Below are 144,179 nucleotides of genomic sequence, written 5' to 3'. Positions count from 1 at the left end.
GAGTAAACCCTGCTTCAGAGTCATAGTTCATACCCCTAAATCATGTGAGACATCCAAAGGATCAACTGGTTGTAGAATCTGAACTCCTTACAAACAGCAGCACGACTATCAAAAAGCCATTTAATGTAAAGTACTAATAAGCCTGGCAAAACCTAGGATCCAAATATTGCTTTGGATAATAGGCCTTTCTGTGTGGGGTGGGTGTCAGTGCTGATGCAGTATATGTTGTCAGCAATAGATCAAGGTTGTAGCTTATAAGAGGGTTTGTGCATGTGTCCAAAAACTTCATCTGTGATTTTTGGCTCAGATGTCAAGAATAAACTGAGTTTGGCAATTCTGATCCTATTTTCTTCTAAAAAAAACTCCTATCAACGTTGACAGCTATGTCATGGGAGGCATGAGAAACATAGGTTAGTGCAATGCACCCAAGTTCATGAACTGTTTCTTAAAATCTTGAGAAGGTCATTCTAAAATAACGCAAGTGTTAGATAATGTTAAATAAAACTGTAACTTGCCTAATTCGCTTTTTCAGCGTTAATTTTGGAATTGCCCGCCTTAAAATACTGTGTCTTATCTTACTATGTCACAAGGTGCTCTGAGGGGTGGGCAAGGGTTACATCTTTGAGTAGTTTGCTGAGGTGGTTCACAGCTAACTCTCTAGCTATAAAGTTATCCTCGGTCTGTATTTCAATGTCAGTGATTTCTATTTACCTACACTAGCTGCTTATACTGAACACCTGAATTTGAGTTACCAGATCTTTTGTGTCGTTTTCTGACCACCCTCTGCCCCCTGATTCTGTAGTGCACAGCCATCTGGTTGTGACCTCGGTTTATACCTTTGATGTTTCTCTGATTGGTGTTCATGACTTATACTCTTGTTTGACTCGGGTTGCCGACAATGGTTTTGTCTCCCTCCGCCCCATCCTTCACATTATTCACAGTAGGGAGTGAATCAAGTGGTGTAATGTCCTTGAGTTGGGCCATTACTAAATGTAACGACTGAAATTCTTGCTCCAGAGCCCCATTGGGACTGATCAATACATTAGCTTCCCAACTCAGGTAATCCAGATATGTGGGGCCTCATTAGCACTCTGGATCCCCTTAACTGTATATTTAATCACCTGGTTAGACTGCATGGCACAACACTACCACCAAGTGGCAGAAATAAAGCATTACATGTGAATTGGTGTTATGGTATGATTTGTAATTCAAGAGTTAAAGGGGTATTCTCGTCTGGGCGTTAACATTCAGTTTGATTAATCTGCCATATATAAACATTTATTCAATTAGATGTTATTACATTTTTTTTTACCTGGGTGAAGATTATTTCTCATAAATGTAGTGATATGGTCCCTTAGAAACAAGTCTGTGTCCTTGGATACGGCCACCTCTGCTGGAGGGATTGCACAAAGAAACAAAAGGTTTTTATAAATGAATGTCCAGGAGTTACTGCATGTCCCACAGCCGTCCTGTGGTAATGATTGTTGAATCCTGGTGGTCAGATAGGACTCAATATTGCATGTCTGGCCACCGCTGCCAGAGTGTGAGGAGGTCGTAACCAAGGAAGCCATCTCGTTTCTAAGGGACCGTATGACTACATTAATGAGAAATTATCTTAAAACAGGAACATTTTTTTTAATAACATCCAATTGAAGAAATGTTTACACGTGGCAAATGAATTAAATTAAATGTGAAAGCCCAGATGGGAACACCCCTTTAAATGTTTTTTTTTTTGCATTATATTCACACTAACTGTAATCTTCATGAGGTTTAGCAGGGGGCTCGTTGTCTGGCACACCATATTGTCTAGACAGATCAAGTCTATAAATATAACCTTTGTCTTGAGCTCTGGACTTGTCCCTTTTGGATCACACCTGAGATTTCTGTCTAAAAATACTCTATGGCCGCGGTCACATGTTCCGCTAGGCGTCCTTTCATAACGCGACGCTAGCGCAAAGGGGGTGGTCCGCCCTCCTGTGCGCTAGCGGCGCTTTATGAACGGACGTCTTGCTCCAGAGCAGAGCTGACCTGGCTTACAGGAGATTCCTGCCAGCCAAGCTGACCACAAGTCCAGGCTGAGGTTCCTGTTAGCCATGAACTTTCCCACTGTCAGCCTATTCACAGCCCTGCTGCGTTACAGTTGCACTAAAAATGAAACTATGAGCTGTTTTCTCTGCTTGCTGTGTGTGAACCTGGCCTGCCACTTCCATCCCGGGTCTCCCTCATTACCATCTGCTGGTGCCCCAGAGGGAACCTTCATTGTTATGCAGTCTCTCCCTCTTCTCTTCTCTTCATTGTGAATATATATGTGTATAAATGTAAGCAAGGTGAAACATATGTGTCACACCTACAACTCTGTGATTGTTGAGACTATCTGAAACTATGAAAAATTCAATAAAAAGAGTTTAGGACTGCTAAGTTAAAAGAAGAGAAGGCCTTTATCTCCTCAATTGCTTTCATGTTTCGGTTTCTTAATTCAATGGGGTTGCGGGGTCCTTTTGTTTGCGCACTCAAGTCCCACTGCCACCATTAAACTCCCCCATCCCTCATTGACCCCAATCTCTATTAGGAACGTAACAAGACAGGGATTCTTTGTTTATCCTCTGCATCAAGCCATTAGAGGCTATAATATACCTAGATCCCAATATACATGTTGTTAAGGTCCGGGAAAAAGAGTTTAAATTTTTGTTTGCAAATGACGTGCTCCTTACCGTAACTCAGCCCCTAATCTCCTAAACCAACTTGCAAACCTGCTTAACAACACAAATAGCCTCCCCCTCACACTTTTTGGTAGGATTAATGCAATAAAGATATGAGTCTAACCCAAACTCCTGTATTTTTTTGAGACCCTTCCAGTGCCAATTCCCCTTAGTGCCCTACACTCTCTGCAAGCTTCAATACTCCACTTCATATGGGCCAACAAGTGCCATAGAGTGTCTAAATCAGTACTGCTGCAACATAAAAGCAAGGGGGGTTTGTCAGTCCCGGACCTGGTCAAGTATTATTGGGCCACACAACTCTGGTGAGTCCCTGCTTGGTCCATTCTTAGGACCTTCACCTTGTTCCGCCGAAGCTGCTTAAACCGCGTGTTTAAACCGCGATACAGCGATTTATGACACTAACAAAAATAAGCTCCGGCACCAGCTCACCCTGAGCTGGTGCTCGGTATTTGCATCTTATACCTACCATTTCATGTGGTAGGTTTCCTTTAACCAGTACTATACCCCTCACAAAATATACAGATTATGCAAGTAAAATACTTGGTTGCAATAAAACCCACACAAATGAATATAAAAAAAAGGTAAATGCACGTATCTATTTGTTGCTGGATCCAAAAAAATACTCCTTCCCTTAATCCTAACTCCCACTTTGGACACTGCACACACTGAGGATCAATGCACACTCGCCACAAAGCTTGCACACTCGTTATTTGCCACAATAATCCGCTGTGTTCACTGCAACAAGATCTGGCTGCAAATCCATGTTTGGTATCGCCATGTCCCAAAATGCCCATTCTATCAAAATATATAAATGGTTATTCCCAGCTGTGAACACCATAACATAAAGTAGCGCCCAAATGTCAGAATCGCCAATTTTTTCCATCCATAAATATTTGAATAAAAATGATCATAGAAGTCCAAAATTGATATAAATGAAAAAAGAAAATAAAATATTTTAAAAGCTACTAAAACCTGTATTAATTTGGCCCAAAAAATAAAGGGGAGGAGTAAATTAGAGTGCACAATGAAAGCCATAAAACAGAGCCCACAAGATATTGCCACAAATGTGTTTTGTCAATTATTTTCCAGCTTTCCAATACATTTTTTTCAAGCTTTCCAGTACATTGCATGGAATATTAAATTGTGCCACTAAAAAGTACACATTGTCCATGGTAGGTATAAAACACTGCACATTGGGGCACATTTACTTACCCGGTCCATGCGCGATCCCCGAGGTGCGTTGTCCGACGATGATGTAGTCTGCCGCGATTCATGAAGATCATGCGCCTGAGATCCTGCATGTGTCCCTTTCCCGCTCAGGTCCGTCGGAGTTCACCTTCCTGGTGTATGTGAGTGCATGTCTCGCGTCACAATTTGAATAGTTAAATCTAGTGCGTAGTCCGTATCCGTCATGAAAGTCCGTCGCATGAAAGACGATGCCCGAAATACGATCGCGTGCACCAAAAAACCCTTCTAAATGTGGCGCACATCGGAAATCGTTGGATATTCCGACGATAGTGTGGTCCGTGGACCCTTAGTAAATGAGCCCCACTGTCTATGCCAGTGTCACAGATGAAATGCTAGATGAATACAGGACTCCCCTCTATTATATCTCTATTATCCGGCTGCGCTTGGTCACAAGGCCATGTAAAAAATTGTCATGTCACCGGCCTTGGAAGTGGAATTTGCACTCAGATTTTTATCATTCATATTTTTGTGTGTAGATGAGAGAAGATGAAAGCTTCAATCTCTACAACGACAATCTTAAAGCATAACTGTAAAGTTTATTACGTTTTTTCTTCCCCCAGGGGGTCAATCAAGTACTATCCTATCCTATCGTATTGTATTATCACACGACTTGCATAATATTATTACCAATATTAAAATCATTACATTATCATCATCATCATCATTATCATTACAAATCATCATTATTGACCTGATGGAGTTTACTGGTCTTGGTCTAGTTACTTTAATAAAAGTTTTTTTTTATATTTAGACATGATATGTCCCTTTAACTTAATTAAACAAGGCATTAACAATGCTCCTTAATTGCACTCCACTCCCAAATTAGTAAGAGATGTTCTTAAAATATGACCCTGTTGTTATGAAGGCGCCCACTTGCATTAGTCCTTTACTATAGCCTTTACTGTTTTTTGAATATGCCAGCATGATGCCATCGCACAGTCTGTTCAGTGATGAAATGGGTCTTGTCATTGCCAATATTACTAATGAGACATAAATTGCTACATGAACATGTTGTTCTGTGAAGTCTTCATTGTTATGTTCTGTATTAAGAATGGAGTGCAGAATAAAACAAGTCCTGTGAGCTCTACATCTTAATATCAGATTAGCAACATCTAACTAATGTAGCATAATGAAATATTGTGACCATATAGTGATCATGAATGTCTCATATGTTCATGGCTGGATTAAGGTTGGGGGGGCCTCTGACACAAAATCAGGTGGAGGCCCCCACTGAATGTAGCATACTACATAATGCATACTTAATCTACTACAGCCCCCAGTAATACATATATTTATACAGCCTCCTCCCCCTCAGTAATACATCTTTGCACAGACTTCTCCTCCCCCAGCAATACATATTTATATACAGTATCCTTCCCCCAGTAATACATCTATATACAGTCTCTTCCCCCCAGTTATATCTGTAGGGTGTGACAAATAAATAGAATGCTTGATCAATTCAACTTCCACTGTGTATGTCAGGAAAAAAATTGATGGCTGATCATGAGGTCTAGGGAACTGACCAAGGTGCTCACAGACAGAATTGTGGCAAGGCACAGATCAGGCCAAGGTTACAAAAGTATTTCTGCGGCACTAAAGGTCCCTAAGAGCACAGTGGCTTCCATAATCCTTAAATAGAAAAAGTATGAGATGACCACAACTCTCCCTCGATCTGGGCATCCAGCAAAACTAAGCAATTAGTGGGAGAAGTGCCTTGGTGAGAGAGGCACTAAAATAAACCTAAGATCACTGTGGCTGAGCTCTGGAGATGCAGTAGGGAGATGGGAGAAAGTTCCACAAAGTCAATTATCACTATTGTGGCCTCTTGTCCTCCATCCTCGCTCAAATTGTGGCCTTTATCGTCTTCATATTGTGGCCTTCCACCTCCATCTACCTCATATTGTTGTCTTCCTCCTCCCTCATATGGTGGTCTTCCTCCTACACCCCTCTCATATTGTGACCTCCATCCTCTTTTATATTTTGACCTTCCTCCTCCATATGCTGGATATTGTGGCCCCCTGTTCTCCATCCTCACTTATATTGTGGCCCCCTGACCTCCGTCTTCACTTATATTGTGGCTTCTGTCTCCAAGGTATTTAAAATAACAACAACAACAACTTACCTTTCAATCCGTTCCCCTGCATTCCTGGTTCTCCCTTAAGCTCATAGATGACTCAGAGGAGGGGGCAGGGACAGTATAGGGGCAGAACTACCTCTGCCCCCTTTAGCGTCATCTCAGAGGAGGAGGAAAACAAGACTGCGTGGGAACGATGGAAAGGTAAGTATGTTTTTTTTTTGAAACAGAGAGGAGGCAGCAGGGGCAGACAGGACAATGCATGACTCCACGGGACACCCCCCCTGCTCAAAAACCAGGACAACCCCTTTAATTATGGATGGTACTGTATATACCAGTGGGTGAATAGCTTAGGGCTTATTCGCCTAGGTTTAGTTGGTTTAGGGTTAGTGGGCACATTTAGGTTATCAGTGGTTACGGTCATTTAGGAACACAATTCATGCTCAATGTGGATAAGTTTCTCCTAATCACATGTGCCCAATGCAAAACATGTTCCCCATCACAAATATTTCACTGTGAACGCAGATGCGATCGAGATAAGCTCCTCCCCACTATGCTGGAATTAATTGCTAAATGTAATTCAAGGGCAGAGTGTGAACACAGCCTGGGGCTGCATTCTGATGATGTGTTTGCAAAATGCATAAATTGCATCTGTGTCTTTTACATTAATACTGATGACTAACAATGTGACACACGCAGAAAATGTATTTACATGTGATGAAATATTTTGCCCAATGCATTTTGAATCACAAGGCAAACACATTGGGGCTTATTTACTAAGGGTTCGCGTGTGCACTTTCATCGGACTTGCCAACGTTGTTACTTTCAAATTATGTTGCAAGACAACGCACTTACATGCACCACAAAGAAGAAGGTGAACTCTGTTGGACCTGAGCAGGGAAGCAACAGATGCTGGATATCGGGTGCATGATCTTATTGAATCGCAGTAAAATGCATTCTCACAGGACAATGCACTTTTGGGGAACTTCGAGGGGGGTGATTTAAAGTTTTACTTTAATCATTTTTTTTTTAACTATTTCACACACTCTAGGGTACTTTAACCCTGCCGTATGATATAGTATCATATGATATATCATATGATACAGATAACTCATGCTATATTCTGCAATACTATCCCATCATCTTGTGCCTCCTCATATCCCCCTTATATAGTAGCCCCTCATCTCTCCTTCATATTGTGGCGTTTCCTTTCCCCTTTCATATTGTGTCCCTTCATCTCTCCCTCACATTGTCCTCCTTCATCTACCTTTTTGCTTTTGGCTCTTTTCAAAATGTGCGCTCCTTGTTCCCCCTTGTTGCTGCTTAGTAAAAAAATATTAAACATGCCCTATCTTTTGCGCCTCTTGGCAGTCGGCTCAGTAGAATCCATAGAAATACATTGCGGTGTGTGATAACCACTGACACGTCCCCATATCATGTCTGTGTGCATGAGCCCTAAGATTACATAGGATTGGCCACAATGGTGGTGGTCCACCCAGCAACTCATCATAGGACTAACCTCAATCATTATGAAGGAAAGAAAAGCTCACACCAAGTCCCCCAAAAATAAACCCTACAATTTCAAGAAAGAACTTCTACGTGGTCTCAGATAAATCTACAGCCTTATATAATATAATAATCTTTATTCACACATATATTTTTTCCTTTAATTATTGTGCACTCCAATAAATATCATTAAAAGATTCATGAGGCTGTCACTTATGAATATGAATATATTAGGGAATTTCATGAATTTACTACAGTACAAGAGACAAGGACAATTTATTTCTCCCTGTAGTCAGACATTAAAGGGTTAATTCTTCAGAATTCTGTGTCATAGATGTGCTGATGTCATAATTCCCAATTCTGACAGACTGACACTTAAACTGACCAATTAGAAGCAAAATCATACAGCCCCACCCACCTGCACTGGCCAATCAGGAGCCACATCATGCTGCCACGCCCACCTGCCTCAAGTATAAATATCCGTGCCGGTCAATAGGGGCAGGCACTGGGTGGTGAAACGTCGAGGCGTGAAGAACCGTGGATTTATTTATGTTCCCCTGGACCAACGGAACCCTGGATATCTGGATCCCTGGACGTGTGGAGCTTGAACCCCTGGATGTGTGGACTCCTGGACGTATGGATCGTGGACCCCTGGATGTGTGGACTCCTGGACGTATGGATCGTGGACCCCTGGATGTATGGACCCCTGGACCTCTGGATACCCGACTACTTGGGTGACAGATATTTATTGGCAGTAACCCTCTAAGCCCAGAGGAAGGGCAATCCTTCAGCCATGGGTTCCCTAGAGGTTTCCTCCACAGGGGGTTTTTCCTCTCCTGAGTGCTGAAGGGTGACTCTTTGTGAGTCGTGGGTCTGCCATGGGATGGGATTATAAATAAATATTTGGTTATTTAATTCCCAATGATTTGTCTTTTGTCTATTTATTGGGTCTTCTTTGCTTTAATTAATTTTTCTTGGGGGGGGGGGGGTGGACAGGGGAATACAAGGTCAGGGCACATCACATCTCACAGGGTCATAAGGAAAACACATGGTGGAACATAGTCCAGTAACTGCCCCTATAGATGCATCTACCCCACTTGTTGCCCTTTTCATACTGCACAGGTGTCACGTGTACACACATCCCTTGAAGAATGGGGTCTAACATAGGTCATAACTGTCCTGGTAACCCATAGCAACCAATCACAGCGCAGCTTTCATTCCTAAAAGTTCTCTCTGAAAATGAAAGCTGCTCTGTGATTGGTTGCCAATTGATATACAGTAAAAGAATTTTCCACAACAAATTATAAATATGAAAAAAAAGACTTCATTAACCTATTGATGTTCAGTGAAGGATACATCCATCGCGGAGCTGAGCCGGTATCAAGAAGGCGGGGTGTCATCTGCAACTAACTGCTGACACCCTAGTGCAGTGGTGGCGAACCTATGGCACGGGTGCCAGAGGTGGCACTCGGAGCCCTTTCTGTGGGCACTCAGACCATCACCAGAGAGGACTCCAGATATCTTCCTGCAGTCCCAGACAGCCCAGGACTTGCTGTGCACAGAGCTATTTAACGTGACAATGCTACCTGGGACTACTGGAGGAGTGGGAAGGTGTGGTCAGATCTGGATTATCATTGTAGCTCCTGCTCCGGCCCTGACAATTCTTCCTGTTTATGGGACCCTAGAGGGAAGCTACAATGATCATCCAAATTTATTCTATTTTCTGCTTTATTGTTGTCCTCAGAGTGCTGGTATCAATGAAAACTGTGTCCAAGCAGGGAGTGTAAATCACTAATTAAATTTCTATGTTGGCACTTTGCGATAAATAAGTGGGTCTTGGTTGTAGTTTGGGCACTCAGTCTCTAAAAGGTTCGCCATCACTGCCCTAGTGTAACTGTGTTGCTTTCTGGGTGTGCTGATCGCTGCTATGGCAACCCTGAGGTCTGATCTTACAGAAAGGATCTTACAGTCTCGGTGTCAGCCTATGCTTAGGATGACAGTGATAATAACCTGCAATACATCAGTACTGCTGGGTATTATAAAGTAAAGGCCGGACCGTAGCTAGTGAAGGGGAGGCCGGCATGACAGGGCCTGTTGGGAGGGAACTGTTGTCAAGGGGGTGGTTAGTTAGAGCGGGAGTTGTCAGGAGGTGGAGTTGTCAGGCAACATGAGAAGTGACCTTTAGTCAGTTGTGAGGAGCAGGAGAAAGAGTAAGACATAACTCACAATGTCGGACCTGTCAGCGCTGATAAAACTTCTTCGGTCGGCGTCAGCTGGCGAGAATGGTGCCATGGTGCGGGAAAGAGTGGCGGCGGTGCTGAGGTCTGGGATATTAGGGAGCGCTGGAGACAGAGAACCGGAGCTGCCCGCTGAAGTGCTGGAGTACTTCGGGAGAGGGGCACGGCGCTCACGTCCACTTGAGTGGCTGAGCCCAGAAGTAATGCCACGGACACGGAGGAGGGTAAGGAGCCCCTCTCGGGACCCTGCGCCACGCAAGCGTGTTACTCCTGCTGCTCAGCGGCGCTCGCGGGGCGGCAGGAATCCTGTTAACCCCTCCGGTTCCGCGTCTCCCCCAAGGCCAGTGCAGCGATCGGCGGCGAGGAGCAGCGGAGCAGCATACTACCTCGGTGATGTGCCGGCCGGGAGTGTGGCTAGTTCGGCAGGACAGCGGGGAGACACGTGTGAGCAGGGGTTGCGGCAGGGAAGAGACCAGAAGGCAGGAGGCAGAGCTTGCGAGAGCTCGGTTGGCTCACTGACACCTAGAGGATCCGAGGGATCAGAATCCCGATGCAGCGGCTGTGGAGGCCAGTCAGTCACAGGAGATGGCGGCAGGCAGTCTGGGGAGCCGGTCCCGGAGGACGACGCGCAGAGAGGCCACTGGTGGGGTCACAGCACCCATGCAGCCAGGTCAGTGTTTGTCTGAAATAATGGGTCGCGGAGCAGGGGAAAGCGGGGGGGGGATGAGTGGCGCGGCAAGTGTGAGCGGGCCGAGTGATGGGAGAGTGGGAGAAGACTTATGGGCACTGGTGGGTAGTAATAGTTTGACACTCCCCTTGATAAATCGCTCATAGCGAAACACGTGTCGGGGCAACTTCCCATGTGTGATCTGATTTGGTATGGTATTTGTTTTCCACTTTCCTTTTGTCATTTTTTCCTGCAGGATTATCTGTGCATCTATTCTAACCCCATTGTCTTATGCATGTTTACTTGGGGCTATGCTATATGACAAACTTATTACCTACCCATATACATAGATATAATTATTTATTGTACCACACATGGCTTTTAACCCATTGTAGTTCATCTATTGTGTGTCTTGATTATTTGTATGTCACTAATACATTTATTCTTTGTAAGTGTTACATCACTTTTTGGTCAAACTATTAGTGTTCTGTATTGGGACCCGAGTGTGGTCGACTTTATTGTCCACATATATCGGGTCTAATAAATTCTGTTGGTGTTCTAAATCACTGGTGGGTAGTGTAAGAGAGTTGCTGGATAAGTGTGGGGGAAATAGTGCGGGAGCCCCAACGGCAGCGTGGATGCCTTGGTGGGGGCAAAGTGGGGGTGTGGGAATGCGCAGAGAGTCGGGTGTAGCAGTGTCGGTACAAACGGAAAAAGATAAGGAGGAGAGAGTGCAGCTGGATGATAGGGCAAAAGGGGAAGTGTACATTTGCTTTGAGGGCCCTCTGGGGTCGCACTTGAAGAAGGAGAAGATTTGGCGGGACGAATACGTTGAAATCTTCTCCCTCTTGCCATTAGCCAAATTCAATTTAGACAAAGTGCGGGATAAGGAAACTAAGAAAGAGGATGAGGAAAAGAAGATGTGGCGCATGATTCCGCAGACTTTTCATAATTGGCTAAAAGCCTTTGCAATCCTTGTGAGTGTGATCGTTGAGAAGGCTCCGGATAATTGTTCGGGCCTTTTTTGTTATTTGGATGCAATTGGGGAGGCTTACAGGGTGTATGAGGGTCGGACATGGCTGCGCTATGATGAGCAGTTTAGGCAACGTAAGGCGGTGCGTCCCAGCATCAGATGAGACCAAAAGGACATAGGATTGTGGTTGAAGGTGATGGCGCCCACTCGTTTTGGCCAGTCGTTTCGGGAGGGGGCCGGGGGCACCGGCCAGTCTAGTCAGCAAAAAGAGGGGTCAGGAGCAACGGCGGGAGGGGCCGGGGGGAGCAGAGCTGGGCTGTGTTGGCAGTTTAATGACGGCCAATGTAAATACGGAGCGGCCTGTAAGTTTAGGCACGTGTGTTCCGTCTGTACCGGAACGTCGCATGGGGTTCCGAAATGTTTTAAGAGATGGAGAGGAAGAGGGGCAGGTCCAGCTACGCAAGGGGGAGACTCCGGTGAAGTTGCAAGAGATGGAGCCCTTTCTAAGTAGGTATCCGGATAAGGAAGGGGCGGACTTGTTGCGCAAAGGTTTTGGGGAAGGTTTTGTGATTCCGGGTCTGGAGCATGTGGTTCCGGCGACACGGAGAAATTTAAAATCGGCAAACAATTTTCCGGGGGTAGTTACCGAAAAGTTAGAAAAAGAGTTGCGGCTAGGGAGGATGGCGGGTCCGTTTGCAAACGTGCCTGTTAAGGATTTGGTGGTGTCCCCACTGGGGGTAGTGCCAAAAAAGGAGCCGCAAAAATATAGGTTGATTCACCACTTGTCGTATCCCAGGGGCTTGTCGGTGAATGATGGGATTCCGGAGGAGATGTCGTCAGTGGTGTATACGTCTTTTGACACGGCAGTGGAATGGGTGAGGAAGTATGGCAAGGGAGCACTATTGGCTAAGACGGATATTGAAGCCGCTTTTCGCCTGTTACCAGTAAATCCGGAGAGTATGCTTTTGATGGGTTGTTTCTGGGAAGGCAGTTACTATGTTGATCGTTGTTTGCCAATGGGGTGTTCACTTTCTTGCGCATATTTTGAAACGTTTAGCTCCTTCCTTGAATGGGTAGTGCGGGACGTAGCGGGGGTCTCGTCGGTCATCCATTATTTAGATGACTTTCTGTGCATTGGCCCGAAAGATTTGTCAGTTTGTCAAACGTTGTTGGCAACAGTGGAATGGGTGTCGGACAAGTTTTGGGTTCCCCTGGCGGCAGGTAGGACGGAAGGTCCCACGTCATGCTTGGTCTTTTTAGGGGTAGAACTGGACACAGAAAAAATGGAATGCAGGTTGCCGGAGGAGAAGCTGGAAGGGTTAAGACGGGAGGTGGGGCGAGTGAAGGGTCTGAAGAAAGTTAAGTTGCAGGAACTTCAGACATTTTTGGGCAAATTAAATTTTGCATGTCGCATTATTCCCATGGGGAAAATTTTTAGTCGGAGGCTCGTCAGTAAAACGGCCGGAGTTCAGGCACCACATCACTATATTCGGTTGTCAAGAGATTTGCGGGATGATTTAGGAGTATGGCAGGTCGGTACAACTGGAGGTCGTTGATTCAGGAGGAGGTAGTGGATAACAGTGATTGGGATCTGTTTACGGACGCAGTGGGTTCAGTGGGGTTTGGGGCCTATTGCGATGGACAATGGTGTGTAGGGCAGTGGCCTGCAGACTGGGTAGCAGTTGGGTTGGTGAAGAATTTGGCTCTTTTGGAACTTTTCCCAATAGTGGTGGAGGTGACAGTGTGGGGTGAGCTTTTCAGGGATAGGAGGGTGAAGTTTCATTGTGACAATCAGGCTGTGGTGTGTGCGATCAATTCACTTGAGGTGGTCGCAGCATGCTGGCCGTGGCTGGGTGTGAGGTCCTTGGAGTTGGTGGAAAGTTCGGGTGATGGGAAACATACTGGTTGGTTTCCTTGAGAAAAGAAGTCGTGTTTGTTGGTCTCCCGCTGGTTGATGTCCCGGGGAGTGGGGAAAGGAGAGGGGGAGTTTGCCATAAGGTGTGTGTGGTCCGGTGCCCTCGAACCAGAGGTGGCGGTTGAGGGTAAGTAACAAGTGGGGCAGTTCGGCATACCCTCTCCTTTTAGTAGCTCCAAGGACCTCCTCCTTTCTAGGTAGAAATTGCATGTTATAAAGTTATTTATAAGAATTTATAAATTGTTAATTTATGTTATATGTGGTTTGTAATAAAATGGCTGCTGTGGCCAATATTATCCAACCTTGCCTGTGTCTGTGTTCATTGGGAATGTGAAAAGGGGGGGGGGTTGGTTGGGCCTACACAGTCAGGTAAAAGAAGAAGGTAACAGTGAATAAAATTGGGCTGAAGAAGGGAAAGATAGGGGACAGATGGAACCGAACTCAACAGTGCCTTTGTCAAGTAAAGGCCGGACCGTAGCCAGTGAAGGGGAGGCCGGCATGACAGGGCCTGTTGAGAGGGAACTGTTGTCAAGGGGGTGGTTAGTTAGAGCGGGAGTTGTCAGGAGGTGGAGTTGTCAGGCAACATGAGAAGTGACCGTTAGTCAGTTGTAAGGAGCAGAAGAAAGAGTTCCGCCCGCCCTCCCTTTTGGACGGTGGGTTGGAGAAGGGCTAAGGAGGAGTGAGGTCCTTGGAGTTGGTGGAAAGTTCGGGTGATGGGAAATATACTGGTCGGTTTCCTTGAGAAGAGGAAGAAAGGTAGAAATTGCATGTTATAAAGTTATTTATAAGAATTTATAAATTGTTAATTTATGTTATATGTGGTTTGTAATAAAAAGGCTGCTGTGGCCAATATTATCCAACCTTGCCTGTTTGTGTGTTCATTGGGAATGTGAAAAGGGGGGGGGGGGGGTTGGTGGGGCCTATACAGTCAGGTAAAAGAAGAAGGTAACAGTGAATAAAATTGGGCTGAAGAAGGGAAAGATAGGGGACAGAAGGAATCTAACTCAACAGTGCCTTTGTCATGAACAAGCAAATTGAAGATTATTTGTTCATGTCGAACTAATAAAAAAGTCTACTGATATGGCGTGCAGAGGACCCCAAATGACCCCCATGTACTGATATGTGGGTGTACAGGACCCTGTATAAACCCTTTGTATTGATATTTGGGTGTACAGGACCCTGTATGACTACCCTGTACTGATATGAGGGTGTACAGAACCCTGTATGGCTACACATGTACAGATATGAGGATGTACAGGAGCCTGTATAAGTTGTTGTATTGATATTTGGGTGTATAGAACCCTGTATGACTACCCTGTACAGATATGCAGGTGTACAGGACCCTGTATGACCCCCCCCCCATGTACTGATATGTGGGTGTAAAGTACACTGTATGACCCCCCTGTACTAATATGTGGGTGTACAGGACCCTATATGACTACCCTGTACTGATATGAGGGTGTACATGATCCTGTATAACCCCCCTGTACTGATATGTGGGTGCAGATGATCCTGTAGGACGGCCCTGCTACTGATATGTGGGTGTACATGACCCTGTATGACTACCCTGCACTAATATGTGGGTGTACAGGACCCTATATGACTACCCTGTACTGATATGAGGGTGTACATGATCCTGTATGACTACCCTATACTGATATGTGGGTGCAGATGATCCTGTATGACGCCCCTGGTACTGATTTGTGGGTGTACAGGACCCTGTATGACTACCCTGTACTAATATGAGGGTGTACAGGTTCGTGTAGATCTTTTATTTTATATAAAAGTAAAAAACATAGCAATATATAACAATATATAACACAAACCAAACATAAGATACAATATATACAAAATATATACAGTAACTTACCTGCAGGTCCAGCCCCATTCACACCTAGCAAAAACAATAACTTAAAATACACCAAAATGAATAAACACTAAATACCATAACCCCCACCCAACCGATTACATCCGATTATCACATCCTAAACCAAACCAATAAACAAAGACAAGCCAAACCCACAAATAAACATAAATGACCATAAATCCTGTCCTGTATGACCCCCCCCCTGTGCTGAAATGTGGGTGCACAGGACACTGCATGACCCCCTGTACTTTTATGTGGGGATACAAAACCCTGCCTGACCCCCCTTTACTTAGTGCAGGGGTCTTATTTAGGTGCAAGGGTCCCTGTATGACGCCCCCCCCCCTGTACTGATATTTTGGGATGCAAGACCCTGCATGATCCCTCTGTACTGATATTTGGGTGCACAGGTCCCTGTACTGATATGGGTAATACAGGACCTTGTAGGACCCATTGTACTGATATACAGGCGGTCCCTAGGTTACATACAAGATAGGGTCCATCGGTTTGTTCTTAAGTTTAAGTCAAAACTGTATATTTTATAATTGAAGTTCCAGACCAAATTTTTTTGTCCCAGTGACAATTGTATTTTCAAAATTTAAGCTGCAATGGGGCCATGGATTATCAATAAAACGTCATTACAGACATCTTACATCTGATCAATGCAGCCGGGGACCAATGTAAATTATCCAGAGAGCTTCACCAGAGGTCACAGTGGGCAGAGAGGTACACCTGTAACTAGGGGTCATCTGTAAGTCTAGTGTCCTTAAGTAGGGGACCACCTGAATAGTTGTACATGACCCTATATTACCCCCTGTACTCATATGTGGGTTGAGGCGACCTTCTAGCCTCCCACATATACACCTTAGCAGTCTGATCCTGCAACCATACAGTAAATCCCTTCAGGCATGTTGTTTATTATTGCCATGACAACAGACTCTCTCACTCGCACTGATTGGATAAGGCCTGAATATTTGTTTACAACTGAGGGCAAACCATAGAGCTCCAGCTGCACAGCATCTTCTCAGAAGAACAGACTCAGCACAGCGCCACCATGTTTATGAAGGCTAAAACTGTCTGCTGCCCCATAGACTGGCCCCAAGCAGGGGCGTCACTAGGTCAAAAGATCCGGGGTCAGTGACCCAGATCTGTTGGCCGTAGCTCCGGATTTCCCCGGGTCAGCAGGACATATGTCCCGCTACCCGGGCATTACCCCCTCTCTCATCACGATCAGTGTCTTCAGGTCATAGATCGTGATGAGAAAGTGCACACTGCTTTCTCCTGCAGGACCTGCAGCCTCTGGGAGGATATTACTACCCGGAGGCTGCAAGACCTGTGATGATGTCATGTTCACATGACCTGCAGGTGGAAGCAGTGCACAGTGCTGCATGAATGAGATGAGAGGGAGAACATAGGGGTATCTGTGGGGGCACATTATTGAGGGACATTACACGGGGGATTGGTGAGGGACATTACTGGGGGACATTACAGGGGGGCTGTGTGGGAGAAATTACAGGGGGGCTGTGTGGGAGACATTACTGAGGGACATTACAGGGGGATCTGTGTAGGCACATTACTAAGGGACATTACAGAAGGGCTGTGTGGGGCATATCACTGGAGGACATTACAGGGGGATCTGTGTTGGGGACATTACTAAGGGACATTATAGGGGGGCTGTGTGGGGCACATTACTAAGGGGCATTACAGGGGAGCTCTGTGGGGAATATTACTAAGAGACATTACAGGGGAATATGTGTGAGGGACATTACTAAGGGACATTACAAGAGGGCTGTGTGGGGCACATTACTAAGGGACATAACAAGGGGGCTGTGTGGGGCACATTACCAAGGGACATAACAAGGGAGCTATGTGGGGCACATTACTAAGGGACGTTACAGTGGGCTGTGTGGGGCACATTACTGGGGGACATTACTAGGGCCATGTGTGGAGCACATTACTAAGGGACATTACTGGGGAGAAGTGTAAGACACCTTACTTGGGGACATTACTGGGGAGATGTGTGTAGCACATCACTGGGGGACATTACTGGGGGATGTGTTGGGCTCATTACTGAGGGACATTACTGGGGGAATGTGTGGGGGACATTACTGGGGAACATTACTGGGGGGATGCGTGGGGCATATTACTTGAAGGATCCCTGGGGCACTTTACTGGGGGGCTGTGTGAGGACATTACTGGGAGGCTGTGTGGGGGACATTCATAGGGGGCTGTTTGGGGGACAGTACTGGTGGGCTGTCTGGTGGACATTACTGAGGGGGCTGTGTTGGGCACATTACTGGGGGGCTGTGCGGTTTCTTGTGGGCTCTGTTTTTATAGCTTTTATTCTGTGCTCCAAATTACACTTCCTCTTTATTCTTTGGGTCAATACAATACAGGGATACCAAACTTATACAGTTTTTTTTTAAGGTTTTAGTACATTTTTAAAAATTTGCAGTACATGCTGAGGTTTTAATTTGGGTGCTCTTTTCCGTTTTTAATAGAACAAGCATTTTGGTGCGTGGGGATACCTAACATGTTTATGATTTTTGCTGTTTTTTTAATTTTTATATGTGTTCTAGGGAAAGGAGGAGGTGATTTAAACTTTTACTATTTTTTATTTTTTTAAATATAGTTTTAACTATTATTTCACACACTCTAGGGTACTTTGACACTGCAGTATGATATTGCATCATATGATATTGCATCATATGATATAGATAACTCATACCATATACTGCAATACTACTGTATTGCAATATATAACAATTTTACTGATCATCTCTAATACCTGAGATCACTATACATTGCAAGCCTACAAGTCTCAATGAGACTGTAGGTTGCCATGGCATCACCCTCCGATGATGTCACGGGGGGGAGATGATCAGCCATCCAAGATGGCGGTGCCCATCAGCAGTGATGGTAAGTGCTGTAGTCAGGCCATAGAACAGGTCAACTTTGGCGCCAGCTCTGTGCCGCTGTGTACGCAGAGAGCTCAGCCAGTGAGCTATCTCCATACAACCCCTGCAACCCTTTAATCTCCCGCATATATTGTGGACCCTCTCATCTCCCATCGTCTTGTGCCTCCTCATCTCCCCCTCATATTGTGGCCCCTCATCTCTCCTTCATATTGTGGTGTCTCATTTCCCCTCTCATATTGTTTCCCTTCATCTCTCCCTCACATTGTCCTCCCTCATCTACCTTTCGATTTTGGCTCCTTTCATAATGTGCGCTCCCTGTTTCCCCTTGTTGCTGCTTAGTAAAAAAAATATTAAACATGCGCTATCTTTTGCGCCTCTCTGCAGTCGGCTCAGTAGAATCCATAGAAATACATTGCGATGTGTGATAACCACTGACACGTGGCCATATCATGTCTGTGTGCATGAGCCCTAAGATCACATAGGATTGGCCACAATGGTGGTGGTCCGCCCAGCAACTCATAGGACTAACTTAAATACTTATGAAGGAAAGAAAAGCTCACACCAAATCCCCCAAAAATAAACCCCACAATTACAAGAAAGAACTTCTACGCGGTGCCAGATAAATCTACAGCCATATATAATGTAATAATCTTTATTCACACATATCATATTTTTTCCTTTAATTATTGTGTGCTCCAATAAATAACATTAAAAGATCCATGAGGCTGTCACTTATAAATATTTATACATTAGGGAATTTCATGAATTTACTACAGTACAAGAGACAATTTATTTCTCCCTGTAGTCAGACATTAAAGGGTTAATTCTTCAGAATTCTGTGTCATAGATGTGCTGATGTCATAATTCCCATTTCTGACAGACTGACACTTAAACTGACCAATCAGAAGCAAGATAATACAGCCCCACCCACCTGAACTGGCCAATCAGGAGCCACATCATGCTGCCACGCCCACCTGCCTCAAGTATAAATATCCGTGCCGGTCAATAGGGACAGACACTGGGTGGTGAGACGTCGAGGTGTGAAGAACCGTGGATTTATTTATGTCCCCTGGACCGACGGAACCCTGGATATCTGGATCCCTGGACGTGTGGAGCTTGAACCCCTGGATGTGTGGACTCCTGGACGTATGGATCGTGGACCCCTGGATGTATGGACCCCTGGACCTCTGGATACCCGACTACTTGGGTGACAGATATTTATTGGCAGTAACCCTCTAAGCCCAGAGGAAGGGCAATCCTTCAGCCATGGGTTCCCTAGAGGTTTCCTCCACAGGGGGTTTTTCCTCTCCTGAGTGCTGAAGGGTGACTCTTCGTGAGTCGTGGGTCTGCCATGGGATGGGATTATAAATAAATATTTGGTTATTTAATTCCCAATTATTTGTCTTTTGTCTATTTATTGGGTCTTCTTTGCTTTAATTAATTTTTCTTGGTGGGGGGTAGGGTTGGGCAGGTGAATACAAGGTAAGGGCACATCACATCTCTCAGGGTCATAAGGAAAACACATGATGAAACATAGTCCAGTAACTGCCCCTATGGATGCATCTACCCCACTGGTTGCCCTTTACACTGGTTGCCCTACTGCACAGGTGTAACTTGTACACACATCCCCTGAAGAACGGGGCTTAACATAGGTCATAACTGTCCTCGTTACCTATAGCAACCAATCACAGCGCAGCTTTCATTCCTAAAAGTTCTCTCTAAAAATGAAAGCTGCTCTGTGATTGGTTGCCAATTGATATACAGTAAAGCAGTAAAGCAACGAATATGAAACAAAACACTTCATTAACCTATTGATGTTCAGTGAAGGATACATCCATCACGGAACTGAGACAGTATCAGGAAGGCGGGGTGTCATCTGCAACTAACTGCTGACACCCTAGTGCAGTGGTGGCGAACCTATGGCACGGGTGCCAGAGGTGGCACCCAGAGCCCTTTCTGTGGGCACTCAGGCCATTGTCACGATTTCACCAAACAGGACCAAACCCACCAAATCTTCCTGCAGTCCCAAGCAACTTAAAAGATACTGCTCTCAGCACTATTTTAAAGCGACATGTCATTGGCTGTTTGAACTGCGGGAAAAGTGAGAAGGTATGGACAGAACTGCATTGTCTTTAGAGGTCATCCTGCTGGACCCACCATTCTTCCTGGAGAGAAGCTACAATGATGGTCTGAATTTATTTGCCCACCTTCTTTCAACTCTATTGGTGGCCTCAGGGGGCCAATACATTGAATGATGTTGAAAAACAGGTAGCAGTAAGTTATTGCTTGAAATACCATGTTGGCACGTCCTAGTAAATAAGCAGATTTTGGTTGTAGTTTGGGCACTCGGTCTCTAAAAGGTTCGCCATCACTGCCCTAGTGTAACTGTGCCGCTTTCTGGGTGTGCTGATCGCTGCTATGGCAACCCTGAGGTCCGATCTTACAGAAAGGATCTTACAGTTTCGGTGTCAGCCTATACTTAGGGTGACAGTGATAATAACCTGCAATACATCAGTACTGCTGGGTATAATAATGAATAAGCAAACTGAAGATTATTTGTTCATGTCGGACTAATAAAAAAGTCTACCGATATGGGGTGCAGAGGACCCCAAATGACCCCCATGTACTGATATGTGGGTATACAGGACCCAGTATAAATCCTTTGTATTGATATGTGGGTTTACAGGACCCTGTAGGACTACCCTGTACTGATATGAGTGTGTACAGGACCCTGTATGACCCCCCCCCTGTACTGATATTCGGGTGTACAGGACCCTGTATGACTACACATGTACAGATATGTGGGTGTACAGGACCCTGTATAAACCCTTTGTATTGATATTTGGGTGTACAGGACCCTGAATGACTACCCCATACTGATATGCAGGTGTACAGGACCCTGTATGACCCCCTCCCCCTGTACTGATATGCGGGTGTACAGGACACTGTATGACTACCCTGTACTAATATGCGGGTGTACAGGACCCTGTATGACTACACATGTACAGATATGCGGGTGTACAGGACCCTGTATGACCCCCCTCCTGTACTGATATGGAGGTGTTTAGGACACTGTATGACCCCCCTGTACTAATATGTGGGTGTACAGGACCCTATATGACTACCCTGTACTGATATGAGGGTGTACATGATCCTGTATGACTACCCTGTACTGATATGTGGGTGCAGATGATCCTGTATGACGCCCCTGGTACTGATATGTGGGTGTACAGGACCCTATATGACTACCCTGTACTAATATGTGTGTGTACAGGACCCTGTATGACTACCCTGTACTAATATGTGGGTGTACAGGACCCTATATGACTACCCTGTATTGATATGAGGGTGTACATGATCCTGTATGACTACCCTGTACTGATATGTGGGTGCAGATGATCCGGTATGACGCCCCTGGTACTGATTTGTGGGTGTACAGGACCCTGTATGACTACCCTGTACTAATATGAGGGTGTACAGGTTCGTGTAGATCTTTTATTTTATATAAAAGTAAAAAACATAACAATATATAACAATATATAACACAAACCAAACATAATATACAATATATACAAAATATATACAGTAACTTACCTGCAGGTCCAGCCCCATTCACACCTAGCAAAAACAATAACTTAAAATACACCAAAATGAATAAACACTAAATACCACAACCCCCACCCAACCGATTACAGCGGATTATCACATCCTAAACCAAGCCAATAAACAAAGACAAGCCAAACCCACAAATAAACATAAATGACCATAAATCCTGTCCTGTACGCCCCCCCCCCCCCCCCTGTGCTGATATGTGGGTGTACAGAACACTGTAAGACCCCCTTTACTGATTTGTGGGTGTAGATTATCCTGTATGAGCCCTCCCCATACTGATATGTGGGTGTACAGGACCCTGTATCCTACCCCCTGTTCTGATATATGACCCCCCTGTACCTATATGTGGGTGAACAGCACCCTGCATGACCCTCTAATCTGATATGTGAGTATCCAGAACCCTGTATGACTACCCTCTACTGATATGTGGGTGTACAGAACAATGTAAGAAACCCTATACAGATATGTGGGTTCAGATGATCCTGTATGATCCTCCCTGTATTGATATGTGGGTGTACAGGACCATCTATGACTCCCCCTGTAATGATATGTGGGTGCACAGCACCCTGCACAACCCCCTATACTGATATCTGGGAGTACAGGACTCTGTGTGACCCCACTGTACTGATATGTGGGTGCAGATGACCCTGTATGACCCCCCTGTACTGATATGTTGGTGCACAGGACCCTGCATGACCCCCTGTACTTATATGTGGGGATACAAAACCCTGCATGACCCCCCTTTACTGATATTTAGGTGCATGGGTCCCTGTATGAAACACCCCCCAATACTGATATGTGAGGATGCAAGACCCTGCATGATCCCCCTTTACTGATATTTAGGTGCATGGGTCCCTGTATGAAACACCCCCCAATACTTATATGTGGGGATGCAAGACCCTGCATGATCCCTCTGTACTGATATTTGGGTGCACAGGTCCCTGTATGACCTCCCTGTACTGATATGGGTAATACAGGACCTTGTAGGACCCCCTGTACTGATATACAGGCGGTCCCTAGGTTACATACAAGATAGGGTCCATCGGTTTGTTCTTAAGTTTAAGTTGAAACTGTATATTTTATAATTGGTTCCAGACCAACTTTTTTTTTTTTGCCCCGTGACAACTGGATTTTAAAAATTTTAGCTGCAATGGGGCCAAGGATTATCAATAAAACATCATTACAGACACCTTACAGCTGATCATTGCAGCTGGGGACCAAAGTAAATTATCCAGAGAGCTTAACCAGAGGTCACAGTGGATAGAGGGGTCCATCTTTAACTAGGGGTCATCTGTAAGTCTGGTGTCCTTAAGTAGGGGACCACCTGTATAGGTGTACATAACCCTATATTACCCCCTGTACTTCTAGCCTCCCACATATACACCTTAGCAGTCTGATCCTGCAACCATACAGTAAATCCCTTCGGGCATGTTGTTTATTATTGCCATGATAACAGACTCTCTCACTCGCACTGATTGGATAAGGCCTGAATATTTGTTTACAACTGAGGACAAACCATAGAGCTCCAGCTGCACAGCATCTTCTCAGGAGAACAGACTCAGCACAGCGCCACCATGTTTATGAAGCCTAAAACTGTCTGCTGCCCCATAGACTGGCTCCAAGCAGGGGCGTCACTAGGTCAAAAGATCCGGAGTAGGTGCCTCAGATATTTTGGCCGTAGTTCCGGATTTCCCCGGATCAGCAGGACATATGTCCCGCTACCCGGGCATTCCCCCCTCTCTCATCACGATCAGTGTCCTCAGGATGATGAGAACGTGCACACTGCTTTCTCCTGCAGGACCTGCAGCCTACGGAGGATATTACTTCTTGGAGGCTGCAAGACCTGTGATGATGTCACATGACCTGCAGGGGGAAGCAGTGCACAGAGCTGCATGAGTGAGCTGAGAGGGAGAACATATGGGGATCTTTGTGGGCACATTACTGAGAGACATTACAGGGGGATGGGTGAGGGACGTAACTGGGGGACATTACAGGCGGGCTGTGTGGGAGACATTACAGGGTCGGCTGTGTGGCCACATTACTAAGGGACATAACAGGGGATCTGTGTGGGGCACATTACTAAGGGACATTACAGGGGGATTTGTGTGGGCACATTACTAGGGGACATTACTGGGGAGATTTATGTGGCATATTACTGGAGGACATTACTGGGGGATGTGTGGAGCACATTAGTGGAGGGGGCTGTCTGGGGCACATTACTGGGGGCTGTGTGGAGGACATTACTGGGGGATGTGTAGAGCACATTACTTAGGGACATTACATGGGGACTGTGTGGGGGACATTACTGGGGAACATTACTGGGGGGTGCGTGGGGTACATTACTGGAGGGGGCTGTCTGGGGCACATTACTGGGGGCTGTGTGGAGGACATTACTGGGGGCTGTATGGGGGGCATTACATGGGGACTGTGTGGGGGACATTACTGGGGGGGTGCGTGGGGCACTTTAGTGGAGGGGGCTGTCTGGGGCACATTACTGGGGGCTGTGTGGAGGACATTACTGGGGGATGTGTAGAGCACATTACTTAGGGACATTACATGGGGACTGTGTGGGGGACATTACTGGGGAACATTACTGGGGGGTGCGTGGGGTACATTACTGGAGGGGGCTGTCTGGGGCACATTACTGGGGGCTGTGTGGAGGACATTACTGGGGGCTGTACGGGGGGCATTACTAGGGGAATGTGTGGGTGACATTACTGGGGGAATGTGTGAGGGACATTACTGGGGGAATATGTGGGGGACATTACTGAGGGAATGTGTGGGGGACATTACCGGGGGACTGTGTGGCGACATTACTGGGGGATGCGTGGGGGACATTACTAGGGGATGAGGGGGACATTACTGGGAGGTGAGGGGGACATTACTGGGAGGTGAGGGGACATTACTGGGGGAAAGTGTGGGTGACAACGGTGGGAAGTGTGGGTGACATAACTGGGGGATGTGTGGGCGACATTACTGGGGGTGTGGGGGACATTACTGGGGGGAAGTGTGGGTGACATAACTGGAGGATGTTTGGGGGACATTACTGGGGTTGAGGGGGACATTACTGGGGGGAAGTTTCGGTGACATTACTGGGGGAATATGTGGGGACATTACTGGGGGGCTGTATGGGGGACATTTGGGAAAGTGTTAGGGACAGCAGGAGGATAATACTGTCAGGGTGGGCCACATGTTGCAGTTACAACTGCATCATAATAAGCTTTGAGGTGGTTTTAAGTGCATTTTTGTGTTAATTTAACATGTGAAAGACATGAACTGAACAGGTGAATTTCGAGTTCAAATGGGAAACCTGTTCCACAAATGTCGTTCATCTGTTAAAATAACAAAACTGCACCTAAAACCACCTCAAAACTGATTGCGATGCATTTGTAACTGCAACATGTGACTGCACCTTCAGAGAACCAAGATTTCAGAGAACCAAGATATTATTTATTAAAAAGAGTTACCACTGATCCGTTCAGGTGTTGGTGAGGCAAGTGCATCCGCCCTCCCCCGGCTTCACAGACCACTCTCAGAGTGTGATCTGGCTGAAGTGCAGGCTCCCAACATGTACGGAGCACAGCGGCTACTGGGGGTAGCACTGTGACTACTGGGGGCAGAACTGTAACTACTGGGGGCAGCATTAGCTACTGGGGTCAGTGTTGACTACTGAGGCTTAGCAGTGTCTACTGGGGGAAACTGTGACAACTGGGGGCAGCACTGTGTGACTAATGGGGGTAGGAATGTGACAGGGGCTGACAGAGCACTTAATTTCCCCTTGACACCTGTTCATCTGTTAACATCCCAGGACATGCATTCTACAAACAACAGACATTGGGTGATCACCCTTGTGCTGCTAGTGTGGCTGCCTGCAACACAAAGTTTGCTGTACACAGCCATGTTGTGCACAGCTTGGGTCCTGCCCTGATAGGAGACAACGCCAATGAGGATAAATTAACCTTTTTAATGCCATGGTCAATTTTGTCCCACCATTTGACCAGTTTATGGAGAAATGTGCACTACGGCAGAATTTATATCAAATCTGATATTAGTTTGTGTTGCCTTACATCATATTAAAATGGGATCTGTGAACGGTCCAGGATCTATGAAGCGCTAAATCTTGCACTGGAGACATATATATTAAAAAGTGACAGATGAATAGGATACATAGTAGGTATACAGATAATAAGATAGAAGAATATTGTAGTTAGATGGAAGAAGTGTAACAGCAGGGTTTTGGAGGGGTAGTCAATTGTGCATATTATAAAATGGGGGAAATTAATGGGGGGTTCTACAGGAAAGGGCACTACATAGAGGAAGTCATCATGAAAAGAGGGCTACATAGAATACAATCTCCAGAAAAGGGGTACTTAAAAGTATGGGGGGGGGGGCTTTATAAGGAGAGACTTTATCAATAGTGGCCTTTAAAAAGGAGTTGCATTACAAATAAGGGGCTACAAGAAATAATAGTTGGGGGTTACTATAAGGGGACCACAGGGGGCATGATACATTGTTGGGTCAACAGGAAGGGAGCATAATACAGTGTGGGGGCAACAACAATTGGGAATTACACAGTGTACTGGGCCACAAAAAGGGGCACGATATAGGGTCTCACAGAAACTGCAATGATTATCTGTGCAATGTGACATCACTGGGGCAGATTTATCAAGCTGTCTGAAAGTCAGAATATTTCTAGTTGCCCATGGCAATCAATCACAGCTCCCCTTTAACATATTCATGAGCACTGGTAAAATGAAAGCTGAGCTGTGATTGCTTGCCATGGACAACTAGAAATATTCTGACTTTCAGACCTCTTGATAAATCTGCCCACTGTGTTTATTATCTGTCATGTGACATTACTCTTCATCATTATTTAAGCTTTTTGAAATGTGATTCTGATATGGTTACTACTTACTAAGGTGTGCCAAAAAACAAGCAGAACTGTGGTTTTCATTAGCAGTAAACCAAAAAACGAAAATAGAAATTTCTAACATGACTTTCTACACCACGATAGCTTTCTTTACCGTTATACCTTATCTCAAAACACAACCCTAGAGTTTTCACTATGGTGGCTGTTACTATTGCAGACAACAAGTGGGGCTTGTAGGATTACTCCAGAATCTGCATAATATACATGTGCTGAGAGATGAAGTATCACTTTAAGAAAGGATATGTTCCACCTGTACTTTCTATTCTGATGCCATCCATGTCTTGATGTGATTGTGTGGCTCTAGAATAAAAAGCCTGTTTTATTTTTTGTTGAGCTGCAGAATATGATGCATACGATTTGGTTGTGGGTGGATTTGTGGGAGTGCACATGTGTGGATTCATGATACATTCTGGGCATTACAAAGTATCCAGACTGCACTGAGTAACAGCGCGGAGGCACAGTTCGCCTTCAATCCCTGTGACTAATGTCCACAATTAACACGCCGAGTTATGAATAATGACAATTATAAAAAAAATTATGGATTCATCCTGTTTTGTTCTGAGCTACAGAATTGATGTGCCGTACATTTTCTTCTATCATTATATAATCACATTTTTCTAACACAATAACATTCAGAAATAGTTACATACCATAATGCTAAAAGCAACGACAGGTACAGTGAAGAACATGGATTATCTTGTGACAATAGCACCTGTGAAACAAGTGAGGCATCAATAAATGAAGCTAAACGGTCAGAAACAAAAAAAACGGGTTACCCTATCTACATTGGAACATTTACGTGCTTTTTTAGCTGAAAACAATGGATCCTAGGTTTGTTGTTTGCAGCTTTTGTGTGAATGATATTTTAGGTGCCTTCACACTCTGATGAGAGTAGAAGGAACTGCCTGAGTAAACACAGGAAGGAATAGGACCTGCTTTTTTGTGGCTTGGGCAGTAGGCTCACTAACAGGAGACCCATACATTTATTTTGTCTTTGTGCTATCCACTGATTTTTAAACATTGGCCGTGTGCATGAGGCCTAAGTGTTTGGAAATTAGTGACTTTGAATAGGGGAGTAACTTGATGGGGAGCAGAGGGTGTGGTCGCAACCGGGCCCAACATGCTAAGGGGGCCCATAAGGTGTCACTTTCCCACATGAGAAGACGAGTACTGTAAACTATACACTTTAGTGGGGGGTCTGGCACAGGCTTTGCACTGGGGCTCGTTAGCTTCTAGTTACGCCACTGACTTTGACCAGAGACAGCTAAACAGAAAATCTTCAAAGTATGAGGCTGTGTTATTGTTGGTATGCACGTGTTAGTACCTACAGTGTTAGACTAGGGTGCCTAGAGCCCTCCAGTAAAATTGAGTAAGTTCAGTAAATTAACAGTATCCAGAGAGCATCACAAGAGATCACAATGGACAAAGAGGTCTATTTGTAGGGCTTGTCTGTAAGTCGAGTGTTCCTATATATACATAAAATTCCTCCAAATGTATTATTGTATATACAGTTGTAACCCCTGCTAAGAGCACAACATGTGAACAGGACAATGTAATTGCTGGGCAGCAGGGGTTAAGACCAGCAGCTAGCAGCACCTACTCCTCAGGAGCAGACTGGACTACATCTCCCAGCAATCACTGCTGCTCTGTGCCACTGACACTGATAGGAGGAGTTGCTGGAGAAAGGGCTGATGGGAAAAACAAGGGATTGTGGGGAGGAGAAGGGAGAGAGACCTCATGTGCAGCAGAGAGGACTGACAGCACATGGCAGAGTGTAGAGAGTCCTGCACTGAGAGTGACACAGCAGAGGACTAGAGACAGCCCAGCAGCTCAGCCCCAGAGGAGAAGAGGACCTGCTGGAGGAGCTCCACCTCTGCACCACAGCCTGATCCCCAGGAGGTCTCCACATCCACCACACAGGAGGTTCCTGCCTGTCCCTCCATTACCATCCATGTGCCTGGTCCCAGCCACAAGCAGAAGCCTGGGTGCAGTTACTCAGAGTTGTGAGTAGACTTTATTGTTAGTAAGGAGTTTGCAGGAGTGCTGAAAGTATTAAGTGCACCAACGTTGCAGAAAGCGCGCCAACGTCCGCGGCAACTGGGCCCCAACGATTGGACTGTGTAATATGCATAGCTGCAGCATAATAGTGTAATCTGTGCAGGTAGAGAGAGTGTGTTGTCATCTGCAGAGTGTGTGATAGTGACAGGTGTCATTTCTGTTGTGTTCTGATTTATCCCCTCTGTTGCTCACAGAGCTCCTTAGTTAAAGGGACCCCTCTGCACCATTATCCCAACCAGGCCTGGGGAGTGCAGTTACCCTTTATTGCCACTAGCAGTACATTTTAGTAGAAAATCTGCCTTTGTAAATATTTTATTCCTGTTTATGTTTTTCCCTGTTTGCATTCATTGCACTTGGCTCATCCCTAATTCCTTCCCTCACAATAAACCTGCCAAGTTGTTTTACCCTTACCTATTGTGAGTGTGTGTTAAGCTTAGGCAGGGGTTTCCCGAGTCAACCCCTGGCAGAAGAGGAAAGCCCTCCTGCTTACCTACAGAGCTTCAAGCAAGATTCGGGTGGAGGCACTGCGCCATATTGAGTTTGAAGTCGCCATACACCCTTCCAGCAGAGGTAGGCCTGAAGGGGTGTTACAGTGGAGGCACTGCTGAGATTGAACAAACAAAACAGTTGCCATGGAGACTTTAACAGAGAGAGAAGTGTCCACATGGTGTGAGGAGATGTGCATTGGTGATGAAAAAAGTTTTGCCTTGTGTGGTAAATTCTTTCATGCATCTGATGATGAGATACTGCAGATAGTGAATGAACTTCCTGGTGTCACCCATGCAAAGGTGGTTGATCGCAGGGGTGATGAAGATACACCATTCCCAGCAGCATTAATAGCAACTGATAAGATTTTGGAAAGAGAATACTTTGCATCAGTTATAGCTGTGCCGCCAGGACATGGTAGGCAATGGAAAATCATATGGCCTATGAGGCCTGCAGTGATTGGGCAACAGGATCCAAACACACAGCATAGGAGGCCTAGTAGATGTTTACCTCCTACCCCACTATCAGCCAGATCTGAAGAAACACCAGCTTCTGCTGACATGCTGGTAGCAGCTATGGAAAGGTTAGTGAGTCAGTTTGCAAAGATTCAGCCAGAGTCCAGCTATCGCCGTTTGAGGACTTTCTCAGGTATCACTCCAATCCCAGCTGGTGAAGAGGGGTATGACACATGGAGAGATGTGTCCCTGCAGTACCTGCAAGAGCGGCAGTGCACGGATGCAGTAAAGAAGCAGAGAATAGTGGAGAGTTTGAAGGGTCCAGCTATGGAGGTAGTGCAGGCTGCTTGGCGAAGTGATCCTAATGCAACTTTTCAAGACTATATGGCTGCTCTTGAGGATGCTTTTGGGACTCCAGAAGATGCAACAGACCTTCTTTATAAGCTCCGCACCACTTACCAGGAACCGGGTGAGAAATTATCTGACTATCTTTACCGACTGGACAAACTAGTGCACAGAATTGTGTCCAAAGGCGGGCTCAGTTCTCAAGATGTGGACCGGTACCGTTTGGATCAAGTACTGCGAGGTGCTCTCACCAATGATCCCACTGCTCAAAGACTAAGGTGCTGCGACAAAGAGAAGGTTCCTCCTTCCTTCCATCTGTTGCTGAAAGAAGTCAGACAGGAAGAAGCTATTATGGCAGCCCGAGAGCAAACATCCAAAAGAGTCACTGCTGCTACTCTAAAGGCTGAGCCAAGCCGAGAGGAGGAGCTTCTCAAAATCATTGAGAAGCAAGCAGAACAAATTTCTCAACTCCTAAAAAGCCATACAAAAGAAGTTGAGAGGTTGAAACAGGTTCCCACTACATCCCATGAGAGACAACCACGATCCACTAGAAGCACCAGTCAGGATCGACAAAGAGATGGAGACCGAGAGACAGAGGGATGTTATGTTTGTGGGGATCCCAGCCATGTTGCTCGGCGATGTCCAAACAGGTGGAGTCCTAAGAAGTCTCTTTCCCATTACGAAAACAAGCTGTCGGGAAACGGGGAAGGGGGTCAGTAGAGTCCCATACTGACCCCCATTCAAGGTCAAATGCTTGCCCCACCACTCCATCCACTGCCGCTCAACCGGGACAATTTCCGAAAGACTTGGTTGGACCAGCCCCACATGTTCCAGCTAGTATTAATGGCCAACCCTGCACTGTGCTGCTGGACAGCGGGTCTCAAGTGTCTATCATCTTTGAAAAATGGTACAAGAAATACCTCTCAGGGGTGCCCCTTCAGCCATTGTCTGGACTTGTTGTTTGGGGTTTGAGTGAACATAGCTACCCTTACAGAGGATATGTGTCTGTTATGCTACGCTTTCCAAAGACAGTTGCTGGAGTGGAGAAAGAAATACCCATCATAGCACTGGTCTGTCCGGAGGCGGAAGGAGACCAGAGATCCATACCGGTCATAGTAGGAACAAATGCCAACATTTTCCGTACATTAGCCCAGTGGTGCCGAGAAATTGGTGGTGATAACTATTCACAGACCCTCACTATTCACCCAGCTTGTCTGGCTGCTTATATTAGAAAGGAGGAAGAAAGGAGGGAGCTACATCAGGAATGTTTTGATCCCTGTTTTGAAGGTAGTGACCTGAAGAAATATGAAAAGGAGTCACTAATAAAAGGCATGATGGAACGTAGAGAAGCATTCTCCCTAGGTGACTGGGATCTGGGCCTGGCGCAGGGAGTGGAGCATCGCATTAGGCTGACGGATGAGAAGCCTTTCCGAGAGAGGTCTCGAAGGCTAGCTCCTGCAGATATTGAAGACGTCAGGCAGCACTTACGAGGCCTACTAGATGCAGGAGTCATCATAGAGTCCAATAGCCCATATGCTTCTCCCATTGTTATTGCCCGCAAGAAAAATGGGGATATTCGGATGTGTGTGGACTACCATACTCTGAATCGGCGCACAGTCCCTGATCAGTATACAGTCCCCAGGATTGATGAAGCTCTAGATTGCTTACAGGGCAGCCAGTGGTTTTCCGTGCTGGATCTCCGAAGTGGCTATTACCAGATACCCATGAATAAGGAGGATCAAGAGAAGACGGCTTTCATTTGTCCCATTGGATTCTTCCAGTTCCAAAGAATGCCTCAAGGAGTTACTGGCGCACCTGCAACGTTCCAAAGGTGCATGGATCAGGTGATGGGAGACATGAATTTTCGGGAGGTATTGGTCTACCTGGATGATCTGATCGTGTTTGGACAAACCCTAGAAGAACACAACCAGAGGCTATTCAAGGTGTTGGACAGATTGAAGAAAGCTGGGCTGAAATTGTCCCTTGAAAAATGTCGGTTCTGCCAAAAGGCCGTGAAGTATGTGGGACACATTGTCAGCCGGGAGGGGATCTCTACTGATCCAGCTAAAGTGGAAGCTGTTGTTAACTGGCCCAAACCCACCAAGTTGGGGGAGCTTAGGTCCTTTCTAGGATTTTGTGGGTACTACAGAAGATTTGTACCACAGTACTCAAAGATTGCCAAGCCTCTAACTGCTCTCACCCAGGGATATCCACCTCCCAGAAAGAACTTGCATACCATGAAGGTGAAAGGGAAGACCTTTTTCAAGGTTAATGAACCATTTGGAGAGAGATGGACACCTGCGTGTGATGATGCTTTTGAGAAGCTGAAGTCCTGCCTAACCCAGGCTCCGGTGTTAGCCTATGCAGACCCTAACAAGAAGTATGTGCTGCATGTGGATGCATCCTTTGAAGGCCTTGGAGCAGTTCTGTACCAGGAGCATGGTGGAATTCTGCGGCCAGTCTACTACATCAGTCGAGGATTAACCCCCAGTGAGCGCAATTACCCGGCTCACAAACTAGAGTTCCTGGCATTGAAATGGGCAGTGGTGGACAAGCTCCATGATTATCTGTATGGGGTACAGTTTGAAGTTCACACCGACAACAATCCCCTGACTTACGTGAAGACCACAGCTAAGCTTGATGCGACTGGGCACAGATGGCTTGCAGCATTAGCTGTATATGAATTCAGCTTAAAGTATAGGCGAGGAACCACAAACATTGATGCTGACGCCCTTTCCCGCCTGCCCAGGCAGTCGCTGAATGAAGAGGAAGAAGCTTGGTTAGAATTACCTGCTCCAGAAGTGAAAGCTCTATGTCACAAGCATCAAGCTGCCACTATTCCTCTCAAGGGATGTGCAAAATTCCTAGGAGTGTCTGAGAAAGCTCTGCCACCTTTGTTTTGCAAGTTGATTAGGGTGAACACAGACTCCTTGCCTCAACTGACCCGAAACCAAATGGAAAAGGCCCAACAAGAAGATCCTTCTGTGGGAGTGGTTCGATGGTGTGTGAAAAGAACAAGGAGGCCTGAAAGAAATGCACTGAAGACCGAGGAGTCCATTTTACTAGCTCGTCAGTTGGAACATCTAGTTGTGAGAGCTGGCCTGCTCTACCGGGAGGTTAAACGTCAAAATGGAGAGGTCCGAAGACAGCTGGTTCTACCCACTCAGTTTCGGAATATGGTCATGAAAGCTTTACATGATGAACATGGACACCTTGGAATTGAGAAGACAACTGGTCTTGTTGCGGACAGATTTTACTGGCCGAGAATGGAAGCGGACATCGAGGGTTATTGCAAGTCATGTGCTCGGTGTGTCCTGAGGAAAACTTTGCCAACTCGATCAGCGCCTTTGGTGAACATCAACAGCGATGGTCCGATGGATTTAGTGTGTATTGATTTCCTCTCCATTGAGCCAGATGAGGGCAACATCTGCAACGTCCTAGTAGTCACTGATCATTTCACCCGCTATGCACAGGCCTACTGCACTAAAGACCAGAGGGCAGTCACTGTCGCAAAAACATTGTGGGAAAAATTCTTTGTACACTACGGATTGCCAGCTCGCATCCATACTGACCAAGGAAGAGATTTTGAGAGTCGACTGATCAAAGAGCTGTGTGAGATATGTGGGATCAAGAAGTCTAGAACCACCCCTTTCCACCCACAAGGGGATCCTCAACCGGAGAGGTTCAACCGCACCCTTCTCAATATGTTGGGTACTTTGGACACCAAGCAAAAGGGACGCTGGAGCCGTCATATAAGTCAGTTGGTCCATGCTTACAATTGTACAAAGAATGAGTCGACGGGGTACTCCCCTTACTTCCTCATGTTTGGGAGAGAAGCTAGGCTACCAGTGGATATCAGCTTTGGAGCGTCACCCGACCATTCATCTTGGAAGACTTATATGAAATATGTGTCCCAGTTAAAGGAAGAATTGAAAAGGGCTTACGGATTGGCTGATCAAGCTTCTGGTTGAGCAGGGACACGAAACAAGATCCGCTATGACCGCAGGGTACGAGAACACATTCTGCAACCTGGAGATAGAGTTCTCATTCAACAGCTGGGTCTTCCGGGAAAACACAAGCTTGCTGATCGTTGGAAACCAGAGCCCTATGTGGTAGTTGAGAAGCTGCCTGGTGTTCCATCTTACAGAGTTAAACCTGAGAATGGAAGTGGAATAATAAAGACCTATCATCGTCAACATCTGTTGCCTGTGGGACAGAACATCAGATTGCAACAGTCACAAGAAGATGGGGCCTCATCAGTCACCCGGCGTCCTAGAAGGAGTCCTCATCATAGAAGAATAGTCGATCCGGTAGTCACCCCTGAAAGCAGTGATAGTGACTCCAGTGATGAGTGGGGGTTAGACTATAGATGTGAAGGAGATCCATATCCTATCATTCATGACAGTCCAGAGCAGTGTCTTCCTGTGGACAACCAAGATGAACCCAGTCCAGAGGCTATCCTCCTTTGTCCACAGTCGGGGGAGAATTCAGAAGGAATAAAGTCACCAGGCGAAGAAGTATCTATCACAGAACCTGAGTCAATATGTCAAGAGCTGGGGGTTGAGGAGGGAACTCCTGCAGTACACACTCGTCCCACAAGGAACACTAGACCACCCATGATGCTGACCTATGATAGAATGGGTCAAGCTACTGAGGTCCCTAGAGTTGTACGACCCCAATTCACTAGTCAGTGGCCATACTTTCCCTCTGTGTCCCTGTGGCCAAATGATTTGTGTGTTTCTGGTAGTGGTGTTAGTCAGGATGCTTTCACACCAATTGTTTTTTTAGGTGGCGAGTCATCTTATCATGCTGGGCCTTCCAATGTGACTCACCAGGGGGAGAGTGTAACCCCTGCTAAGAGCACAACATGTGAACAGGACAATGTAATTGCTGGGCAGCAGGGGTTAAGACCAGCAGCTAGCAGCACCTACTCCTCAGGAGCAGACTGGACTACATCTCCCAGCAACACTGCTGCTCTGTGCCACTGACACTGATAGGAGGAGTTGCTGGAGAAAGGGCTGATGGGAAAAACAAGGGATTGTGGGGAGGAGAAGGGAGAGAGACCTCATGTGCAGCAGAGAGGACTGACAGCACATGGCAGAGTGTAGAGAGTCCTGCACTGAGAGTGACACAGCAGAGGACTAGAGACAGCCCAGCAGCTCAGCCCCAGAGGAGAAGAGGACCTGCTGGAGGAGCTCCACCTCTGCACCACAGCCTGATCCCCAGGAGGTCTCCACATCCACCACACAGGAGGTTCCTGCCTGTCCCTCCATTACCATCCATGTGCCTGGTCCCAGCCACAAGCAGAAGCCTGGGTGCAGTTACTCAGAGTTGTGAGTAGACTTTATTGTTAGTAAGGAGTTTGCAGGAGTGCTGAAAGTATTAAGTGCACCAACGTTGCAGAAAGCGCGCCAACGTCCGCGGCAACTGGGCCCCAACGATTGGACTGTGTAATATGCATAGCTGCAGCATAATAGTGTAATCTGTGCAGGTAGAGAGAGTGTGTTGTCATCTGCAGAGTGTGTGATAGTGACAGGTGTCATTTCTGTTGTGTTCTGATTTATCCCCTCTGTTGCTCACAGAGCTCCTTAGTTAAAGGGACCCCTCTGCACCATTATCCCAACCAGGCCTGGGGAGTGCAGTTACCCTTTATTGCCACTAGCAGTACATTTTAGTAGAAAATCTGCCTTTGTAAATATTTTATTCCTGTTTATGTTTTTCCCTGTTTGCATTCATTGCACTTGGCTCATCCCTAATTCCTTCCCTCACAATAAACCTGCCAAGTTGTTTTACCCTTACCTATTGTGAGTGTGTGTTAAGCTTAGGCAGGGGTTTCCCGAGTCAACCCCTGGCAGAAGAGGAAAGCCCTCCTGCTTACCTACAGAGCTTCAAGCAAGATTCGGGTGGAGGCACTGCGCCATATTGAGTTTGAAGTCGCCATACACCCTTCCAGCAGAGGTAGGCCTGAAGGGGTGTTACACAGTGCCCACAAATTATTCCATAAACTGCATATGGAGCCCCTAAATTATTTTTGTGTATATAATGCTACCCCATTTTTCAATTTATTGTGATTTAAAAGCTGAAAAAAGTGTAAAACATTTTTGGGACATTTTATATATTTCTGTCCGTCTGTATTATAGTGTTACCCTAAGCATACATTTTAGTAGTGGCTCTATATGCCACAAATCTTTTTACTTTTGATGTTTGTTCTGGGGTAACTGGTTACTATCAAATGTTTTTATATATATTTTTTTGTATTTGACGTATTCATGTTTTTAACTTATTTTCTATTTTCTATCACTTAAGGTTAGAAAAAGAACTTTGGGAACTATACATACATACATATAGCGCACCAATGATTCGAGGTGAAAAAATACCTGGGGGAACTTTATTCCAAAGTTTTGGCTCTACACAGCGTAGCCTTTATGAAGCTAAATATGAGTGATCACATGCAGGTATATTTATAGTCATATGTATTTGGCTTTTTGTATGTGGAGGACCTGATGTCCGACCTTGTACAGCACAGACCCTATATATTTTTCCTTGTGTTACTAAGTACACCATATACACCATATACAGTCTGGTAGGCGGTCACCACAATTTATGGCCATTAGCATTGAAGACCTTTCATGCAAGTTAGGGGTATGCATATTTAATGCATATGAATGTAGAAAAACATTACTCTTGACAACATCTGTGGTGACTATTTTCTATTTTATATGGAGTCACAAATTAAATTGAACTACTTTTTCTTCAAATATTAATTACAGTTTGCTCATTCTGCGGTTTTCTTTTGCTAAGATAACTGGTCTCCATTAGAAATAAGTGGGGCAGAAATTTTTAATCTAAAAATCCTCAGGCTAATAGATGCTATAGGTTTGTTTCTTCCAGTGGTAAGTGGAGGCCACAGCTAATGGACTCCCTCCAAGGACACGTCAGAAGATGCCTCTAGAAGAAGATGCAAGTTCAGTACATGCTAAGGTAAACATGTTGTTACGTAATTGATATGTATATAAGCAGCCACAACCAGGAAGTTCACTGACATCCATTCACCCTACATGACAATTATGTAGAACATTTCCTCTTCAATTCTTTCTTCTTTTATCCTTATCAGGTTACAACCCTAATAGACAGTACACGGATAACCTATTCACATCTAATTATTATGTTATCTGTATGTACTTATTTTCTCTTTACAGGTAAGTGTAGGTAGTACAACAATGTATTTTTAAGTAGAGTAAACACTAACACCATACACTCACCGGCCACTTTATTAGGTACACCATGCTAGTAACGGGTTGGAACCCCTTTTGCCTTCAGAACTGCCTCAATTCTTCGTGGCATAGATTCAACAAGGTGCTGGAAGCATTCCTCAGAGATTTTGGTCCATATTGACATGATGGCATCACACAGTTGCCGCAGATTTGTCGGCTGCACATCCATGATGCGAATCTCCCGTTCCACCACATCCCAAAGATGCTCTATTGGATTGAGATCTGGTGACTGTGGAGGCCATTTGAGTACAGTGAACTCATTGTCATGTTCAAGAAACCAGTCTGAGATGATTCCAGCTTTATAACATGGCACATTATCCTGCTGAAAGTAGCCATCAGATTTTGGGTACATTGTGGTCATAAAGGGATGGACATGGTCAGCAACAATACTCAGGTAGGCTGTGGCGTTGTAATGATGCTCAATTGGTACCAAGGGGCCCAAAGAGTGCCAAGAAAATATTCACCACACCATGACACCACCACCACCAGCCTGAACCGTTGATGCAAGGCAGGATGGATCCATGCTTTCATGTTGTTGACGCCAAATTCTGACCCTACCATCCAAATGTCGCAGCAGAAATCAAGACTCATCAGAACAGGCAACGTTTTTCCAATCTTCTACTGTCCAATTTCGATGAGCTTGTGCTAATTGTAGCCTCAGTTTCCTGTTCTTAGCTGAAAGGAGTGGCACCCGGTGTGGTCTTCTGCTGCTGTAGCCCATCTGCCTCAAAGTCCAACGTACCTTGCGTTCAGAGATGCTCTTCTGCCTACCTTGGTTGTAATGGGTGGCGATTTGAGTCACTGTTGCCTTTCTATCAGCTCGGACCAGCCTGCCCATTCTCCTCTGAACTCTGGCATCAACAAGGCATTTCCGCCCACAGAACTGCCGCTCACTGGATGTTTTTTCTTTTTCGGACCGTTCTCTGTAAACCCTAGAGATGGTTGTGCGTGAAAATCCCAGTAGATCAGCAGTTTCTGAAATACTCAGACCAGCCCTTATGGCACCAACAACCATGCCACGTTCAAAGGCACTCAAATCACCTTTCTTCCCCATACTGATGCTCGGTTTTAACTGCAGGAGATTGTCTTGACCATGTCTACATGTCTAAATGCACTGAGTTGCCGCCATGTGATTGGCTGATTAGAAATTAAGTGTTAATGAGCAGTTATACAGGTGTACCTAATAAAGTGGCCGGTGAGTGTATATCTTTCAAGATTTATAAAGAACCATATAACTCAATTACATTGTATACATATCAGGAATGATGTTTTAAAAGGTCTTTATTGCCATTAGCAACAAATTACAGAACAGCTTTTAATTTTCAACGGCACTTAAAAAAAATATAGTACGTCACGCTTCGGCTGCAGGTGAATGAAGAGGGCTCACGGGCTGAGCCCTATCCAAAGCCGGTAAGTCTTTGCTGCATATTGCAGCAAACACTTACCGGTAAAACCCGTGGTTGGTGCTAGTACAGATTGCAGGTGTTAACCCGTCCATCGCTGCCGGCGGCTTCAAAAAGATGGCGACACATGGGCGCCACCATCTTGGTGAAAATTGCCGTTCCACGTCATCAGAGAGTAGCGATCCGTTACCATGGCAGCCTTGGATCTTTCGAAGACCCACGGTCGTCTCATCTTAACCTATTCATACAATGTACGATTTGCACATTGTAATGAATGAGGAGGAAAATCCCTATATACTGCCATACTGTGGTATGGCAGTATATGGCAGGATCAATCAGACTACCTAGGAAATTAGGACGCTAGGGGGTCTGAAAAATAGTAAAATAAAAAATAATTAAAAATAATAATAATTAAAAAAAAAATAATACAAATCACCCTCCTTTCCCTAGAAGTCATATAAATATAAATAGACAGTAAAAGTCACAAACACATTAGGTATCGCCGCATCCGAAAATGCGCGAACTATCAAAATATAATAACATTATAATAGCACCGAAAATTTAAAAAATTTCAAAAGGCTGTACAGTCCTAAAAATAAAAGCATTGAAAACGTCATCAAAAGTTGAAAAACATAACACCACCCACAGCTCATCTTCTCTCATACTGTCCAATGAGCAGCAGGCAATGTCAGAGAAGCTACTAGGAACAGTAGTGAGCTGTGATTATTTTTCATGTTCATCTAAAGGCTATGTTCACTCACAATCCACTAATATTCTGTTGACATTGCGCTTACACTATATTTTCAAAAATTCACGGTACAAATTAACCTTATATTAGCATAGAGAAATCACAGCTCACTACTGTTCATAGTAGTTTCTCTGACAATGCCTGCTGCTGATTGGACAATATGAGAGAAGATTTGCATAACACACACCGCCTCCTCCAGCCCCAGCTCCTCCTCTCTGAACAAACATAGGTTACATTGGTCAGATACTGGCACTGATATCTCCACAACCATGGGGGCTGGAAAGAAAAAGTGCCCCTGAATCTGTGTAGCTGCCTCTAAAGAATGGTATGCTAATCTCCACATGTGTGAGGTGGTGAAAAGTCCTCTTTTACTTGTCATTACAGCAAAACTGTGAAAATTCCTACTTTTTTACATTACTTTTTTTATTATTATACAGCTCAAAAAATACCAGCGTTGTGGTTCTGCTAAAAATAACCTGTTCTTTCCTCTTCCTTTCCGTTTTACATTTGTGGCATCTCAGAACAGGTTCCTGTGTTACATTTTTACAGGCTTACTAGCAAAATATCTTGGCAGATTTTCTCCACCTTTCTGTCATTTGCTACAAACCTATCACTTACAGAATGTGTGGAGTAATGAACTGGTCAGACTGGCCTGGCGAGCTGTAGCTCAACCTAAGAACCTCTTGATGCCCTTCAGACCAGTAAATATCATGTCTGTATAGAGTGAAACAGGTGATTTATTTAGGTTTGATGTCAGTTTGCTCCAGTCTCCTAGACAATTTTCATTTTCTTCTTTTGTATACAAAATACACTTGTTTCAATGTCTACAAACTTGATGACCTACAGCAAGCAAGTCAATGTTAACTGGAACAGAGACCATCTTCCAGACAGCAGAACAAGTCTTAGGCCTATTTGTTTTCTTGTTTCCATTGTACTCATTCTTTCCGTCAATGTTTTTGTCTTACCATTCTTGTTAGTCTGCATTTTTTACTTGACCATTTAGCATTAAGAGTATTTGTACAGTAGACATGGGCTATGCTCAGTGATAACATCCACCGCTGAGTTGTACTGTACCTGGCTGGGAGTGGTGTTATTGATTAGATTTAATAATTCATGTGCTCTGCATACGGGAACAACTCTCAGGCATTGAGATGCTTTCAGTCCATTGCTCGAAGCCTTTGGATGATTGCTAGTTAATGGAATATCAGAACCGTACCCTGTGGAAATGGAAGATCAGAGACGCATGAGCTTGTTGTACCAGTTCGCCAGGAATGCCAACAGCAGAGCATCTTGGTATAATAATTACCGACCAAAAGGAAGAAAATACACCCTTTGGAAAGCCCTACAAAGACATGCTGCAGAGTTTGGTAAGATCCATCTTATGCACTGACCATAATAGGAAGCTACTGGTTCACGTCTCACTTTTCATATTCATAATGAACAGAAAATTTGTTCTTTATGTAATACTTTTTTGACTTCTTTGCAATAATTAAATTTTGGACTATTTCTTTAAAATTAATTTCCCCACTATTTCTCATGTAAATGGCATGCGCTACAGCAGTGTCATAGGTTGTAGTAGGATTTTAGTATTCAGATTACTTGTTACTTGACAACTTTTTGCATTTAACTGCACAGTTTTAGGTCTAGAAGATGGTCTGTATCTAAGGATTGCATCATATTATGATGAAAAAATATCTAGAAAGTTCTACTTTCAACCATTTTGTGCAGCAAACACATAATAATTAACTTTGATGCATACATCTTACAACACATAGATAACTCATTATGTATAATTTGTTCTTGTATATTGTAATTAGCAATCATAGTTTGTCATTACATCTTTTTCAACTTCATTGAGGGCTCTATGCATAGAAGGCTCAGTCTAAATACAAAGCTTTTATTTCTGATTATCAATATAAAATAACAGGATGTCTGCGTCATTCAATATGTATTAAAACATTGTATATGTGATATGTCCAGTTCCAGTGCTATAACAACCAGTGGCAATTGATTCACAATAACACTGAGATTAGGTTCATACCTGGGTAAGAAACCTAAATGGAAGCCCCATCTATCCTACTATGGGTTGCTCTCTTTACTGTATATGGATTATTATTAAACCTAATAGAAGTGTAAGTCTGTTTACCCCCTTAAAGACCAGGTCCTTTTAAAAAAGAGCTAAAGAGTAAGTAAGAGTAAAGAGCTGTGTGATTGCTTGTTTTCGGCATTAGAAATTGCACTTCATAGTGACAGTATTTATTATTCCATGTCCTGTACTGGGAAGCAAGAAAAAAATTCCAAATGCAGTAAAATTCGTGAAAAAAAGCAACTGCCATCTTCTGACGCTGATAACTTTTTCATACTTCAGTGTACGGAGCTGTGTCTGCTGTAATTTTTTTGCAGGATGAGATTATGTTTTCAGTGCTACTATTTTGAGGACTATACAGCCTTTTGATCACTTTTATTACATTTTTTTATTTGCTGCAAAATAGCAGAAAAGTGGCATTTTCGACTTCAGGGGATATTTCCCTTTATGGGGTAAAACGCTGGGAATAACCGTTATTATATTGGGATAGATCGGACATTTTGGTATGGGCCGATACCTAACATGTTTGATTTTTACTGTTTATTTATTTTTATATCAGTTCTAGGAAAAGGAAAGGTTATGGTTTTTTAAATTTATTTACTCTTTAACTTTGTTTTACTTTATTTTTTCGATTTTGTTAGACCCCTAGGGTACTTTAGGGTACTAGGGTACTTTGTCTGATTGATACTACAGTATAGGAGTACATGGGGATTTTCCACAATGTGCAAATTGCACATTGTAATAGATAGGCTAAAACAAGACAGCTATGATCTGAACCAATATGGCGCCGCCCATGCACCGCCAGCAGCTCTGATGGTGGTGATCGAAAGGTGAACACCCATGATTGCTACTAGCACCGATTATGGGTGTCATGATCAGTGTTTATTCAATATGCAGCAAACACCCACCTTGCATGGAGCTGTCTCAGCTCGTGCGCCCTCTCCATACACCCGCATCCGACGTGTGACGTACTAATACATCACACCTTGGTAAGGCGTTAAACACAGATCTCAATGTATATGAAAATGGTTTTGACAATCATATTAATTTGCAAAAGAAAATTTCTTTAAAAATGAAATCTGTCCTGAAAATGAAGTATTGTGCTACTTATTTTACATAGAAAATTTGTAAAGTGTGAAGATTGTCCATGTTCTACCCTGTGAAACGGAATGAATAGACAAGAGTCAATTTCTGAATAGAAGAGTCATGACTGACAGTGAGCCGTGCCTCCTTCTTTTGATGGACAGCTCAGTGTCCTCTCCCTGTACACTTCCTGTCCTTACCAGAATGCTGTCCCTCTGACTGCCTAGTGAGTTTAGCAGTGAGCACTGTGTGGAAAACTGTAGATCTGAAGATTTCAGGCAATCGGCAGGGTCTAGCTGCAGCAGGAGGAGCCACACACCAATGGGCAGAGCCAACATAGACAAAGGCAGAAAAGTTTGGAGAATGATTTTACTGGTATAAGGAGGCAAATTTAACTTGGGGTGCCTGCACTGCGCTTTTCAACAAAGGCACAGTGGGGGAGTGTGTAAAGTTTATTGTGCCAGTTCCTAATGACGGGTTCTCTTTAAGACCTTTAAGGTTTTGTCCACTACACAGAGCACAATGCCAACTGCTCCTTTTCCCAAGTTCTGTGTTTGTCCCCAACAAAACAGTGGATTGCTGTGGGGGTCTGGATTTCAGAGCTTGGAGGCCTGGACAACCCTCTGCAGACTTAGATTTCGGTAGTTGAAATCTATTGTATCCTAGTGGTCGTAGTGGTGAATACAGGAAAACTCTGTTAACATTTCAGAAGACAGGCAATGCAGTTCAGTGACCCTATAACAGTAGTGTGCTCTGCCTCTATGCAACTACAATAACTACACATTGCTAATATATTCTCCACAACTAAATTTATATTTTGGAACATTAATAGGAAAATTTTTCAATATTCAACTACAATGGCATTTCAGTTCAACATATAAACAATTAAACTAGTGTGAGGACTACTTTTTGCAAGCCAGTAAAGTTATTCCTTGTTGAAGACACAAACATGGAAGCATAGCTATAAAATGTTACTGCATACTGGAGATTGAAATTTCCCTTTGGACAAGTTTAAATCTTTAATTCATATTTTCCTAAATAATGAAAATAAAATGATTAGATGCAATAGACTTGGATGCGCACAAGGGTCACTTTTATGCTTCCATTATTATAATAAAAAGTTCTTTTTTTCAGTGTGTTTAATCTTTTTTCTTTGAGGCTAGGGAAATACAATTAGCAATATGGAGCAATCTGTTTCTCCATCCTTCAAGGATGATTCAACATGTACATGATATGACTGATAGATCACTCCAAGTAGCAATTACAAGCTTTTGGCACAAAAATATTTATTAAGTGCCAGTGATGGTGACTGATATTGCTCCACATCCACTTTGTTTTTAAGTTTCTTTTTTAGATGTATGGAAATATTTTTTTTGTTCTACATTGCTAAAAAAGATTCAACCACCCTTGCCCTTTATTGTGTAAGGTAATATGATGACCTGAGCAGTAGAGGTGTGTGGTCTAAATAAGCTGTTGGACAATGTTTATGGATGTGTATGTGAACAGTTAAAGGAAACCTACCATGAGGGATTTACCTAATAAGGTAGATCCTACGGTAGGTTCCTTACAAAACATCAACCCCTATCATTTATGTAAATTAGCACTGAAGGCTACTCCATGACCCAGTAGCCTACCTGCTCCTCTTTAAAATACAGAAGTTGCAGAAGTTGCAGCTAAACAGATGAGCATGCACAGCTAGAGTGATGCAACTCTGTCTCTGAAGCCAGAGCTGCTGCGAATGTCTGCTTTGTAGACAAGTGCGCGTAGCTCCACACACCTGCCTTCACTCGTCTGTGAAGCCGGAGTTCTGTGTGAAGAGGAGCTGGTGATGAGGCGGTATTGATACAGGCTACTGGGGCATACAGGCTCCAGGCTGCACGACGTGGCTCGCCTCTGGTGCTAATTAACATAAATATAACATTTTTAAGGAGTTACACTTAAAAATTATTAAATGATTCATGAAAAATTATAGGGATTAATTTTATGGCAGCAACCTACCATGGGTAGATACCCAATGGTAGGTTTTCTTTTAAGGACAATACTGATGGTATTGATTGTAGACTGCCCAAACCTAACTCTGTGGCCTAATGCGATGTGACCAGTGTGACATCATCACAGGTCCATTAGCAAGCTGTACCCTATGCATATATCTGACCACATAAAACATTAAAGCATGCCTGCATGGACTTCTACTCCTCTCCCTGCATGCTGCTGTGTTTTCATGTGATATTATTTGCTCTGATTTCATGAGATATATGCTTGATGTACAGTTTGCTAATGTAAGAAGGCTAAAGGACCTGCGATAGTTACCGCTTACCGTATTACCGCTGCATGCAGAGGGGAGGAGCTGCTGGATTCAGCCCAAGGAGGCCACACCCAACTCGACTCACTATAGACAGGCTTGGACACCAGGTAAAATTATAAAGTTGAATATATTGCAATCTGAGAAAACCAATTTTTAGAGTCAGAAAGTTACTAGGGCTCTTTAGGAACCTGCCACTAGCTGTATTTGTGAAAAATGTGTATTAGATATTTGTATAGCTCCACGAAAATTGCTGGATTTGACCACTGCTCTTAAGTCTATGTCCAGCTTGAATATTTCATTCTACAATTAATAGTTTCTGTTTTCCTGTTGCTAAAAAATGTTTACAAAATTCCAAATAGAAACCCTTTCAGTGTTGCATCAAAATATGTCAGACATAACATGCTTAGCTTTTACATATGGGATGACAGGTCAACTGAGGTTTAAGGGCAGCTATAGACTATGATGAGCCAGCAATCCAGCCTCCAGTATATGATGAGTGTGGAGTGTAGACATTAGATGAGGATACACTATGCTGCGGGTGTCCTACTTTTAGACTGTCTATAAACATTCAATATATTTTCTGGGCTGTGGCAACCCTAATTATCAACCTTATCATTATAACAGGTGAAAAATGACAACAATAAATTTAGCATCAAAAGAAATATAAAGATTCAACTGGCTATGAAGAAAATCTGTGAATTTTTAGGGTGAATTGATTTTTGCAGTGCAGAGTGTGTTCAAGTTAGAGAATGTATGCAGCAAACCTAAGTTAGTGACTGTAGCAAGAGGTGTGTGAATAAATAGAAGTAGCAGTGCTTTGTACTGTTTATGTCAGTGAATAAATGTATAAGACCTGACTGAATGAATGTAGCAACATGTGTGTGTGTGTGACAGTGAATGGTTGCAGCAGAGCTATATGTGAGTGCATGGATGTTACAGTGCTGTGTGAGTGAATGGATGTAGCACAACTGTGTGTGAGTGAATGGATGTAGCAAAGCTGTGTATGAGTAAATGGACATAGCACAGCTGTGTGTGATTGACTAGATGTCTTTATTTTCATTGAACCATTGGTGAGCTGGGTTAATTACTTTTAAGTATAAGACAGAATAGGGTCAATTGGCCGTTTAAACCCTTTGGTGCTCTTTAAATTCTTATCCACTTAAAATATAGAGTGAACAAACAAATAAATGTGTGAAATAAACTATGTTACTGACTCAATTTGGTTGTCTAAAATTATCAGAGAGTAGTGGTTAGCCTGTTTTGGCTCGTTAATCTATCACATTCCTTTCGGGATGTTCTGGATAGTATTGGAGTCTTTCATTCTGGTCAGCTTTCACACGGAGGGTATTTAGTAGGGTAGGGGAAAATTTAGGATTGGGGTAGGGTAGTTCATGCATACAACCCACTACATCCATCTGCGGTATCCTATACCTGCTGGTTTTCCCCTTGTCTCTCTATGCTACCTCTCTTTGGTGTTTGTCTTCTTCTCCCCGACATGTTTCACCACCTAGCGTGGCGTCCTCAGGGGTTTGGGGCAAAAGCCTGACCAGAATGAAAGACTCCAATACTAACCAGAACATCCCGAAAGGAATGTGATAGATTAATGAGCCAAAACAGGCTAACCACTGCTCTCTGATAATTTTAGACAACCAAATTGAGTCTGTAACATAGTTTATTTCACACATTTATTTGTTTGTTCACTCTATATTTTAAGTGGATAAGAATTAAAAGTTACATTTTAAAGAGCACCGAAGGGTTTAAACAGCCGATTGGCCATATTCTGTCTTATTGACTAGATGTAGCACAGCTGTGTGTGAGTGAATGGACATAGCACAGCTGTGTGTAATTGACTAGATGTAGCACAGCTGTGTGTGAGTGAATGGATGTAGCACAGCTGTGTGTGAGTGAATGGATGAAGCAGAAGTGTATGTGCTGTGCAGGAAATTTTTACTTGTCAAATATATTTTTAATTTTTTGGATGACTAAATATAGGGTACATCTTATAGTGTGGGTTGTCTTTAGAGTGAAAAATAGTGTGGCATATAAAGCATTGAAATAAACACTAGATGTAAATTCAGGTGTGTCATTATTTAACACTTTATTTTACACCGAAGCTCTTGGTATATTGACAATGACATATTGCCATATTTACACTTCCAAACACAATAATATAATGGTCTTAGAACAGGTAAATTTAAGGACGTTATATTTATAGATACCTGTTTGTGCAAGAATGTATGCAGAAAATACTGTGTGTTCTTTATGTGTTTGTCAAGTTTATATTTAACTACATTGTAAAGTTCATACTTTAAGGGTGGCAGGAGAGGACTAAGGCCAGATGTCTTACCAATAAACACTACTATAAGGAGTGGCAGCCAGCCGGGGCAGAGTGCAGTGTGACAATTGCCAGGTTATAGCAGTCACAAATATGTAATCAATTACTGTTATTACCTTGTGTTATGATGATTATTTGTCAACAGGACCGTGTGTAACATCCCTTGTCCTGGTAATTACAGATGGCTGTGTATGTAAATTATAGCAGAGATTATACTTCTACTGTCTGTAATGAAAGGGGTTATCTAAAAAGAATATTTATAAGTAATAGCTGGGGGTCCCAAGAGTGCACCCCCAGTTATCTCAAGCTGTTCCGATTAGCTGCATTCGCCATGACCACGACACCACTGTGACCAGGAATGGGTGGCTTCTAAAACCAGTTGCAGTGTGAGTTGGAAGTTCCATAATTCAGACAATTATATACATATCCTGTAAACAAATTGCTGTACAGGTCTATTAGTTTCTGGTACAAATGGCAATAAAAGTGGTCTAGGTTCCCTAAGCTGCAGCATATATTTGTGCCTTCAGTCTAACAAAAAGTATTCCTTCCTGTTTTGTTTTTAATTTTGTGCAGAATTTCCCTTGACATTGTTTTGTTTTTTCATTACTTTGGTTGATTTTGGAAAGGAAATTACATATCATACTTATACTACTTAAATAAATTATAATCGTAAACAATTGGACCCAAACCAGTTTGCCAAGAAACCTTTACCTCTAAAATCAATGTGACCATTTGTGAAAAGCTTTTACTAAACCTTTTGAAAATTTTAGTTTCAGAAAATTCCAGAAATTGAGAAAACAGGTGATAACAGTAAACTTTGTGATATACTCCATTAACCCCTTAATGACCAGGCCTTTTTCGTTTTTGCGGTTTTTTATTCTCACTCCCCATCTCCAAAAATACATAACTATTTTATTTTTCCATGTAGAGAGCTTAGTGAGGGCTTGTTTTTTATGTAACAAATTGGACTTCATAGTGATGGTATTTAATATTCCATGCCGTGTACGGGTAAGCGGGAAAAAAATCCAAATGCGGTGAAATTGGTGAAAAAATGCATTTGTGCCACTTTCTCTTGGGCTTGGATTTTACGACTTCCCTCAAATGACAAGTCTACTTAATTTTTTTGGTTGGTATGATCACAGGGATACCAAATTAAAATGCTGGCGGTGTCCCCTGTGACGTCATCTTGAAATGCACTTTTCTGATAAATAATTTAGCTGCGTTCACTGTGCAGCTCCAATAACAATTCTGGACATAGGGATAACAAATATGTGTTTTTTTTGTGTATTTGTATTTTTATACTTTATTGTTTGTATGGCAATGTGTTATTTCAGAGGCTTATATTTTATTTATTTTTTTAATGTTTTCAACTTTTTTTTTATTATTGCTTTGATCGTGGGTTCAAATCCAAGGCACTGCACTGCAATAATAATGCAGACACATGCTCAGACATTTTGCAGTCAGCCATGGTGAACCTTGGCTGCCCTGAAAAGGACTGCTAAGCGGCACAGGGGGTCCGATCCCTAGGGGAAAATGGTAGAAGAAGTGGGTTTACAGCTGACTCCCGCCGCTTTGGGTACAGACTTCGTTGAGGAGTTGTGCCAGAAGCTGTATGTAATAAATAGTATGTCCCAGTGCAGGAAGTATCTTTCCGTAGGGACATACTATTACGTCCAGGAAGGGGTTAAGCTAGGAATAGACCATTTTGATCTGGCAAACCACACTGAATGCACAAACTTTACCCAGCAGCATAATAGGGCTATTCAGGTCTTATGCGGTAATAAAGTGGTATTGAATCTTATCAGATTGCCATCAATGGCCATAATATCCTCACCTAACAGGTGGCTGGAACAAGTGCTGTCAATTTCTTGATCAGTTTTGATTCATCTGTTAAATAAATGTGATTTGTCACTGACGTAGCTAGAACACTCTACTGAGTCAGAAATATAGAGCACATTTATCATCTGACATATTTTTTATTCAAAGAGAACCTGTCACTAGGAAAATATAGGCTAATCTAGACCATGTCATAGAGCAGAACAACCTAACAGGCTGATAAATAGTTTGTAGATTTAGTATATTCTGGACTTTATCAGGTTAAAGAAAATCTACCATGAAATTCAAGCATGATAAACCAGGGGAACTCACCCATAAATCCAGGATCCATAACAATGGTAATCTTCTTACATTTCTTATCCTTTTTCTCCTTCTTTTGAAAAGCAACTTATAAGATCATGCTAATGACCTAGAAGGGCTCTGGTGGGTGTTACAGAATTTCTGTAGCTCCACCAGCTGTTTCACTGTCTCACCCCCTGCTCTCCTTATGTAATGTCCAGCTGAATCACTGGATGCTTAACATGTAATGTTTGTGATATGTTGAAACATTTGTAATCTTTTCTACAGAAACCAAGCTGGTGATTGGTTGGTGCCCTGGATATCCCCAGAATAGAGAATGTAAAAATGTAATCTCTGTCTTGATTTTTGTGTCAGTCTTTTTGCAGTTTTTCTGCAGTGGTCTTTCTGTGTACTCCTGCCTGGATACAGGACTAAGCAGTGTGCTTTGTGTCTCTGTGAGCTTATACCACAAAGAATGCCACCTTACTGCCAAAGCAGCAGAGCCAATCTGGCTTCTACTAGTAAGCCCTCCAACCACTGGCTGTGGCTGAGGTACTCAGCCAATAAATCCACCACCTTGTGTGTGCCTTTAGGAAGGAAATGTTACAACCTGTTATATGCTGCTACTTTGGCCTGTGTGCAATTAAAGAGATTGTAGGTTATTGTTGAAGATTCCTGTGTCCATGTGTGATCCCTGGCTTGCCGCTCACACCATGGATTTCCACTTCAACATCTGCTTGGCGATCTATTTCTACACACACAGTGGGAGTTCCCTAGGGAGATCCCTTCTCTATTTGGCGACCTTTCCCTTTTCTTGCATCTCCCTACTGGACCTGATGGGTATGGATGAGGCCAGTTCACGCCGACCAAGCCACTGTGGCATATTCCTGGCAATAAGTCACAACTTTATCCAGCCACTCCGGTCCCTGGTAATACAGCTACCCCATATGCCAGCACTTCCCTCTCTCTCTGCTTGCCATAATCTCACTGCAGCAAAGGAGGTTTCAGCACACCAATGTGAAATTGCAGCATGGAGGGGCTCTGGTAACACTTTCCAGAGCCCTACCGGCCAATATATCATAATAATAAAAGTTGATTTTAGAAGGAAGGAGGCTATGGATAACAAATATAAGGCAATTACCACAATCACATTACCTAGATCTATTGGGTAAGTGTCCCTGGTTTATCCTGCTTGATTTATGTGAGAGATTTCCTTAAAACATCTGTATATTCTGCCTCCTTTTGGTGGTCCTATTCAGCCACTGACAGTCTTTCTAGTGTGACAATGCATATCTGTCAATCTAAGCATAAAACTATCATGAACTTATAGTTATGGAACCTTTAGTTAAGATTTTTGCATCTTACTTTCAGTGCTAATAATACTAAATAGTCATTTTTGAAATCTTCAGGATTGTGCTGATGACTGGAGTTGGTGATGCATTATGAGAGAATGAGGTTCTGGGAAAAGGAGAAGTCCCTGGTACATGCTTGATAAGGAACTAGTGAGACATTCCTTCTCCAGTGTAGGAGGGAGGGGTTGAGTCTGCATACACTTGGCTTACAATCAGTGCATTCTACACTTGGAAACTACAGAGTCACACACCTAAATCCTGTCAAGACTTCTGCCATGCACAGCACTACCGGGGAAGCCATGATCAGAGGCAGCGGGCCGGCCTGGTAAGGGGACACTATGATGGCACTTGTGTTTGGACAGAAAGGAGTTAGCTCATCTCAGTCTTTATTTATAGAGCACAGCCAGGGTTTGTTTCTTGCTGTATGTCATGTGCACACACCTTACTGTATCTTAACATGTCAGTGGTGGGACATTGTTCTCTACATTTAGAGGTCTAGAAAAATCACATTGTTGCTTCTGACCGTCATTGAGTTCAATGTTTCATATTCTTATTCAAATCATATTTTTAGCATCAAGGTTAAATTTCATGCTTTTATTTGTTAGGAAATGCTTTCTCATCTGTTTTTGCACTTCACATTATAATTCATGTTGTGTTTTCAATATTAAATGATAAATGTTGCTATTCCTAGAGTAATATCATTCTGCATGATTTTATTGTCTATGGAAGTTGTGCTTGTAATTATTTTCTAGCTTTGTATGGCATATTCTTTAGTGCAGAAGGGCCATTGCATATCGGGGCTTATGAGCTAATCTTCCTATATGACCCACATTCAGGTATGTTATCGGAAGCTAAGCAATATATTCTTGGATATTACCAATGTGCAATACATATAGATTCTAACTTGTAGTAAGCAATTGTATTCCTTCCTTGTCATGTCATTTTAGCCAAGTTTATAAATGTTTTTATCTGGTTACATTTTAATTAAGATCAGTACATAGAGTGTTCTATTAGACAACAATGTGTTACTAGCTAACCATGAAGAATATACAAAGTCTAACATAAGACCCAAGCAGCATATGAAATAGCTATAATTAATGATAGCATTTTCCAGGACAATGATTTATGCAGTTATTAAGGAGTTGTCCTACTACCCTAAAATGTTAGAAAAATGCGTGTATATTGAATAAGAATAAAAAACCCACAAAAATAACATTAAACAGTTCCAGCACTGGCAACCCTTGCCAGACCACAAGTGGTGACTGCTTTCAGGTTTCTGCTGCAGCCAATACCTGGTGACCTTAGTGATAGACTGCACAGGACCGTACATTTTGATGGAGAGCACACAAATAGATTCATGTCTATAGGTTCATGCATTCTTGATGAAGTTGGATAACCCTTCCAAGGTTAACGCACTATGGATTCTAAACGTGCATCTAAACTATGTTTACCCTGCAGGTTTCATATTTTGGTCCCCACTATCCACCATGTTGGCTCTTTAATCAATGCAGGTTATCCGCTAGGTACTACGTTGTGGCTAGCGTGTTGCAATGCCACACTGTGTGTCCTTGTCTCATCATTTTCCTGCAGAAGGGAATCATAGGTCATCGATATCAGGTCAGCCGGGGTCCAACAGACATCTGCCAAAATCAACATATCAACTGAATGTCTTTGTAGAGGCTGAGATGCAGGCACCCCACTTCATAAAGAAGAGCTGTATTTATGCCACAGTTTACTTCATTGCCAGAATTGGAGGTCCCAAGTAGAATATTAATATCAGCTTGAAGAAATATTCACCTCAGAAAGCAAACTAAACACTTACTACCATGCTTTCTCTCAGGTTACAGCTGATCACTGGGGAGGCTGCCATACCGACTCTGTACAAAGGCTTCTGACATTTGTTGGAGTCCTAAGTAGAGATTATGTATATCACATGACCACATAAACTATGTTGTTATATTATTAGTAGATAAGCGGTAGACGTGTGTGAACAGAGTAGTAGATAAGTTGTTGTGTGTGTGAACAGTGTAGTAGATAAGTTGTTGAATGTTGACTGCTGTAGGACATTATTCAAGGGATTAATGCCATAATATTCTAACAAATCACAGGGCAATAAAGAGACAACGCCATTAAGCTATAAGTTGAGGTTGGCCACAGCTCTATAAATACGAGGAACTTTGCCCTGACCACATTTCATTCTTGTATTATATCACTTCGCTGGCCATTGATCTTACAGTGGACGTGGTTTTATAAGGAAGCTTAGTGAAAGGACAATGGTTTTAATACTACTTGGATCATATATATATATATATATATATATATATATATATATAAAATGAGAACTCAATTTACAAAGTCGTCCAACACAACTCACTCCACAGGTTCATGAATGTAAAGGGGTTACTACAGAAGGGTTTTATTTTATTTTTTTTTTAATGTGCCTCCTGGATCTCTAATCTTACCGTATACAGAGGGAAGCAGAGGTTATCACAGAACTGCAACATCCCCCACTGGGGCCTAGCCTTTTCTTGTGGCCTGGAGACAGCCAGAATTCTGGAGTGGCTGGCTAGTGCTACCTTGGGCACGCATTAGTCACGGTGCCTGGTGTGGGGACGGGGGGGGCTGACCTAGAGCCCGGAAGGTCTCCAGCAGGTGTTGTGTGCAAGAAATATGGAGGGAGAGGCTGATGCAATGGTTTCTCCCTGGAGTAACCCCTGATGTGTCTGTAGGATGAATCCCTAGGTGATGGATGGGGAAGCCTGTGGTGGAAAGCAGACGTATCCGGGGATCAGACGGAGGCCACGTTGTGTAAATCAACTTACAGTTCTTTATTGAACAGCAGGCAACGGCCAAAATGATAACAGCAGGTTCAGGTTGGGCTGGTGCAGAAGGAACTGAGTCTGGGTGGTGGAGCTGAATCCTGGGCTTTAATCTCTGGACTTGCCCTGAGTTCCTGGAATTAGGATCCTAGCTATGGCAGACAGACCTTGCATGTGGTTCTGACGGCTGACTCTATACAAGGACTCACTCTAAGATGCAGTCTCTCACTCTGACCATGTGCATCCCCCCAGCAGGGGTTCATATACTCCCTGATCAGGTGGTAGCACCTATCCAATCACCTTCCAGCTTTCATTGCAAGAACATCATTTGACAATCACATGTCACAATGTTCATTTATTGCCTTACCAGGCAGTAGCTACAATTGCAATTACACAATATTCCAAGTTCTAGAAACATCCTAGTGGGTTCATGACTACTCCTAACAGCTCCTGACCTGGAGAGGGAGCTATTTGCAACAACCAGCCTGCCAATGGCAGGGTTGTTGCAGATCCCTATGGAATCTAGTGGAGAAAGTGTGTATGATGTATTAATGGGATAATCCCATCTGAGGCATTTATGGTATATCCACAATGATCCATCTTGTGCCTGCAGTGAACAAAGAAGTAGGGGCACATGTATGGCTCTCTCCATTCACTTCTATAGACCGCAGCTATTTTCTTGACCTGAGTATTTATAACAACCCCTCTATTCGCTGAAGCTGCGAGATAAGGGTCAGGGGAGTCCCATTCTCCCAAAGGTGAGACTGGCATCTTTTAGAGACATATAATATATAGCATGAATATATACCATAAACAGAGTTATAGTTAGGGGTTCAGAATGGGGTGGGGCCAAGACCTTCCCAGATGGACCCCCAACTCAGGTATACCAATATTACCACCATACAGTGACCATATAGTGGTAGATACTGGCTATCCCCAGTACTTTAAAATGTAATGTAATGATATTTCTGAATATTTTCATCCACATTTCCTGTCTTACATCTGAGCCTCCATGACCATTGGATCCATGCCAAAACATGCAGAAAGCTTTAATATTTTATGTTAAAATGGCTTCCCATGTTGACATATGTAAGGAAAACTTTCCATTAACCCCTTCAAAAATCTATACCTTTTTTATTTTTCCATGTACAAAGCTGTGTGATGGCTTGTTTTCTGCATAACACTACATACATTACACTTCATAGTGATGGTATTCAATATTCCATGCCTTGTACTGGGAAGCAGGAAAAAAAATTCCAAATGCAGTGAAATTGGTGAAAAAATGCATTTGCGCCATTTTCTTGTGGGGTTAAATTTAACGGCTATCACTGTGGGCCCCAAATTACCACCTGTACAAAAAAGTTTGTAAGAGTACTGTACTGATAATATATATTAGGAGTACAGTAGCAGTATAGTGCTGTGTCCATTTATAAGGGATAGATGTAATGGTACTGTGTTATGCCCAGATAAGTAAGAAAGGTGTAGTAATACTGAGCAGTGCGTTTGTAAACAGGATTACTGCGCTATGCCCAGAAAATGTGGGAAAGAAGTGTAATAATACTGTGCCCATATGTTATTAGGATAGAAGTAGTAATGTAGTGATTTAGCCTGACATGTAGAATACAGGGAGTATTTTTGCAGATCCTGGTGGGATTTTAACTATTCAAATGTGATTTTGCTAGGGGTAGGTTAGCTGTTGGATGCTTGTCTTCGATGTCCTGCAGTAGTGATGGGTCATTCATGAATGAGCTGGCTCACAGAGCCAATTCCCTTACATGACCTACGGGAGTTGAGGCAATGTGCAGCTCCCTGCAGTGAGCCAATGGATCTCTTAACCCCTAAATGATTATTCACTCAGTTAATAATTGGGGTGAAGAGGATTAAACTACTCATTTGAGCCAGCCTGTCCATCACTATTCTGCAGTATACCCTTTAAGGGTGTCCCTGACCTTAGGGAGCTATTGCTTACACAGAATAACCTGATGCTGCAGAGAGACTGCCAATGTGTGTAATGATTATGTAGACAATAATTGTTCTAGAGTCAGACCAGCAATATTGTAATAATTAAACTGTTACAAAACCACATGACCCACTAAGGTCCAGTTCACATCTCTGTTATTTCATCAGTTTTCAGCACCAGTTAATTTTAGCCAAAAAAATGTGTCCTATTTCTGGCTCGTACTAACGGATGCAAAAAACAAATTCAATAATTGAGAAGACTATTTTTGTACAGTCTTCAAGTCATCACGATTTCTACAGATCAGGTAGTTTATAAATACTATTAAGTATTATATATTTTAGGGCTAATATTGATCATTTATGCATAAAATACATCCAAAAATAAGAAGAGAATTCAAAGAATCCAAAAGCAAGAGTGGGAGCAAAAAGCAAAGTGTGTCATGTTGCCAGGGAACTCATTCTGCATAAACCAGGCCATTTACTCTCCTTTCACAAGGCCTCCGCCATTCTATCTCCTCCTCCAGCCTACAGATGTGCTGTCAAAAGATGCATTGTTCAAGGGACTGGGACTTTGTCACAGCAAAGTCATGTCACTGCTCTGCACCCAGGGTGCTGCCACTGCTCTGCTGTAACAGACCCGTACACCAATGGGCTGCTGTTTGGGAATTTTCTTGGGGACGAAACTCTTCAGGTGTCCAGGTTAGTTCATATGGGAAACAAGACAGAATACTGTGTAATTTATCAAGTAACTAACTACATGACTATGTGACTGCTGAATTCTCTGCACTGGCATCATAGCTTGAACCATGCATCTTGTAATGAGAATATCTTTCTGCAGTCCTATGTAAAATCCCATATATCACAATTGTACTGATAATAATTCTAAAGATAATCCAATTACTAACTTCCCCCAGAATAGACTTTAGTGTTATGTTTCTGCATAATCCACAAACCTGATCTCGAAGAGTTAATCACTTTAAAGCCTTTCATCTTCCCTTTAGAGTTTTAAAGTGATTGTTAAGTGGCGTTTCTTGGAGAGAGCTGGATTCTTCCCATCTGCTGACCTCGCTGTCTCTTCTCCTGTAGCATTAGGACAGGATATTAGATACTTGACCACCTTGCCAGAGCTAAAATACTGTTGAATTCTGTACACTGATACACATCCTATTGACTACAACTGATTGTTACTATCCCAGTGAGGTTAACATTATATGAAGTTAAATCGTAAAGTGCTTCTTGTGTGCGATCTGTTGGTAAATGGCTGGTAACAATACTTGGCACGCCACATCTATTAACACTGACATTCTGGGGCTTATTTATCAGGGCTTCTGCAGCAGAACACTGGCATAGAAGAACTGATATAATCGCGGATGCTGGCATATCGCTTGCATTTGCAATTATTTCCCCCTCCATGCCAGCTCCCTGCCAAGGGGGGCGTGGAGGGGGGGGGGCAGCTAGCAGGGGAGCAGTCCGGCACAGGGCATTCAGGTCCTTGCACCACCGCTCTCAATACAGCCAGTGACTTGCTGGCTGTACCTGGTGTAGAAATAACATGCGGCACAGCCACCCGCAGGATACCTCAAGAGGCCAGAGGGACTGCAGGGCTATCATAACTGGTGTATGATAGTAAAGAACCTCTATCTACATCTGAGAAGATACAGATCATCACAATTGGTTGTTGGTGTTCCAAAATTTGATTTGTAGATACATTATATACTTTTACTCTGATATAATAAAAAATAATGTGGTCAAAACAGTAAGATTGCTTTTATTGTTGAACAGTTGAACAATTACCTCTTTATTCTTTTCTTTCATGTTGTATTGGACGGCTACTTTATTCAAAACATTTATTCTGTATGGGGCTCAGCGGGGGTCGTTCTCAGAAAGGTCAGCTCAGGGCAGTGGAGGAAATACTGAACTTGGGTATATCTGGTCTTTAAATTCAAATGTCTGTGCATAGATAGATAGCAGAGGTATAATTTTGAAAGATTTGGCCACATAGCAAACCTTTGACACCCCTATGTGCAACCCCCAATCCCTCCAAATGGAGTGATTAGATCTCCTTAGTCAGTTAGCCCCACACACTGTATATTGGTCTTTAAGCATGATGCCCCTTTAATATCCAACAAATAGTTTAATGCCCTCAGAAGTGCTGAGGGAGAAGTGGGAGATTGAGATAGTGTAAAGACTCATTGAAGATGGGCTAGATGGACCTCAGGCTCATTAGCATATTAAAAAAAATGATTTTAGAACGAAGGAGACCATGGATAACAAATATAAGAGGATCACCACAGTCATTTCCTGGATCTATGATTAGGTGTCCCTGGTTTATCATGATGGATTCTCATGGTAGATTTCCTCTAATGTAAGGGAGGACAAGTCAATTATCATGTGAATTATTCTAGGAATAGGAAACTGGTTCAAGGACTAAACCTTACTTAAATGAAAAATTTAGCAAACAGTTTCCTAAGACCTTTTTGTCCTATGGTAGGATGGAGAAACACAACCAGCATTACCAGGAATGACTTCTTTTGATTTGTGCTATATATTTTTCTCTTTTTTTTAGAAGTACAGTAGTTACTTTTACTATATCCACTAGACATATTCTAGACATACACTAGACATATTGGATATACTGTCTACTATCCACATATGTATGTGCTCATATTTGTACAATCCATTCTTTAATATCATAAAAACATGAACAATGTATATTTAGGGAACATCTTAAGAAAATCAATCCTGACTTTCCTGCATCTTCCCGGGAACAGGAACCTCAGGGACAATCCTACATTAAAGACGTGAATCTCATGAGTGTTTGCTCCATGGATGTCAGTTTCCTGTACAATTGTTCTCCTGCATAAATAAAGCCATTAGCTAATATTCCTCCCACAATCTGTTGAATCCTTGTCTGACTACTAAGAGACTCGACTGCGTCGCTTCCATGTGCAGTTGCGTTTGCTCCTGCGGTGTGTTCTGGAATTTTTTTTGCCAGCTCCTTCTTATTCTTAAAATTCTATGCTTTTCTTTCTCTTGTGTAATTCTGTTTTTTCAGCCACGCTTTTCCTACTGACGTGTTCCTACAGTAAACAAGGCTCACCTTTTCTCAACATAGATATCTCCATGGATACTGACAGCCCCCCCTCCACCCCATGTACTTGAAATACCAGCCTTAAATAGATGGGAATTGGGACTGATATAGAAGTGCAAGCTGATAAGAAAATGACAATAATTCTCAAGAACACACGTTTGGCAGCAAAGATTAACCCTTTTACTGACACATTCCATATATCTAACAAAGACATTGAGCTGTTTTTTCCAGTGTATGCCTGCAATGGCTTGGGGATGAGAGATTTCATCTCTGTTACTATGCATCATCTACTGAAGGAAGGATTCCTTATCATTTTTTCTACACTCTTCAATGTACACTGCAGGTAGAGGATCTGTGGACAGCACCGACTCAGGATTCCTGGCCGGCTGGACACACTGGCAGAGCGACAGTCCTCACAGACAAGAAGGATGTCCCGGTGTGGGAACAATGGCATCAGGCAAGTAAATATCTTGGGTTTTCATATATTAACATTCTGACTATATTCTGTGTATTCTTCATATAGTATAGGCTTCATTCATAATATGCATCATGTGTATTTCCATGATAAATACCTCTGTCTTCTATAGCTCTGTACATTACAAATCAACACAACGCATCTACATGCAAATTTAAATCAGTGTTACAAATTTTCTCTATACTGTATCCATTAAGACGAAGTCCATGTGATCTTACATTCTAGAACACGTTACACTAATTAGTTTAAAGCTACGAAATCCACTTAAATCCAGAAAGAACGGTGGTATGGGTGAAGTTTAGCCTTAATATCCCTGCTATGTGCCGTTCACATGGGTCCAGGAAGCTTAGACCTATATTGTGTTAGTCAGGAAGAGACTGGAGGAGGGAGGGGGTCTCTGAGTTGCTGCAGTTGTACGTTATACATTACATATTTAGTGTTTTAGTGCATTTAGAAATTATTTAGTGCAGTTATATTGTATTCAAACATATTGGTACTGAAGTGCTGATGAGGCAGCATCAACTGAGACCAGTCTTAAAATATGTCACAATTTTCTCAGTGGGTTATATCGATAAACTATGCACCAAGTATTAGATGAATTTTTTTGGCGCATAATGGTGCTTCTTCATCTTGGCTAAACCATACCGCATTGTTCCATACAAACTAGATGTATGTGCACCACTATTTTGGTACAAATTAAGCCACTTTAGAACAGCTTGTAAAGTAGCAGGGCTCATAGACGCTTTTCAGCATTAACGCTTTTCATCAAGTAACAGTGTTTGGCAGTCAGACTTAGTGTTTCGATTGTGGTAAACTTTCTATCACTGTGGCTGTGGAGTCATATGGTCATAAGCGGTAGTAGTGGAACAAAATTGATGGTCAATGTTTCTCTCCCAAAAATGACACTGTACTCTATGGGGGGAATTTATAATTAGATTGGCTCCTTACAACAGTTCTATATCTGTCATTGGAGTTCACTGCAGTCAGATTAATTAAAGTGGCATTGGCCCCTGAAAAATCAGCAGGAAGTGTTTTTTGCTGTGTGAGTTGCATGAAAAGTTGCAAAAACACCAACAAAAGTCGCAACATAGACCAGGGTGCGGACAGGCGTAAATTTGCACCAAAATGAAAATTTGTGCCACATCCCAAATCATGAATTCAGTCATATTGTGCAAACTAGTCTATGCAAATAATGAATTTGGCGCCAGCAGGGTCTATGTCAAAGTGACTTTGCACTGCCCAATGTTCATTTGGCGCAAAACAGCATTTGTAACACAACTGCTCCAAAACAACGCCAAACATAGACATAAACCGCAATAATAAATCCCCCACTACGAAGTGGAAATTGAAATTGAATTACTTTTGTGTATACATGGCATAGGCTTGGTTTTCACCACATCCATGAAGGATAAGATTGATCCAATTTGTTATGTATCATAATGAATCTCATTCAGGGAAATAGATACTGTATATGAAGGATGGCCAGGAGTTGGAAAAAATACATATAAGAACAATACAAGAGCCATGGAGGATATAAGTTATGAAGAAAGACGAGAAGAGAGGGCATGATTAACTTGTAGAAATGAAAGAAAGAAGAAATCTGGGTCTTCTTACAACAAAGTAACATTAAGGTTTATGGGAATTTAGAGTAAACTGTTTAAATACTATTGGAGTCAAAAGGAAATTATTTTCTTTTAAGGGTGGATTGGCTCATGTGTTATAAGTTTTACCTTCTCTCTTTAGGGGGAGACATTTCTAAAGTTTACCCATGTCTTTTCCAAGTCCTCTAATTTTCATAATTCAAGGTGAAAAATAAAGCTTTATAGCAGACACCTTTCATCACTCTTATGTGAACCTTTAATGGTTCACATAAGAGTGATGAAAGGTGCCTGGGTCAAAGTTCAGTAAAATAACAACATGCAGAGAGGTCACATTTGGCACAGGGGTTTGTATCTAGGGGTCGTATGTAAAGAGTGCTCTTAAAGAGTACCTGTCACCCTCAAAAACGGCACTAGGAGCTGCTTACTTAAGTAAGTAGCTCCTAGTGCCACAACAGGCCCAGCAGTGTTACACTTCTAGCGTTATCGGAAACCTTCGATAACGCTAACATACACTGCTGCGCTGTACACTAGAAATGCCGGACCACTCTCAAAGCGGTCCGGCGTATTCATGAGGTGGCAGGATTAGGGTCGGTGACTGCTGAAAGAAACGCATCAGTCAATGCTGGCCTATGCAGTGAGCAGAGCGATCTGGGGAAGAGGCAGCGCCTCGGAACACCCCCTCATGAATACGCCGGACAACTTTGAGAGCGGTCCGGCGTTCCTAGTGTACAGCGCAGCAGTGTTTGTTAGCGTTATCGGAGGTTTCCCATAACGCTAGCAGGGTAACACTACTGCCTCTGTTCTAGCACTAGGAACTGCTTACTTTAGTAAGCAGCTCCCAGTGCCATTTTTAAGGGTGACAGCTCCTCTTTAATGTCATGGACTGCCTGTACAGTAAATATGTTTTAGAATTTTTGGCATCCTAAAGTGTTGATGAAGTTACTAAACTCCTGTTTATCTGCAGTACTACAAATATCATTGCCCTTGCTAACAGAGTATAATGTACCATGATGGTGCATGTGCCAATTTCTCCAGCTACAGCCACATGATTCCTTCGGTAGCAGTAGAGTTTGGATTTTTTTATGTGGTATTTTACATCAGGAAGCATGAAAACATTTGCACCTGAAATAGCATTTCTGGACACTGTAGATTCCTGCAACTAAAGTAAAAATCCCATCAATACAGTTTATGTTGCATGTGTAGGAATTTCTTCAAGCCCCATTCAGATTACAGGAGGGTCACGTGGCTGTGGTTGTGCCTGGAAAACAGTTCCAGTTTAATTTCATGAAATCGCTTCTAAATAACAAAAGTGAAATGCAGCTAACTACACGTCTCTTCTAACCTTACCTAAAACACCTAACAATCAAATTATAGACAATGGTCATAGAAACTCCGGGTGAAATCTAAACCAGAGAAACTCTTTATATGTTATTGTGTTATCATTGTAGTGAAATATTCTGAGAATGGTTATTAATATGCAGTGCTTTATTCTTCTTTCAAGCATGCATGATGTAGTTACCAGGTAAGCTTGTGTTATATGCTGAAAAAATCACCAGAAATTCTGTTGTAAAGTTTTTCAGACCTTAAAGAAAAATCTACCATCAAAATCCATCATGATAAGCCAGGGACACCTACTCATAGATCCAGGCACTGTGACTGTGGTAATCTTGTTTTATTGGTTATATATTGCCTCCTTCTGTCTAAAATCAACATTTAAAATTATGCTTATGAGCCCAAAGAGTTCCTGGGGTTGTTACTTGAGCTCCACTGTGCTGCAGCTTCACAGCCTGATATAATGTCAGGCTGCTCCCTCAGCACTCCCCCCTCCCTCTGCCTTCTGTCATCTCACTACAGCAGAGGAAGTTTCAGCACACAACAAAATAGGGGAAGTGGTCAGCACAGTCTAACAGCATGTGAATCCAGAGCATGGAGGGGATCTGGTAATGCCCCCAGAAACGTTCTGACTCATTAGCATAATTGTATTGCATGAATCTATTAGTAAGTGTCCCTCGTTTATCATGCTTGATGATAACGGACATCATTAAAGGACATCAAAATCAAGCATGATAAATAAGGGGCCCTTGGTCATAGATCTAGGCACCAGGACTGTGGTATTTTCCCTATATGTGTTAGCCATGGCCTACTTCCTTCTAAAATTATCTTTTAAAATTATATTAAAGAACCTAAAGGTTCTCTGTTGGCATAACCATAGCCCCTCACTGCCACAGATTCACAGAGCATAACATGTTTCAGCCAAAACCTCCTTTCTCCCACCTTACTTTGCATAATCTAACAGCAGCAGAAAGTTCAAAGGGAGATGAGACCTACTCTGCTCATTGTAACAGCCTGTGAAGCTAAAGCACTGAGGTTCTCTAGAAATACCCACCAGAGCCGTTTGGGTTCTTTAGCATAATTTTAAAGGTTGTGGTTAACAAATGTAAGAAGATTACCACTGTTATGGTGCCTGAATCTATAAGTAAGTGTCCCCGGTTTATCATGCTTGAGTTTCATGGTCCCTTAATTAAATTGTTTACTCTAAGGTTGAAAGCTGTGGTTGAGCTTTATAGCAGTTTTCAGTATTTGAGACTGTATGAATTATTATGAATTACTGTATAATGAGAAACAATATCATATATGGCAAAAGTCTTAAGATGCTAGTGATAACATTTAAGTATAGGATATAGTATGGGGAATATAGAAGACACATTGGTAGGCATTTATCAATTTGGGGTATAATATAAATGTGCGCTATAATTTTCAGTGGAATGTAAGATTGTGGCGCAAGGGATTAATGATTTAGAACTGTCTCCCCATTCATTAAAGTGGAAAATTAGATGTGCAGGAAAAGTGTTAGATTTTACGCCCCCAAAAAGGACAATTTGTGAGTGTTGGAAAACCACCGTTATTATGGCGCAGACACTTCATAAATAAGGTGCAACAGGCACAGCAATGGGGAAAAAAAAATCGGCCAGTTTTTCGGTTAAAAGTTGATAATAAATAAATGTTCATGAGGCATTGACTTCCCTGCTCCCCTCTCCCTTTGAAGTGATGATCTGGCTGCCAAGTATGCAGGTAGTAGCTGCAGAAATGTGTATGCAGAAGGTACATATTAGAATGGTAAAAATAAACAACCTCCTTCTCTATAAGCCCCAAAAAAACAGTACATAGGGCTTCCAGGTCTGATGCTTGAAGTAGGGATAGTGAACCATTGTCCCTCTTTAAAGAGAAAAATCCCGAAAGTTTGTAGTATCACCTTTCAATGGAGAACACTTGAAAACGTGGGTAGGTCTGGTACTCACCCAACAATCCTCCGGCCAGGAATCCTCCTCAACAGGACAAAGGTTCTGTCCTACTCCACTTCTATAGCTCCCAGCATTAGCACCATATATGGGACAACAATTCAACATAACATAGCGCAGCAGAGCTTACACTCTCAGTCAGATAAAAAAAACTTTATTCTACTTCCAAACATTGTAATTAAAACAGGCCCATAGTTTAAAGGGATTTTCCCACGAAAGAAAATTCTCATATTTAGATCCCCTAGTGATGTTAACACAATAAAGATAATTTTAACCCTTTACTTTACAAATTTACTCAGTGTTGTTGCTGTTTTAGCTTCTATCTCTCTCTCAGCTGCTCAGTGCAAAATCCCAGGTTGTGGGCAGGGACTCTCTAAGCAGACACATTATGACTAGAGATGAGCGAACATACTCGTCCGAGCTTGATGCTCGATCGAGCATTAGCGTACTCGTAACTGCTCGTTGCTCGGACGAGTATTTCGCCCGCTCGAGAAAATGGCAGCTCCCGCCGTTTTGCTTTTTGGCGGCCAGAAACAGAGCCAATCACAAGCCAGGAGACTCTGCACTCCACCCAGCATGACGTGGTACCCTTACACGTAGATAGCAGTGGTTGGCTGGCCAGATCAGGTGACCCTGGGATAGACTAGCCGCTGCCCGCGCTGCTCGGATCATTCTCTGTCTGGATGCCGCTAGGGAGAGAGCTGCTGCTGCTCAGGGAAAGCGTTAGGGTGTTCTATTAGCTTACTGTTAGGCAGGAGTGATTCTTAAAGAACCCAACAGCCCTTCTTAGGGCTACAATAACGTTATAATTTTTTTTTTTTTTTATTTGCAGCTAGTACCATATTGTGAGGAATTAGCAGGGGGACTTGCTACCGTTGTGTTTAGCTCTTAGTGACACACATATCCACCTCAAACACCAAAGTGGGAAAATTTATTAGGGGTTTGAGTAGAATTAGGCACAGTCTGCCAGTTTCTTTTTATTTTACGTTTATTTTTTTCATAACTCAGCGTCATCTCATCTGGCATAGTAGTGTGCTGTAATACTTGGCTAGAAAATAGCCATAGGAGAATACAAACGTCTTAATTACGCCTGCAGTAGCGTTATATATATTTGATTTCTGGTTGATCTGCTGGTGGCTGTACTTGCTGCAGTGCATCTACTATCAAATTGGGAGCAATTTGGAGTCAGACTTGCGACCACTGTGTTTTAGTGACGCACATATCCATCGCAAAGACCGAAGTGGGAAAATTTATTAGGGCCCGGGGTTGTATTTCAATTAGGCACAGTCTGCCAGTTTCTTTTTATTTTACGTTTATTTTTTTCATAACTCAGCGTCATCTCATCTGGCATAGTAGTGTGCTGTAATACTTGGCTAGAAAATAGCCATAGCAATAGGATAGCATCGTTTGGTTTTAAAAACTAAAAAACACAAAAAAAAAAAAAAAAAAAAAAAAAGTTAAAAAAAAAATACAAGTTATAACTCTCATTTTCAAAATGTTTAACCCGAGGGCTAGGGGTAGAGGACGAGGGCGGGGACGTGGGCGTCCAACTACTGCAGGGGTCAGAGGCCGTGGTCCTGGGCGGGGTGAGACACCACCTGCTTATGAGGGAGCAGGGGAACGCCGCAGAGCTACACTCCCTAGGTTCATGTCTGAAGTTACTGGGACTCGTGGTAGAGCACTGTTGAGGCCAGAACAGTGCGAACAGGTGATGTCGTGGATTGCCGACAATGCTTCGAGCAATTTGTCCACCAGTCAGTCTTCCACGCAGTCCACCCATGTCACCGAAATCGGCACTCCTCCAGCTCCTGCACCTCAGCCTCCTCCCCCCCAGTCTGCCCCCTCCCAGCAAAATTTGCCATTTGAACCGGCATACTCTGAGGAACTGTTTTCTGGACCCTTCCCACAGTCACAAACCACTTGTCCGGTTGCTGATGAGCAATTTTCTGATGCCCAGGTTTTCCACCAGTCGCAGTCTGTGGGTGATGATGACCTTGTTGACGTAGTGGAAGAAGTGTGTAAAGAGGTGTCCGACGATGAGGAGACACGGTTGTCAGACAGTGGGGAAGTTGTTGTCAGGGCAGGAAGTCCGAGGGGGGAGCAGACTGAGGGATCGGAGGATGATGAGGTGACAGACCCAAGCTGGGTTGAGAGGCCGGGTGAACACAGTGCTTCTGAGACGGAGGAGAGTCCTCGACCAGAACAGGTTGGAAGAGGCAGTGGTGGGGCCAGACGGAGAGGCAGGGCCAGAGCTGGTGCATCAGCGCCAAATGTGTCAACTAGTGAAGCTCCCGTGGCGAGGGCTCCTGCGGCGAGGGCTAGATTTTCAGAAGTCTGGAGGTTCTTTAAGGAAACACCGGATGACCGACGGACTGTGGTGTGCCACATTTGCCAAACCAGGATCAGCAGGGGTTCCACCACTACTAGCTTAACTACCACCAGTATGCGCAGGCATATGAATGCTAAACACCCCACTCAGTGGCAACAAGCGCGTTCACCTCCGGCCATGCACACCACTGCTCCTTCCCCTGTGTCAGCTGATAGTCAGCCCCCTGCCCAGGACCCTGCCACAAAAACCCCATCGTCACCTCCACGATCCTCCACAGCATCCACCAGCGTTCAGCTCTCCATACCCCAGACGCTGGAGCGGAAACGCAAATATAGTGCAACCCACCCGCACGCCCAAGCCCTTAATGTGCACATTTCCAGATTGCTAAGCCTGGAGATGCTGCCCTATAGGCTAGTAGAGACAGAGGCCTTTCGCAGCCTCATGGCGGCGGCCGCCCCTCGGTATTCGGTCCCCAGCCGCCACTACTTTTCCCGATGTGCCGTCCCAGCCCTGCACCAGCACGTGTCAGACAACATAATCCGTGCCCTGACCAACGCCGTTTCTGACAAGGTCCACCTGACCACGGACACGTGGACGAGTGCTGCCGGGCAGGGCCACTATATATCTCTGACGGCACATTGGGTTAACTTGGTGGAGGCTGGGACCGAGTGTGACCCTGCGGCTGGTCATATACTGCCGACGCCGAGGATTGCGGGGCCTACCTCGGTCCAGGTGTTTGAGGCCTACTATGCCTCCTCCTCCTCCCACCCCTCCTCCACCTCCTCCTCCGAACGACCAACCGTGGGCATGGCGCCATCAGTCGGTAGCTCTAGGCACAGCAGCAGTGCCGTCGCTAAGCGACAGCAGGCGGTGCTCAAACTGCTGAGCCTAGGCGATAAAAGGCACACCGCCCAAGAACTATTACAGGGCATCACGGCGCAGACTGATCTGTGGCTGGCACCGCTGAACCTGAAGCAAGGCATGGTTGTGTGTGACAACGGCCGTAACCTGGTGGCGGCTCTGCAACTCGGCAGACTGACACATGTGCCATGCCTGGCCCATGTGTTAAATCTGATAGTTCAGCGTTTCCTCAAGACATACCCCAATCTGTCTGATTTGCTCACGAAGGTGTGCCGCATCTGTGCGCATTTCAGGAAGTCCAGCACAGATGCTGCCACTCTCAGGGCAGCGCAGCGCCGCCTCCAACTGCCCGCTCACCGACTGTTGTGCGACGTGCCCACGAGGTGGAATTCAACACTGACCATGTTATCCAGAGTTTACCAGCAGCGCCGAGCCATTGTAGACTGCCAGATGTCAACTTCCACCAGAACTGGTAGTCAGGTCAGTCAGCTTCCTCAAGTCTACAATGAGGAGTGGACGTGGATGTCTGATATCTGTCAGGTGCTGAGTAACTTTGAGGAGTCAACACAGATGGTCAGTGGCGATGCCGCCATCATCAGCCTCACCATCCCGCTGCTTGGCCTGTTGAAAAACTCTCTGGTCAGCATGAAGTCGGAAGCTTTGCGCTCCTCACAAGAGACAGGGGAAGAAGATTCCCTTGTTGATAGCCAAAGCACCCTTAGGTCTGTTTCTCAGCGCATATCGGAGGAGGTGGAGGTGGAGGAGGATGAGGAGGAAGAGGAGGAGAATGTTGGCGAGACACAAGAGGGGACCATTGTTGAGTCCTACACTGTTGAGCGTGTATGGGCAGAAGAAGAGGAGTTGGAGGAGTTGGAGGAGGAGGAAATGGACAGTCAGGCCAGTGAGGGGAGTGAATTCTTACGCGTTGGTACTCTGGCGCATATGGCAGATTTCATGCTAGGCTGCCTATCCCGTGACCCTCGCGTTCAAAGAATTTATTCCAGCACCGATTACTGGGTGTTCACTCTCCTGGACCCACGGTACAAGCAAAATCTTTCCACTCTCATCCCTGGAGAGGAAAGGAGTGTGAGAATGCATGAATACCAGCAGGCCCTGGTGCACAAGCTGAAACAGTATTTCCCTTCTGACAGCGCTAGCGGCAGAGTGCGTAGTTCTGCGGGACAAGTAGCGAGGGAGAGTAGGCGAGCAGGCAGCTTGTCCAGCACTGGCAAGGGTACGCTTTACAAGGCTTTTGCCAGCTTTATGTCACCCCAGCAAGACACTGTCACCTGTCCCCAGTCTCGGCAGAGTAGGGCTGATCTTTACAGAAAGATGGTGAGGGAGTACGTAGCTGACCATACCATCGTCCTAAATGATCACACAGCTCCCTACAACTACTGGGTTTCAAAGCTGGACATGTGGCACGAACTGGCGCTCTACGCCTTGGAGGTTCTTGCCTGCCCTGCCGCTAGCGTCTTGTCAGAGCGGGTTTTCAGTGCAGCTGGTGGCATCATCACCGATAAGCGTACACGCCTGTCGACTGACAGCGCTGACAGGCTGACGCTTATCAAGATGAATAAAGCATGGATTTCTCCTAATTTCAAATCTCCAGCAGGTGAAGGAAGCTCAACCTGAATAATTTATCCACTCCTCCTCCTCCTCATTTTCCTCCTTCTCCTCCTCTTTCTACAGTAAAGCAGAGGAAACTGGCTGTTTTTTGACAGGACCCACTGGCTCTAGGTATAGTACTTTATGCATTTAATTTTTCTGGAGGGCCACCGACACGGTCCTCTGTTTTAAACAATTTTTGGGAGTGCCACATACAGGCACTCAATCTATTCCATTTTTCTGGAGGGCCACCTACCTGCTCCTCTGGTTTGAAAAATTTTTTGGACTGCCACATACAGGCACTCAATCTATTCCATTTTTCTGGAGGGCCACCTACCTGCTCCTCTGGTTTGAAAAATTTTTTGGACTGCCACATACAGGCACTATCCAAATTGAATTGTCTCCATAGCAGCCTCCACACGTTGTCTCCATTGCTACCTCCAAAAGTCGTCCATATAGCTGCCTCCATACATCGTCCCTTTATCAAACGAGGTTTGTCAGGCCGAAATTTGGGTTGTTTTCATGGATTCCACATCAAAGTTGTTAACTTTGTCGCCACCCTGCTGTGTTATCCACAAAATACACTGGCAAACTTTTACCATTTACGGATATTATTTCAGCGCTTCTTGCGCATCTGTTTACATTCCCCTCACCCGCCATATCCTAAACTTATAAGAACGCTACTACACTTGATCTTATACAAAAGGTTCTTAGAAGTGCTGTTTGGGGAGTAGCCTAGAGACAGGGGCTTGGATTGGCGAAAGCTCGCCTAGCAGCGGAGCGCCAGCTCCATGCGCATCATGCGCTTCTTGCGCATCTGTTTACATTCCCCTCACCCGCCATATCCTAAACTTATAAGAACGCTACTACACTTGATCTTATACAAAAGGTTCTTAGAAGTGCTGTTTGGGGAGTAGCCTAGAGACAGGGGCTTGGATTGGCGAAAGCTCGCCTAGCAGCGGAGCGCCAGCTCCATGCGCATCATGCGCTTCTTGCGCATCTGTTTACATTCCCCTCACCCGCCATATCCTAAACTTATAAGAACGCTACTACACTTGATCTTATACAAAAGGTTCTTAGAAGTGCTGTTTGGGGAGTAGCCTAGAGACAGGGGCTTGGATTGGCGAAAGCTCGCCTAGCAGCGGAGCGCCAGCTCCATGCGCATCATGCGCTTCTTGCGCATCTGTTTACATTCCCCTCACCCGCCATATCCCAAACGTATAAGAACGCTACTACACTTAACTTGGTGCAGGCTGGGACCGAGTCTGACCCTGGGGCTGGTCATATACTGCCGACGCAGAGGATTGCGGGGCCTACCTCGGTCCAGGTCTCAAAGGCCTACTATACCTCCAAATCCTCCCACCCCTCCTCCACCTCCTCCTCCTCCGAATTACCATCCGTGGGCATGGCGCCATCAGTCGGTAGCTCTAGGCACAGCAGCAGCGCCGTTGCTAAGCGACAGCAGGCGGTGCTCAAACTGCTGAGCCTAGGTGATAAAAGGCACACCGCCCAAGAGCTATTGCAGGGCATTCCACATCAAACTTGTTAACTTTGTCGCCACCCTGCTGTGTAAGCCACAAAATATACTGGAAAACTTTTTTCATTTACGGATATTATTTCAGCGCTTCTTGCGCAGATGTTTACATTCCCCTCACCCGCCATATCCCAAACTTATAAGAACGCTACTACACTTGATCTTATCCGAAAGGTTCTTAGAAGTGCTGTTTGGGGAGTAGCCTAGAGACAGGGGCTTGGATTGGCGAAAGCTCGCCTGGCAGCGGAGCGCCAGCTCCATGCCAAGAACCAACTAACATAGTTTTAACTGCAGTACCTTTAATCTACTACTAGTTCACTGCCTCCATACATCGTCCCCTTATCAAACGAGCTGTGTCAGGCAGAATTTTGGATTGTTTTCATGGCTTCCATGTTAACTTTGTCGCCACCCTGCTGTGTAATCCACAAAATATACTGGCAAACTTTTATCATGTACCAATATTATTTGAGCGCTTCTTGCTCACCTTCTTTGGTTCCTCTCTGCTACCCATTGGTTTGAAGCCTGAGTCCATTTAGGGTATGTCGCCATGCCACTCTCTAGCCTTCCGCTGCTGCCGCTGCCTCTGCATGCCGTCCCCTATAGTGTCAGGGTCAATTATTGGATGTTTTAGATGCTATCTAGCTTCATTCTGTCACTCTGTCATGGCCATGCTGTTGCCCATAATTTTGGCATAATGGTGCGATTAAGCAGCCTCAGAGGCATCCATGCATGCTGCCCCTGCTGTTTCCTGTCCATTTCCGTGGTGTTTCCATCCTTTTCTGAGGTTCCCAGGTGTTTGGCCAAGCTTCCCTGTGCAGAGCCTTGGTCCCCTTGAAAAATGCTCGAGTCTCCCATTGACTTCAATGGGGCTCGTTACTCGAAACGAGCACTCGAGCATCGGGAAAAGTTCGTCTCGAATAACGAGTACCCGAGCATTTTAGTGCTCGCTCATCTCTAATTATGACCCATCTAGTTTTGTGGGGTGACAATGTGGTTATATTATCAGAGTACAAGGTGTACATACACTTTCATCATTGGCTTCTGACATTGTACTAACACACTGACACATAGAAAGAGAGATGAGACACATCATAGATGTATGAGATAATTACACAGAGGCTGATAGACCATTATACGGTTACATTACACTGCTCTGCTACATCTGACAGACATGTGCCTGCCTCCCCCTTCCCCTGGATCACTTATATCCTTGTAGATTGTAGTTTGCAGCTTCTCTCTCTGCTCACCATGTGCTGACAGAATGTAATCAGTGAGTGTCTCTGAGCTCCCTGCAGGGGGTGTGGCTACAGCTACACAGCAAAGACAGACTGAAACTCAGCAGCATGATCTCATACAAGTTGGCCCCCGACCCAAAGTCAGAAGTTACAGGGTCGTGTCTAGAGGCAACTGAAATTGTGTACAGCAGGACTGATAGCATTTTTGTTAATAAAAGCGAATTAGAGAATGTGTTATATTGTTAGCCTGAGTACATATAAGAATACCGCTTTAAAACCACATTCACACAGACAATTTATGCCCAACTCCGAGTTTCGCCCTGACAGCTTCTTCCGGGGATTAGAGTTGTGCGTAGTTAGTTCTTTATATACCTTCCACCAAACACCATGTTTTTCGGCTGTGCTCTGTTGATAGGTGATACTACAAACTCTCAGGATTTTTCTCTTGTTATTAGATCTTATATGTTATTCATTCAACATATAAGAATGGGCCTGCATGAAGATCTGATTTCTGCTCTGGAGCATCATTTTCTAAAAATGTCAGTGGGGAACCCCAATAAGTGAAGTCTTGAGGATTTCCAAATTGTAGGGGTCAAGTCATTAAAATTGTTATCTCTATATACACTGCCTTGAAAAACAATCATCTAGAGCTTAATACACCAGTGGAGAACACTTCATTCATTGTGGTAGAGAGTTTTTACACTTTAAACTCCTAAAATGCAGTGTTGGGATAATTTTCATTACACATGCCTATTACATGTCAGTAACAGCTCTAGTGTCCAATCATATATGGCACATAGACTCTGAATATTGCACATCAGAAAAATGTAGCCTGGGCACTTGCGATCCTGATACAGGAACATTAAAACCTATATGTAGCCATCATGCATGAAGCATAGCCATCTACAAATGGTTGGACCATTCATGCTATCATACTGTAAAGCAGTACCCTAGAGATGGAAGCAGACTGACTGGCTGTCAGACCTGTTATGTCAGACCTATTTCAAGACAGAATATAATGGGAGAGAGTGAGCCTTGGGCATATCATTTTCTATGACCTATTTTCATGTTAAAGGTATTTAAAGAATACCTATCCTTTCAGGAAATGTAAAAAAATCAGTGGTTGTACATAATGAATGATGTCATTTCTGACTATATTACCTGCATGGTTACATTTCCTAGTAGTTTTCCCTATATTGAAAGTAATTTTAATTTCCCCTTCAACTGGGGGGGTGGAGACATATCTGCTGTGACTCCTGCTCACTCCTCCACCTACCTTCTTCATAAACTTTTATATACTCCAGTACAGTAGTTTTCATATGCACTTCCGCTGATCTATGCTAAAGCTGTTTAAAGTGTGTTGCCATTAAAAAGCTAGACAGAGATATTTTAGAGTTGATACCTCCCTCCCTCCAATAGGCCTTAGATTAAGCATTGTTCAAAAAAAACTTCAATGCATTTTTGATCCATAGTTCTATGCATAAACCCCCCTTGTCTCTGCAGGAAAGGCATTAGAGAAATTTCATAATGAACCTTTAAAAGTTTGACTTAAAGGGGTTGTCCACTTTCAGCAAATAATTTATATGGTTTGTATAAGAATTTTTTTCCAATTTCCCAATATAGTTTGTGTATCAATTCCTCACAGTTCTCTAGATCTCTGCTTGCTGTCATTCTATAGAAAACTTCTGTGTTTACTTCCAGTGGATAGAAATCTGACCATGGTCACACAGGTGCACGGCTCATTAGTAGCACAGAGAGTAATCAGAGCAGTGTGTTGTAATAACGGCTCTTGCACCTGTGTGACAGCACATGACCACGGACAAATTTCTATCCACTGGAAGTAAACATAGAAGCTTTCTATAGAATGACAGCAAGCAGAAATCCCACAAGGAATTAGTACAGCAAGTTAATACAGAAAAATTATAACTTTTTATTACACAACTAAAATCAATTATTTACAAGCCATTTAAGTTATAGTTATCTATAGTCGCTGATAGATGTTGATGAGGTCTTTTGGACCACTGCCAGTGCTGTCCACATGTGTGACCTGCCGCTCCATTCAGACCCCTGTTCACGTGATTGCTGAGTGTCCCAGTAGTCGGAACTCAAAGTCAGTAGGTTATGATAAACGATTAATCTAAAACGTGGGTCAATTTTAAGGACAATCAAAATGCCACTTTACTGGGTAGGTCTTGACCATGACTTTTTGTCTATCTTTGATAATAACACACTCTCATACGTTTAAGTTATAGAGTTAATGAAAATCTACCATCAAAATCAGGCATAATAAACCAGGGAAACTTACTCATAGATCAGGACAACATGACTGTGGTAATCGTCTTATAATTATTACCCATCTTCCTTCTAAAATAAACTTTTAAATTATGCTAATGATTTAGCTACACTAGGAGGGGGGAAGTGGCAAGGGAGCAGGAGGGAGTGTGAAACTGTCTAATAGCCAGTGAAGTTTTAATTTTAAAGAGAACCCTTCATGCAAAATAACCCCCCTGTAAACTTAAGCAATGAGGTCCTAAAGCTGTATGCAAATGAACTGCGAGATGTCCAATGAGTCATTATCATATTCAAGCTGTCCAGCTCATTCATGAATGGGAGTCACAGCCACACCCCCAGTGCTTGACTGACAGCCTGTATAATAGTGTAATGGCCCCTCCATGTGCTTCCTGGTGCTGGCGCCCCCTGCAGCCTGTGTTTGTATAGAAGAGATACAACAGCTCCAGGATGCAGCCTTGTTATAGCAGAACATGTCAGGTACTTGTGAAGCTGATGTCTGTGTCTCTGTGTATTAGGAGGATGCAGCATGTCAGCAGATGCAGCACACACACTAGCCATGCTTTACTATACATTACACACAGACATGAGCAGGGGGAGGAGAGGGGAGGGGTAACAGGGGTGATATCACTGCCTCTGACCACATGACCAGCTTCATTTACATAATAATGAAAATATGATTTTATAATGATTAATGTATGAAATAACTAGATAAAGGCTGGGATGGATCCTTGTGAGCTGCTCCAACAGGTAGTAGTGACAGGACTAGTGGCAGAGACCTGATGACAGGTGTCCTTTAAAGGTTGATTTTAGAAGGAAGGAGGCCATTGAGAACAAATATAAGAAGATTACGACATTCACAGTGCCTGGATCTAAGTGGAACTGGTTTATCATGATGGATTTTGATGATGGATGGAAGGTTTCCTTTAAAATAGTTTTTCTTTATTTTCCTGGAGATTAGTGTGGTATAGATCATGGGACAGAACAGGTCCTATCCAGGTCTCTATTATATTCTAAATACAGAAAAAAACATCTTTAGTCAAAGTGCAAATAATTTCTTCTTGTTTCTGGCCGCTGTGAGACAAGTCTGAATCAGCTATAAAGTTCTTTAGGTGAATGTGTCCCTTTTTTCCTAGTTCTTGCTCTAATGTTTCTTCACAAATTTAGAGCTGTAAGTGAACTTTGTGGAGCACTTAGAAGAAAGTATCCACACTCTTCTTAATTTCATGTCAAGTATTTGAAGAATTAGAAGAAATCAACTTTACAAAAAATTTGAACTTTAAAGGGTCCTCAAAGGGACCCAATTTAACTACCAGCCCCCTGCTATAAAGAGTAATTTATTGTGAGAGATGAGTCACTTTTAGAGGCTGAAGGGAAGTTTTATAAGTCATATTTAAGTTAAGAATCTCAAATTTTAGATGACATGAGATCACTTGTGGTCCTGTGCTACAGAGCTGGAGATGCAGATATCAGGTTTCTAGGTATAGAATTGGAGATAGGGGCATCTGTAATAACCCTCCGGCCGCAGCATCTAAACTTGACTCTGCTCTGCTCATTTCCACCTTCCACCTCTGCTCTGCTCATTTGGAGTAGATTTTTTTTATAGAAAAGGCGAGATTTCACATAAAAGAGGGAAACCTGAAAAAAGATTTCAGATCGTATCTCAGGTGCTAGTAGTTTAATGATGTTCCTTTAAGCTTATTAAAGGATATGATTTGTCAGTATTTTCTCTTCTTTCTTGATCAACACTGGAGGGAACAAGGAAATATATGGTGATAGATTCATGTTAAATTGTCAAATCTGCTGAAAATTCTATGAGTTGCCTTTGTAAGGCTTACTATACTTTATTTTGGAAATCAATTAGCAAATAAACTAATATACAATTGTTTCAATAAAGAAGTAGAAAATATTCAATAGATCCTCTCATATAATACTTTAAAGAATTTTAAAATTTAAAGAATTTTAAAATTTTAAAATTTAAACTTGTTTGTTTAAATAAGTGGTCTGTCCTGGGATAAATTGGGGGTCTGATGCTCAGCACCCCTGCTGATCAGCTGTTTAACAAACCTCCACCCCATTATATATGCTGCTTATATAGCATAGCGCCATATATTTAACAGTGGCTGTGTCTGGCATTGCAGCCTATCACATTGAGCCCACTGGAATAGCATAGCTCCGCCATTGATTTAATATCATGAATGACATGGTCCCTTCAAATAATTGATAAATGGGGGGGGGGGAGAGTTAGACCCCACAAATCCAATGTAGATGACCTGTCCTAAGGATATACCATCAATTTTAAAGCTAATACATTTTATTCAAAACACATTTTTTGTGAAGATGGCATTTTGTTGCAGTTTGTATGAAGACTATCCATCCTTTGTGTCTCCATAGATGACCTGGAGGATTCAGAGCTAGTTTCTGTGGCTGAGGAGACCCCACTGGGGAAGGAGTCAATCTCCCTGGGAGTGGGAGAATCATATATCACTGGTAATATCTGGTGTAACACCAGACATGTTCTTTAGAAGAGTCTTTCAGGGCTCTTTGTTGCTAAAACATTATAAGATGTAAGCAACAAAGTTATAATATTTTTTTAAAAAATTATTGGAAACCAATTGTAATGTATGAGCATATAATGACATATAGTATATGTAATGAATAGTATAGTACATGGACTGCAGGTAAGTGACTGGACACTGTATCAAAATAATTGTAATGTCTCATTCTACTCATCCTGAATTAATCTTCCGCTATTAATATGCTTTTAAAATACACAAAATTATTCACTTTATATTTTGTTATATATCTTTTCATGTTATTATATCTTTTCTATTTGAGTTTTTGTTGCAGATAGCTCATCGTACACTTTTATTCAGGCTACGAGTAAATGCCTTGTGGGCAAAGTTATGAAATAATATCGGAACTTCTTGCCATGTTTTTCATTGAATGTGGCACATGTATCTGATTCTTCTGTTGTTTTTTGCGACTTTTTATGGCACATGTATACTTTTGCAACTTATTTTGTGCCTTTTTGTGCCTCCCAATGCTATGGTCACATTTTCTGCAGTGTTGAGAGTTTATCACCTAAATCCAGATGTGAGTTGTGACGTAAAAAGTAGTAACAATTGTTTGCGCAAATCCACGTTGGCCCAATCAGGCGTAGTAAATAGCTTAAAGCTATTAGAACTCAGTGGAACAGGAAGTAGACCACTCTGTGCACAGTATAGTGGCTGCACCAAATTACTGAGATAGCTCCACTTCAATTAAATGGGCCTGGACCTGCAGTAACCTGCTCTGACCACTGCACCAATAACATAGCTGTTCCTGTTCTGTGGGTTTTGCTGATGTTGGACATCCACCAATCTGATATTGAAGACTTAATCTGTGGAATTGATTAAAATCTTTTTAATCAAAAAAACTCTTTAAAGGAAACCTACCATTTGATTTCATGCATTATGAACCAAATATACCTTGATTTCATGCATTATGAGGCAAATATACCTTGACAATGCTTTAGCGACACTGATGCAGGACTTTATCTTGGTTAATCCATGTGCTAAGTGGTTTGGCTGAAAAAACAATTATAAAATTATGATTATGAAGTTCTGCACTTGGCTTCTGTACCCTGGCCTTGGCTCAGCACTCTTACTTTCACATTGTTCTCCATGCCAGGCAAAATTATCAATTGCTGCACCATCCCCCACCTGCTGTGTATAAGTGATCTAGCTCCGGTTGATTACTCCTGTCTTGGCTGTTCAGAAAGCTTGTGTTTAATGTGTGTAATGTGGATCCAACTTTCCCAAGGTCCTGAATTTTATAATAGTTTTTTTTAGCAAAACCACTCAACTCAACTTAAGCAAGATATGATTCTGCATCAGTGTATCTAAAGCATTGTCAAGGTATATTTGCCTCATAATGCATGAAATCAAATAGTAGATTTTCTTTAAGTGAATTCTACTATTTAAATGTATATAAAAAGTTGATTATTATTGTGACCTTCCATACTTATACAACAGTTCTAGATGTGGTACTGAAAATAGAGACTGGTTTACTAACAAAATTCTTTGAAATGATGTAACTCAAGTCAGTATTTCTCAAAATATTCTGCTTTCAGTTAACAGGAAACAAACAAAATTTTAATTTGATTAATAAATGGAAATTGCTAGACAGATAGTGACAAGATTCAGGTTAGAAAACATTATACAATACATGACATTTTCATGGGTAAAGCTTGAAGCCCTATATCTTGGGTTCTAGTAAATAAATAATTGTCTAAAAATTTTCTAAAATAGAAAAAAGAAGCTTTTTTTTTCCATATTCAAGTGAAATGGCCATATCAATCTATAAGCAGAGACGTGATGAAATTGAACATGCGGCATAATGCTATTATAGGCCTGTGGTTAACAGAGTTAGAGCTATGTTACTGACACAATTGTCCAGACACAATTCTTTTCTTTGACATTTTTGTGACATAATTTCTGGCGCACACTTAGACCTGCCAAATGCAAGTCTTTAGAGTTGATACCCTTCCTGAATAAAGAGTGTAATTTCTGACGCTAATTTATACAGCCTGCAGTGCGCCAAATAAATTAAGGCTGTGCTCCACAATATCAAATCGCATTGCAATACACCACTAAAGTCGGGCACCGCAAAAAACAGACTATGCGCCACAAATGAATACATTCCCCACACTGCATTTACACATGCACATGCCTGGCATAGAAATAAATGCAGCTGGTGACTTACCACACGTGAAAAGTAACGCCCCGCGCCGGCCCACTCCCAGCACGAAGGCCCTGATATATATGCCCCACAGGGGCAGATTTCTCAAAAGTGTCTAAAAGTTACCCAGTAAAAAGTTAAACTAGACAATCTTAAAGGGGTATTCTGGGAATATGAATGTCTGATACCAAAACCCATAAAGCTATAAATAAATGAATGTATCAAACTTAATGTCATTAGTCACAAAATGGAGCTTAAATAGTTTGATTTTATGATTCACAAAATTTTATGGCCTCTCTAAAGTTATCACCAAGATGGCTGCCACTGGAAACTACAAGTCCCAAGATCCTTTAGTTCTGAGTAACTCCTCCTACCTCTTATGCTCGTCTCCCAGTGATGAAGTAACAGGTTTTCTTGCGCTGTTACCATAGTAATGATGTGTAACTGCCATCACCAAAACAGTGGCCATACTGGGTGCACTGCAACCAACCGACTACAACCACACTAAGTGGTGATTACATGACCTGCCCTTGCAGCTGCAGGACATGTGATGTGGACATGTGACCAGCGGCCATCTTCTGTTCTGTGTATGCTCTGCAACAGACTGATTAAAGGGCCAGTAGCATTTTAATTCTTCATTACAGTCTATGTCATCAGTATTTTTCTGGTAACGGGAGCAACATTTTAAATAACAACTAATTACATATAAGCTTATATTTTAAGGACCCATTTGTATATGAATTATGCTGATTCCTGGAATACCCCTTTAAGCTGTGCACAATTTCTCAAAGTTACGCCAGTTATGCGTCATTCCACTTCTTAGAAGCCACACACATCACTAGGCACTACAATGAGGAGGAACACAAGTGGAAAGGCTCTTCCCATTTACTTCCATGGAAGTCTAAAAGCAAGCAAATAGGTTGGGATAATGTGCAAGAAGATCTCTGTCTAGTGAATGGTCAAAAATCTACCTTTTTGCTTTCTGGAACATATATATTGTGAGCAGCACCCCCTATGATTCTGTACATAATAAAGGGAATGTTGCTTCTTTCTTCTATTAGGGGCGTCCACATATTTCAATGGGATTTTCCCTCAAGAACATCTATCAGCTAACCCTAAAATGGGAAGACTTTTAGTTTAAAGGGAACCTGTGACAAGTACCACTTTTTCAGTCTCCACCATGTCTCCATAGACAATTGTTAGCACATGTTCAAACTGTTTTTATGAATCAGGCTTTTACTTATCAAGAAAAGTTATATCAAAATTTACCACTTTCTCTGTTAGGCAGCATCCTGTGTCCCATGGATGTGTTCATTGAGGAGCAGTATTCTCCCACACTAGGAGTTTGCTTCACTGCCTAGCAACCCCGAGTGTAATGTGGCGCATGCGCAGATTCATGTGGAGGCTGGGCCGGCTCCACTGCATCTGTGCATGACCACTTGAAGATGTTGACCACCCAAGTGCGAGATTTGCCTGACGCGGTAGCCAAGACTAGGAGCCAGGGGTGGTCAGAAGCTGTACCGTGGAGAAGGAGGAGGAGGGAGTCGAGCTTTTTTTAAAAATTTGAAACTGACTGATGATGGAGCTATATCTACCTAACAAAAAGCCTGGTAAACTTTGATATAACTTTTCTATATAACTAAAACAATATTGATTTATTATTAACAAAAACTGTTTAGGCTATTGCTAAAAATTGTCTATGGGGACATGGGGAAAGGGGTCCTGGTGACAGGTTCCCTTTCAGTTTTCCTGGTCCTGCTCTTGGACAAATTAAGGACTTGGTTGGCAGAAAGAGGGTTTATTCAGAGCACTACACAACAACACTATAATCCATTGTATTCGCAGACAAATCGTGTGTAGAGTGTGTATGTTTCCTGTGTCACTGATCTCGGTTGTTGCACTGAGCCTTCAGAATTGTCATAGTCATTACTTTCATGGTCAGTATTAAATATGTGACTCTTTTATGCTTGAGATGCACACATGTCCTTTGCTGTTTATGTAGTTTACACTGTTCCAATCTCTATAACAGCCTTCTACAAGATCCAGTGTTGGCAGAACACAAGTCTCGATATAATTGTGGGTTAGGGTCTGATGGTATATATTAGCTCTCCAGGTATTTTGTCTGTTTCAGCACAGTTACCAAGTAAACACTGCTGTTTCCTCTCCTGTTTCTGCCCTTCCTGTTTTCTACAGAAATCTCCTTGTCCTTTTCCATCCTGCGACGTTCCACCCTGGGCCCTAATGTCACTCTGCAGGAGGCAGCTAGGAAGACTCTATGGGCTCTCGAAAATGATAACAAGGAAATGTTGCTGCTATTCAAGGTAGACTTATATTGAATTGATTAACCATTTATAGGAACGTTATTGTATATTTTCAACTTTACCAAAAGTTATGTATATTTTAACTCTTACATTATATGGTTTGGATTGTTGTAACAGTCAATACAGCAATGTATAGAATGTATAGAATTTAATAATTATTACAATAATGTTTATTTTTATCTTCAAAATTCAGGATTTTTTTCTTCAGTCGTTTAAATTCCCACTGACCAACTATTACATGATATTGGTTGTGCAAGGGGGTCACCTTATTTGGTGTCAGGTAGAATTTGTAATCATCTATTTTGTCTATAAAACACAGGCAAAGGAGGGCACAAAATCTGATCACAGTCCCTAAGTCACAGCTATAAATAGAAATGGCTGTATACTGATTATTTTAGATTTTTTTGGGATAATATAGTGGGAACTGTAATTAAATTTTCCATGACAAGACACAGATATTACTGTCTGTAGTTGCCCATATGGTACTGCGGTATTAATGCAGGGCAGTTTCCAGGTCATATAGACAACAGGGCAAATAATGTTAGGTTACATTCGCATCATATTTTAGTGTGATGTATCTTTACCACGTAAGGCAGTAGTATATCCCAATGTGTGCTCATACAGTGGGATACAGCCTCCTGACTTGCCCCACTGGGAGGGAGTAGGAGGTGGAGGGAAATCAGGAGAAGCCAGTGATTGGTGTTTCACCTGTGTAATTACAGCCACTTACATATAACATTGTTATAGTTTTTACTGGATGATGAGAGCAAGAGGTTAATCAAATGCCAGATGTGCCCCTTGCCATAGCACACTTAACAAGGGTTGGGCTGACCCTAAGCTTAGTGAAATCACTGTATCTTCTCATTTCTTAGTACAGTGGTGGCGAACCTATGGCACGGGTGCCAGAGGTGGCACTCAGAGCCCTTTCTGTGGGGACTCAGGCCATCGCCCTAGGTGTTGACAGACGTGCATTATCTTTTGGAGGTCCTCCTGCTGGACCCACCATTCTTCCTGTACAGAGTGACCCTGGAGAGAAGCTACAATGAGAGTCTTAATTTGCTCTCCTTCTTTTAACTGTATTGGTGGCCTCAGGGGCCGATACGATTGAATGATGTGGAAGAACTGGTAGCAACAGGTTGCAGCTTAAAATGCCATGTTGGCACTTCACGGTAATGAAGTGGATTTTGGTTTGCAGCTTGGGCACTCTGTCTCTAAAAGGTTCGCCATCACTGTCTTAGTATAATGCCTCCAAAAATAGCTTTAACACACCATTTCATCTATATCAGGACATGCATATTTTTTCCAAGTAAAATTGATCATCCCTTGAAATTCTTAAAGGAGTTTTCAGTTAACCCAGAAAACCCAAGGCTCTCAGAAATGGTGAGGTAAAAAAATCAAACTATAACGCATGACTGCTGTGGCCAATGAATGACTACAGTAGACACAGGAGGAAGATCTGTGACATGACCACTGTGGCCACTGATTTGCCATCCACCAGTTAACTGAAAACAAAACCCTTTAAATAATATGAGTTGTGTTTATCCTACTTAAAAAAAATAGAATGTAAAAAAATGTGTACATTATTATTGGATATAATAGTGTAGCCATGAATGTTCTTGGAATTGGAAAGTATTTTTCATGTTACTGTTATAAGTATTCCAGCAAAGACTGACAAAGGTGAAACTAGCAAAGCTGTAAAGGAATGTCCGTCCCTGCTAACAGCCTCTATGCTCCCTAATACCGGCCGGGGAGCAGCAATACAGACCTTTCATACCATGCTGTGTCATGTAAAGGTCAGCAAATCTGGGCATATTACCTGAAAAACATTGGCAAGAGTCCATAGGAACATTGCTAAGCAGACCTATATTAGGAACCTGGAGTTGTATATGTAACCAAACAGCCTTTGTTGACCTATAGTTACCATTCATAAGTTGTGTCATTTAACTTTAGGACCTAACTAGCTGAATTCTAAATGTAGTCATTTGTGTGTGGCAGAGTGTGTTTATTACACATAGGAGGCATGTTGTAAGGTGGTGGCATCGTAGTGTACATTGTAAAGAAAACGCAAGTCTTTGCTACAGGTGGTTGTCGTCTCTTTATTTCTTGTTAGTGTGACAATGGTTCATTATGGGAAGTTTCTTAGCATAGCTTGCATTACCGACCTGCACTTGCAGGAAAGTGCATGATGCTCAACTTCGTCTGACGCTACTTGGGATGGGATTAGGATATTGGTAGTCAAAAAGTACTCCTGATTTATGCAGCAATGACGGTATCTAATGATGGTCCTAATGTGCGCTCCTAGCAAATGTGCTTGATTCTGGTTATTTAAGTCATCGGTGTATAATGGGAGGTGTCTGAGTGTCAAGGTTCCTAGTGTACTGGGCAAAAGTGTGCATTATTGCTATTAACTGAATTTTTTTTCACCCTAGCTCTGTTGTATGACTTTGATGGTTATTGATTCTGTTCTTGTGAGGACATTAGCTTGACTTGACCCCAATAAATATTTGCCTGCCCTGACCTCTGGTTAGTACCTTGGATTCTGCCTGACCCCTGGTGCTTTCTACTGGCATTCTCTGACCAACCTGGGTTGACTGTCACTAACATTGAAAGATAACAGGGAATAACACACATCCAGATTACGTACAAGATAGGTTACGTTTGTTCTTAAGTTGAATTTGTATGCAAGTTGAAACTGCATATTTTATAACTGTAATACCAGATAAAACATTTGTTTGCACCAGTGACAATTGGAGTTTCAAAGTTTTTTGCTGTAATGGGACCAAGGATTATCAATAAAGCTTCATTACAGACACCTTACAGCTGATCATTGCTGTCTGGGACTAAAGAAAAGCATTCAGAGACTTCACCAGTGGTCACAGTGGGCAGTGGGATTCGCCTGGAACTCGGGGGTCCTCTGTTAGTCGGGTAATCTTAAGTAGGGGATCTCCTGTACTTTATCTGGAGCCATTCTCATGCTACCCTAGGCACTTAGTGCTGGTCTCTATTCCTGTTCTTGTGTTTTCAGGCCTGGCCACTCTATTAATACTACCAGATAGAAGATGAAGAAGCCAAAAGTCCCCTCTCTCATCTGGCCTTAGAGCCAGTAGCTGTGTGGTTCGGGTTACATAGGAGCCACTGCTCTTGTAACTGCTGACTCATGTGAAACAGCACCCCTCCTAGGTGTCCATCTAACAACCTTAACCTAACTAAAATAAAACCCAGAAATTCTACATAGCTTATTTTTTTAGCATGTTAACAATGGGACAGAGTGCAATAGGTAACCCAGCCAGCTCACTTAATAAAAGCTTAAAGAAGACCTTTCACCAGAATTTTTCACCCTCACACCAGTGATACCTGATGTAAATGGTTAAAAGTCATCCCCTTGTCACCTAAAATGATCTACTATTGAGGCACTGTATCTTAATTACAGTTGTTTTACTGATGCAAATGATTGTAAGTCATATTCCGAGACAGGAAGTCCTCTCACTGTACACTTCCTGTCCTTATCAGAATGATGTCCCTCTCACTGCATGGTGAATTTAGCAATGAGCACTGTCTGTCAAACTGAAGATCTTTTCTCCATTTCGCCCACCCAGCATAGGCTGGCAGAAAAAGTTTGGCGAACGATTTTACTGGTGGGAGGAGGCAGATTTATGCTGGGACACCAGCTTAACAACAAAGGCACAGTGGGTGGGGGGGATAAGTAAGGGTTAGTGTGCTTGTTCTTGATGTCAGGTTCTGTTTAAATCATTTACCTACCTTGTGTCCTTTACTAGGGGGTCTTCATTTTTACTTTAATTGGATACAAGTCTTTCTTTGTTCTGTGATGAACATATTTCTGGCTCTTATTGTACAGTTTAGTACAGTTTAGAATACTGCACCTTGTAACAAACCTTGAGGTTTTTGTCCACCACAGGACCAGGAAAAACTTTTTTCCACTTGAAGTACACAATGAATGCATGAAGAACAGCGGTTGAAGATCTTGAAAGCTTTAAAAAAAATTTTTGAACCAGAATACCCTTTTAAACCATAAATTTCACCTATTATTAAATTTTATTTGAATTGAAACACATAAACAGTAAATGGTTAAAACAAGGTTATCTATGTTGTACATGAAGATTTTTTGTATTTCTCCAGTTTCATCTTCATCAGTCTCTTTCAAATTGTGTGAGAAACACAAAATCTGCATTGCAACATTAAAAGTCGGTTTTTACTGAATTACTCTCTACATACAGGCAATCACCTACTTAAGAACACCCGACTTACAGATGACCCCTAGTTACAAACAGCCCTCTATATGTTGGTAATTTACTATACTTTAGCCCTCGGCTACAATAAACAGCTGTAACAGTTGTAAAAAGTGTCAACAATTAAGATTTATTGTTAATCTTTGTTCTTATGACAATACAACATTTTTAACAACAATTGTCACAGAGACCAAACAAATTTTGTCTGGAGTTACAAGAATAAAATATACAGTTCCGACTTACATACAAATTCAACAAACCGACAGAACCTATCTAGTACATAACCCGGGGACGGCCTATAATTTTGATAAGACTTAAAATCGCATAAACTTTGCTACCACTGTAATGTACTGCAGTTTTTTTGTGCACAACTCCATCTGCATTGGCATCTGGCAAACATAACATTAATGTGACTTTTCCATGTCATTTTTTACTCTCAGAAACTTTTTGCGTTTGTTGTTTTCTAGGAGCTGTCCGCCCGGTTAGTGTCGATCCAAGCACAGAATGATGTATTTATTGTTACTTTCAAGACTATAGAAGAAATCTGGAAATTTACAACTTACCTCTCACTTGGTAATCCTGACAGCAGCATAAAATAAGACATAAATTGATATCTCATCAAAAGGCTTTAGCAGTAAATCCAGTTCTGTTTAAATGGCCACTAAAGTTTCAACAAACTTTGTATAATTGAGTGTATTAATAGTAAAGTGAATACAAGAAACTTTGAAATATATCTATCGGTAGAAATGGCTTCTATCTCTACTTACTTTACTCTCGCATGCTCTCTCCTTGCCTGATTAAAGTTTCTCACTGTAATATCTGCTGAATACCATCTTGCTAGAAAGAGTAACAGAAGGACACAAACATGTCAGATTACATAAAAGTAGTAAAACACATTAGTTAGTCACAACCCAGCAGCTCTGAAACAACTGCCAATTGTATACAGAGACTGCAGAGTATATAGTTGATAGAAAATGTTGCCTAAAAGCAGTGCAACTACTTATATATTTAAAATTTCTAAAAGATAAGTTAAAATTTAAGGCTTATTACATAATATACTGTCAGCTCTGCTGTGCCTCACTCCCCCTCCATTGAATAAAGACTTTATCTGTCTGTAGCTTGTAGCTTTACTCTCCTCACACTGATTTTGACAGGAAGTCTCTGTGTGAGCTCGTCTTGGAATGCAAGGGTGGGGGCCACTGCAGAGAGGAGCTCAGTGCCTCTGTGCTGCAGCAAAACTGGCTGCTACACTGAATTTCCATCCCACCTGTGTCCTCAGCACTCCCCCTCCTCTGCCTGCTTCAAACTCACTGCAGTACAGATTTCAGAACACAGTGGGAAGAGTAAGTGCTTCTTGCACACTGTAAAAGCTTATGAATCTGCAGCATAAGAGGATTACCACAGTCACAATGCTTGATTTTGATGATAGATTTCCATTAAAGAAAGATGCATGAAGATTCTACTGTGTTCCACTAGAGGTCACTATTATCCCAACCATCAATATATATATATAATGTATATATATATGTATATATAAATTTTAAATTTGCTTTTATATCCAAATCCATTAATAGTTTTCATTCTGTTTTGCATTTAGATCAGCTAAAGATAATAAGAGTTTCATTATTTTCACATAATAACATTAATTGTAAAAGTAATATTGAAAATGTTCTCCTGTTATTCTAGGTATTGTGGCTTGCACTTTGGAGCATCTGCTTTTTGATGAAAGGTATTGGTTAAATGCCACCCTGGTTGAAGACACAGAGATACAAGTATCCGTAAATCAGGATGAGTTGGCAACGTTGTATCTCGGTTTGCTTCTTCAAGAAGGTAATTGAAAATATTTAAAGGGATATGCCATCACTTTATGAATGATGGGGGATAAACCACTGGGACCCTCACTCATCCTGAGCATGAAGGGGGGAGGGGGTCTTTACTCTCTACTTGTACAGTCGTGCTCCTGGTCCCCAGGCTGTGTCAGGAACTGCATCACAACTACATTTAAGTTAAAGAAGTCTCGGGGTAGTTCCCTGTACATCTAGGTCAGTGATGGCGAACCTTTAAGCGGCCGAGTGCCCAAACTGAACCCAAAATCCCCCTTATTTATCGCGAGGTGCCATCCAAAAATTAAAGCCATAACTTATTGCTCCCTGTTCAACAACTTTATATTTCCCTCCTGAGGACAGCAGTAGAAAGATGGAAATTTTTCATAATTTTAGCTTCTTTCCAGTGTCCCACTGTACACAAAGAATCATGGGGCAGCAGAAGGTCCTCCAAAGATAATTCGGCCCTGTCTATTAATTCTCACTCTTCCTACAGTCACAAGTATCAAAGTAAGTATCAAAATATGACTGAAAGCAACATATTTTAAGTTGTTTGGAACTGGAGGAAGATTCCTTCAAGTCCTGTCTGGTGTGCTAGGGTGATGGTCCGGGTGCCCACAGAAATGGCTCTGAGTGCCGCCTCTGGCACCCGTGCCATAGGTTCGCCACCACTGATCTAGGTGGTTGGTGGCTTCCATGTGTTGAAAAAATTAAATGAGCGGCATAGTTAAATCAATGCTCTTTCCCCCTAATTTTTTATCAATAGAATTACTCCTATAATTATGAGATGACGATTCCCTCTACAAGGCGCATGTATGCATGTTGATTATGTTACACAATTACACTAGTCGTGATAAATAGTCAACTTACAAAACTGTTTAGACTGGGAGGCTTAAAGGGCACCTACCACCACGATTCTACCTATAAAGGTAGATCGGGTGGTAGGTGGATGTAAGGGACGTGAGGATAGCTCTTTTTAGAGCTAATCCTCACGTCCCCTCTAACTTTAAATAAACCTTATTCCCTTAATATGTAAATTTAGTTATGCTGCTACTGGGGCGTGGAGTAGCCAGGCACGAGGCTATACGGCACGTTACTCCTCCTACCCTGTTGTGTTCGGCGTGCAGCGGCCGACAAGCCGGAGTTCTGCGCATGCGCAGTAGCTCCGGCCTCGGAGCTGTGGCTGCTCAGCCACGGGCTTGCGTTCTGTATGTCGTACGAGGGCGCGCAGCTGCGAGGAGGAGTAACGTGCCCGGCTACTCCATGCCCCAGTAGCCGCATAACTAAATTTACATATTAAGGGAATAAAGTTTATTTAAAGTTAGCGGGGATGTGAGGATTAGCTCTAAAAAGAGCTATCCTCACGTCCCTTACATCCACCTACCACCCGATCTACCGTTATAGGTAGAATCGTGGTGGTAGGTTCCCTTTTATATACTTCTAAAGTCAATCACCTCCCATTATTTATTATTTGGGCATTATTTCCCAAATTCTGACTACATCAGGCCATAGTCATGTATCAGTTTTTGTTTCCTGTTTTTGTTATAGGATGCTTCTATGCCAGAGCCGTGGTACACGATGCAGGTGCACAGGCGGAGGAGGAGAAAGAATTCCTGGCGGTATCTGTCAATGATGTGGTATATGTTAAAGATGTTGGGGATGAGTCATCATGGGAAGGACAATCACTAAGCACAGGCGAGCGTGGCCTACTACCCATTATATCAGTGGAGCCGCTCTCACATCCTTTCTATCAGTAAGTGCCTCATCACCAGGGCCTCATGCCATATTTAACCATAATCTAACTCCAATATGTGATCAAGTTGTGAGTCTGTGCCCTTGTCCAATATTCTTCTCTTTCAGGATAGAAGCCCCTCAAATCTATCCTTATCCCCTATTAATTGTTCTTTTTCAACGTTTCTCCTCTGCCTCTCCTATTTGCCAGTTCCATCGCTGGTTATCCATTATACAACCATAAACCTGTCCCCTCCATGTATCCCTGAACTAAATACTGGATGCCTTCCCACAAGCAATATCAATATCCTGCTGGCTTTACTACAGTCCTATTGTATGCGTATCTTCTCTGTCATAACCACTGGTTGGAAGGGTGAGCGGATGTATTTGGCATACCTCTCGAACCACTTGGAGTGGCTATGATGGAGTGGACATGTATACAGTAATCACTGCACAGCTCCCTCCATCTGCAGGAAGCAAGAAGGACACCAGACATCACAGGAAGTCATGTGTCCTGCTGCTTGGAGGGGTCATGTGATCCACAGCAAGCTTTAACAGGATAGTTAAAATTATAATACGGTTATAATATGTTTTTTATAAGTGGCAGCATAGCAGAAATAAAAAATCACAGGTGTGGAAAGATTTGCAGACTGACTGTGCAGTGATCAGTCTGAAAGTCATACAATATGTGGAGAGCACAAATCTGATCACACTCCATTTTACTCCCCCCAAATCACTTACTGTTATGTATTTGGGCAGGAAACTTCTTTTCTTCTACTTGAAGGGAAGAAAGTTTTGTGCGAGTTACAGAAATCAGTAGCACAAATCCTAGCTTCCCTGATGGTTTTCTACAATTCATCACTGTAGGTAAAATGTTTCCACCTGCTGATATATTCAGTTTCGAAGACTGGATAAGATTTGGAAGAAACTTCTAGCTGTGAGAAGTATTTGCTTGTATGGACTCCAGTAGAGATGAATGCTGCTGGCATTTTAGCGATAGGTGAATTTTCTATTACAGATCTATTTTTCAGCCTTCATTGTCTTATATGGTGAAAATACTGCTCTGTAATTGAAATTTCACCTCCTCGAAACCCCCAGCAATGCAATTGTTTACTGATTCCCTCATCTGTAGCTTTCAGCTTACAGAAGAATATTCCAGTATATAATATACTTTATATAAGGTGACTTTGTATATCAGTACTGTGTTTTTTATATTAATTAATCTGACCTGTTTGACTAAGGAAGAACAGAGAGTAAAATGTTGAGACACAAGAGTAGACTAAATGTATATATATTTCCTTTAGATGGTTTCTGAAAACCTACCCGACGTCCTGTAACGTGACTGAGCAGAACTGCCGGAACATAACATCTCAGCCAATAGGTAAAGTTGCTCAGCGTACGGCACACAGGCACACTATTGTTACACCCATGTGTATCAGATGCCAGCTGCACAATCTCCCTTTGTACTGCTTGGTATCATCATGTTCCAGAAGTAAAATGTACCAAGAATGTTTGTATAGTAAAATATGATGAAGATACATTAGAACATGTTCACTTTGAAAGAAAGAGAAGCAAATCAATTTATAGTGATATCATTTATACAAATGCACTGGATAATACCATCCACTGTAGCAGCCAGTCTGTTTCTAGTGGTTGTCCTAATAGAAGCCTAGAAACCTGTCAGGGCCGGCGCCAGCACTAGGCATACCTGGGCAAGTGCCGTGGCCCAGAGCTGCTGGGGAGACCACATAAGGATGTACATAAGGGATGAGGGGGGCTGTAACTAATGAAGCCATAGGGTGTGAGGGGTGCTTATATAAAATAACCATGATGGGGGCTGTATATAAAATAACCATGAGGGGGTATGATAAACTAGGGAATATTTTAGGAAACAGGACACTGTTTTAGTTTTTTAGAATTTTTTATGCCGCCACGTGAGTTCACTGCAATGGGGCCCACTGAAACCTGAAGCTGACCCTGTTACCTGTACTTCACTTTGGAAGGAAGGGTGCCTGATCTTGTGTCTACAATGTAATTCAGGGGTCTACATTTGAGCTCTGAGAATAGCCAGGTCTATCATATCTCTGCTCCATCATATTTGGCTAAGATTGCATATAAACTCCTGATGTATGCATCTTCTCAGTACATTACATATATGACACAGCAAGCCATGTCTTTCCATCCTGCTCCCTTCTGCTGAGCAACATATATGTTCAGCAGAGGCAATCGGAGGCAATCGCTGTCTCCAGTGATGTCCCTGAACTTCAGCAGCAGCCAATTGCTGTCTGATGCCAATGTTCACCCCTTCTCCCGCTTTTTGGGTAGGGTAGGAATAGTACAATTTATCCCATTCTATGAATACAAAGGGATACATCCTAGCCCTTTGTTGTAAATGTATGTCAGAATCAGGGGTGTAACTACAGTGGTAGCAGCTGCAGCTGCTATGGGGCCTGTAGTGTCAGAGGTCCCTGTGATCTGACCTGACACACTAAAGAGTGGAGGATGTGCAACCTTATATACATATTATGCTTCACATTGTACAGCATAATATGTATTTAACACATATGTGATATATATATGCTGTATCAGTGATGTGTATATGCTGTATGTATATACGAGGTATGTTGGGTATATACACTCACCGGCCACTTTATTAGGTACACCATGCTAGTAACAGGTTGGACCCCCTTTTGCCTTCAGAACTGCCTCAATTCTTCGTGGCATAGATTCAACAAGGTGCTGGAAGCATTCCTCAGAGATTTTGGTCCATATTGACATGATGGCATCACACAGTTGCCGCAGATTTGTCGGCTGCACATCCATGATGCGAATCTCCCGTTCCACCACATCCCAAAGATGCTCTATTGGATTGAGATCTGGTGACTGTGGAGGCCATTTGAGTACAGTGAACTCATTGTCATGTTCAAGAAACCAGTCTGAGATGATTCCAGCTTTATGACATGGCGCATTATCCTACTGAAAGTAGCCATCAGATGTTGGGTACTTTGTGGTCATAAAGGGATGGACATGGTCAGCAACAATACTCAGGTAGGCTGTGGCGTTGCAACGATGCTCAATTGGTACCAAGGGGCCCAAAGAGTGCCAAGAAAATATTCTTCACACCATGACACCACGACCACCAGCCTGAACCGTTGATACAAGGCAGGATGGATCCATGTTTTCATGTTGTTGACGCCAAATTCTGACCCTACCATCCGAATGTCGCAGCAGAAATTGAGACTCATCAGACCAGGCAACGTTTTTCCAATCTTCTACTGTCCAATTTCGATGAGCATGTGCAAATTGTAGCCTCAGTTTCCTGTTCTTAGCTGAAAGGAGTGGCACCCAGTGTGGTCTTCTGCTGCTGTAGCCCATCTGCCTCAAAGTTCAACATACTGTGCGTTCAGAGATGCTCTTCTGCCTACCTTGGTTGTAACGGTGGCGATTTGTGTCACTGTTGCCTTTCTATCAGCTCGAACCAGTCTGCCCATTCTCCTCTGACCTCTGGCATCAACAAGGCATTTCCGCCCACAGAACTGCCGCTCACTGGATGTTTTATTCTTTTTCGGACCATTCTCTGTAAACCCTAGAGATGGTTGTGCGTGAAAATCCCAGTAGATCAGCAGTTTCTGGAATACTCAGACCAGCCCTTCTGGCACCAACAACCATGCCACGTTCAAAGGCACTCAAATCACCTTTCTTCCCCATACTGATGCTCGGTTTGAACTGCAGGAGATTGTCTTGACCATGTCTACATGCCTAAATGCACTGAGTTGCCGCCATGTGATTGGCTGATTAGAAATTAAGTGTTAACGAGCAGTTGGACAGGTGTACCTAATAAAGTGGCCAGTGAGTGTATACTTTAAAGAGGCCCTGTCACCCAAAAAAATTCCTCTAGGAGTTGCTTACTATTGGAATATATCGATAAAGCTAGAAAACATGCAGTGTTATCGGTATGTTCCGATAAAGCTAGCGATTTAACACTGCTATTAATGGGTTAGGGCTAGGGAGCTGCTTTTTTCCAGTGACAGGTCTTCTTTAAGTTTGTATATGGCACTGTATGTGTGTGTTTATACTCTATATGTGTGTACATGAGTTTATAAAAGTGTGATTGTAACTTGCATGTGTAATATACAAATATTTATATTTTTTAAGTAGGAAGGGGGGCCCCTTCAGAAGCCTGCAATGGGGCCCGGCCTCACCTAAGTTACGCCCCTGTCAGGAATCCAGCCTTACAACAGATGGCTTAGACATGATCTGAACCTAGCCTTAGTAGGATGTGCTTGTATTGTTCAGCTCCGTATACTTCAGGGGACTGAGATCTTATATCAGATTCATATGGACATGTGTGACACTGTTTCTGGTACAAACCCCAGGTCCCTGCCCACATGAATGGCTCTCAGGCTCTAAAAGGTTCGCCATTACTGCCTTAAACTATAAAGATATGTCTTTTCTTACCTTTTGTCTTGGTTTAACTACCATGAGATGTTTAAGTTGAGCTAAAAAACATAATTTAGCAATACTCTGCTGTCATATGCACATACTCTACATAGAAGGAAAGTATCATTCTAATTATGACATTTGACTTAATAGAACTGTCCCATTGGCCTTTTGCACCATATTTGTCTATTTTTGGCAATTTTTGTTCCTACTTACTCCACTACACACTTCTTCTCACTAACCCCAAATTTATCAAGGCAAGCCAGATGTACAAGTCACATTTACGATGTGCAATATTTAAGTAAAAAAAATTGGCCACAAATCCACCCCAGTCCCCTGCTGGCATTGGGTATAGTTTAGAACCAATTTCACCCAAATCTGTGACAATCACAACTACTCCAGGCCTCATAGGGAACCTGTCATCAGAGTCATACATAAGGACAGGCTCCCATAGCCTTTTAATGCTAATTCCCAATCTTCTTTAATAATTAACTTACCGGTAAGTGATTCCACTCACTTTAAAAGCATATAAAGTATAGTTGGTTCCCTACCAGTACTGTCTTGAGTCGTGGGGCCATCCAAGTCCCTGTGTCATGCCCATCATTATCTGCTCTGCTCGCTCTTCCTCCTCCCCCCTCCCTCATGAATTAGTTAGATGACCCTGTGATCCAAGCAAAGCTCTCTCAGCTCACGTTTGCAGGGGGAAGGATGAGGTTCTAGCAAGGGTGATATGATGATGATGATGATGACACAGGCACTCAGATGCCCCTTTGACTCAACGAAGTTTACTGGCAGAAACCAAACTTTGCTGGCACAGAGAAAACCTTTATATTCTTAAAAACAAGTGGCAGCGGCAGCTAGTATTCAAAAAGCAATGGGAACCTGTCATTAGTGAAAAGGTGTAATCCTTATGAAAGGTTTCCTTAACACCTCCAATCACAGACTTATCCACCATTCCAGGCCACTATGATAAATCATATGCATATGAGCTCCTGAGAAAGTCTAAAAATCGTAACATGAAGCCTAATGATAAATTCCCCCCTGTGTGTCTGAGTGTGACCACATGTGTTATAGTGATGAGAGCTGATCACCGGTGTTAAGGAGATCGCACTGGTTTTGGACGCCATCTTGACTACTGTCCACCATTTTAAGTATTAGTCAGGGTTCACGCTGGGGGTCAAAGCACTGTCCAGTTAATGTCATGATTCAAACTTCATTTTATGTAACCTGTTTGCTTGCCTGTCAGCTAATTCCCTTTGACATTTAATGACTCTCCTGTCTGTGATATTATGCATTTGAGAGATTAAATGAGAGAGAAGATCTTTACATACACTAAGAGACTGACGTGTCTTTGGTTTGTTCTCTCCTCCTGATACCGGGAGCCATGAAATATTTAATTTAAAAGTCACCTGTACAACATGAAGTCAGGGCGGTTAAGCCCTAGATAAAAATCTCTAACACCAGTATGGCTATACTTTGTGAGAATGTGTTCCAATGTTGCGGACACATCTGCTGAGTCTCAGTGAAAGATGTTACCGTATTTTCCGGGCCATTAGGCGCACCGGAATATAAGGCGCAACAGTCCGATGTGCCTTATATATGTAATAATTCCATATATAAGGCGCATCGGACTATAAGGCGCAGGGTCGGGGGCGTGGCGGAGGTCCGGGGGCGGAGCGGAGACCCGACGGGACGCGACACCGAGAAGAGACGCGGAACGCGGGGAAGGTGAGGGGGAGGGGGAGAATGGAATACTTACATAGGTCCCCGCTACCGGAGACAGCAGATCTCCAGCGGGAACTGCAGACCACGCGGCAGAAGTTGTTCGTGCTGCGTGGTCTGCAGTTCCCGCTGGAGATCTGCTGTCTCCGGTAGCGGGGACCTTTGTAAGTAGGGTCCGCTGCCCTCATATAGGGCGCACCGGACTATAAGGCGCACTTTGGATTTCCAAGGAAATCCAAGGCTTTTAAGTGCGCCTTATAGTCCGGAAAATACGGTATATAGAAACTTACAAAGCAACATGCAAACTTACCCCTATTGAAATTAGATCATTTATGGAAAACAATAGAAATGCAAAGACAACATACAGACATGTACCCATGATAGTGAGACATAATTAATATCCCTAGCACAGTGTGCACTACAGAGTCCTACAATCATAAATCCGATGGTTGTCAAGAAACCTATCCACCCCCATGTTTATGAATTAAATAACGTGTGGATCCTCTGCGTGTTACATATAATTGAAGCATATAAGGACTTTGTCATAGAAACTTTAACTTCTAAAGACACTGAAGACAATGGTGTATACAATACCATGAAATTAATTACCGCTCACTTTGTTTACATTGCTTAGGACGCAAATCTGATACAACATGTAATACTGACTTATACTATCCTAACATCATCTGTTTGTAATTCTTCTATGAAGAGAGATGAAAAGGAGAGGGACAGAAAGTCTTACAACTTTCTAGCTGCTCGGTCTTATTTACATGTGGATAGCAGCCATTTCTTTGCTTTCAGTTGAAATCTATGGGGCACATTTACTTACCCGGCCCATTCGCGATCCAGCGGCGCGTTCTCTGCACAGGATTCGGGTCCGGCTGGGATTTAAGATGGTAGTTCCTCCGCCGTCCACCAGGTGGCGCTGCAGCGCCGAAAATAATCTTAACGCCCCGGAATGCACCATCCCATAGAAGGTGAAGGTGAGCGCTCCCCAAGCGACACATTTTCGGTTTTTAAATGCGGCGGTTTTTCCGAATACGTCGGGTTTTCTTTCGGCCACGCCCCCCGATTTCTGTCGCGCGCATGCCGGCCCCGATGCGCCACAATCCGATCGCGTGCGCCAAAAACCCGGGGCAATTCATGTACAAGCGGCGCAAATCGGAAATATTCGGGTAACACGTCGGGAAAACGCGAATCGGGCCCTTAGTAAATGACCCCCTATGTCTTTACAAGTAACATATGGATAGATGAAGTACAAGTTTTTCTGCAGTACATAGGATTTTAAGGTTCAGGGCAGCCTATGTTGGGGTTGCCTCTTCACATACAGTCACCAAGGCTAGTCTTGAAAAGTTAGGCACTTATATGTACTTAAAGGGGTTTCCCTACGCAACAAGTTAGGCCCTATCCACAGGATAGAGATTAACTTGCTGATTGGTGGGGGTCTCAATGATGAGCCCCCCGCACAAATCATGAGAACGGTGGTTCCAATGGGGTCCGAGGTAGCGTGCATGTCCGTGATGCCCCATTCACCTCAATGGAGCTGACGGAGATTGCTGAGCACAGTGCCTGTTTTATAGGAAACCCCTTTAAGATCAAGTACAATAAGCAGAATTAAGGAGAATCACTTAAGGAGAATGTTGTCAGCATCACCATTGTGTTCCATATGAATAAGTGATCGAGAACAAGTGTGGACGAAAAATGAAGCATTTAGTTCATACAAATGGACATGGACAAGTGTGTAAAACACTAACCAAGTATAGTCTTTTTTTCCCCAAGCCTTATACAGTAACACATTTGATGGGAAATCCTGAAGAAGGGGTTTTGGTGGCTGTTGCTTAGTGCAATCTCATTGCTGTATGAGATTTGTAAATATAGGACCTTTTGAAAACTATATCTAATGTATATCCTAGATCCAGAATTGTGTCCCTTGTGCCCTTGGAGATGTCCGACTGAATACATATATTTGGAATCCAGATCTTATAGAACAATTCAGTCATATTATATATAAAAATATGTTGCATGCAGATTATTAATGTTTATATAATTTAAGGAAAACTTCTTTTCTCCTTTAGGTTTGGGTCAATGTACTGCTAGAGAGAACCACTCTGCCACCGAATGGGATGAGCTCAGCTACTGCCGAGGTGATGCCATTGAGGTTGTGGGCTTCTTTGTACCAGGACTCAAGTGGTTTGTAGGGAAATGTAATTCTACTGGAGCCACCGGCTTTGTCCAAACAAAACATGTTGATCCCAACTGCTTAAAACCCTTGTAAGTGTAAATTCAGATTGTCTTTTAACAAATACAGTTTTGCTAATAGCAAAGAGATTAATGTCAGCAGACATAGGGATCCATTGCAAAACTTGTAGTAGCGTGTTAACTTTGGTTAATTCTTTCTTCCATGTGATTCCATCCTTAACAGCAAAATAGACACTTGATGCATTATATTCCAAATTGATCATAATTACTACAGGCGGTGCCCAACTTAAGGACACCCAACTTACAGTCGACCCCTAGTTACAGACGGTCTTCTCTGCCCACTGTGACATCTGGGAAAGCTCTTTGGATGTTTTACTTTAGTCCGGGGTGTAGGGACATATTTTATATTATTTCAATTTCTGTATACATTAATCTACCATGGAAGGCTGTTCTATTACAATTTGTGTAACATCTGTTGCTTTGGTTAACAAGGGATAGTTATCCATGACACCCTACAAGTAAGGTGTGATGTAGATGGGAACAGGAAAAGATGCCATCTCATGGAGGGGTGAGGTGGCAGTTAAATTATACCATTTTTAATGCAAAGAAAGTGACCATATCTAGGTGGCCAATTTATGGTTGATAGATTGCATACTTTTTAGCCAACTGTAGCTGTGGGAACTGAAGTTTGAAAAGTTGCTTCAGCCATAAGATATTCTCCACATTGTTGTTCAATGGGAAGAAAACTGTATAAGAAGAGAAGCCTGTATAGGGTGTACATGTAGTTAGAGGGGAAAGAAGGGAGAAGGAATGAAGGTTAATTGCTATGTACGACTCAATGGACAATATGTATTAACACCATCAAATCCAATAAAGTAAGCTTTGTCTCCAGAAAAAGGAACTGAGGTTGTTCTTCATCAACATTTATATCATACTTCATCACAAAACCGGGCCACAATGATCAGCTGCAAGGTGTCTGTTCCAACATAACCTGGGGACTGCCTGTATTATTAGAAGTACAGGATAGGTTCTGTAGGTTTGTTCTTAAGTTGAATTTGAATGCAAGTCGGAACTGTATACTTAATAATTGTAGCTCTAGCCAAAATATTTTTGGTGTCTGTGACAATTGGAATTTTAAAAATGTTGGGTTGTCATAAGAACCAGGATTACCAATAAAGCTTCATTACAGACACCTGTGATAACTGTTATAGCTGTTTATTGTAGCCTAGGGATAAAGTACAGTAAATTACCAACATCCAGAGGTCCGTTTGTAACTAGGGGTCGTCTGTAAGTCGGATGTTCTTAGGTAGGGGACCATCTGTATTTATTTAGTTACAGACCTCCATCAATTGGATGGTGCTGTAAGTTTTGAAAGAGATTCACATACACTGCATACAAACATTACAAATAAGCCCAAATGATTCAAAGCTAGACTGAAGTGGATCAAGTGAAAGGTGGACCAACCCTTAGGGCTTACAATTTATATGGGAGGGAAGATGGAAACACTAGTGGAGGGAGTATAGCACTGGGGTTTCAACACATCGTAGCAAATTATGAAACAGTGGGTTTTTACCTTATATTTCAAGGTTCAGAATGTGGGGGAAAGTCTGATGTATTTTGGGAAAGTGTTTCAGAGCACTCAAAGACCCTGCCTGTGATGGCACACAATATATATGGGTGGATAGTTAAGAATACAAGGTGACACCATACAAAAATAGGCAAATTAATTAGAGGGTGTGGGATATTTCGTTGAATCATTCATAACTGCAAATTACTTCAGAAGATGAGCATGCAATATTAACATTATCCACATGGTGGCGCTGCTGCTTCAACGTTAGTGCTGCACACCATGAAAACACTGGGTCCATGATTTTGGCTTATGTCTTCAAATTCGAGTCTGAATATTTGTTGTAATAAAAGTATGCTAAAATGTAATGTGCATGTATACAGATTATGGCACATTTACTAAGATTGTTGGAAACTGCACTAAAAGTTCTCTTCCTGTGTATAATGCTGGGTGCGCCAGATTCATTAAGAACGTGCGCCAGAAATCATGAATCTGTCGCTTCCCTGCACTGGCCCAACAGAGTTCACCAACTTTTTTTGTGCTGCATTTTTAACACAATTTTCATGTTAAATACGGTGCTTGGTCCGACTAGAACGCCCCTTAATTTGTGTTGCATGATGCCTGGTGCAGCTGTGCCACAAAAGGGTTGCATGCAACACAATATCGGCACAGACACTTCTTAAAACCCTGTGCAAGCAGTTTAAACCTAAAATAATGTGTAAAGTCCAACGGAGATGCAGCACAAAACCCTTAGTAAATGTGCCCCATTATTTTTTGGGTAATCAAAATAATAACGAATGGCAACTTTTGGATTCTGGTGTAATAAAACATGGGATTAAAGACATCTATGAACAGGTCATCTCTGCCTCCTCCTTCACACAGGAAGATGTGATCCAGTTTTTTCTCACATTCATACACAGAAAAGCAGCATGGCAGTCATTATTCAGCAGTACTGAGCAGTGTAGCATAGTAGTGAATCCAGAGAGCTGTGATTGGCCAGCTCTCTGGCTCCCTGTAGCAGCTTCATCCTCCTCCGTCTTTCTTCATAGACTTCTGTAGACAGTCTATAATATGATTCTTTACTTATCAGGGATTACAATTTAAGAAGGAGATGGAAGGAAAGGGATTGAGAAAGATTACATTTTCATATATTCACTTGTATTGTTGTTTTATGCTGAGTTTCTAGACAGTAAAATTTAAGTGAATAAGTAGGCAATATGTTTATGTAAGGCACGAATCTGCCTATTTGTATCATGCATTTCGAGAGATTTTCCAATTACAGCACAATCTTCTGTACAAAACATTGGTGTCACTGGATACTTGAAAAACAGCATTATCATATTTTTATTGAATTCCTACAGGGGTAAGGATTTATTATTCTTAAGTGAGGATGAGAAGATCTTCCTTAATTCATTTGATGAAGATGCTCAGAAAGGTCCTGTGGAGCTACTAAGCAGCTTGGCTAAGACAGATGTCAGCTCAGTGTACCGGCTGGGTGAGTGCTGGGATATATGACTTTTGGTTTAAGCTGCATTGATGAGTTCACACCAGTGGGGAGGAATAAAGCGGATATTGATGTGATTGACACTGTAATATGTAGCAGCAGGTTGACAGAAAGATAACAATATATCGCTACTCTTATACTGTCAGGGTAGACTGCTCTTTCATTACTTAATCCTCCGTCTGTTACATCTAATTTCCTTTATTTACCTCCCCGCCACACACCACTGCTTTCATCATGGGAAGCAGTGTCCTAGAGTAACGCTGGTCATCTCCTTGTGGTTTCACATGGTAGACTACAATTATAGGGCTGCAACAAAAGGGCATCAAGTATAAGCCTATGGAGCTGCTCCCCTTCTGGAGGACCATGTATGGGGTCTATGTCCACATATGTATCAGTTGTGTCAGTTTTTTATCTTCAAATCAGCAAAACTGATGAACACCCTATAACAGTGATGGCGAACCTTTTAGACGCCAAGTGTCCAAACTACAACCAAAACCTGCATATTTTTCCGCAAAGTGCCAATGCGACAATTTAAGCAGTAACTTATTACTCCCTGCTCTTTCACAGGTTCAAATTGTATAGGCACCTGAGGACACCAATACAGTAGAAAGAAGGAGAAGAAGTTTGGATTAACATTGTAGCTTCCTTCTAGGGTCCTGGGCTGCCTGGGACTGCAAGAGGCCTTAAGTCCTGTTTGGCAAACTCTACCCTGGGGTGATGGCAAGGGTGCCCATATAGAAGGCTCTGAGTGCCACCTCTGGCACCCGTGCCATAGGTTCGCCACCACTGCCCTATAACATGGTCACCAGTTCACTGGGGCAAATTTATCATGACTTTTATGCATCAAATCTGGCATACCAGCCCTTAAATAGACAACATTCCCAGCACACGGCTATATTCCCACTTATGCTACTGGGGTGTGAAGGGGGAGCTGCTGGTGGCAGAGTGGGACATCGTCAGGCATTCCTGATCCACGCTAACATACAAGCTATAGCAAAAGCCTCCTGATAAATCTGGTGGCTGTCGGTAAGGAGGGGCAACATTATACATTGACGCACTTAGAACCAGAATAAGGCTTCATTTATACGAATTTGTGCCCAGCCGGCCACAGGCCACATTGAGTGCACTGCTCACCCCTCCCTTCTCCATAGGAAATAGAGCTGCACGGCCATTCTAACGGCCAAAGATAGAGCATGTTTTATCATTATTGCCACCACGGTAAGGTGAGCACGTGTAACGTGTGCTCACCATACCGTGCCGTGGGGGCAAAAATGATAAAACACGCCCCTTCACGCCCCACTACTCAGGGGAGCTATAGATGATTATATGTATGTATATGTGTAAGGCTACATTCACACGATGTATGCCCGCCATACCGTAGTACGTCGGCACCGCGGAGAGGAGCAGGGGATGAGCGCTGCTCATCCCCGCCCCTCTCCATTGGGAGATGCAGCGCACGGCGCCATATCACGGGAAAATATAGGACATGTCCTATCTTTTCCCGTGCTACGGAGCGGTACGGTGCCGCACGTGTGCGGCACCTTACCGCTCCGGTACAGGGCCGTGAGCCCATAGGAGTGTATGGGGGACGTATATCGGCCGTATATACGTCGGCCGTATATACGTCTCCCATACATGTGTGTGAATGTAGCCTAAGATAAATGTGCCCCATTGTGCCATATTATAAGCTTAAGGTGTGTGATGGATAATGACCGACCTGCTCCCATCTGTTAAGAAGATGCTGCTGTGCTACCATAGCCTTTTTATCCCACCATACATACTCAATGGAGCAAGAAGCAAGATTCAGAAAAGACTACTCACAGAAAGAGCAAGTGGAACTAATCTTACATTATTCCAGTGTATAATAGCCCCGCCGTTGCATATTCACAGCGGGACACATCAAGAGGCGGAAGGGGGAAGGAGTCTGCACTGCGTCTATTCTATGCCAGGGAAGGCCTGGCGTAGAAATAAGTGCAGCTGGTTACTTAAAAGTCGCCCGCGGCAGCGTGTGGGACGGTAACGTCCCCCTCACGCCCCTTCACACCCCACTGGCAGATTGGGGCAAATAGGCTAACATTTACGATTATTTCAGGTCCTGATAAATATGCCCCATTGCCTCTATTCAATCCACAAAAAAATAAACCCCACAATATAGACACTTCATATAAGGAGAGGTGGTGAGAGCATGTGACTGCTCTGCCAGGGAATTTGCTCTGCAAGTATTTATATTTACCTGTATACCTCTTTATGCATGAGGAAGACCCTACTATGTATTTGAGCGGCCAGAAATACTTTTTGATGCATCATTTGGACTTTGGTTTTGTTTTTATCTTCGTGCCTACTCCTGCTTCACTTTGCTTTGTAATTTTTTTACTACCTGCTTTGCCATTTGTGTTAAATTTAAATGTACAATTGTTTTATGGCAAGTCTTGCATGTATCTGTAATTGTATTAGGATTGACTGGTTGGGTTGTACATTACTACCAGGTGTGGCTCCTTTGTATACCTTTTTGTTCCTTGTTACCTCACTTTTTTTGTGGAAATTGAGCTGACATACATGATGTCATATAATGTTTAACTACGTGTATGAAATACACTAAGATTTGTACTGTTTTTCTAGATGGTCTTGATCCAGTTGAAATATATCTGAAATCACCAGCAGGTAAGATATTTTATAAATTTTAGAAAATACAGTGTTATTTATATTCATAGTTTTTGTTACATATACATTTCTATCTTCATTCTCTGACTTTCTTATGGAACGATGTTTAACATTCTCCTGTTTTCCCTCACAAGAGAGCAGTGAATGATGAGAACTTACAAAGGCATGGTTACATTTTTGCTGTATACTGTAAGGAAATAAATTTTTTGGCAAAAAACACATCCTCAAGTTACATTTTTTCATAGTTTCATAATAAATAGGGTTAAAAAAGACACCAGACCATCAAGTCCAACCTAAATGTGTCTTTCAGAGTTTAAAATGATGATGCAATGTTCCATTTTAGTACAGCATGATCTATAGCTATGGTTTTGTATAAAATGTTATTGATGGTTCAATGGAATATATGACAATCGGAAGGCAAAGGCAGCTGACCGCCTAGGGCTCCATTTTGCCACCCATGAGTAGGGATTATTTTATTACATTCCTCTAACCAGTGAGCCCCTTCATCAGTACATTAGTGATTGAAGTGATCATTGTTTAGGGGATTGTCTTATTTGGGACATTTCCATTGGATGTTCCTTTTTTACTCCATACTGTATAAAGCTCATTTTAGTATCCCTACACAGTATGTTCATTCCATACTTGTGCCCCTACAAAATATAATGTAATTGTACATAGTGCCAACTGACAGACACCCACACAAAGTTCTATCAAACATTGGACCTTGCACAATGTAGTGTATCCCTTACATGTATCAAGACCTGTGTAGTAAGTAGTGAGCCATTAGTAGCCATTTATCTAACAAATGTGATAATCCATCTCACTCTTCCCCAGAGTATTTAGGACAAGTCCACAGGACAACATAGTTTACGTTTTGACATAGCATTGACTGAGATTGTATTAAAAATGTGTCTAATAGATGAAATGTTTTGCAATCCATAATAACCTTACATTGCACTTTTCCAGTTGTGCGGGAAGACTTTGGTGGAACACAAATCTCAGATAGTTGGGAGGAAATTGAAGCACTAAGTGATTCTTCGAAATGCAGTGTGTCTGAGAAGTCAAGTCCAGATTCGGAACGGAGATATGAATTAGAAGGCTTCCATGTGCATGGACAAGAGGATATTGATGACCCAAAGTTTTTTGTTGACTTAAATGCTGGAGACCTAGAAGACTCTGAAGTTTTTGATCCAGTATTGACATTTCTAAATAAAGCAGGCTATGATACTCAGTTCCAGCCCTTATATGATCTTTCCATGTCCTTTCTCAACTCCACATTTTATGGGTTTTCAGAAGAAGAAGACTTGGTAATGTACCTGGAAACATCTCGGAACTGGGCAAAGAGGAATAACATGTCTTGGGCTCATATACGTTGTTGTTTCCTTCTAGGAAGGATTTGTGCCAAGAGAATGAAGCTTTCCCAGGCAAGAGTTTACTTTGAAGAAGCCTTAAGTGCCATTAACCATGGATTTCTAGATTTGCAACTTTTGGCTGCTTTGTATGGGAATTTATCAGCTATCTACTTGAAGCAAAATTTAAAAACTAAGCAAGAACTCTTGCTGGAGAAAGCTGCCAGTCTTCTAACTTGCATATCTCAGCACAATTTTAGCTCGGAGAATGAGCTGGAGGTGCTAAAATATATTTTTAGGAAAGCTGTAATTGTTAACAATGCCTCCTTAGAATCTCGTACTTGCTTCCTTATTTACAGGTTGCTGTATCAGCTTGGAAGGCATGAGGAGTCTCTACCATTTCTGGAACGCTTGCAATTTCTTCTTATTACTTCATGCTCCCAAACTTTGGATTCCAATACAAGTGTTATGCCCTTTTTAAGTTACCTGTATGATAAAAAATACCTGCCTCATGTTGCATTGGCATCAGCTAGACTGTACAAATCAGTAGGCATGAAAAGGATGCCATCTCCATTGTGGAGGGTTGGTGTAGTTATGCAAAATATATCCAAAATTATGGGTTGTCCCTTAAAAGGCAATCATATTCCAGCTCAAGCTGCCCCATACCTAAAACATGCATTATCCTCTTCATATGAAAGTGGAGATGTGAAAGCTCAGAGAACACTATGTATTCTTTTAGCAAAGCTCTACCTCCAGCGAAGCCTTCTTTCTGGTGCCATTGGTTATACCAAAAGAGCTGTTGAATTAGGAAGATGGTCCAGTGAAGAAGAAGCTTTTGAATCTGCCCTGTTTTTAGGGTGGTTATATATTTTGAATGGCCATTTTGAAAAAGCTTGCCATATGTTAACGCCTCTTTTAGACTCCATGCAAGAAACTGACAGTACTACTCAGTGTGGTGTTGTGCATAATCTCCTTGCAAATGCACAGAAGAGGAATAAAATGGTTGCTGAATCTTCAAGAGGATACTCATATGCCCTTAAAATGGCTACCGAGACAGGCAACCGAAGAAACCAGGCCATAGCCCTTGCAAATTTTGGGACATTATCTGTGTCCTGCCAGGCCTTTATTATGGCAGAAAGATACTTTATAAAGTCTATCCAGCTTTTTATAGATGTGCAGGATAGTGGGGATGCAGAACGAGAGCTAGCCCAAGTTCTGTATTGGTTAGGCAAACTGTTAATAGAACAACAGAAGCTTGAAGATGGCAGAGTTTGCTTTGAACTTGCATTACTGTTTGCTATGAAGTCTAATAACTTAAAAAGTGAGTAGCTCATTTACATTGTACCTTATGCAGTGCTAATGTAGCCTCCTGTTATTTAAAGGACACATGTCAGTATAGGAACAGGCAGGAGCTGCACATACCAATAAAAGAAGATCCCTAGCCCTCTTCCAATCATGGTACTGAAAAAAGCCTATTGGAACATACTATAAAGCTCTGCCACACTGTAGCATGAAGCGAACCAATCGCCGGACCTATCTTCCGAGGGGAGTGGTCTGCAACAGTCTCAGGAGGTGGTGACTGCAGGATCAAACCAAGCAGTCACTGCTGTCATCTGGTGTGGGGGTAGCAGTCCGGTGGAGAAGCAGACGAGAGGGGAGTCCCTGGACCACCCCCACATGAATATGGCGGTACAGCGTAAGATAGGTTCAGCAATTGGACCGCTACATGCCACAGTGTGGCAGAGCTTTATAGTATGTTCCAAATATAAATAGGCTTTTTTCAGTACCATAATTGGAAGAGGGCTAGGGATCTGTTTTTATTATTATGTGCAGCTCGTTTGTATTAATATGCTGACAGGTGTCCTTTAATACTCATGACTTTAGATCCCTGTTCTTAAGTTTGCCAAAATTATTATAAATATTAATTATACAGTTTAAGGAATGTGAAGCTATATGTATGTGATGAATTCCCCTGTCTCTAAACAAGCCATGAATTGGGATCATAATGTGCAGTACAATAATATTATCATGTTTGAGGTATCCATTGAAAAGTTTTTAAATGGTTTTTGGTTTTAGTTTAGATTTTTAGTTTAGCATCATATCTGCCCTATTATGGCAGATTTTCTATAAATAAAAAAATTGCATAAATCAATAGTGCAGATGCTAATAGTAAAGTTTGTAAAATACTTTATTGAAGAAAAATGTTTCCTATAGATCAATTCTCAAACCAATACAGAAAAATTATAGAAAAGGAGAAGCCGGTGGTGAAACTTGAAGATGATGGATCCCAGTACAAAGTCTGTGCCAGGCCCCCGATTATAATGTATGGCTTATAGGACTATTCTTTTCATATGGGAACGTGACACCTAAAGGGCACCCTAAGCTTCTTGGGCCCAGTTACGATCACACCCTCTGCACCCCCTAAAGTTATCCCTATTTGATGAACCTAGTTATCAAGTCAGGTATTCTCTAAGGCTACATTCACACTACAGTATGGGGGACATATATACGGCCGACGTATATGCGGCCGATATACGTCCCCCATACACTTCTATGGGCTCAAGGCGCCCTACGGGAGTGGTACGGTGCGGCACCGTACCGCTCCATAGCCCGGGAAAAGATAGAACATGTCCTATCTTTTCCCGTATTACGGCGCCGCGGCTATATATCGCTATGGAGCTGTGCTCACCACCTCATCCTATCCCCGCGCTGCCGTGTGCCCACCGTGCTACGGTGTGGCGGGCTCACGTCAGTGTGAATGTAGCCTAAGCCCGTAAAGAGTTAAAGGCTATCAGAAACACTGCTCACTGCAGGAAAAGAAAGGGGCATAAAAAGAAATGGAACTGAGAAGATTTTATTTATTTTCTAAATATAAATGAAGTATTACAGTTTTTATGTAAATTAGTTTTATATCTTTTGATAATCAGATTTGAAATTCTTTGTAATATTCCTTATTTTGATAAATGATCACTTTATGCATCACTTATGCAGGTCAATTACTTGTCATTGAAGAACTGTCCACATTCTACAGTGAAGTGTGTCCTACTATTGGAGCTCACATAACTTACTGTGAACACTGGGTCCACCTACTACAACTCTTGAAAGATAGGCAGAAGGAAGGCGATGTTCTCAGTACCCTTAGTAGGCTCTATCAGACACTAAACACTGCCAAGTAAGTTAATGTATTATGTCAAGCGAGTGAAGCTGAAATAAATTAGCTGTTATATATTTTCTTTCTCATCTCTCTGAATTACTTTTATTACATTTTTTACGTCACTGTGCTTATACCCCAACATCTCAAGCTACAATGTTGATTATGAATAGTTTCACAGCCCTGAGAGGAAACAAATTTAACAGGGGTTGTCTAGAGGTTAAAATTCATGGCTGTGATTTCCAAAAACAGCTCATCTCTATTCATCTCTTCTCGTCTTAGCTGCAATACCGGCACAAACCAGGGTCATGTGTGGCGCTGTTCTTGGAAGAAAGCCGCCATTTTTTCATCCTATGGACAACCCCTTTAAGTTTGGGGGACCATATAATTGGCTGTTTACATTTAATATACACCAGTATATAGTGTTTAACATTTATAGGTCTATAGAAAGGTTATTATATTTCTTTGAAAATCAAAAACAGTTTTTATTGCTCCATTTCATTTTTTTTTAGCTTTCTTACACAATAACGATTGAAATGTCAGGAGAAACTTACTGCTGCTCTAATATTCTCCCTAAATGTACCACCTTCCCCCTCATTTGTCCATATAAAGGATTTTATTATCAACCTGGTGATTTCCAGTAGATACGACAACTCATGTTTCAGTCCGTAACACACAGCTACAAGAGAGTGATTAAAATAAAAGCTGGATAATTGTTTCTTTTGAATTTGTAAAGATAACATTTAGATAATGAAATTCAATCTGAAAAATCGGAATCACTCTCAGGGGCTGTAAAAAGAACAAATTATTTTCATTTATAACATCCCAGTTCGTAGCTGTACTTGAAAAATAACAAGCGTTTTGTTATAAAACTTTTGTTTTCTTATTGTTATTTCCTAGCCTGGAGGTTACATATGGTTATAATAACCCATTAGTACTGGGAAAGTGGCTGTTGACCAGATGGACCTTATTTCTCGTTATGGGTGATTTTAACTATTACTACAGGAAATAAATATGAGAAAACTGGGAAAATATATTTCAACATCGTTGTTTGACTTTGAATTAGTTTGTGAGAATATAATGCAAATCTGCATTTATTATAATTTACATTACGTTGACAGTCATTTTCCACTTTCATATATTTATAAGTTTTTATTTTTACTTATGGTAAACATCTGGCAAGTGCTCAACTCTTATTGCCTACTTTCACTTTCAGTAAGTGTTTGATAGTGAGGTGTCATCTGGTAACAGTAAACGCTCCCATGTTGCCAGCCTTCTGTCTTTAAATTACATGTAGTACCTCCTAAATATCTATACTCCATTAAAGGGGTTATCCGGGTTTTAAAAATTTCCAATGTCCAGGCTTGGGCGGGCTATTTAAAAATAATAAACATGTACTTACCTCGTCTGGCGCCACCGATGTCCCGCGTCGCGGTCCCTTTGATCCGTGCCCCTGTTTGTTTACAGGGGCACAGAAGCCGCGCACAGGGAGCTTCCGGTCCGCGGTGTGGCCAGCTCCTCCCATCCGTCCCTATCTCTCAGCGTTGTAAGCGCTGAGAGATGGTGTCAGATGGGAGCTTCCACCCGGCCGGAAGCTCCCTGTGCGAACTTCTAGGGTCCATGGCCACCCAAACCACCTACCAAAGTTTAAACACAGAAGGACCTTCATACATGAAATCTTTCTACATCTGTTCATGCTCTCAATACACATGTGCACAAGAGCCTCCAAAGGTCCTGAAACCGCAGTTTGCAAGCGGAAGGGACGCATCCTCTATTCCCCAAAAATCTTGATACTTGTACCATATGTAGGAAGTGAGTTCCAGACTTCCAGACATGTAGGGACAATAATATTCATACAGTCCTGGGCCCATGGCGGTGATAATCCACCCCTGTTTGCATAAATCAGCTTTCTGTCTTGTTCTCTCCTGACTAAAGGATAAAGGAACCTGCCAAAGTTTTTAACGATTACCCTCTTTACATACAGAGAACTGTATCATTAAGGGAAACATACTCAGAGCATGTAAAGCGCTATCATACCTGACCTCATCTGTCAAGGTGCGCAGACCTCAGGAGGTTTTTACATACACTGCTCACTACAGGAAAAACAAGCAGAAAAATGGCACAGAGAAGATTGGTATGCAATCAGTGACAATGGTGTATCACTGCAGCAATGTGGCACTACTGGTATATAGTGCACAAGTTTAATCTTGTTATTATGTCATTATCCCCAACACAATTAAATACTTTCCTATTATGTAATATAAAGGCACATGTGACTATGGAGAATGCCTTGAGTTTACACCTCTGGGCTATCTGTGCTTACTGTTGTATTAAGAATATTATCTTAAATTGTAGATCTTTAAGGAAAGCGTTAGACTACACAAAGCAAAGTCTAAGGATCTCCATTGATCTGGGACAACATGAGAAATCTGCTGAGAGGTGGATTCAGGCTGGAAAACTATATTATTTGCTTCAAGAAGATGAACTTGTTGAGATTTACCTGCATGTAAGTAATAACATGGAAGTGTAATGTAATACATAATATTCAAATCTTTATGGGTAAAGGAGTTAAAGGTTGAACTAAATATGTTATGTAAAAAATGTAAATTATTGTGCTTCTATGATAATACTAACATTATGGTTCATTTTATTATGTGATTTTCTCAATGATCAATTTTAGGTTGAAAACCTACTTTAAATATAGTCTGAAATAAGTGTCAACTTAGGAGCAGTGTAAGAGTGCTGAGAGGTGACAGTCTCTCGACAAAGAGGGGCGGTACAGCATCTCCTTCTGTGTTGATTAAAAAGCCTCCTCTCCAAAAACAAGGGCCAAAAAGAAGTGAAGAATATGGAGTTTTTTATTATATTATATTAGAAAAGTGTTTAGTAAGCTAATACTTGCAAACATTTTTTTCTGTGAACAACCCATTTTGGCTCTATTCACACAATACATTCAAGGGGACAGGATCACTAGACTAATGCAATCTATAAAAACTTCATGGACATTAAGGCCCACAGTTATGAAAGTGTTTGTGCCAGTTTTGTGTCGCCCCTGCACTGTGAGAAAAATGTGCAATTAAAAGGGATCAAACTATTTGAGGGCTATATTTCCTAGTTGGACCAGTGTATGTGCTGGCATGGGCGGGTAGACTTTACGTGCCGAATTTTAACCCATAATGGCACAGTGTGTAACAGTAATCTTTGAGACTCTGGTCCCAGCTCGCTTCAGGTCATCGACCAAGTCCACCCATAAAGTTCTGGGCTGATCCCTGACCTTTCTCAGAATCCTTACCCCATTTGGGGAAGACCTTGCATGGAGACCCAGGATGAGAAAGATTGACAGTGCTCTTCCATTCTCTGGTTTAGTCCCTGGTGCCTTTATAGAGCTCTTGAATCTTAGCCATAGTGAGGAGGTTAGAGTGTGATGGATTGAGTGTGTGGACAGGTGTTTTTATACAGGTAGTATGTGCACAGTGGCAGGAGCTTCATAAAGAAAAACTAACAGCTTGTTGGTAGGGGATAAAATACTTATTTCATGCAATAAAATTCAAATTAATAATTTAGAAATCATACAGTGTGATTTTGTGGATTTTGTTTAGATGCTGGCTCCCACAGTTGAAGTGTAGCTACAAAAATTGTAGACCCCTTCCTCTTTTGTTGGGGGAACACTTGCAAAATCGTCAGTTTATCAAATACTTACTTTCCCCACAGTTGGTATGACCAATTTTAAGAAAGGACCAGCATGAAGGCATTTGGCTCTGTTTGTGCCCCAGCTGGAACCACCTGTAATAGGCACTTTATGCAACAGCATGATTTTCTTAGGATTTATACTGCATACTTGTGCGGTGAAAAGGTGCATCCCTATGAAATAGGACACAAGAACACATTTGGGAGCTCTGAGGGAATGCTGGGAAATGTTAGTTCAGAGAATTTCTAAATTAGGTTCTGGATGAGAAAGAGCTATTGACTCCACAAACACAATGGGGGTCATTTATTTTATCTGTGTATGTTTTGGCTAGTATTTTTTCTTTGGTAATTTATCACTCTCACTTTTTTCTTGTGTTAAATGAGTTTTTTTTCAGATCTCTTTTTGAGACATTTGTTACAAATGTTGCAAAAAAGTTGCACAAATGTCTCAAGTCACTTCTTTCAATTTTATAAGTTTTCCTCCAAACTCCAGGTGCAAAAGTTGCAATGCGCCAAAAAATGTCTCAAAAAAGACAGCAAAACCAGGAAGAAAAATAAAGTTAAAACCCCCAATGTGTTCTTACAATGTACGGTACAAACGTATCCCACTGTATACATATACAGTGGGATATGTCCTCCTGTTCGTCCGTTCCCCCAGAAAGCATGTCTCCCGAGTAATGCCACTGCCCTTATGTGGACAGTGACATCACAGTACTACTGCATCCATCCCACATAGGCTACAATGGCCTCTGCTGAACGTATACAATGTATACAATGTATACTGTGCAGATTTAGGCAAAAACTATGCCTCTGCCTGCCAGCATAAGTGTATGTCAGTGCATATGTCAATAGCTTTTCTGAAGTAAATGCTGAGTGTATACAAAATCGGGATGTGAGTGTAGCCTAATTTACATTAATTTCTTTTTTTTCTGTTCATACCCGGCTAATGTGTGCATTCCTTCACATAGGAAAAATTTAACTGATTAATGACAAGAATATGCTTATTTTGCAGGCTGGCATCCAGGCTTCCTCGAAAGCAGAGCACTTTACTGCCACTTTGCACCTGTACGAAGCTGCTGGAGATGTCTTCTTCCATGGGCTCCAGGCAAGAGAGAAGGCATTAACTTTCTATAAGGTAGTGACAACTTATCTACACCAAGCTTTTCAGAACTGAGCATCCCCAATAATTTAAATTATCTTTCATTATGTTCATAAGTTTGTTTTATATCTATCTAGTTTGTTCTATATAAATGTGATCCAGCTAAGCATTTAGTGAAATACCATCTTTACAAAGTGTGACTAATACAATTGTATATATATATATATATATATATATATATATATCCATATACAGTATATATATGTCACTTAAGATACTTCTTCTCATATAAATTGATGCTCCACTAGGGGATTCTGTTAAATATGCATATGCAGTTTCCAGGCTGGAAAAACAATGCCTCTTTTTCAACTTTTACGGCAGCCCCCTTAACATCAAGCATGACTTTCAGGAAGCCTAATGCCATGTTATAGAATTTAACCAAAACCAGTATGTTTATAATCCAGAAGGAATCCAAACTTTAGTCAGCAGTGTTTCAACGTGGTTGCGTCTCTTCAGTACAGTACAGGGCCTCTTACTTAGCTTAACCAGTTCTCTACACTGTACTAAAGAAACACCATCACAATAAAACACTACTGTCTGCAGTTGGAAATCTGTCCCCACTTGATGTTAAGAGGGTTGCAAAAAAAGGCCATTGTTTTCCTTCTCCCAGCCTGGAAAACTTATTTGCATATTAAATGATTATTGGTCTCACATAACAACACATTTCCGCCACTCCTCTTTGGAGGTGCACTGCCATTGATTTTCCTCTGCAGGTATTAGGCCTTAATAAACTTCAGGTGTTATATCTAACGGCCATCCATGTTGTCTGTTTGCCAGCCAGCTACAAGGCATTTTGTACAAAACCCCCACCGCTAATAACCGCGGTTGGTGCTTGCACTGATCGCGGCTATTAACCCTCTAAACGCCGCCGGCGACATATTTTTTCCGATCGGTTACCATGGTAGCCTCAGGTCTTCTTTTGACACGAGGCTACATGGCTTATGCAGGTTCGTTACAATGAGCCAGTGGCTCATTGTAATGTATGACCTGCAAAAATGCCATATATTGCAATACTGTAGTATTGCAGTATATGGTAGGAGCGATCTGACCATCTAGGGTTAATGTACCCTAGATGGTCTAAAAAATAGTGAAAAAAAAAGAAAAAAAAAAGTTAAAAAAATAAAAAAAATTAATAAAATATTAAAAGTTCAAATCACCCCCCTTTCCCTAGAACGGATATAAAACATAACAAACAGTAAAAATCACAGACATATTAGGTATCGCCGCGTCCCAAAATGCCCGATCTATCAAAATATAAAAACGGTTACGGCCGGCGGTGACCTCCGAGGCGGGAAATGGCGCCCAAATGTCCGAAATGCGACTTTTACACCTTTTTACATCACATAAAAAATGAAATAAAAAATGATCGAAATGTCGCACAGACTTCAAAATGGTAGCAATGAAAACGTCGCCTCATTTCACAAAAAATTACCCCTCACACATCTCCGTGCGCCAAAGTATGAAAAAGTTATTAGCGTCAGAAGATGGCAAAATTTTTTTTTTCTTTTTTGTACACATTCGTTTAATTTTTGAAAATGTATTAAAACACAATAAAAACTATATAAATTTGGTATCACCGTGATCGCACCGAACCAAAGAATAAAGTAGGCATGTTATTTGGAGCGAAGAGTGAAAGTCGTAAAAACTAAGCCCACAAGAATGTGACGCATGTGCGTTTTTTTTTCAATTTTTCCACATTTGGAATTTTTTTTCAGCTTCGCAGTACACGGCATGTTAAAATAAATAACATCACGGGAAATTAAAATTTGTTACGCACAAAATAAGCCCTCACACAGGTCTGTACATGTAAAAATGAAAAAGTTATGGATTTTTGAAGTTGGAGAGCGAGAAATCAGCTGAAAAACCCTCCGTCCTTAAGGGGTGAAAATGTCAGATGGAAGAAAGAGGACCTGGGTATACTCCCAGTGAAGTGTGAAAGAAGATTAACTTCCCCAATAGATTTCAAGATGTCAGTAGATAGAACATCACAGAATAAAGGGGGAGTCCTATAAGGGATGCAGTGGGAATGCAGGGTTGTTGGAGTATGAGGAAAGGGGGGACCGTTGACTGAATAGAGGCCGGAGTGTGACACAAGTTGGGGAAGGGGCATGCAACTGAACCAACCACGCAACCCAGTCTTGACTTCCAGGGAAGAGTGGCAAGCAGATGAGGGGAATGTGATGACTCAATACAGACCCTTAGCATAGAGCTAGGATTATGACATTGGTTGTTGATCCTTGGGACTTAAACTGTTAGATTCCAGACCCCTCTGCATGCTTACAAATTAGACTGGCTTTTCTTGATACCTAGGTCTCCGCAACTAGACAAACTTTGTGAAAAGGCAGGACTTGAAAAAAATGTGAGGATGTAAGTGGGAATCGTTTGAAGACAAATACAGGAGCCAGGGAAGTGCCGTTATTTTGAATGTTAATATGTCTCAACCAGGAGACATTTTTCTCAGTCCACCCAAGGACCTGCAAGAGGGAGTTGTAAATGTCTATTAGGGAAGATGGAAATACAGTCTGACTTTTTAATGTGTAAACAAAGAACTAATGAGTGTAGTGTTGCCTTTCCTTTCTTGTAGATCCCGACTTTGGATGAACTCTAATAAAGATTGATCAAGGGAGTCTTAAATGGTTTATGTTGATTTGCACACTGGTGCTTTAATAGTAAAACGTAGACTGATCTAGAAGATACTGAGATGACTATAGAGCCTTCTTTCCAGACAAGGAGAGAGTATGTGGGTGTTTTTTTGCACATTGCAACCTCAAGGATAAGTTACAAAACCTCAATACCAACAGCCTTGAACAAAGAGCAATGAATTTAGCAGAGCGTGAGGTACACTTGTTTTGGACTGTTAATTCCTTTCCGATCATACTGTGCCAGCAAATAAAAGGCTTGAGGGTGTTATAGAGGTATAATAGTGTAAGTATGACCTGATGTTTATGGGGGATTGGAGGCAGTTGAACATTCCTTAAATTTAACTGAGATGATTCTTCAGCGCAACGAGCAAAAATATTAGATGGTGACAAGTGATTTGTGCAACGCAAATGTTGAATTACAGACATGGATGATGGAACAACAATTCTAAGTTATGGGACTTTTCTAAATTTTCAAGTGACAATGAGAAGATGTGAAATTATACCTAAGGGCAAAGACAATTAACTCCAATGACAACTTAAAAACAATATATCTTAGGCCAAGCAACAGGTAGAAGAAAACGAGGGGCTTTAGGGATAAAAAAGGAAGGGTGTATTCAGGAGATGAAAGAAGAAGAGGATGAGTCCACCTAACTGACTGTAGTTAATTTGACTAATTTTAAAGGGATCCTGTTAGTCACATTAAACCCAAAACGAAATATATTTTCATAAACTGCCATTAGAACTGCCCCTGTCCCTGCTTTGCCGATTTCCATACCGGTAAACTTAAACATTCAGTCCCTAAAGCTATATGTACATGACCCGAGGTGAGTCCAATCAGCATCTTTGCTGTGTCCAGCTCGTTCATGAGTCTCCTGCACAGCCTTGCCTCCCATTGCTTCAGTGACACCTACACATACAACTATATTTATACATGTGGCATGCAGAAAGTTACTCATATAGATTCATTTGTAATGTTTAATAAAAAGTCTGTCTATGTGTTGTAATCATAATTTCTATTCTCATTTTCAGGACGGTGCCCTACCACTAGCCAAAAAACTTGAAGACAAGCGGTCACAGCTCCGAATTTATCACAAACTTACTCAGCTGCTAATACACCAAGGAGATTATAAATCTTCACTGGAGTACGCTACCATGGCCGTCCGGCTCAGCACACTTGTTGGTAGGTTTTAAAAATGTTTTTATGCCTTATACTTATTCTATAGTATTTTAGCTTGGTAATAATGTCCAATCAAAGCTACACATTCTGCTTAGAGCAAATGGACGGCTTCACTAATGGTTGTCAAGTCACAAAAAATTTTCCAAAAAATCTAAAAACTGGGCACAGATGCTTTTTACTTAGCATGGTTTCATGTACATTAATCAACCCCTTCCATGTGGCTATATACATCCTATTTGCGCATGGCCCCTGCAGAAAGGACATCTATAAACGTCTTGAAAGTGACCAACTTCAAACGGTCATATCTCCCCTTTAATATGATGCATGTATTGTGTATGGATGCTTAACAGAACTGGAGATATTCACCCTTCAAGTTGTAGTAAAAAAATATATTTTATGTGCAGCTTAGTTTTCCAGATTGTAACTTTAAGAATGAACATCTCCGATTCTCTTAAGCATGCATGCACAATCTATACTAAAGAGGAGACTCTCCTACTAAACTACTAAAATTGTGTCTCTACGTGCAAGGGTTCAGGAGATATAGGCGTTTGAAGTTTGCCCCCTCCAGACGGTCAGCAGAAGGCAGAATAATGAAGAAGCTGCAGAAGTACATGCACCCTCTGCATCTGTAGCTGATTCTGGGAATGGTGATGGAATAATGCTGGACATATTTATGAAATATTTTAATAAAAGTTGCTGCTTATTTAAAAAACTTTCATAGAAAAATGACAAAAAGGCCTATTTTTTCATATTTGCAGTAAATTATAGGCAAATTTTATGAGGAAAAAATATGTAATTAATAACTGTCCTATCAAGGTAAGGTCTCACATGTAAAAAAAAAAAGTAAAAATTGTTATGATACGTAAAGCTTTTCCAGACAAACTCCAAGGAAGGAAGCAGCACTCCAAGATAAATAGTGAATGTTTATTCCACCAGTGGTAAGTGCTACGTTTCGGCTGACTCTATGCAGTGCTGCTTCCTTCCTTGGAGTTTGTATGCATATGGGATCCTGTGTCAGTTCCTTGAAGCCTGCACCCACATTGGATTTAATCCGGTTATCCACAGTGCTGCTCCTTCTACCTATTTATCTAAAGCTTTTCCAAAAATATTGTCATTTAAAGAAGTGTATAGCAAAATGTCAAAAATTAACCTGGACATTCAGGCACCAATGATCATCGGTCATGAAGGGATTAAATGTTATTCATTTCACATGAAATGGATAAAATCAATTTAATTTTCCGGACCTATCTGGAATTTGATAAAATATTCTTAATTAGTTTACATTACATAGTTGATGTTTTGAGTTTGGTTCATATAAACATGCATACACCATGATACTAAGCATAGCTTATCAGTAATAAGCTCAGTTCTATTACATTCCCAAGTAGTCCCTCTATCAATTTCTTATCATATAAAGCAAACTTATAGCATTTACATTTTCGAGTTTGCTCAGTATAGATGCATAAATAGTTGTTCCACATTTCTAAAAACATGAAAGGCTCCTTTGCCTATATAGTGCTGTTACATATTAATGAGGATGCCTCCAAGTGTTCTTCTCGAAAATAAGTCACCTCTAGTATGCTGCTTTTTTTTGGCAGTCAGTGCAGTAGCAGGAATTATTCCACCCATTTTTTTACAAAAGGTTTCAATCAGCGTGACTGAGCATGTGCGACCACCAGCCCTGGACATATTACCTGTATTCTTTAAGAGGGAATGAAAAACAAAATAACAACATTACAACCATTTGCAGTACCTAAAAAAACGTGTTTTCAAATTAAAATCTTATTCCTTGGACAACAATTTTAATGAAAAAGAAATCCATTTGTACATGTAAAATAAATGAAGAACTATATATTATAAGGCACTCATCTTTAATTCTTGGTATAAATGGATGCTATATGTATACACAAAGGCTGTAGTGCGCATTGCAGGATCAGTCCTTTGAATGTATCCACAGAATAGGAAGATGGATATGTTTACTAAGCCTGTATAGCCTTTGATTCACTAGTCTGTGTCCTTCTTGCCTCATTCTAGCTAATCAATAATTGCTTTGTGTCTCCATACAGATGAACCAATACACCAGCTGGTTGCATTTCATCGATTGGCAGGAGTCTACTATGCCTTGCAGGTTTATGAGATTGCTGAGTACTGTTATCTGAAAGCACTGTCTGTGTGTTCTTCACCAATACAACACACAGCTGAAGCTGGATATTATGTTAAGGTGTATTGGAGGCTGGGAGATATTGCACTTCATAGACGAAAGGTAAAAGGTTTTCTAAAGGTTGTATGGTATGTTAGAAAATTAATAATTAATTAATCAATTATTAATCTATTAATTAATCTAATTATTAATCAACTGACTTCTAATAGAGCCTAATAATAATAATCTTTAGTTATATAGCACCATCATATTCTGTAGCACTTTACAAATCATAGGGGGATATATACAAATATAATATTACATTACAAAGTACAAACAGTCATATAGGACAATAGGAGTGAGGGCCCTGCTCACAAGAACGATTACATTACATTCTTAATCATGGTCCATCATTAAGAATGTAATGTAATCGTTCGAAACGCGTAGGTCATTATGGGTCTCTGGACCGTATGTCTCTTTTTGCCTTTTTATTGATGGATTAAATAAATGTTACCAAGAATTTTTACCAGATAATATAACTGTCAGGGTCCGTGAGGTTGTGGATCCTCTGAACCACTGCGGACGATGGCACAAGCCACTACCTGGGACCGGAGTCTAAGTGGCACCCGGTTTTCACCAGAGCCCGCCGCAAAGCGGGTTAGACAAGCTGCGGCGTGGTACCACCAGGTCGTTCCACAGGCGTGACTTGTCCGCAGTGGCAGCCGAGGTCGAGGTACAGAAACGGCAGACAATCTCGTAGTCGGGGACAGGCAGGCGGTCAAGACAGGCAGCACAGGTTCGGAGTCAGGGACGTAGCAACAGGTCAGGGCAGGCGGCAAAGGAGCGATGTCAGAAACGGAACCAGGGTCACAACGGGAATTCACAAGAAGAGCACAAGGCATCAGAAAAGCTTTCTCTAGGGCGCTAGGCACGAAGATCCGGCAGGGGCTTGCAGGAAGAGGCAGGCTTAAATAGATTCTGCCAAAATGGCCAGCGCCAATTAATGGCGCACTGGCCCTTTAAATTTTGAGAAGTGACAAAATTAGCATTCGGGGCCGCGCGCGCACGGCGGCAGAGAGCGAGCCGGGAGCCGGAGGAGGTAAGCAGCGCTGGCGGCGCGCTGGCGGGGGCAGGGAAGCACGGGTGAGCCTGCGACCCGCGATATGGGTCGCGGGACCACCCGTGACAATAACTTTGGAGTGCTGGATTTGTACGTCTTTTGGATTTCTGGTTCGTCGCTGCTGGCCGACACAGCTTTTTCCTTCCAGGCATCCTCCACCACAACAACGATTCTACCTGCCGGTGTGAGCTGACCCAAACTTTTTCTTTTTGTTGTAGATTCTGGAGATGTTGAAGTCATGGTTAGGTCAGTTAGTAAATAGTGGAAAGATAGAAGTTCAGTCTTACATAGATTAAGTTTCAAGAAGAGAGAGGACATGATGTTAGAGACAGCAGAGAGACAATCACTAGTGTTCTGGATTAAGGCAGGGGTGATGTTACTTGCAGAAGTATATAGCTGGGTGTCATCAGCATAAAGATGATACTGGAAACCAAATCTGCCGTTGGTTTGTCCGAAGAAGGCAGTATAGATGTATAAAAGAAGAGGACCTAGGACTGAAACCTGAGGAACCCCCACAGTGAGAGGAATATGAGAAGAGAAAGATCCAGAAAAGGAGACACTGAAAGTGCGGTCAGAGAGATAGGAAAAAAACCAAGAGAGTGCAGTGTCCTTTAGGCCGAGAGAGGCCTAAAGCATCCTGAGGAGGAGCTGGTGGTCCACAGTATCAAATGCTTCTGAGAGATCCAGAACAATGAGGAACGAATAGTAATTTTTTTGATTTAGCAGTGAGAAGATCATTGGACACTTTAGTAAGAGCCCTTTCAGTGGAATGCATAGAATGGAAACCAGATAGTCGGTGGTCAAGGAGGGAGTTAGCTGAGAGATAACGGGTTAGTCGAGAACAGATCAGTCATTCCAAGAGTTTGGAGATGAAAGGGAGATTAGAAACTGTTCGGTAGTTAGTGGCACTGGATGGGACCAGGGATGGTTTCTTTAGTAATGGGATAGCACCTTTTGTGTTAGTATGAGTAAAGAGTATCAAAAAACCTTTCGGGGTTGATAGAGAGAGAGGATATTAGATTAGTGAGATAGACCTGTTTAGCAAGGTGAAGGCAGAGTTATTGGTCTTGAGCATGAATTTGCAGACAGAGTCTGCAGTTGTGCATAACTTTATCGACAGATGTTCGGCAATCCTGGAGCACTGCTGAAAGAAACCAATTTTTATCTTTGTGCCAATGTTGCCTGAATCTGTTTTGAAAATTTGGATAATGGTGCCATCTCATCTAGGGTGCTTCTGACATTATTATAATGGTTAGTAGCCACGTTTGGAAAGGTGAAAGAGAAGATGGGGGATAATGAAGACTGCATGGTTTCTGTGAGCTGATGAATATCAATGACATGTGGGTTCCAGTAGTAACAATTGGTGGAAGGATTCTGAGAAGGTGAAGGATTATTGAAAGTAAAAGAAAGAAGGTAATGGTCTGAAAGTGGAAAGGAAGAATTAGCAAAATTAGATATTGAAGAAAGTCAGGAGAAGACCTAAGATGTCTACAATGTTTCCTTCATTATGAGTGGGGGAATCGGAGAGTTGTGAAAGACCTAGAGAAGAAGTTAGGGCTTAGTACTCAGAGGCAGGAGGGGAAATGGGAGTATTAAAGTGGATGATAAAGTCTCCCATGATAATAGTTGGAATGTCACAGGATAGAAAGTGAAGTAAAGTGGTCATGAAACTGATAGGGTGAGCCAGGAGGACTGTATACTACAGCCACATGAAGAGAGAATGGTCGGAAAAGTCTGAGGATGTGGACTTCAAAAGATGGGAAAGTGAGAGAGGGTACAGGAAGAATCCCCTGGAAGGTGCATAGTCGAAAGAGTAATATGCATATCCCTCCTTCCTCCTTATTCTCAGGTCTGGAGCAGTAAGAAAAGTGTAAGCCGCCATTAAACAATGCTGCAATCGAGGCAAGGGAAGCAAGGGAATACAAATGTTAGCATAGATTTAGTTGTAAATCATATAAAAAAGAAAAATATCAAACACCAGAAAAATGACAATGAGATTTTTTAAAATAAAATTTGGGTGCACAAGGCATCCTATTTGCTGTTTAATACTATTTATTTTAACATATTTACATATTAGGAAGGAATGAAACAGAAAAGCGTCATGGCTTACAGTAGATGTAAAGGAAATAACATGCTGAGACAATGAAATAACTTGGTAAACATTCATATTGAATATGAGTACATAACATCACGTGAATATGTCTGCCTGTACCGCGTGTCTTATTCCTGATGACTGAAAGGTGATCATGATACTTCCTCTTGGACAAAGTTGCAGAACAGCTGTCCTAACGTTACCATGTTACCTGTTTACAGGATGCTGAAGATGCCGTCACTTACCTCTCCTTGGCCCTTGCAGCTGCAGTCGAAGTGGGCAATGAAGAATTTCAGCTGCTATTAATGGGGAAACTGTCTGATGTGTATAGGAAATTCCTATGTGATGAAGAACAGGCAGATATTTTCATCAAACAAATCCTGCAGCTTGGCAATAACCATACTTGTACATGAAACTGTGTCATATACAGCCTTATAAAGGATGGGAGGGTCACACATCCTTTCCATTGTACATAACAGAAGAGGTTAAGAGTGCTCAGGTGTAGTAAAGGTCACTGACAAGTTACTTGCATCAGGGTAGCAAAAGATAAGATCCCAGTCTTCGATACTGGACATAGAGTTATTGCACATAGCATCTCAGGTATAAAGGAGATCATCATTTTGTCTTTCACAGTGCTACAAATTAGAGAAGTATTATGTGGTTAGGGATTTTTTTTTAATCAGAAATGTACTTACAGGTCCCAAATACAACCTATCCAATTCTATACTCATCAGTCATGCAAAGCTGTAACAAGACATTGAACAATATTGAGTTTAGCTCTAATCTTAAATATTTGATATCCCAATAAAGCTACATTCACATAGCTGGACGGGCATATGGCGGCACGCTGAAGAGGAAGAGGGATGTCAACTCCCCTTTCCATAGAAAATCATGCCAAACAGCCGTCTTTGTCACGGCCGAAGATAGAGCATTTTGTGAGGGCTCGGAACGGTGAGCACTAACCGTACCGAGCACAGACGCCATAGTTGTCTATGGGGCATATGTATACGTATGTTACCCTGACGGTCATGTGAATGCACCATAAAGTGAAGAGAAAGCAGTGATATACAGTAGGTAAATGTCACCAGCACTAATCTAGTCATATAGTAAATGTTTGTTCAAACAAGATTCTTTATCTAAATTTATATTAAAAAAAATAAGCAATGAAAACTATGATACATTGTAAAACATTTTGACACTCAAAGTTTAGATTATTTATTTTGTTATATTTATGCAATTATTTACAACCTGTCATTACCCTCCTGGTCAGTAAAAACTAATTAATTGATGTAATTTATTTTATATTTTGTGATTATTTTCAGAATTATTTTAAAAGGGGATTTATTTTATAACAATCAAAGTCAGCTCACTTGCATCCAAAACAGCAGTGTTACTATCGAGCACTAGCCAGACTACATCTCCCCTGTTAGTACCCAAAAAGCAAAATAAAGCACAAGGAGCTGGTGAGAACTGTATTACCGGTCTCTATTTCTACTCGATTTGAAACCACATCGGTGGTAAAAACTGTGCCGGATTTATTTTATAGCCTTCTTTCCAATGTAAAGGGAGTATTGGTGGTTGCTGCAGTTTTTAAGACATTAGGCAGCTTGAATGGGAAATATATGACTCAATATAGTTCAATTAGGGCCAATGGTCATTACTCGTCTTACGTTGTGCCATGTCAAGGCCATGTCAAGGCAATGCTATGACAAAATGTCACTCTAGATGCAAAATGACCCCTGTCTGGAATGATCTGTCTTGCACATATGTAATTTATGGCCTGAGTCAATTATTCAGGTGTAGGTTTAGTCAGCGCCACTGAACTGAAACATATGATTGGCATCACCTCCTCTGTGACTTGTCTCAAATTTAGGTTTTTAATTTAGTTATTATATTCTATATTTACTAGAAAACCGGAAAATAAGTCATACCACAACATACATGTACATGTTGGAAGAGGATGATTTAATATCACAGAATTTTCTAACTCAGCAATTTATGTCACTTGCAGTGCAGTTCAATGATGACCTGTTTACTGAAAAAGACAATAGGATTGGATTATCCTTGTGTTATTCCAAGGGGAGGGGTACTAAAGCTGTAATAGTAAGTGGGGCTGATTCCATAGAGTCTGGGCCAGAAATGTTTCTATAGAAAATGGGGCAGATTTACTTACCCAGTCCATTCGCGATCCAGCGGCGCGTTCTCTGCGGTGGATTCGGGTCCGGGCGGGATTCACTAAGGTAGTCCTCCTCCGACGTCCACCAGGTGGCGCTGCTGCGCTGAAGTTCCCCAAGGCCCTCCGGAATGCACTGAAGTTCACCGGTCTATTCCTAGTGAAGGTAAGCGCGAGTCCCGCAACACTTTTTTTAAAAAAATGCGGCGGTTTTTCCAAATCCGTCGGGTTTTCATTCGTCCACGCCCCCGATTTCCGTCACGTGCATGCCAGCGCCGATCCGCCACAATCCGATCGCGTGCGCCAAAATCCCGAGACAATTCAGGGAAAATTGGCGCAAATTGGAAATATTAGGGTAACATGTCGGGAAAACGCGAATCGGGCCCTTAGTAAATGACCCCCAATGTGTGATAAGTTTGTACCTGAATCCTTGAAACCTCATAATCACAAGAACAAAATGCAATTCTATTGGAAAACTCTTTGAAATATCAAAGTTTAGCACTTTAGATCATAAAGGGATCCTTTAGGAACGTCTGCAAACAGCACTTTTAACAGTAAAGAAGACGATTGTCATAAAAAAATAACAATTTAATATATATTTGAGTGATTTCTTGATTTAAAATTAGTATGCATCACATAGAATGTATAATTTTTAATGTGGAGATTTAAAACCGGAGCTTGATGAGGTATGGTTAGAGGGATGCTGATGTATTAAAAGTATATGAAACTACACAGCTGTTACAATACCACTATATAAAAAATAAATAAATATTATATATATATACATATATATATAGTTGGGGCAACGGGGCACATTTCTTCAGTGATGATGTTGCTGCAATATTCAGGGAAGATTAATGATACTATGGGACCTTGTACATGAGAGATATGGGTATGGATATCATCGATGCCATGAAAGGCGATATGCTGCTATGATCAGCTGACACCAGTTCAGTCTACCTGAGGATGCCTGTACAGTAAACAGCTGCATTGGTTTCTGTGTCATGCTTACCTCAATTTCAAATATTACATTTTAATCTTAAAGGTAGTTGTCCAGGTATATAAAATAATACATGGATGGCTTTAAAAATAATAATGAACACATACTTACCTATCTCTCTACTCTCCCATTCTGCTGTGGCGCTGGTCATCACCGCTGCGTCTCTGTATGAATAAAAAGACTGCCTGTGCCATCCCAACCACACTCGTGCGTGTGCCTGCTACAGCATTGGTTTCAGGCTTTTGGCTGTGGATGGTATGGCACTGCCGACGTCTTCAAATAGAGACCCGTAGTGACGACCGGAGCCACAGCTGAACTGTCATGGAGAAAGAGAGGTAAGTATATGCTCTCCCATCCATGTAGTCAAATTTTTACATACCCAATAACTCCTTTAATTCTGTAATTTTATGAACTAAATATGTGCAGACTAGTTGACATCTACTGATTTGTTCAGCTAAATTGCACATACAGTATTTCATTAGACAAGGCACATGCGGATGATTAGCAATGTGCACACATGATTTCTCGTCCTATTCCTGCTATTTTCTTGCCTAGGTGTGACTGACTATTGCTTCTCCTGCACTTTATATATAAAATATGCTTTTGGCTGAGAATGGACATATGAATTAAATGATGAATGCAGCAAACACTCCCCCCCCATGTGTTCACCTTCATCAAAAAAATTTGCATGGTTTGGTGTTTTTTTAACTACATAAATAAAATTTCAAGTACTGAGAATGACACATAGTTTTAATACTGTTGGCAGTAAGTCAAGAAGCCTTATGAGAAATAGTCAAATACTTTATACACTTCTTGGGAAGTGACAACAGAAATCTTGAAGGCTGACATCCTGATGTTTCATGGTTTGTTATCTCACCTAACAGCAAGGAAGAGAGGGAAAGCTGACCATATCCACCTGACAGGACAGAAAAGATGGCAGGGCATTGACTTTGTAGCCAGCTGAGTATTTGGTTGGCGGCAATTTCATTGTGTCCCAGTTTTAAACAATGAGATCTTTCTCAGAATTGTGATGTACAACCATAGATTTGTTCCTAGTACCGTGTGAGATTGCAGAATGCAGAATTCCCAAAACCATGTGCTACCTACTGACAACATATTGGAGAATGGTGAAAACATGAGGACTGGAAAGATTTTTATTTCTATACTTAAACTTCCAGAGAGTAAATAAATGTAAGAAGCATGTATGATGTATGATGTTGTTCATGTAATGGATATGAGCCTAATGTAAATAAAGATCATTTCTATATTTATACATGTAAGTGGCTTTCTTTTGCTTTATTACATCATCATAATTCACATAATTCCCTCCATGTTCCTATATTCATTTAACTGTTGACCAGTCTGGACAAACCTTCAGTTGCTGTTGAACCAACGCAGCCCAAAGACTATTTCAATGGATGTAGAATTTGTGAAATATGTAATAAGCTGACATAACTCGTTTTTTAGTACATAAAACTTGCTAAATTTACTTTGTCCTGACCGCTGGCACCTTTTGTGGGTAATACTGGACATTTCCTTTGCTTTCCCAGGCTCAAGTGCATAAGGTTGCAACTGTGTCAGTTGCTTATCCACCCTAATCAGTGAGGCCCCCACACCAGTAGAAGAAAGTGAATAACCACACAAAACTCGTATAGATTCTGGTGTTATAGGGCCTAGAATCAAATGCAATATATGGTATAAAATGAATATTTTATTGATATGTGTTAAAAACAATTAAAAAGCAACAAACACCCATCACAAAGATGGGAGCAACCAGACACCTCGAATACAGGCTATCTGGTATACTCGCCCCCCCCTAACGTCCAGATAAAGACATATGGGATGACACACAGGAAATAGGTCAAAAATACATGGGTAACAATAAGTTCAATAATAGAGCCATGTAACATTACCAAGTGTTGTCAGATCGGGGGGAGGCCACTGCCCCACACGTATCGCCACCTCGCTGTGGCTTTGCTTTCCCAGGCTGTCACTAATGTGTTCTTTAGGAGCAATCATAAAGACAAACAGATTAACTGCCCAGTTTTATCATGCCAAAGACTAGCATAGAGGATGGCAAAATAAATATAGAAATGGAATACCATACTGCTTTCAGAAGAGGTACAGGATAATGACTTGCATCTATGTACAAGAGAACCTAATTATACCTGAACTTTCATATGACAAGATGCTAACCCATTTTAAGTATAGCTAATATTCAACCATAACATCAAGTGACATGGATAAGTTATATATACCATGTTTCCCCGTAAATAAGACACAGGGGCTCATCGGGGATTGCATGGCTTGAACAGGTATTTAACAGGTGTCTGCGCTGGCATTGTGTGGCTCGCGATCCTTTTTTGCTGCAGCTGGTTTGGCTTCCATGTGACACAAATTGGGGGTTGTGCTGTTGGACTATCCGACTGATCGATTGATTTAACTTTCAAATTGTGTTGCAAGCCCAAACATTTACATGCACCACTAAAAAGATGGTGAACTCTGTCGGACCTGAGCGGATATCCTGCAGGATATCGGGCGCACAATCCTAGTGAATCGCGGCACAGTGCATTATCGTCGGACAATGTACTTTCTATGAACTACAGCGAATGGGTAAGTAGATGTAAGTAAATAAGTTTTTTTGCTTTTAAAAACACTAGGTCTAATTTTCAGGGAGTGTTCTATTTTTTCCATGAGCAAGAACATAACCAGCCTATCAAGCCTACTCTATTACAATAATTGTCCATAATCTCTCATGTTTAGCATTTTCATTTGATGAGAACTTCTTGTCCAGGTATCCTGCTTGTAGTGCATTTGCAACGCAACAGTAAATGATTTTATCCCTTGAATTCTTTGCTCATGTCACACCCTATTGCAGTATCTAACTCTAAATCTACTACTAATAATGGACGGCGTGGGGGGAGCTGTAGCAATAACTTCCATTAGGTCTTATTTTAAGGGGAAGCCTTATATTTATGAGCTTGAATAAAATTGCACTAGGTCTTATTTTTGAAGGGTGTCTTATTTTGAGGGAAATAGGGTAGGTAAAACAAAGCCAGAAAAAACAATTTGGATACCAGCACACCAAATCTATGAATACACTTGGGTTCAGTTGCAAAAGCCAAATACTTAATATGGCAGCAGATGAATGAGGACACATTGTTTATTTTCGTGAATTTTGTTTACATGCATTTATTACAAATAACTACCATTCCCATGAAACCTTGCATAGTAGGCTGTGTGTAATGAACTCCTCCTCTCTCTTCCTGTCTTTATGTTAGGAAAGTCCAGAGCAGCACGATTCGCTGCGGGTGCAGTAGCCGTTGATCCCTTGGCTAGGGTTCCAATTGTATGTTCAGTAAAAGGCAGCACTCCAATGTCTGTGGAAAAGGGTGAAACTTTATTCCATCAGTGCAACATTTCGGTGTGTGAACACACCATTTTCTACCATTCCCATGAAACCATGCATAGTAGGCTGTGTGTAATGAGCTCCTCCTTTCTCTCCCTGTCTTTATGTATAGTTCCACTACAGCATTCTATCCCGCATCTGCAGATTGGGCACACACTGCACACTGTCACTGCTAACCCTCTGCACATTAATGGTAGTCTGGAAAGTAGATCATGTCAGCTTTTTCTTTTTCCCTGCAATGTTGATTTATGTGTCTCATCGTGTGAACAGACACAGTACAGTGCTGACCTCTTGCTACAGTCTCCCCTTACCCAGCCTGTGATGCCTGCAAAAAGTGGCGCTTCCTCCACTTCCTCCAGCTTCTCTACATCTATTTTTCTAAGTTCTTTATATAATATTTGCATCATAGAAGTAAACATCAAAACAAAGAAAAGAGGAAAAGACACCTTAGAAATATACAAACATACCTGAAAAAAAAACTTAGTTAAAAGAAATTTGATGACTGCATACTTACCAGTCATCAAATTTGTCCTCCGGCATTACACAACATAATCGAGCCTAGTTTCCAGATGATCGAAGCATTCTATATGCCTCAGGTTGTAAAGTTTATCGAAACAGACTGAGATTATGTCAATTCTTCATATACTTGATGTAAATTACCTTAGACAGCCACAGTAGGTACATGTGGGAGACAACAACGAGAAGTCATTGTCAAGAAGCACGACAATGAACCCTTATATAGCCCAATGGAAGGCTTTTAATGCTGAAGAAGAATCAGGGCAGGAACAAGTGTTTCAGAAATACCCTGTATTGCTTTCCAAAATGGAGACATTTAGACAAATAGCATGGAGTATGGTAGGTACTTGGTACCACCGTTATAATAACTTATAATTACCTTCTTGTTGATGTTATCTGATAGATGACTTATGAGCTGGTAGTTGATTTGGTCGTTCTGTTTTTGGGATAACATCATTTAAAGATCTGGTTTCATAAAGATATTTTTAGCTTTAAAATGCAACAGTGATCGTAATTCATTTCTAGCTTGTGTTAACTGGGCCTTAAGAGCATTATCTAGGATACACTTTTGACGTGTCTGTTCAAGAAGTGGAGCCTTTTGCCTTCCTAGTTCCTTCTTAATTGTAGACCCATGGCTGGTTAATTGTACACTCAACAATATTTTATGGGCATCCCTTCTAGTGTACACATTCACTGTATCAACACTATTAGATGCTAAGACCAATGCTTCTTTAATGTCTACCATAACAGAAGGGTCATCCAATAGAGAAGAGTTAAGTTTCAACTTCCATACAGGAGAAACCAAGGAAATAGTAACATCAATCATAGCATGATCATAGAACGATTTTGTATCAATTGAGGACATCTTAAGTATGGAATTAGTAATCCTTATTAGATGGATGGAGCAGGCGCCAAGTGTCCACAAGATTGTGGCCGTGAAGAGTCCCACAGATGGAGCGTAGTACTACTCCAAAGGAGATATCCAATAATCACAACACCCTCCTTAAACCCGGCAAGCTTCTCTAGGTAAACTAATAAAACCCTTCCATATCCCTAGTTTGGGATGAGGCAAATATGTATCCATGAGATGCTATATGCCCCTTAACCAATATCATGCGGCTGTGTTCATCAGTGCAAGTCCATAAGGTCCCATGATAATGCTTCTGAAATTATGACATTGGTCCCTCCGGCTTTTGGGTAAAGCTGTGGTATGCATGAGTAAAAAGGGATTCATCAGATGAAATGGCTTACACACGCATGAATGGGTTTCATGTAGAAATGCTGCATGTATTTTTTTTACTGTGCAACATATTCAAGAGAATTGCTATGAAGTGATCCCACTGATAGATTGGACTACACATTGCTGTTTAGGGATTCAAAAAATTACCAGACAGCAGTCAGAGGTCACATAAGAATAACACAAAAAAAGAAATAGAGGGACCATAAGCAGAATTCTAGGACCAATACAGGTACTTAATCAGACCTAGTTCCACAATGGGGGACAAAGTAAATTAAAGAGCTATTACCACTACCTAACTCTACACTAACTAACTCTGTAGCTTCTCTACATCTATACAAATGTATCTGCACTTTAACCCCTTCCCGACGCTGGGTCCTGGTGCATGGAGAGGGCTCGCGGGCCGAGCCCTCTCCATAGCCGGTAAGTCTTTGCTGCATATTGCAGCAAAGGCTTACCGGTAACACCCGCGATCGGTGCTAGCACCGATCGCGGGTGCTTTCACCGCGATCACCTCCGGCAATGACGTCACGGGGAGCGGTGATCCGTTGCCTCACGAAGGCCCGAAGCTGTCTCGTTTTAACCTATTCATTACAATGTGCTATCAGCACATTGTAATGAATGAGGAGTAAAATCCCCATATACTGCCATATTGCAGTATGGCAGTATATGGTAGGATCGATCAGACAACCTAGGGTTAAAGTACCCTAGGGAGTCTGAAAAATAGTTAAAGTAAAAGTAAAAAAAAGTTTTAAAAAAAAAAATTATATTAAAAAAACCTAAAAATTCAAATCACCCCCCTTTCCCTAGAACTGATATTAATATTAATAAACAGTAAAAATCATAAACACATTAGGTATCACCGCGTCCGAAAATGTCCGATCTATCAAAATATAATAACGGTTTTTCACTGCGTTTAACCCCGTAACGGAAAATAGCGTCCAAAGTCAAAAATGACATTTTTTTGCCATTTTGGAAAATATAAAAAAATTAATAAAAAGTGATCAAAAGGTAGCACAGTCCTAACAATGATAGCAATGAAAACGCCATCAAAAGTCGCAAAAAACGCCATCAAAAGTCGTACACCAAAGTATGAAAAAGTTATTAGCGCCAGAAGATGACAAAATCAAAAAAAAATTTTTTGTACAGGAGGTTTTAATTTTTTTAAATGTATGAAAACATTATAAAACCTGTACAAATGTGGTATCCCTGTGATCGTAGCAACCCAAAGAATAAAGTAGACCTGTCATTTGGGGCACACAGTGAAAGCTGTAAAATCCAAGCCCACAAGAAAACGTCGCAAATGTGTTTTTTCACCATTTTCACTGCATTTGGATTTTTTTTCCCGCTTCCCAGTACGCGCCATGGAACATTAAATACCGTCACTACGAATTGCAATTTGTTACGCAGAAAATAAGCCATAACACAGCTCTTTATGTGGAAAAATAAAAAAGTTATAGATTTTTGAAGGTGGGGTGTGAAAAATGGAAGTGAAAAAACTAAAAAAGGCCAAGTCGTTAAGGGGTTAAGAGCCAAGAATTGGCAAAATCACAGCCCAACTAGATTAGTTATGAATAATGCTCATGATGCGTTAGAAGTGCATTGGATCATAAGCTCAAATATTCCTTGCATGTGCTTTTACGGATTGATGGAATGTCCTAAAAAAGCATCTGCAAGGGTTTTTTTAAAACTAAAATGCCTGGTGCCGGATCATCTTTTAATCATGAGACGTTATTGTCAAGCTGTATTTGATGCTCAAGGACAAGTTATAGAGACATTGCCATTTTTTGTTGAAAAACAGTTAGTGATGAGGAAATCACCAATACAAGCTTCCACTTAAAGGGGTTGTCCACTTACAGCAAATAATTGATATAATATTTGTGTAAGGAAAAGTTAAACCATTTTACAATATACTTTCTGTATCAATTTCTCGACGTTTTCTAGATCTCTGCTTTCTGTGCTTGTATGGAAAACTTCTAAGCTTCCAGTGGATAGTATCTGTCCATGGTGATGTGATAGACATGCAGGTGCACAAGCCGATATTATCACACAGCTCCTATTACTCTCTATGATAACAACGTATCGTGTACCTACATGTCCATCACATCACCATGGACAGATTATATCCACTGTAAATACCCTATATAGTCGAGTATAAGCCGATCCAAGTATAAGCCGAGACCCCTAATTTTACCACCAAAAACTGGGAAAACCTATTGACTCGAGTATAAGCCGAGGGTGTAGTATACAGCCAGCCCCCATGTAGTATACAGCAAGCCAGCCCCATGTAGTATACAGCCAGCCCCCTGTAGTATAAAGCCTACCAGCCCCATGTAGTATACAGCCAGCACCATGTAGTATACAGCCAGCCAGCCAGCCCCCTGTAGTATACAGCCAGCCAGCCTCCAGCGGCGACAACGCTAGAGAAAAAAGAGAAGAAATAGAGAAGAAAGAAGAGAGATGAGGAGCCGCGCGGAGGATCGGGAGCCACACCAAGGATCTGAGCGCCAGAGGGTGAGTATTAAGTTTTTTTTTAATTGACTCGTGTATAAGCCGAGGTGAGGGTTTTCAGCACATTTTTGTGCTGAAAAACTCGGCTTATACACAAGTATATACAGTAAACAAAGAAGCTTTCTATAGCAGGACAGCAAGCAGAAATCTAAAAAAAACCATGAGGAATTGATACAGAAAGTATATTGAAAAATTGTATAACTTTTAATTACACAAATAATATCAATTATTTACTGAAAGTAGCCAACCCCTTTAAATTTCCATTTTTCAATTATGCAAAGCAAGACTAGAATTTTGCTGGAATGTATATTTGTGTTTGAGTTAATAAAGCTATTTAAAAGTTAAAACATAAAAGTTAGGTTGCACCCTCCTGATGAATCATCTCCATTTTGCTCTTTTCTCTGAATTCCATCATTTATTAAGTTAAGAATGAATTCCGAGAAAATTATGATATTTTACCTCAGAGCTGTTTATTTAGGTTTTTTGGGAGAGTCAAATAATTTCTAAACTGTTAGCTTCTTTAATACCTTCTTGTGAATTCCTCTAATATGATTATTTACACTAGATTATCGCTTTATTACTTACTATATTCCTCTGATCTCTCACATAAATTATTCATCTGTCACAATTAGATAAACATTTTTTTCTGCTGTGTTTTTTTTTTCATTCATTTTCTTGTCTGTTTTACACAGAGAGCCAAATGAGCAAAATATAACATTGTTTATTATATAATCTGGACATTTCTAAATGAATATAAATGTCTGTTACATACCAACCATAGACCCTAATCCAAATGATCATGAAAGATTCGCATGCTGGTAAACTTTCCCAATTTTGTTTTGTTTCGGCACTTCTCATATATTTGGAATTACCCAGTTGTATCAGTAGGATTACATTAGAGCTATGTTTCCGTCAAATTCAAGTTTTGTTTGTATAGTCAACGAGCCATTCGTGATAGTGGTTTGGCATTTATTTAACCAAAATTAAATCAAATGTATTAATAGATACAATCAGTTGTATAGCCATAGCGGTTGCAAAGTTTAAAATTCCAAATCCACAGGTTAAGTCATGGCACAGAGAAGTAGTCATGCAAATATTTAACTAATGCAAGTTTTCTGGCATAAAAGTTTGCTACAATTGACTCCAATCCAGTATGAAAGGTTGCTTCAGGCAAAATTTTGTTTATTTTTGTCTATTATGTCAGTTGTAATAATGGGTGGTATTATAAAACTTTTACAAAATATTTGTAAAAGTTTTACAAAGATTTATCCATAATTTTTTTTTTGCCATATGATTGCAGATAACATTAAGCTTCAGCATACATTTTGGAAAAAACTATTTAATTGATATGCAATTATATGGTAACTAGAGATGAGCGAGCACTAAAATGCTCGGGTACTCGTTATTCGAGACGAACTTTTCCCGATGCTCGACTGCTCGTCTCGAATAACGAGCCCCATTGAAGTCAATGGGAGACTCGAGCATTTTTCAAGGGGACCAAGGCTCTGCACAGGGAAGCTTGGCCAAACACCTGGGAACCTCAGAAAAGGATGGAAACACCACGGAAATGGACAGGAAACAGCAGGGGCAGCATGCATGGATGCCTCTGAGGCTGCTTAATCGCACCATTATGCCAAAATTATGGGCAACAGCATGGCCATGACAGAGTGACAGAATGAAGCTAGATAGCATCTAAAACATCCAATAATTGACCCTGACACTATAGGGAACGGCATGCAGAGGCAGCGGCAGCAGCGGCAGGCTAGATTGTGGCATGGCGACATACCCTAAATGGACTCAGGCTTCAAACCAATGGGTGGCAGAGAGGAACCAAAGGAGGTGAGCAAGAAGCGCTCAAATAATATCGGTACATGATTAAAGTTTGCCAGTATATTTTGTGGATTACACAGCAGGGTGGCGACAAAGTTAACATGGAAGCCATGAAAACAACCCAAAATTCTGCCTGACACAGCTCGTTTGATAAGGGGACCATGTATGGAGGCAGTGAACTAGTAGTAGATTAAAGGTGCTGCAGTTAAAACTATGTTAGTTGGATCTTGGCATGGAGCTGGCGCTCCGCTGCCAGGCGAGCTTTCGCCAATCCAAGCCCCTGTCTCTAGGCTACTCCCCAAACAGCACTTCTAAGAACCTTTTGTATAGGATCAAGTGTAGTAGCGTTCTTATAAATTTAGGATATGGCGGGTGAGGGGAATGTAAACAGATGCGCAAGAAGCGCTGAAATAATATCCGTAAATGGTAAAAGTTTGCCAGTATATTTTGTGGATTACACAGCAGGGTGGCGACAAAGTTAACAAGTTTGATGTGGAATGCCCTGTAATAGCTCTTGGGCGGTGTGCCTTTTATCGCCTAGGCTCAGCAGTTTGACCACCGCCTGCTGTCGCTTAGCGACAGCACTGCTGCTGTGCCTAGAGCTACCGACTGATGGCGCCATGGCCACGGATGGTAATTCGGAGGAGGTGGAGGAGGGGTGGGAGGAGGAGGTATAGTAGGCCTTTGAGACCTGGACCGAGGTAGGCCCCGCAATCCTCTGCGTCGGCAGTATATGACCAGCCCCAGGGTCAGACTCGGTCCCAGCCTGCACCAAGTTAAGTGTAGTAGCGTTCTTATAAGTTTGGGATATGGCGGGTGAGGGGAATGTAAACAGATGCGCAAGAAGCGCTGAAATAATATCCGTAAATGGTAAAAGTTTGCCAGTATATTTTGTGGATAACACAGCAGGGTGGCGACAAAGTTAACAACTTTGATGTGGAATCCATGAAAACAACCCAAATTTCTGCCTGACACACCTCGTTTGATAAGGGGACGATGTATGGAGGCAGCTATATGGACGACTTTTGGAGGTAGCAATGGAGACAACGTGTGGAGGCTGCTATGGAGACAATTTAATTTGGATAGTGCCTGTATGTGGCAGTCCAAAAAAGTTTTCAAACCAGAGGAGCAGGTAGGTGGCCCTCCAGAAAAATGAAATAGATTGAGTGCCTGTATGTGGCAGTCCAAAAAAGTTTTCAAACCAGAGGAGCAGGTAGGTGGCCCTCCAGAAAAATTGAATAGATTGAGTGCCTGTATGTGGCAGTCCAAAAAATTGTTTAAAAAAGAGGAACGGGTAGGTGGCCCTCCAGAAAAATTAAATGCATAAAGTACTATAGCTAGAGCCAGTGGGCCCTGTCAAAAAATAGCCAGTTTCCTCTGCTTTAGTGTACAAAGAGGAGGAGAAGGAGGAAAATGAGGAGGAGTGCATAAATTATTCAGGTTGAGCTTCCTTCACCTGGTGGAGATTGGAAATTCTGAGAAATCCAGGCTTTATTCATCTTAATAAGCGTCAGCCTGTCAGCGCTGTCAGTCGACAGGCGTGTACGCTTATCGTTGATGATGCCACCAGCTGCACTGAAAACCTGCTCGGACAACACGCTAGCGGCAGGGCAGGCAAGAACCTCCAAGGCGTACAGCGCCAGTTCGTGCCACATGTCCAGCTTTGAAACCCAGTAGTTGTAGGGAGCTGTGTGATCATTTAGGACGATGGTATGGTCAGCTACGTACTCCCTCACCATCTTTCTGTAAAGATCAGCCCTACTCTGCCGAGACTGGGGACAGGTGACAGTGTCTTGCTGGGGTGACATAAAGCTGGCAAAAGCCTTGTAAAGCGTACCCTTGCCAGTACTGGACAAGCTGCCTGCTCGCCTACTCTCCCTCGCTACTTGTCCCGCAGAACTACGCACTCTGCCGCTAGCGCTGTCAGAAAGGAAATACTGTTTCAGCTTGTGCACCAGGGCCTGCTGGTATTCATGCATTCTCACACTCCTTTCCTCTCCAGGGATGAGAGTGGAAAGATTTTGCTTGTACCGTGGGTCCAGGAGAGTGAATACCCAGTAATCGGTGCTGGAATAAATTCTTTGAACGCGAGGGTCACGGGATAGGCAGCCTAGCATGAAATCTGCCATATGCGCCAGAGTACCAACGCGTAAGAATTCACTCCCCTCACTGGCCTGACTGTCCATTTCCTCCTCCTCCAACTCCTCTTCTTCTGCCCATACACGCTGAACAGTGAAGGACTGAACAATGGTCCCCTCTTGTGTCTCGCCAACATTCTCCTCCTCTTCCTCCTCATCCTCCTCCACCTCCACCTCCTCCGATATGCGCTGAGAAACAGACCTAAGGGTGCTTTGGCTATCAACAAGGGAATCTTCTTCCCCCGTCTCTTGTGACGAGCGCAAAGCTTCCGACTTCATGCTGATCAGAGAGTTTTTCAACAGGCCAAGCAGCGGGATGGTGAGGCTGATGATGGCGGCATCGCCACTGACCATCTGTGTTGACTCCTCGAAGTTACTCAGCACCTGACAGATATCAGACATCCACGTCCACTCCTCATTGTAGACTTGAGGAAGCTGACTGACCTGACTACCAGTTCTGGTGGAAGTTGACATCTGGCAGTCTACAATCGCTCTGCGCTGCTGGTAAACTCTGGATAACATGGTTAATGTTGAATTCCACCTCGTGGGCACGTCGCACAACAGTCGGTGAGCGGGCAGTTGGAGGCGGCGCTGCGCTGCCCTGAGAGTGGCAGCATCTGTGCTGGACTTCCTGAAATGCGCACAGATGCGGCGCACCTTCGTGAGCAAATCAGACAGATTGGGGTATGTCTTGAGGAAACGCTGAACTATGAGATTTAACACATGGGCCAGGCATGGCACATGTGTCAGTCTGCCGAGTTGCAGAGCCGCCACCAGGTTACGGCCGTTGTCACACACAACCATGCCTGGCTTCAGGTTCAGCGGTGCCAGCCACAGATCAGTCTGCGCCGTGATGTCCTGTAATAGTTCTTGGGCTGTGTGCCTTTTATCGCCTAGGCTCAGCAGTTTGAGCACCGCCTACTGTCGCTTAGCGACGGCACTGCTGCTGTGCCTAGAGCTAGCGACTGATGGCGCCTTGCCCACGGATGGTAGTTCGGAGGAGGAGGTGGAGGAGGGGTGGGAGGAGGAGGAGGCATAGTATGCCTGAAAGACCTGGACCGAGGTAGGCCCCGCAATCCTCGGCGTCGGCAGTATATGACCAGCCGCAGGGTCAGACTCGGTCCCAGCCTCCACCAAGTTAACCCAATGTGCCGTCAGCGATATATAGTGGCCCTGCCCGGCAGCACTCGTCCACGTGTCCGTGGTCAGGTGGACCTTGTCAGAAACGGCGTTGGTCAGGGCACGGATGATGTTGTCTGACACGTGCTGGTGCAGGGCTGGGACGGCACATCGGGAAAAGTAGCGGCTGGGGACCGAATACCGAGGGGCGGCCGCCGCCATGAGGTTGCGAAAGGCCTCGGTCTCTACTAGCCTATAGGGCAGCATCTCCAGGCTAAGCAATCTGGAGATGTGGACATTAAGGGCTTGGGCGTGCGGGTGGGTTGCACTATATTTCCGTTTCCGCTCCAGCGTCTGGGTTATGGAGAGCTGAACGCTGGTGGATGCTGTGGAGGATCGTGGAGGCGACGATGGGGTTTTTGTGCCAGGGTCCTGGGCAGGGGGCTGACTATCAGCTGACACAGGGGAAGGAGCAGTGGTGTGCACGGCCGGAGGTGAACAGGCTTGGTGCCACTGAGTGGGGTGTTTAGCATTCATATGCCTGCGCATACTGGTGGTAGTTAAGCTAGTAGTGGTGGAACCCCTGCTGATCCTGGTTTGGCAAATGTTGCACACCACAGTCCGTCAGTCATCCGGTGTTTCCTTAAAGAACCTCCAGACTTCTGAAAATCTAGCCCTCGCCGTGGGAGCCCTCGCCACAGGAGCTTCACTACGTGACACATTTGGCGCTGATGCACCTGCTCTGGCCCTGCCTCTCCGTCTGGCCCCACCACTGCCTCTTCCAACCTGTTCTGGTCGAGGACTCTCCTCCGTCTCAGAAGCACTGTGTTCACCCGGCCTCTCAACCCAGCTTGGGTCTGTCATCTCATCATCCTCCGATCCCTCAGTCTGCTCCCCCCTCGGACTTCCTGCCCTGACAACAACTTCACCACTGTCTGACAACCGTGTCTCCTCATCGTCGGACACCTCTTTACACACTTCTTCCACTACGTCAAGAAGGTCATCATCACCCACAGACTGCGACTGGTGGAAAACCTGGGCATCGGAAAATTGCTCAGCAGCAACCGGACAAGTGGTTTGTGACTGTGGGAAGGGTCCAGAAAACAGTTCCTCAGAGTATGCCGGTTCAAATGCCAAATTTTCCTGGGAGGGGGCAGACTGGGGGGGAGGAGGCTGAGGTGCAGGAGCTGGAGGAGTGCCGATTTCGGTGACATGGGTGGACTGCGTGGAAGACTGACTGGTGGACAAATTGCTCGAAGCATTGTCGGCAATCCACGACATCACCTGTTCGCACTGTTCTGGCCTCAACAGTGCTCTACCACGAGTCCCAGTAACTTCAGACATGAACCTAGGGAGTGTAGCTCTGCGGCGTTCCCCTGCTCCCTCATCAGCAGGTGGTGTCTCACCCCGCCCAGGACCACGGCCTCTGACCCCTGCAGTAGTTGGACGCCCACGTCCCCGCCCTCGTCCTCTACCCCTAGCCCTCGGGTTAAACATTTTGAAAATAAAAGTTATAACTTTAATTTTTTTTTAACTTTTTTGTGTGTTTTTTTGTGTTTTTTTTGTGTTTTTTAGTTTTTAAAACAAAACGATGCTATCCTATTGCTATGGCTATTTTCTAGCCAAGTATGAAAGCACACTTCTATGCCAGATGAGATGACGCTGAGTTATGAAAAAATAAACGTAAAATAAAAAGGAAATGGCAGACTGTGCCTAATTGAAATCCAACCCCTAATAAATTTTCCCACTTCGATCTTTGCGATGGATATGTGCGTCACTAAGTGCTAAACACAACGGTCGCAAGTCTCACTACAAATTCCTCACAATTTGGTAGTAGATGCACTGCAGCAAGGACAGCCACCAGCAGATCAACCAGAAATAAAATATATATAACGCTATTGTAGGCGTAAGTAAGCCGTTTGGATTCTCCTTTGGCTATTTTCTAGCCAAGTATGAAAGCACACTGCTATGCCAGATGAGATGACGCTGAGTTATGAAAAAATAAACGTAAAATAAAAAGGAAATGGCAGACTGTGCCTAATTGAAATCCAACCCCTAATAAATTTTCCCACTTCGGTCTTTGCGATGGATATGTGCGTCACTAAGCGCTAAACACAACGGTCGCAAGTCTCACTACAAATTCCTCACAATTTGGTAGTAGATGCACTGCAGCAAGGACAGCCACCAGCAGATCAACCAGAAATAAAATATATATAACGCTATTGTAGGCGTAAGTAAGCCGTTTGGATTCTCCTTTGGCTATTTTCTAGCCAAGTATGAAAGCACACTGATGAGATGACGCTGAGTTATGAAAAAATAAACGTAAAATAAAAAGAAACTGGCAGACTGTGCCTAATTGAAATCCAACCCCTAATAAATTTTCCCACTTCGGTCTTTGCGATGGATATGTGCGTCACTAAGCGCTAAGCACAACGGTCGCAAGTCTCACTACAAATTCCTCACAATTTGGTAGTAGATGCACTGCAGCAAGGACAGCCACCAGCAGATCAACCAGAAATAAAATATATATAACGCTATTGTAGGCGTAAGTAAGCCGTTTGGATTCTCCTTTGGCTATTTTCTAGCCAAGTATGAAAGCACACTGATGAGATGACGCTGAGTTATGAAAAAATAAACGTAAAATAAAAAGGAAATGGCAGACTGTGCCTAATTGAAATCCAACCCCTAATAAATTTTCCCACTTCGGTCTTTGCGATGGATATGTGCGTCACTAAGCGCTAAACACAACGGTCGCAAGTCTCACTACAAATTCCTCACAATTTGGTAGTAGATGCACTGCAGCAAGGACAGCCACCAGCAGATCAACCAGAAATAAAATATATATAACGCTATTGTAGGCGTAAGTAAGCCGTTTGGATTCTCCTTTGGCTATTTTCTAGCCAAGTATGAAAGCACACTGATGAGATGACGCTGAGTTATGAAAAAATAAACGTAAAATAAAAAGGAAATGGCAGACTGTGCCTAATTGAAATCCAACCCCTAATAAATTTTCCCACTTCGGTCTTTGCGATGGATATGTGCGTCACTAAGCGCTAAACACAACAGTCGCAAGTCTCACTACAAATTTCTCACAATTTGGTAGTAGATGCACTGCAGCAAGGACAGCCACCAGCAGATCAACCAGAAATAAAATATATATAACGCTATTGTAGGCGTAAGTAAGCCGTTTGGATTCTCCTTTGGCTATTTTCTAGCCAAGTATGAAAGCACACTGATGAGATGACGCTGAGTTATGAAAAAATAAACGTAAAATAAAAAGGAAATGGCAGACTGTGCCTAATTGAAATCCAACCCCTAATAAATTTTCCCACTTCGGTCTTTGCGATGGATATGTGCGTCACTAAGTGCTAAACACAACGGTCGCAAGTCTCACTACAAATTCCTCACAATTTGGTAGTAGATGCACTGCAGCAAGGACAGCCACCAGCAGATCAACCAGAAATAAAATATATATAACGCTATTGTAGGCGTAAGTAAGCCGTTTGGATTCCCCTTTGGCTATTTTCTAGCCAAGTATGAAAGCACACTGATGAGATGACCCTGAGTTATGAAAAAATAAACGTAAAATAAAAAGGAAATGGCAGACTGTGCCTAATTGAAATCCAACTCCTAATAAATTTTCCCACTTCGGTCTTTGCGATGGATATGTGCGTCACTAAGCGCTAAACACAACGGTCGCAAGTCTCACTACAAATTCCTCACAATTTGGTAGTAGATGCACTGCAGCAAGGACAGCCACCAGCAGATCAACCAGAAATAAAATATATATAACGCTATTGTAGGCGTAAGTAAGCCGTTTGGATTCTCCTTTGGCTATTTTCTAGCCAAGTATGAAAGCACACTGATGAGATGATGCTGAGTTATGAAAAAATAAACGTAAAATAAAAAGGAAATGGCAGACTGTGCCTAATTGAAATCCAACCCCTAATAAATTTTCCCACTTCGGTCTTTGCGATGGATATGTGCGTCACTAAGCGCTAAACACAACGGTCGCAAGTCTCACTACAAATTCCTCACAATTTGGTAGTAGATGCACTGCAGCAAGGACAGCCACCAGCAGATCAACCAGAAATAAAATATATATAACGCTATTGTAGGCGTAAGTAAGCCGTTTGGATTCTCCTTTGGCTATTTTCTAGCCAAGTATGAAAGCACACTGATGAGATGACGCTGAGTTATGAAAAAATAAACGTAAAATAAAAAGGAAATGGCAGACTGTGCCTAATTGAAATCCAACCCCTAATAATTTTTCCCACTTCGGTCTTTGCGATGGATATGTGCGTCACTAAGCGCTAAACACAACGGTCGCAAGTCTCACTACAAATTCCTCACAATTTGGTAGTAGATGCACTGCAGCAAGGACAGCCACCAGCAGATCAACCAGAAATAAAATATATATAACGCTATTGTAGGCGTAAGTAAGCCGTTTGGATTCTCCTTTGGCTATTTTCTAGCCAAGTATGAAAGCACACTGATGAGATGACGCTGAGTTATGAAAAAATAAACGTAAAATAAAAAGGAAATGGCAGACTGTGCCTAATTGAAATCCAACCCCTAATAAATTTTCCCACTTCGGTCTTTGCGATGGATATGTGCGTCACTAAGCGCTAAACACAACGGTCGCAAGTCTCACTACAAATTCCTCACAATTTGGTAGTAGATGCACTGCAGCAAGGACAGCCACCAGCAGATCAACCAGAAATAAAATATATATAACGCTATTGTAGGCGTAAGTAAGCCGTTTGGATTCTCCTTTGGCTATTTTCTAGCCAAGTATGAAAGCACACTGCTATGCCAGATGAGATGACGCTGAGTTATGAAAAAATAAACGTAAAATAAAAAGTAAATGGCAGACTGTGCCTAATTGAAATCAAACCCCTAATAAATTTTCCCACTTTGGTGTTTGAGGTGGATATGTGTGTCACTAAGAGCTAAACACAACGGTAGCAAGTCCCACTGCAAATTCCTCACAATATGGTACTAGCTGCAAATAAAAAAAAAAAAAGTATAACGTTATTGTAGCCCTAAGAAGGGCTGTTGGGTTCTTGTAGACGCACTCCTGCCTAACAGTAAGCTAATAGAACACCCTAACGCTATCCCTGCAGCAGCAGCAGCTCTCTCCCTAGCGGCATCCAGACACAGAATGATCCGAGCAGCGCAGGCAGGGGCTAGTCTATTCCAGGGTCACCTGATCTGGCCAGCCAACCACTGCTATCGACGTGTAAGGGTACCACGTCATGCTGGGTGGAGTGCAGAGTCTCCTGGCTTGTGATTGGCTCTGTTTCTGGCCGCCAAAAAGCAAAACGGCGGGAGCTGCCATTTTCTCGAGCGGGCGAAGTATTCGTCCGAGCAACGAGCAGTTTCGAGTACGCTAATGCTCGAACGAGCATCAAGCTCGGACGAGTATGTTCGCTCATCTCTAATGGTAACATAACTGTGATGAGACTGCAGAGTGAGTAAACAGCTAATAAAATACACATGGTTTAAATGTAGCAGTTTTGGATGAGGACGTCTGTCTTTGTAAAGGTGAACTATAAGCTCAGAAGCCCATAACTACAGTCATGTTCATTTCAATGGAGGAAAGTTACAATACCACATACAAGATGTGGACTGCTGTGGCGCGGTTATAATATAACAAGGACTCTTCTTGCAGTTTGCCAAACCTGGCCAGAGGCCTGTTGTATATTTTTTCTCTTTCTCACTTTTTCCCATAGCAATATAAAAAAAACCTACGAACTATCAGCACAAGTGATCCCGGCAACTCCCATCTGGCCATAAAGACCCCAGTTTCCTCTTCTTATGGGGACAACAAGAGAGCATAAACTTTCCCTCCCCCAAGCTCTGTATCTGCTGTCTCAGTGCCCAGTAGTTGTATAAGCCTGGAGACTGAACGCACCCTTCTAAAGAATAAAAGGTCACCTCTATTATGACTATTTCCTTGACAAATGCCACATATTCTAGTGTGTTTTCCATGATGAGACAAGGCAAACTTTGCCCCTTGGATACCTTGTAGGGTAGCCCACTTAACATCAAGCATGACTTTTTCAGAAATTGTAAAAACAAGTGGCATAATAGCCCAAACCAGTATATCTATTCCAAAAGGAGTAGTAACAGAAAACAGTGCAATTTTTGATGTGCTTGTATCTCTTCCAGGGAACTGATTTGGCTTGTTGAGAGATCGTTGGAACACTGAGGTGCTCTCCTAATGGCCACCTAAGCGCTTCAGACTCATTTTATTCCTCATTTCCTAAATGAAGGATTTAGTATGGAAGGGTCATATGGAAAACAATAGAATGGATATAATGTGTAGGCCTATCCCTACATAACTTAGCAGTAAGTTTGGGTAGGTGAATCATGATGATGATTCATTAAAACAGGCTTCAAATGTTCATGTAGTCTTCTGAAGTTCATTCAGTCTTTTTAGATTTAAAACACCTCCAGTTGTCCCTTATTTCCTCCTAAGGACCTTATATAAAATATATATGGATCTGATATAAAAGTCTGCCATAAAAGGACCCTTTTGAAATTCTTCTTGAGAACTTTCTTGGTTATCTCAGTTCAGAACATCATCCCTTGTAGCCATTACAGCTAGGTGGGATGGGAAGATGCTGACCTATTCTTTGAAACCTGCCTACTTATAGTTTTTTGGGGAATGCATAATACCTAAACACTGTCTTCATTTCTAAAGCTAAATTTCACTGTTCAAGTTTTTGTGGCCACTGTGTCGTCTGTTCACATACATTTTAAAAAAATAAACAATAGATCATTTGAACTACAAAAAAAAAATCTAAATTTTCACGGCCAATTATGGTGGTGGTCATAAGTGTGACCCCTTAAACTTCAACAGAATAACAATGTGACCTTAGATGAAAAAAGGTTGTGCACCCCTATAATAGACATAAATGTGCAAAAACATTATAGGAGAACAAGAACAATGACATATTATATAAACTGTGTCTTTT

At 42.3% G+C, this 144,179-nt stretch overlaps 2 protein-coding genes and 1 long non-coding RNA gene across 12 annotated transcripts; 2 read left to right on the top strand and 1 right to left on the bottom strand.

Annotated features, from left to right (window-relative positions):
* Nucleotides 1–29,354: 29,354 nt before the first annotated feature.
* LOC140128454 (paraneoplastic antigen Ma1 homolog) lies at nucleotides 29,355–30,728 on the top strand. The gene has a single exon (XM_072150159.1). The coding sequence runs from the start codon at nucleotides 29,355–29,357 to the stop codon at nucleotides 30,726–30,728; it is 1,374 nt and encodes a 457-aa protein (XP_072006260.1).
* Nucleotides 30,729–51,010: 20,282 nt separating this feature from the next.
* SH3TC2 (SH3 domain and tetratricopeptide repeats 2) lies at nucleotides 51,011–125,716 on the top strand. Of its 9 annotated transcripts, XM_072146189.1 has the most exons (19): nucleotides 58,422–58,810; nucleotides 58,922–59,035; nucleotides 62,156–62,176; nucleotides 76,204–76,299; nucleotides 80,725–80,852; nucleotides 85,567–85,672; nucleotides 86,786–86,929; nucleotides 88,471–88,675; nucleotides 89,958–90,034; nucleotides 96,891–97,086; nucleotides 99,943–100,076; nucleotides 102,705–102,746; nucleotides 103,713–105,416; nucleotides 107,087–107,267; nucleotides 109,602–109,752; nucleotides 111,946–112,068; nucleotides 115,764–115,914; nucleotides 117,978–118,174; nucleotides 121,485–125,716. In XM_072146189.1, the coding sequence occupies exons 5-19, from the start codon at nucleotides 80,835–80,837 to the stop codon at nucleotides 121,674–121,676; spliced, it is 3,621 nt and encodes a 1,206-aa protein (XP_072002290.1). In that variant the 5' UTR covers nucleotides 58,422–58,810; nucleotides 58,922–59,035; nucleotides 62,156–62,176; nucleotides 76,204–76,299; nucleotides 80,725–80,834; the 3' UTR covers nucleotides 121,677–125,716. The 9 variants fall into 9 exon arrangements, with proteins under 9 accessions (XP_072002286.1, XP_072002289.1, XP_072002282.1 ...); XM_072146185.1 differs by lacking the exons at nucleotides 58,422–58,810; nucleotides 62,156–62,176 and adding an exon at nucleotides 51,011–51,034; XM_072146183.1 differs by lacking the exons at nucleotides 58,422–58,810; nucleotides 62,156–62,176 and adding an exon at nucleotides 56,064–56,186.
* LOC140126584 (uncharacterized) lies at nucleotides 55,798–86,232 on the bottom strand. 2 transcript variants are annotated; one of them, XR_011854858.1, is made up of 4 exons: nucleotides 86,150–86,232; nucleotides 85,867–85,936; nucleotides 56,441–56,567; nucleotides 55,798–56,172 (listed from the first exon to the last, which is right to left on the bottom strand). It is a non-coding gene; the product is annotated as an uncharacterized lncRNA (long non-coding RNA). The 2 variants fall into 2 exon arrangements; XR_011854859.1 differs by lacking the exons at nucleotides 85,867–85,936; nucleotides 86,150–86,232 and adding an exon at nucleotides 61,777–61,949 and having other exon boundaries at nucleotides 55,800–56,172.
* Nucleotides 125,717–144,179: the final 18,463 nt, after the last annotated feature.

The sequence above is a fragment of the Engystomops pustulosus genome, chromosome 4 (genome assembly GCF_040894005.1).
Source record: "Engystomops pustulosus chromosome 4, aEngPut4.maternal, whole genome shotgun sequence".
Taxonomy (NCBI): Eukaryota; Metazoa; Chordata; class Amphibia; order Anura; family Leptodactylidae; genus Engystomops; species Engystomops pustulosus.
The sequence above is the reverse complement of the archived record's forward strand: the minus strand, read 5'-3'. Positions and strand labels throughout refer to the sequence as shown.

What these genes read in the sequence shown, in the direction of transcription:
- LOC140128454 (XM_072150159.1), top strand. Translation starts at nt 29,355, where the DNA reads ATGGAGACTTTAACAGAGAGAGAAGTGTCCACATGGTGTGAGGAGATG.
- SH3TC2 (XM_072146181.1), top strand. Translation starts at nt 56,019, where the DNA reads ATGTGCTGTCAAAAGATGCATTGTTCAAGGGACTGGGACTTTGTCACA. An exon ending in ATATCTGAAATCACCAGCAG is followed by an intron (nt 102,747 to 103,712) that starts GTAAGATATTTT and finishes GCACTTTTCCAG; the next exon opens with TTGTGCGGGAAGACTTTGGT. An exon ending in GAAGTCTAATAACTTAAAAA is followed by an intron (nt 105,417 to 107,086) that starts GTGAGTAGCTCA and finishes TCACTTATGCAG; the next exon opens with GTCAATTACTTGTCATTGAA.